This window comes from Juglans microcarpa x Juglans regia, chromosome 5S (genome assembly GCF_004785595.1).
Source record: "Juglans microcarpa x Juglans regia isolate MS1-56 chromosome 5S, Jm3101_v1.0, whole genome shotgun sequence".
In the NCBI taxonomy this organism is placed as follows: domain Eukaryota; kingdom Viridiplantae; phylum Streptophyta; class Magnoliopsida; order Fagales; family Juglandaceae; genus Juglans; species Juglans microcarpa x Juglans regia.
This window is the reverse complement of record NC_054603.1, coordinates 11,716,404-11,860,582: the sequence shown is the minus strand read 5'-3', so window position 1 is coordinate 11,860,582 and position 144,179 is coordinate 11,716,404. Positions and strand designations below refer to the sequence as shown.

Below are 144,179 nucleotides of genomic sequence, written 5' to 3'. Positions count from 1 at the left end.
GGCATTACATAAACCAAAATGCATTCTGGTAAAAGCAAATGTGCCAAAAGAACAGGTGAAAGTGGTTTTCTCTTGATCCTCAAGCGCTACAACAATTTGATAATAACCAGAGTATTCATCCATGAAGCAATAAAATGCATTATCAGCCACTCTTTCTAAAATTTGATCCAAGAATGGTAAAGGAAAATGACCATTCCTACTGGCTGAATTAAGTTTTCTATGATCAATGCACATTCTCCAGCCAGTAACCATTCTAGTTGGAATCAACTCATTTTTATCATTTTTTACAATAGTTAAACCAGATTGTTTTGGTACCACTTGAGTTAGACTTACCTACTCACTGTCCGAGATGGGGTAAATGATACCCACTGCGAGTAGCTTAAGCACTTCCTCTTTGACAACTTCCTTCATAGTAAGATTGAGCCTACGTTGAGCATCACGAACCGGTCTAGCATCATCTTCAAGATGGATTCTGTGGGCACACACAACAGCATCAATACCTTTGATGTAAGCTATTGTCCAGCCAATTGTGCCTTGATGCTTTCTTAAGACTTCAATCAACTAGGCTTCATCCTTCTGATTTAACTTCGAGGAAATCACCACATGAAAAGTATCTTCTTCAAGACCAAGAAAAACATACCTTAAATCTTGAGGAAGTGGTTTCAGTTCCAACTGGGGAACTTCTTCCTCTGAAAATTTAAATATGTTTGGTGGTAGTAGAGTTTCAAACTGGGGTTGTCATCTTGCGCCTGCAAATTGTACTTCAAGTGGTAAAGAAGAATATGCAAAATAGTCCAAAAATTCAAGGACATTTTCATCAACATGGTCAGTTTTTTCATTAAGTAAAAATTCATGTGTCTGAAAAATGGAATCATCATCAGAAAAAGGAAAAGTTCAACAAATAAATTATGTTGGTGTCAAACTCTATATAGCATTCAAATCACTTGTGTCATCAAAATGTGTTGGCATCTTGCAAGCATTGAAAACGTTCAACTCAAGTGCCATGTTTCCAAAAGTAAGTTTCAGAACTCCACTTCTGCAATTAATCAAAGCATTTGATGTAGTTAGAAATGGTCTTCCAAGGATGACAGGAGCTTCGTAAATAGTGGAGATTGGCTGTTGCATATCAAGAACTACAAAATCCACTGGGTAGTAAATTTGTCTACCTGGACCAGCACATCCTCTACAATACCCCTCGGCTCCTTAACTGATCTGTCAGCCAACTGTAGCATGATGGAGGTCTTTTTCAGCTCATCCAATCCCAACTGCTCATACACTGAGAATGGTAGCAAGTTCACACTACTCCCCAATCAAGTAAAGCTCTCCTAATGCGTGACTCACCGATCATAATGGAAATATTGGGAGAGTCGGGATTTCTGAACTTCTAAAGAGTCTCGCTCAATATCAATGCACTGACTTGCTCCATTAGGAAAGCTTTTTTCTTTACATTCAGCTTCATTTTCACTATGCACAAGTCCTTAAAAAATTTGCATATGAAGGAACTTGTTGAATGTCATCCAAGAGTGGAATATTAATCTTTACTTGCTTGAAAATCTCCTGAATCTCAGTATAGTAATTGTTATTTTGGCCAGCTGCCAATCTTTGAGGATAGGAAACCACAGGTTGGTACCCCCTACTAGTTTCAGCATCTGCACTCACAAGCTTCTTTGCTTCTAGTCTCACTACTTCTGGTTCTTCTTCAGCTTCATCAGTCTCTGTTGTATCTTCAGGTGTAGGGGCAACTAACTGTCTGTCAATGGTCATCTCTGGTTGGGGAACTTCATTTCCACTTCTCAAAGTAAGAACGGCCTTCGATGTCTCAATAACATCCCCTGAGACATTATGTATTTGTTGTAGTTGTTGTTAGTATACTTGAGGATTCGGCTGAGGCTGTGCTGGAAATTTCCCTCTCTGTAGAGTGCTCAATGTCGTGCTCATCTTATTGATGGTGCCCCGCAAGTCATTTATGGCCTGAGTGTTCTGATTGTTTGTGGTGGCCTGAATTTGCATGAATTGCTGAAGTGTATTGGCCATCTATGCCATACTGTCATCTAGAGATTTCTTTGCAAATGATTGAGGCTGAGAACTCTGTGCAGCCACATGAGGCTGAAATCCTGGAGGTGTTACAAAAGGATAGCTCTGAGAACTCTGATATGACTGATTCTGGTGCTGAGGAGCAGAATGATGAAATGGCTGCAGAGAAGGTGGCTGAGACTGGCCAGGCTGATCATTCCTTTATGAGAAATTTGGGTGATTCCTCCATCCCGGATTATATGTATTAGAGAAAGACTGATTTTGTACTCTGTTTACCCAATTCGTTGATTGCATCTGCTCAGACCCATTCTCTTGAAATACTGGCATAATTTGGGCAATTTTGGGTCTTGTGGTTTGAATCAACGCATATAGAGCATGCCTCTACTTTTTTCACCGCCTTCACCTTTTTTATCTCCATAACCTCTAATCTTCTAGTCAATGCAGCTATTCGAGCTTGAACGTCAATGTCTTCCTTAAACTCATATATGCCCCTACTAGAAATAACCCTCAGTGGCTGTGCTGTCAATGAAACTCTATCAGTCCGAGTGTTTCATTGTTGTGCGCTTTAAGCAAGATAGTCAAAAAATGGCAATGCTTCATCAAGTTCCTTGCTAAAGAATTCTCCATTACATATAGTTTGAACAAACTGCTTGCATTCTTGAGTGAGACCAGTGTAAAAATAATTCACCAACCTCCAGGATTCAAAACCGTGATGTGGACAGATGTTTACCAAATCTTTAAATATTTCTCAGCTGGCCTGGAAAGTCTCATCATATTTCTGATTGAACTGGCTCATTTGCTCTTGTAAATACTGAGTTCTTTGAAAAGGAAAATATTTTTGTATGAACTCACGCTGCATATCAGACCAACTAGAGATAGAATTAGGCCTTAAAATATTAAACCAAATCTTCGCTTTATCCTTTAAAGAGAAAGAAAATAAACGAAGTCTAATAAATTCATCAGTAGTGGCTCTATTGATAAAAGTAGTGCATGCCAACTCAAATCTGTCAGGTGTTGATAAGGACTCTCAGAATCTACCCCGTGGAACTGAGATATCACTGACATCATGCCATGCTTAATAGAAAAATTAGGTGCGTCAGCAGGTAAAATAATGCATGATGGTACAATGGTGCGAGTGGGTTGCAAATAATCCCTAAGAGTGCGTGGCGTAGGTGCAACCATGTTTTGTTCAATTTCAATATCCTCGTCTATAGAAAAAACAGGTGCAGTGGTGCGAGTGGACTGCAAGTAATCCCTAAGAGTGCGTGGTGCAGGTGCAGCCATGGTTTATTCAATTTCAATGTCCTCGTTTGTAGAAGAAACAGAAGAGCTAACTATCTCTGGGCTGTGTATACTACTCTCAGTGCTCCATGTAACTCTAACCAACTTATTTGAATTACAATCTCACCCATGACATTTGTAATGCCCGTCCTTGTGGTGAGACTTTTTATAAAATGATTTTAGAAATGACGACGAGAATTACCGTTCAATTTAAAACTTTTTACTTACATACCCAGGGTGCAAGACTCTACATTTATAAAATAAAATGTGCTTTGAGAATAAAAGAGGTTTATAGTGGAAAACATTAATCTTACACTAAAAAGGTCTCTCGTACAATTAAAAACTCATGCCTAGACTTCCGTGCTCTTCCCCATGGGCCGTGTCCGTCCTAATTATTTAGTTCCTGTGAGGAGGAGGGACATGCGTAAAAATTAAAATGAGTCGATGACTTGCAAGTATTACTTCATACAGTTAAAATATAACAACATAGGTTTTCATTCATGCATTCATCATTCATACATACTATACGTACATGCGTACATGCATACATGCGTTCATTTGAAAACATCACTAGATGGGATTTTCTTTAAAAATGGGCTTTCTTTTTGTAATATGTGTTCCCCGTCAGTGCCTTCATTTCTTCAAGAATGCAGTGCGTTCATGCATTCATGCGTTCATACATACTATACGTACATGCGTGCGTGCATACGTGCGTTCATTTGAAAACATCACCGAACAAGATTTTCTTTTAAAATGGGATTTCTTTTTGTAAAACATGTCCCCCGTCAGTACCTTCATTTCTTAAAAGTTTGTAAGTTCATGCGTTCATGCATTTATCCATCCATACATTTTTTCTTATCACTTTCATAGGGTACACACTGTTACGCCCCGTGTGTTGGGGTTAGCGGTCTTCCTTTGGACCCGAACTCCGCCCGTGGCCACGGGTTGGGAATCCCTTTTCAGTCAGGGAGCAGTACTGGATGCACTTCTAGTACTACTTACCCGGCATTGCAATCTGCCCATTCATTGGTACCCTTTGCATTCATTCATGTGGTCGTTACGTATCTTCATACATTTCATGTTTTCATGTCTTTCTTTGCTTTTCATTCATTCATTCATGTCAGCTCTAAAGAGCTGGAGCTTTCATTCTTTTCTTTTCTTTCATTTAATAGTCATTTCATGAGAAAACATTCATCTTCATGAGAAAACATCATTTCATGAGAAAAACATCGTTTGGGGCGTAAGCCCGAAAATCATCTTTCCTTTTTCAGTTCCTTTCAGCTCTATCCTTCATTTAATAGTTCATTCATGGAAAATGTCATTTTAAAATATACATGAGCTTAAACGTCAACTTTCATGGCATCCATAAGCGTCACCTTAAACGTCGTCTTTCATGACATCCATAAGCATCACCTCATGGCACTCATGAAAGCGTCGGTTCGTAGGATCCATAAAAGCATCCGTTTTCATGTCTTTCGTGCATTTTCATCAGTTCATGGATTTTCTTAGAAAATACATACAATATATACAGCGTATAGTCATCCATTCACATGCTTGCAATTAATACTTTCGTTGCGGAAAAAGGGGCTGCCAAGGTGGGCCGTACATACGTATACCTTTGAACACTTAGTATTTTCTTTCGTAAAATGTCTTTCGTGTCTTTTCATAAAGTATCGTAAGGAAAATCGTTTTGTTTCGTTTATTTATATTTTAGAAAACTCTATAAGAGTATGAAGGTAACACTTATCTGGACTCCATGCTACTTGCATATCATGCAGTCCATTTATGTGCATGTCAGATGACAACCTACATGCATACACATAACCTTAACGTCATTCTCTATCTAATGCATAAGAAACTTAAACTATAAATAGAACTACACTTCACTTGGAACACTCACCTTCTATCTCGTGCTCTTACATGTACTTTACTATGCTAAGACCTTCAGGGACCGCTTACGGTCACTACCTCTTCCAAACTCAATGTTCTACTTCTAGTGCTCATTCACTAAGGTGAACCCATGATTCACCTTAGGATTAAGGCACTAAGATCTTCGTCTTACTCTTCTTACTAACCACATTCGACGCATGATTCCGACCGATGGAATCATGCATCCCAGTCTTACATAATATACCCATTACTACGTTCATGCACCTTAGCCCACACTAAATCCTCATTCCCATTCATACAAGCCACTCGGCTTTAAGCCAACTCTGAGGCTTAAGCACTGTGTAACTGTGCTAAGGACAGATTACCCATTACATATAGTGAATCCGTCTGGCATATGTGTCTAACCAGATTACACATGTACCTTACCCCTTTATCACCTAAGACCAACATATAACATGTTGATCACCTGCTCGTAGGGACAAGAGCCATACTCCAATACCAACCTTCTCTTAACCCGACTAGCATGACTCTTAATGCTACCCGTTCCTTTTGACAGTTCATCCCAACACTTAACACGACAAGACTCCATTCACAACCACGCCTTATGTCATGTCATATAGCTCGAGACTACACCCAAACTACACCATGACCTTATCATGTCACCTGACATCTCGTTACATCATTTTTATGCCAACTCCTAACTCATTACGAGTACGGTTCCTCATGTACTCCTGTCATATCGTGACATCTCGTCACGTTCTTGCTACATCATTTCTAAAATAACTCTTCACCCATCATAAGCACGACTACTAGTAGTCGTGTCACTTCGTGACATTCCCCAGTCATGCTTCCGCTGCACACTCTTACACTTGTTCTGCTACTTCACGCATACTCCTAGCCGTAAGTCCATCATGGTGACACTTGTTACCTCAGACTACAGGCTACACTATAACTACTTCGGGACACTGTTCCACATTTCCCGATACTACTCATTACATGACACGCCCATCAATCACACAATCATCCTTATCTCTACGACACGCTACACGGAGTATTGCTGCCTCGTGGAGTACACTCTACGTGTACTCCATTTTCACACGCTATGACCCATCACCATTACGGCATACGTGCCACATGGTGCATTGCTCCACTACATGGAGTACATTCACATACATTACGTCACATTACCACTACGGCATACCTGCCGTATGGTGCATCACTTCACTAACTACATGAAATACACTTCGCGTGCACTCCCTTCATACGTACTACGCCACATCCCCATTATGTCATACCCGCCATATGGTGCATCACTCCACCACATGGAGTACACTCCACGTGTACTGCCTTCACACGCACTACGCCACATCAGCATTATGGCATACCCGCCATAGGATGCATCACTCCACTACATGGAGTACACTCTACGTGTACTCCATTCACACATACACTACGCCACATCATCATTATGGCATACCTGCCATATGGTGCATCACTCCACCACATAGAGTATACTCCACGTGTACTCCCTTCACACGTACTACGCCATATAACTATTATGACATACCCACCATATGGTGCATCACTCTACTACATGGAGTATACACTCCACATGTAGTCCCTTCACACACACTGCGCCACATCACCATTATGGCATACCCGTCATATGGTGTATCACTCCACCACATGGAGTACACTCCACGTGTACTCCCTTCATACACGTCACGCCACACAAAGTACACTCAAGTGTACTCTTCCCACTAGGAGGGTATATTTTAAATATACTCTCATTATCCCACACTATGCCACACTCACAGAGTACACTCAGCGTGTACTATTCCCATTCCACATGCCACGTCACCAATACAACACATACTCCACAACCATACTACACAGCACAGTCCACAACACTTCGCAGCACACTTCCCAACTATGCCCAACATTTCACTACACTACACATCACAACACAGCGAACTCCACAAATACTAACAGCACAGTCCACAACTTAATCAAATAATCAACATCTAACATAATTAACGAGGGATAGAGGGTTATACCATCGACAGGATAACCCGTGAGTTGCTCGCCGATCGTCACAGTTGATGATGCCAGAAGGGTCGTACGTGGCTGCTAACCCACGTATGGTAGCTGTTTGGGCATTTGGATAGCTAAGTGTGGTCTTGGAAGGACTCGTGGTGGCCTTGTGATGGTGGCAAGGAGCATAACACGGCGGATCTAGCCGTGTACAGTGGCGGTTAGCCATGGGCAGTGGCTGTCCATCACGTGCAGTGGCTACCCACCATATAAAGTGGTGGTTTGGACCTAGGGTTTGGCTAAGGTAGTTGCTGGTGGAGCCGTGGAGGCTCGGTGGTGGTCTCATGGTGGCTGGGGTGGTGGAACACTACGGGGCCGTGGGTTTCCATGGGGAACCCGTGAGTCTTGAGTCATGGAAATGGGGGGAAAAGCTTGGCTGGTCGTGGCTGGCCATAGAGGGGCTGAGGGAGGTGCGGTGGAACTCGTGGTGGTGCTGGGGTAGCGCCACGGTGGCCTACGGTAGCGGATTGAAGTCGTGAAGTGGAGAGAAGCAGTGGGAGAGAGAGGGTTTGAGAGGGCTGGAGAGTTTGGCTGGCTTGGAGGAGCTCGGAGAGGAGCCATGGTGGCCAGGGAAGGCGCTTGGTGGAGCTGGAATCAGCACATGGCGGCGCTAGGGCCGTCGGTGGCCTTGAAGCCGTGCAAAACCAATAAATGGGTTTTGTGCGTGCATGCCACGGAGGGGGAGAGGGGCTTCCCTTGGCTTGGGGTTCCATGGGAGGAGTTCACTGGTGAGAGGGGAGGCTGACAGTGGCAGTGTGATGACCGCGTACGGCGGCATTAAGCGTTGCGCACGGTGAGGCCGTGCGTGGGTCTCTTCGTGCGTGCGACGAGGAAGGTAGCCGCGAGATGGGGGCTGGCTTTGCCGGTGGGGGTTGCCGGCGTGAGAGGAGGTCGACGGTGGTGGAGGTGAGACTCACCGGCGCACGGCAGAGTCGGGCTGGGCAGTGGAAGACACGGCTTGGAGAGGGATAGCGTACTGCATACGCGTGAGCTGAGGGAGGGAGGAGAGAGAGAGGGGAGGGAAAAGTGAGGGAGAAGGAAGAGGGGTCTGGGTATTTAACCCAATCCCTTTGTCTTTGGATCCTCAAAATGATCTAATAATGAGAGATTAAAACACTGATTTGAAAATGCGTAAACATTAACTTAATTAAAAGCACTTAGAAGAATTAAGGTAGAATATTATTTAAACTAACTTTAATTTATAAAATAATATTCCTTCATCATTAATAAATGATGAAATTTTATTTAATATATTTAAAAGGATAAAACCATTTAATTAATTAAAACTTTCAACATAATTTAAACCCATAATATTATAAATAATTGAAATCATTTTAATAATAATATTAAAATGATTTTTGAAAATTATAATATTTTTGGAGCTCTTCAAGAATATTATAATTGTCGTATTTAAAATCAAGTTTAGTTCAATAACACTGGAAACACTCCTTATAAATATTTTCAGTACATTTAAAACATTGGGCGTGCCTTAGAAGTCACATAATATATTTTGAAACACGCCATCGGGGTTTGGCACGCATGACGAGGCTCGCAGTCGTTAGAGAGAAGGGGCGGACGGTTACATAATTTCCGTCCTCGCTTACGTCAGAAAGAAAGAAATACGTCGGAAAGAAGAAGCTTATGTAATAAGGAATGAGTGGAGTATTATAACATTAAACATCAGTTCAAATAACATAAGTAAGGTTCAAGCGACTGAGTAGTAGGTGACAAGTGAAATGTGTAAATAGAGATAAGATAGTGAAAGAAACATTTGAAATAAAAATAAAAAATAAAAAATAACGAGTTTAAATTTACGTCAAGCAACTATTCTCCGGTAATGGCGCCAAAAACTTGACTCACTAAAGAATGAGCAGCATAAAAACTATCCCAAGTGCAAGAGGATGTCGCGTAATAATTAGGAATAAATTCCTAAATCGTCTCTTCAAGGAAAGTTACTTAAAATCAAACTTGTTTAAAATGGTGAAATTATTCACAAAAAGAAAATAAAAATAGTGGTATGTACAATGAATGGAAGAGTGCATCGGGAATAAAAAGGACACTAGTCATGGACTAGATTCATATTTTTAGATTTTTTTTATTGTCAAAATGAAATGTAGGAGACTAACAAATTAAAATTAACAATTAATGAATCAACTAAGCTAAACAATCTCAATTGATCAGAAAATTAATTAATAAAACTGAAATTAATTAAGTTATAATCAAGTTTTAATCAATCTAATATGCAATGGAACTAAGAGATTAATAAAACTAAGCTAAGAATTAAACTAGATTAGAAAATAATTGACAAAATATAAACTGAAAATTAAAAAGTTTTAAAAATCAAGATTCTAAGGTTCATCCTTGTATTCAAATCACAAATTTTTAAAATCAATCTATAGTAACTGTAATCATTATAAAACAAAAAAGCTTAAAAGAGTAAGAAAAATAATTACATCCAATTTAAACATATTGAAAATAAAATATTTAAATTCAAATGATTCTAAATTAAAAATCTTAAAAATATACTATAAAATTCAGAATAAAATTAAATAAAGATTAAGAAAAGAAAATAACAAGTTAAATGGATAAAGATGAAGATAAAAAGCAATAAAAGAGGTCGGAAAAGCTGGAGTTTGGACCGCTCGAAGTTCTTCAAGCCGCTGCCGCGTTACTCTGTACGTGTTGCATCCGTAAGAAAAAGTTCCAATAAAAATTCGTGCCTCCTCTGTCTCAAAAGCAAAAAAAGAAAAAAAAACAAAAAAGTCTTTTTGAATTTTCCGCCTGATTCTCTTTGGCCCCTTTCCGCGTGTCTGCGTTTTTAGCATGTGTTCCTTTTCATTTTTTTTTCTCTATTCTTGCTTCCGTCCAAACATCAACAGAAAGTTGGTACCTTTTTGACCTACTTTTGCTCTTTTATTTTTTTATATTTTTGAATTTCTTGACTTAGAAAGAAAAAATAAATAAATAAAAGTAGAAATAAAAATAAAATAAAATAAAATAAAAATATTAAAAAAATATTGTGCAGGTGAAGAAATATTATTCAATTAAATCAAATTGTAAAATTAAACATAAACTATACTATAAATTAATTTAAATCACAATTCAGATTTATACATCTTAACTATTTTTGCATCTAAAATTAATAATAACGTACTAAAATAAATAAATTATATTAATTTTAAATATATAAAATATATAATAATTCAATTCAATCACAATTCAATTCGAAAAAGAATATGCATGAGTCCTCCATGAAAGCATGCATATGGGACCATGAACCATATTTAAATCTTAGCGGTAGATGTAGATCGAATGTTAATATTGGGATATTGTGCGTTGAAGTACTAAATTTGGATTTGAAATATATACGCATGGGCTGTTTAATTGTATATTACACTATAATCTTTTTTTTTTTTATTTATCATCAGTTATTTTCTGTAAAAATAAATATTTCTTGTTAAAATGAGTCATTTTTTATCGTAAATAGTCATTTTCATCACAAATAATATGTCATAAATATTCATTTTTTTTGTAGTGTTAATTTGAGTTTACAAGGAATTAAAAATATATTAAATTTTTGCTTGATCTAAGAGAGAAATAGTCGACGAATTACCACATCGTCTCCTCAAGCTCTACCACATGATCCATCCAAGTAGCTAGCATATTTGAGGATTTTCTTTTACTTTTCTTATATATGTAAAAGAAAAGTATATCTATATATATATAAAATATATATCATTTATCTATATTTTGAAATTACCTAATTAATATTACTCTTAGACTTGGAGGGGCCTACCTTAATCATTCTAAGGTGATATATACGTTTGTATGACAAGATATATATAATAATGTAATACAGACCACGTCGAGGCACATGAACAAGAAGTGGGTAGAGGGAAAAATGGTTCTACAAACTCACAGAGAACCGACGATCATCTTCACTCTTAAAACGCTGATCATATTGCTTCTTTGCATGGGAGTAATCAATGTCAAGGCACAAAGGCGGCTTCCTGATAATGAAGGTAACACTTCATGCCTCGATTATAACTGATTATTTTGCTTTGAAAATTATCGATTATCTGAGCTGTTTGATAAAGTTATTAACTGCTTAATTGAGGGCTTTCTATATATATGGGAGATTAGAAGGATCATCGGCCCCTAGACATTTTGATCGACCTTCCATTGATCAGATCAAGGGCTAATTAATGAAATCTTTCGACCTATATGTCCCATAATCAGGGGCATAACTTTATAAGTTTGCATCCCAATTTAGATTTTTTAGTTCCGCCTTTGCATGCATGTCCTTAATCAATATACATATATACATATATATGTATGTATGTATATATAAGGGTTCATAACACATGATTACTAATTATAGGACTTTAATTACTTATAAACCCCAAGCAGTACTATTTGATGAAACTACAATTATACCGAAAATAAGAAACCGACGGGAACCGATGCATGGAGGACCTCTCGATTAAGCATGATCACCCATTAATATATTTAATTGTCAATAATGAGGTTCTGAAGGTCTTAGCAGTACTGCAGTTCATGAACAGTACTGCAAATATTATGACTGGTCTACAAATTTATTTTATTTATTCCTACCTTTTGTCGGTGGATCCGAAAGTGGTGGAGTGGCCATTAAATAGAAATGTGTTTGGAGAAGAAAAATTATCTTCAAGGTTTCGAACTCGTTTAATTAGATTGAAAATGGAGTAGAACTCTGCAAACCTAAATTATTATAATTTTCACTATCTAGCTAGACATTTCTAACCCCCAAACTTTTCTTTGTTTTTCTTTTCATTCTCTTCATGTTTTGATGATCTATTGTGTGGAAAAAAAAAAAGTAATAATTTCAGCTGTTAAACACATGAACAAATTCTACGGATTCCATTCAATGATAGGATGAAAATGTTTTTGAGGGATGAAAATCCTCTTTAAAGTTTCAAGCAAGTTTAGATCAAATTTTTTACTGACAAAGGTGAATATTCCTGCTTCTCTGTGTTACTGAAAAAGTTTAGATATTGCTATTTATCTGTGTTGATGAAACAGTACTGCATCTCGAGAAATGAGAAATGTCAAATTGCATTCTTATTACCTCTTAATTTATGGGGTTTCATTCCATTATATAGAGCAATATACCTCATTATAAAATCAGCCACTGTAAATCAGCCTTACTAATTAGTGGGTCAAGGCTATTAAATATTGACTAAGACTAGCTAATTACATAGCTAGCTAATATTGACTAATAGGAGGAGCCAACAACTAAGACTAATTACATAGCTAGCAAATATTGACTAATGGGAGGAGCTGTATTCTAACAATCCACGCCAAACTCCCCCTCAAGTTGATGGATACAAGTCTCTGATGCACAACTTCTTAAGTGAGTTGTAAAAATTTTTGCTTGATACTATATTTGTGAGTATGTCTGCTTGTTGGTCTTCAGACTTCACAAATGGAAACCGAATTATTTTTGCTCCTAGATTCACTTTGATGAAATGTCGATCTACCTCTACACGTTTGGTGTGATCGTGTTGGACTGGGTCGTGAGAGATGACAATTGCGGCTTTGTTGTCACAGAAGAGATCAATCTCAGAGGTAGGAGCAAAGCCAATTTTGGTGAGTAGTTTTTTGATTCAGAGAAGTACCCAAAGTCCATTTGCAATTCCTCGAAATTCAGCCTCTGCACTTGATAGTGCACTACTTTTTGTTTCTTACTTCTCCATGTAACAAGATTCCCACCGACAAACATGAAGTAGCCAGAAGTGGATTTTCTGTCTGAAATGCTTCCTACCCAATCTGCATCTGTATAGCCAGTCACTTGTACCTCGTTACTCTTCACCTCCACAGTTGTACAGGCATCTACTTTTAAATGGGTGTGCTTGAAGAACATAAGTCCTTTTCTAGGTGAGGACTTCAAGTATTGAGGTATTCGGGTCACTGCGTCCATATGGTCTTCACTAGGATTGTGCATGAACTAACTAATAACGCTCACAGTATATGCAATATCTGGGCGAGCATGAGAAAGACAGATAAGTTTTCCAACTAACCTTTGGTACCTTCCTTTATCTGTTGGCACTTGGTCTAGATACTCTCCAAGCTTGTGGCTTTGAATAATTGGGGTGTCTGTCGGTTTACACTCCAATATTTCCACCTCAGTCAATAAGTCCAACACATGATATTTTCTTTGGGAAAGAAAAATACCTTGTCTTGACCTGGCAACTTCAATTCCCAGAAAATATTTGAGTTCTCCTAAATCCTTCATCTCGAATTCACTTGCTAGCTGTGTCTGAAGTCTAGATATTTATTCCTTATCATCCCCTGTGATAATCATGTAATCTACATAGACTATCAAAGCAGTTACCTTCCCAGTTTATGCTTCAGGAATAGGGTATGGTCTGAGTGGCTTTGCCGGAAGCCGTACTCCTTCATTGCCAAACTGAATCGCCCAAACCACGCTCAGAGTGATTGTTTTAATTCATATAAAGCTCGCTGCAACTTGCATACAACCTCCGTGTTTGAGGATGCTGTGTAACCTGGAGCAATGTCTATGTAGACTTCCTCTTCAACAATGCCGTGAAGGAAGACATTCTTTACGTCAAATTGATGTGACGGCCAGTCGAGGTTAGTAGCAAGAGATAGTAGTATTCTAACAGTATTTAGTTTAGCAACAGGCGAAAAAGTTTCTTGATAGTCCACCCCATATGTCTGAGTATAGCCTTTTGCCACCAGTCTCACTTTGTACCGCTCAATTGACTCATCTGCTTTATGTTTGATGGAGAACACCCATCTGAAACCTACTGGCTTCTTACCTTTAGGGAATGGAACTAGAGTCCATGTGTCATTCTTCAGTAATGCCTCCATTTTTTCCTCCATTGCCTAAGTCTATTTTGAATCAGATAGAGCTTCCTGAACACCAGTTGGGACATAACTTGAGGAAAGTACACGTACAAAATCTTTGAGAGGTTTGGATAGTCGTCTAGTAGACACAAAGATGGCAATTGGATATTTCGATCTCCGCTCCTCGATATCCAAAGAGTACCTATTTGGTGGCTTGCCACGATTGTGCCTAAAAGATAATGTGTATCTAGCAGGAGGATCCATGTCATTCATATTTGAAGGTGTGTCAAGAATGCTTACCTCAGGAATATTCTCAAGAGATGGGTCTGCAGATACTGAAGAGGGGGGGGGGGGAACCGGGTTCACCTTTTGGGGGTGTTTCGGTCTCTGGAGCCTCATCCAGTCCTGATGGCTCATCTGGCCCTAAAGGCCCTATATTGGACACTTTGCTAGCCACTGTTTCGATGTTTGGCTAATCAAGGCTCAACCAATTGTGCACTTCATCTTGGATCTCCCCTTAAAGAGAAGAATTGGTGGCCGGGAAAAAAAAGTGTCAGACTCAAGAAAGGTGACATCCAGTCACATAGGTACGCTGGGTAGAGAAATCATAGCAACAATATCCTTTTTGGTGTATGGCATAGCCCAAGAAAAGACATATGAAGTTGCAAGGATCAAGCTTCATGCGTTGGTTCTTATGGAGGTGCACATAAACTACACAGCCAAATACTCCTAGGGGAAGCATTAAGACTGTGGGTAGAGGAACATGAGATGCCAGAACCTAGAGCGGAGTCTTAAAATTCAAGACTTTGGAGGGCATCCGGTTGAGTAAATGCACTGCGGTAGCAACTGCATCATGCCAGTATTGGTTGGATATGTAGGCACCATGGAGTAAAGCACATGAAGTTTCAAGAATATAATCTTTCGCTCAGCTACGCCATTTTGCTGAGGGGTCTGCGGGCATGTGGTCTCATGAATAAGGCCATGTTCTCCACTCTGGGTTCACAATCGGAGTGGAGAACCCGTCGTTTGGCTGAAAACTGAGTCTGTTTATAGCATGGAACGAGTGGATCACCTGGAACACTTCGTCTTTATTTTTCATTTGGTAAAGCCAAGTCATGCGAGTACCGTCATCAACAAACATAACAAACCAACGAACACTAGAGCTAGTAGAAATAGGGGAAGGACCCCACACATCATAATGAACTAAAGCAAATGGAATAATACTTTAATTCATGCTCAACGAGTAAGAAGTACGGTGACTTTTGGCTAAAATGCAAGTATCATATTTAAAGTCAAAAAGTACTACATGGGAACAAAGATCAGGAAATAAGTGTTTCAAGTAACCAAAGGAAGGATGCCCCAAACGGCGATGCCAGAACCAAAGTTTTCATTCCCTGCCATCTCCTAGTATGTAATGAGCAGGCCCCACGTTGAAATCTTCCATGTAGTATAATCCCCCCCTCTTAGTACCACGCCCAATTATCTCCTTAGTGAGAATATCTTGAAGAAGACAAAAGGGAGGATAAATAAGCACAACACAATTTAATTTTGTAGTAACTTGATTGACAGAAAGTAATTTATGCAAAAGTGACGGCACAAGTAATGTATGAGATAATATGAGGGAAGGAGAGAGAGGCACAGAGCCCGCGCCTGTGACCGGAGAGAGGACCCATTAGCATTTGCAACTCTGGTTCGTGGTGGTGGAGATGTTTGGGTAAAATCGGTGGCATCAAATGTCATGTGATCAGTAGCCCCGTAGTTGAGTAGCCAGGAACCACGATCATTGTCCAGGGAACAGGTAACAAGTGCGAAACTAAAGTTACCTAAATCAGAGGGAGTGCCTATATCGTGGGAAGACACGGCTAGTGGTATCAAGGTCAGCTGGGGTTTGGTGGTCCCCACAACTGCCTTACCTGTGCTTCCATCGGTGCTGGCAACATCCCATTTTTTTCGGGCCTGAAGATCATGCCGCCAGTCGGGGTACCCATGTAGTTTGAAGCAATTCTCACGTGTGTGTTTTGAAGACATGCAATGAGAGCACGCCGACCCATCAGTGATCGCACGAGACATGGAGACAACAGCAGGTTTTCCAGGACGCAGAGAGGACCCAACAGAGGAGGATGCGGCTGGACCCAGTTTCAGACTTTTGGTGGCCAGAACCGCGCCGGAGACATGGTCTGGGTTGCTAGTGGTCATGACCGCTTGTCGAAGTGCCTCCCTATGAACATGAGTGTAGGCCTGCTCAATGGAAGGGAAGGGCTGCATCTAGAGCACGTCGCCGCGGATATTGTTGAGGTGATCGTCAAGCCCGTCCAGGAAGGTGTACACGTGATTCTCTTGGACAAGATTATTGTAGTGGTGGATGTCGGTGGCGCACGTCATTGGATTCGATCGGTGGAAGTCAATTTCACGCCAAAGGCCCTGCAGTTCAATGTAAAATTTCTCAAGAGGACTACCGACCTGCTGTAGGCAGGACACACATCGCCGGAGTTCGTAGACTTGACAGGTGTCACTTCTATCAAAATATGTTGAGCAATGGCATCCTAAACCTTTTCAGTGGGGAATCGGATGAAATTGCCAATAAGGGTCGATTCCATAGAATTGATCAACCACCCTTTGATGATGGCATTGTCTGTGCACCATTTTTAAAAGGTTGGTTCAGTCGGAGTAGGTGGAGGGAAATCGCCATTGATGTAGCCCAGTTTGTCTTTTCTGGAGATGTACATCTCGACAACCTTGGACAAAAGGGCATAGTTGGAGCTATCCAACTTGATACTGATAGGGGCTGTAGAGTGTTCGGTGGTCGGGGCCAAGATCTAGGCTTTGGATAAAACCTCAATCATTGTTTTGGTGAAGGTGGTGAGAATGGAATCTATGTTTGGTGGGGTTTCACAGTAGTTGGTGATAACGCCAGTCGCATCTGCCATATTTGGAGGGGAGGGGTAAAAAACGAAGACTATAAGTGCAGGATTGTAGGAGTCCCAGGATCGGCCTGGGGCTCTAATACCATGTCAAATTGCATTCTTATTACCTCTTTGTGGTTCATTCCATTATGTGGAGCAATATATCTCATTAAAAAATCAGCCACCGTAAATCAGCCTTACTAATTAGTGGGTCAAGGCTTTTAAATATTGACTAAGACTAATTACATAGCTAGCTAATATTGACTAATAGGAGGATCCAACAACTAAGACTAATTTTTTTTTTTTTTTTATATATAGAAAATAAACATCATTTCATTTCATAAGGAAGTTACATCTGTGACTCAAGTTAGAAGCCAAACTAACTTCTGTTGTAAGCTTCCCCGTACACAAATATCTTTGCGACGAGTATTTTCTGAACTTCAAAAAACTCTCAAAAGAGAGTATCAATCTCTTTATAAAACAGAGGTAAAACCAACCTGTATCCACACTCCATCCTCCAATGGAGAAGAAGTAAACACCACAACCATCCTCCAAACCGGAGGAGAGAGGAACCAACACCGCTATAGACATAAGTCCAATAGTCTATTTCACTTTATTTTTCCTACAAACAAAAAACCCAACAAATGTGGAGCCCCCAAATCTCCCTTATATAAATACACGGGGATCGAGACACCAGGATGATGACAACACGGTCACACATCCCAACGAAGTGCCAGTGTGTATACATGCAACAGTGTACAAATAAAATAACGCAGCAGATAGTCAACTAAGTACCAGAATTTATTTACAATCAAACATCAGTAAAAATTTAAATATCAGTTATACAGTCATCCATAAAAATATATTACAATAGTTTTCAAATAAACAAACGAGTGATCCTAGATCACTCCTCGGGCGGAGCCGTCTCCTCAGGCTCGCCCTCCTCCTCCTCATCTGCATCAAAATCTGCGTTACCACAAAATGGTATCGCAGGTAAGTATGACCCAAAATAACAACGTAATATAAAATGCATCAAATGCAACTAACATGCATGCACATGTAAAATATGCATTTTACTCAACACATTATTTTTCCTGAAAATAATATTTTCCAACACACGCCAAAATCCCATTTTGGCCCAAAATATCCGTAAAACATTTTCCCAGAAAATGATTTACCCAGAAATCCAACTCGCACTATTTTCCCAGAAAATAGTGCATTAATTCCATATGCACCATGGCCTCCCCTATGGACCATCTGCAAGTCCTGGCTTCGTAGCGGTGCTCAGTTCCGCACCCGGCGCGTACATGGCCAAGCACCCACACTACGCAACGAGCGATGCCCAGTTCCGCGCCCAGCGCGTATGTGGCCAGACATCCTTTAGTCCCCGCCAGCAGAAGGACCACAGAGTCAGCACGAGATCATCTCGTTCGATCCCATTGTCGCCCGGCGACAACCCAGGGGACGTTACTCAGTATATTCCGCTCTCGAGTAACCAGAGGAGCTCCACCGAGTTAATGTCCCATCTCGGCTCGGGGTCGTGATACACACGCACCCAAAAATGAAGAAAGGGTGCACAGCGAGAGAGAAAGAGAGAGAGAGAGGGAGTTGCGCGCGGGAAAGAAGCCAGGAGAGAAAGAAAAAAAGAAAAGAAAAGAAAGAAAAAGGAAAAAAGAAAAAGGAAAAAAATATAGGGAAGAAATGAGGTCTAATCCTCACATCTTGGGTCAAAAAAATGATCCAATGGAAACGGTTTTAAAACAGCTGGTGAAATAAAATATTTCAAACACAATGATTATAATTAAAATAATTAATTAAACCCGATAATAATTAAATTTAATTCGAGTAGAAATTTAAACAAACAACAATAATTAATTTAAGAAAGCGCTAAAAAAATAATTTTCGCAAACTAAAAATCATAAAATAACCCAACTAAAATTTAATAATTATGAAGCACGAGAAATAATTTTTGCATAAATGAAATTAATTCCTTCATTAAAAATACACTAAAATACGGGGTGTTACAACAAACAAACACCAACAAAACATATCGACATAAAATAAAAAATACAGAAAACAAAAAATAACAGAATCGGGAAAAGCATTAAAGGGAAACACTAGTGGTGCGTGAATGACACGCGCCACTCTGGGAAGGAGCCAATCGATCGGTCAAGATGGTGCCAGAGTCACTGGGCCCTGAGCTGCCGTGCATGGCATCAATGGAAGGTGATTCGTGGTGGCTCGAGTACGCCACGCGTTCGCTTTAAACTGCGCGTCGCACCTACGCGCCGCTCTGAATATTGGAGCCCAATCCGGTCGATTGCAAGATCAGCGGGTGAGGATTCTCCCGGTGGTGCGTGTGTAGGAAGATGGTCACTGGAGAAGCTCGAATCGACTACCCTCCCTTATTCGGCTTAAACAAAAAGGGGAAAAAAACCAAAAAACCACCGGAGATGCAAGGCCGGCGGTAGAGAGGGAGGAGAGGGAGAGGAAGAAGGAGCTGAAGCTCCCCTTCCCCCCAGCTGGGTTCGGACGAGAGAGGGTTTCTAGAGAGAGAGGCTCTGGTTTTAGAGAGAGAGGGGGGCTAGGTTACCAACAACTAATTACATGGTTAGCAAATATTGACTAACGGGAGGAGCCATATTCTAACAATTCATGCCAACAAGAAACACTTCGGCATCTAGTCCAAACATGATCTTATAATATCCTTTGATGCCAAAACGATAACCAAGAAACATGAACCTCTGTCCATGCTCTGGGACGCAAAACATAAACACAACCAATTACTCGGAAGGTGTTTGCAAGAAGGTAATCTCATGCATGCATTTGGGACTCCTTGATCATCATTGGGGAGGTCCTGGGTAAGCTTGCTAATGCCATTGTTAGTGTATAAGGCTAGTACATTAGCTAGCTTGCTCTACTCAGATTTTCTGCTGGTGCTGGGTTTCTTGACATGCCCAGTGTTCGTGCTAAGGCGGGGAAGAGTTTGGTGATATATATATGTATGTATGTATATATATATATATGTATGTATATATCTCCACATTCATGCTTAAACCTAGCTTCTCTCATCCAAACATATTCTTTCTCTCTGATCGATCTGCAGTTCATCGCGACCACGACAAAGGTGATTGTAAGAGACAGGAAACGTTCAACGAGAGACCCTTTTATAAGTTTAGAGCTCTACCAGTATTTACCATTGTTAGATTTCGTGAGACTTCGTAAAAGCTATGAAGAATTCCTCTGCATATTTTCTTCACACCAATTTACAATAAAATGGAACGAGTGTATATATACACGTTCAAGAGTGCATGGGTATAATATTTACTCAATACAGCTAATACAGACAAAATGGAAAGTAGTGCTATAACGGATGGTTTGTTGATAGCATCTTTGTGAGTGGAATTCGTCTGGAGGTTGTTGCTGTGCAGTGAATCATGGCTTGGTCAGAACCTGCATTTTGTACGTCTGCATATTTTGCATTAAGGACGTGATCCTTTGCATGATCTGCTGCAGGCTCTGTTTTATGAGGTTGTTGCACATCCTTTCCTGCATGGCTTGTATATTGTGAGTGTGGTGCTTTGACAGTCCCCCTCAAGTCAAGCTGTGGGGTTCTTAAGCGTAGACTTGAACAAAGTTTCTGGAATCTTGTAGATGACAGAGGCTTAGTTAAGGCATTGGCTATTTGATCATTTCCCGAAATAAAAGCCACAGATAAAGATTTGTTTAACACCCTATTGCACACAAAGTGGAAATCAATTTCCTCACGCTTAGTTCTTGCATGGAAAACTAGGTTGGAAGACAGATATATAGACCCCAAATTGTCACAATATAGAGTCAGTGCAGCAATAAGGTTAATATCGAGATCCCTATATAAGTGTTGAACCCACACCATTTCTACAGTGGCATTGGCAACTGATTTAAACTCAGCCTCTGTTGAAGACCTTGCAACAATCGGTTGCTTCTTGGATGACCAAGAGATGACCAAGAGATTAAGTTTGGACCTGAGAAAATGCAGTAAGCACTGGTTGATTTCCTGTCATCTGGGCATCCAGTCCAGTTTGCATCTAAGAAAGCAGTGATATTCATTGACAATGATCTTGTGAATTGCAAACCGAGATTGGCAGTATGTTTGAGATACCTCAATATTCTTTTTACTGCCTGCCAGTGAGGAAGTTTTGGTGAATGCATATATTGGAAAACCTTATTTACTGCAAATGCTAAGTCTGGTCTTGTGAAAGATAAGTATTGGAGTGATCCAACTGTACTCCGGTAAAGGGATGGATCTTCAAAAGTGTTGCCACAATGAGTGCTCAGTTTTTCCGAAGTTGCCATTGGTGTTTTGACAGGTTTTAAGGCAGTCATGTTGGTCTTGTGGAGCAGCTCGGCAATATACTTTTTCTGGGTAAGTATTAAGCCATCATCTGTGTGGGTTGCTTCAATGCCTAGGAAATAATGGAGCTGACCAAGGTTTGTAATTGGGAACTCAGACCATAAAGCATAAGCTAATTCAGTAATGCAATCCATACTTGAACCAGTGACAAGTAAATCATCCACATAAATTAACACAAACAAAGTTAAGCCTTGATGAATTCGAACAAATAGAGATGAATCGGCAGTGGAAATATTGAAACCAAGATGACGTAATTTTTTACTTAACCGAGAATACCATGCACAAGGCGATTGTTTGAGGCTAGAGATAGCCTTGCGAAGCTTGCAAACATGAGTAGGGTACTGAGGGTGAGCAAAACCTGATGGCAATGTCATGTAAACTGTCTCAGAGAGGGGGTCGTGTAAGAAAGCATTTTGCACATCATATTGTTGGATGTGCCATCTGTTTGTCATAGCAAGTGAGAGAGCCAGTCGAATTGTTGTGGCTTTTACCGCTGGACTGAAAGTTTGATTATAATCCAGACCTTCCTGTTGATGAAACCCCTTTGCTACCAACCGTGCTTTTCTCCTTTCAATTGTTCCATCTGCAAGTTTCTTTGTTCTAAAAACCCACTTACATGATACAACGTTAGTGGCCTCAGATGTAGGGCCTAAATTCCAAGTATCATTGGCTAGAAGAGCGTTAAATTCTTTTGACATAGCTTGCCTCCATTCTAGAAAATTCTGGACAGTGGAGAAACATGATGGGGTTTCGGGTATGGTAGAAGAAAAGGAGATGTGGGCATGTGGTGAAGGTGGTGGTCACCGGACGGTGCCATCAGTAAACTAACGTGGTCGAGAGGATTGAGATTGGGAACAGGTAACAATGGGACGCTGTGTTTGTGTCTCGGTTTGCATGTTTAACGCAAGGGATGGTTCGGAGGTTGAAGATGATGGAGGTTGAAGATGATGGTTAGGAGGTGGGCCAAGGATGGATTGGGCTTGATTGTTTTGAAGTTGAATTGAATTAAAGAGAGGGAGAGGTACGGTGTTAAGCTAGATGATGGGCCCAGTTGTTTGTTTGTTGGTTTGTGTAAAGGGAAACGTGGCCTCATCATGTCTGATGTCTTTTGAAATGTAGATTCTTTTGGTGGGTATATGGTAGCATATGGAGCCTTTGTGGGCTAGGCTAACACCAAGATAAATACATTGCAAAGCCCTATAATCAAATTTGTGGGTGTTATATGGACGTGTGAGAGGCCAACAAGATGAGTCGAAGACATGGATGTTTGTAAGGTCTGGTTCTTTTTGATGAAGTAGGAGAAATGGAGATGATTGATGAGGTGAGGATGAAGGGATTATATTGATTAATCTGACAGCGTGTTGGAAGGCATATGGTCAAAAGTTTAAAGGTATGGATGATTGTGCAAGTAAGGCCAAACCGGAATCGACAATGTGTCGATGCTTTCTCTCTACGATGTTGTTTTGTGTGTGGGCATGGGGGCATGTTATTCCATGAACAATGCCGGAGTTGGAGAGTAATTCTTTGAATGATCTAAACTGCCCTCCCCAATCAGTTTGGAGTTGTTTAATTTTAGTGTTGAATTGTAATTCCACAAATGCCTTGAATTTAATAAAAATGGACAGAGCTTGAGATTTGTTTTGCATCGGAAAAAGCTAAGTAAATCTAGAATAATCATCTACAAAGGAGATGTAAAACCGAAAACCATCCTCAGAAACATGAGGAGAGGGTCCTCACAAACCACTAAACAAAAGTTGGAAAGGTGTAAGAGACTTTGTTTTTCTAGTAGGTGTTGGTATGCTATGATGTTTTGCCATTGCACATGCATTACAAAACTTCATAGAAGAAAGATGATCAAAAGGTAGGCCATGCTGCAGAAGCATATTTTGAACAAGCTTGAATGATGGGTGTCCTAGATGTGAGTGCCACAATGAAATAGATGAGAGTGCACTTGAGTCGGCTTAAGGTGACCCAGAGAATGTGTAGAGGCCATTATTTGTTGTCCCTTTGAGTAGAAGTGTCCCCGTGGTACAGTCCTTTACGCAGAAATGATCGAAAAAGAATTGAAAATTAACATTATTATCAGTGTAAAATTGTTTGACAAAAATTAGGTTCTTGGTGAAAGATGGAACACAAAGCATTTTAGATAAGATGAATTTAGATGAAGGTAAAGGAAAAGTGGCTGAACCCGTATGTGTGATTGGCACAAAGGAACCATCACCAACTCGCAATTGATCCAAGCTTTGGTATTCATCAGACTGGAGATTAAAGTTGGCAAGGTCACTGGTTATGTGATTTGTGGCTGCTGTGTCAGGGTACCAGGCACCGTCAGTGGCATAAGTTGAGGCAGTATAGTGGGCAGAGGCAGGAGCAATAGATGTATATGCTTGGTTGAAGCGATAAATGCATGTGAGCGCAATATGACCCATCCTATTACAAACTTGGCACACGGGGCGAGATTCAGAAGAACTAGTAGAAAGGGAGTTGGTCAAAGTGTTACCTGAGAAGTTAACAAGACCACGACCACGATTGTTTTGACGTCCACCTCGATTACGTCAAGAGTTATGCCTACCACGCGGGAATGAATTTCATCCACGACCAAAAAACTGACTGCGAGCAGTGTAGTTGGCTGACGGTTCCGAGAAGATTGTAGAGTTAAAAGCATGATGTTGCATTCTTGCTTCGTGAGAAAGAAGATGACCTAATAACGAGTCAGTAGAAATTGGCTCTAATCTGGTGGTGATTGAAGACACTAGAGGATCATAGTCTGGACCTAGTCCAGCCAAGAGATAGGGTACAAATTCATTTGAGGGCAACGGATGCCCAGCCGTAGCCATGGTATCAACAAGAGATTTGGCACGTCGAAAGTATTCTGAGATAGAGTCAGAACCTTTCTTTAGAGATGCAAGTTTGAGTTGTGTTTGGACAAGTTTGGCTTGGGAAGAAGAAGCATAGGATGATTCAAGAGACAACCAAACAGCTCGGGCAGAGTTACATCCAACTACTTGGGAAATGAGAGACTCTGATAATGAGGAGATAAGTGCCGACATAACAAGTTGATCTTGCTGGAACCATTGTTCATATTCTGGGTTAGAAGATCTGTTAGAAAGAGTTTCAGGAGGGGAGGGAGAGGTTCCATCAATGTATTTGTATAGTCTTTGGCCTCGGAGGTAGGGGACAATTTGTACCTTCCATAGAAGGTAGTTTTTTGGGGTGAGTTTCACAGAGAGAATGTGTGAGAAGTTAGGTAAGGGAAGGGAGGGAATGGAGGTTGGAGTATTGGCTGAAACAGTTCCTGAAGAATTTGACATGGTTGGACGATTAGTCCTTGGTATGCTCTGATACCATGTTAGATTTCTTGAGACTTAGTAAAAGCTATGAAGAATTCCTCTGTATATTTTCTTCACACCAATTTATAATCAAATGGAACGAGTGTATATATACACGTTCAAGAGTGCATGGGTAGAATATTTACTCAATACAGCTAATACAGACAAAATGGAAAGTAGTGCTATAACGGATGGTTTGTTGACAGCATCTTTGTGAGTGGAATTCGTCTGGAGGTTGTTGCTGTGCAGTGCATCACGGCTTGGTCAGAACCTGCATTTTGTATGTCTGCATGTTTTGCTTTAAGAATGTGATCCTTTGCATGATCTACTGCAGGCTCTGTTTTATGAGATTGTTGCACATCCTTTCCTGCATGGCTTGTATATTGTGAGTGTGGTGCTTTGACAACCATGCACTGGCTACAATAATATATAAGAGCACGGAAAGAATTCTTCTTCAACAATAGCATAAATCGTGGAGGAATACAATAGAAACAAACCAATCCTGCTGGAGATATTTTACCAAATGATTCGATGTAATGTCCCATATAAGAAGAAATTGTATGGAAATTTTTGAAAAATCCTTTCTTAATCAAAACATTCAAAATAAAGTCAAAATGAGAAGGAAAAATATTTTGACAGCAAATTTAGATAAAGTTATAAAAGAGATGTGTCTCTGTCATTCTTCCATAATGAATTTGGTGTATTTTTGCAGTTGGAGCCCTTACACAAATAGCCGCAGAGCTGGGGATGAAGGACTGGAATTTCCTTGTAGACCCATGCAGCAATGATCCAAGTTGGGAAACACCAAGGCTCATGAAATTGGGTCCAATAACGTACAACAATTCTATAGCATGCAATTGTGCATACCCTGATGGTGAATGTCACGTTGTTGGACTGTACGAAACCTATCTTTCATTGATGATCCCTTTTATCTTGATAGTGAAATTTTTTGGATAAATTAAACTTTCTTAATACAAAAGTAGAAATTGTTTATATTATACTTAAAACGTCTCTAAATTTTGGAATAAAAAAATTGCGAATGATCTTCGAAACAAATGGCATCACCTCCCTTTATATACAATTCATAGAATGAATTAAACAATGGATTATGATGTCGCAGCCCCATTACATCTATTCGGGATGACCTGTGCCGTCTGAATCTTTTCAAAGCTTGTGAGTTATTGAAAAATGACTTTCAAAGTCCGATAAAGAACCTGCACCCTGGAATATCTGACACATCTCATACAGTTTCTTAATTTGATCAGAACACTTCCTTAATTGATCATTGATATTTCCGTTGTGGCACCTGCTATTCAATTCGTTATCTATGATTCTATACAGTCTACAGATCATGAGCTGCATGCAAATGCTATTAGTTATAATTAGTTAGAGCACAATAGAACTGTTTCTTCTTTCATATTGGCATCTTGCAATTGCCTAGCTATTTTGTTTAGTCCGTACGTTTATAAAAAACAATGTTGTTGAACATTAATGCAGCATGCCTCAAGGTTTTTCCTTATAGAATAGGAGAATATTATCCGAAACATCCTGATAAACTTATGAGTAAACGGATTACATTAATCCTTTGCCTTTAACTATCCTTGTACGTCATACAGATTTCTTACCGGGCAGGATCTTTCTGGTGTGCTTCCAACATCCCTTGTGAAGTTGCCTCACATAACGGAGCTGTAAGTAAAGAAACCAACTATCTGAAAGAATAAAAACATTTATAGTTCAACTCTAATTGCAAGCTTTCCTCTCATGGTTTCAGTGAGTTGCATCGAAACTATCTGACTGGTACAATTCCATCCGCATGGACTTCTCTAAAGTTGGAACGTCTGTACGTACTGTATTTTATTGGGGTTTTAATATAACACATTACATTACATTAATCACTCACTTCTCAATTCACACAATATGTATACTACTGTAGTTAGCCACTAAATTAATGCTCATTCTTGTTGAATTAAAATAATTGGCTACAGGTCCACTGCTGTAAACAAGTTATCGGGAAGAATTCCGAGCTACCTGGGAAAAATTACCACTCTTAGATTTTTGTATGCTCTTTTATTTGGGAAAATGGCACAATTGACTGATTTCTTTTTTCTTTTCTTTTCTTTTCCCTGCTTTCAATTTGACGAAGATCACTTTTATATATATATATATATATATATATATATATATATATATTTTCAGGAGCATAGAGAACAATAGGTTTTCTGGAACTGTTCCCCCTGAGCTTGGAAAGTTGGTTAACTTGGAGAATCTGTCAGTAGTTTCACCTATCCTGTTGTTTGATAATTTATGTATTAAAAAATTTCAAATCACACTAACTTGAGCTGGTCTGAACTTCCCATTTGGTGGCTGCAGTATTCTCAATGCTAACTTCCTCACTGGAGAGTTGCCAGTCAATCTAACTTATCTCACAAACTTAACTGAACTGTGAGTGCAGCCATTTGTATTCTGATACTCATTTTACATGTTTTATTTTTGGAAAAATTCATGTTTCTATGTTACCCATTAATCTTGTTTCTGCCTTGACCAAATGCAGTAGGATTAGCAGTAACAACTTCACCGGAAGAATACCTGATTTTTTCAATAGTTGGAAAAAGCTTCAGAAATTGTATGTATTTTCTTTTTCCAAATAATATCATTTAAATCATGTCTTCTGGTAGAATATTCTAATGAAATCTAACAAAAGAGAATTATGCTCTTATAAATTATAGAGAGATCCAAGCTAGCGGTCTCACGGGGCCCGTTCCTCCAAGCATTTCTGTCTTGAGTAATTTAACTGAGCTGTAAGTTCTATTGTCTAAGGGTTTTTTAGTTGTAAAATCTATATGATTTCTTCCTTTTGTACTCAAATTAATAAGATTTATTGGTTAAGACAATAACAGTCCTGGATGATGCAATTTTGTGCAGAAGAATTAGTGACTTACTTGGTGAGGGTTCTATATTTCCGAACTTAAGAAGCATGACAAACATGAATAGATTGTAAGTCATCTTATACTATATTTTTTAAGAGCTGAAGCAATACAAAGTTATAGCATTTATGCTTAGATGATGTTCTTCAACTTTGCAGGATGTTAAGGAGCTGCAATCTCTCGGGACAAATTCCGGGATACATATCAAAAGAAATGCCACATCTCCAAACTTTGTAGTTCTTCTGTACCTTTTTGTTTGTCTCATTTCTATTTCTAATGAAAGAAAAACCACAGTGGGTTGTGTGCATTATACCACTCTCTGCGATCGCCCTAAAAACAAGCCAGCAACATGCAATGATCAATGTCATAAAAGACTTTAGTGTCTCTACCCTTCCGCCAGTTAGTTTTAATTTCCTTAAGGATGTTCCATACTCTTGAATAAAGATTTTTCTCATTCTTTACTGGATTTGAGATCTCTGAAACGTTATAATGAGGTCATGTACTTCTGAAAATAGCAGCACGACAGTAGACGAATTCGAGGCTTTACTTTGTATTAATTCGAGGAACTTCTCGATCTCTTTTCCTTCCCTCATTCTTTAGCTGTACTTGAAGTTATATTCTCTCCCTACCTGTATAGTGTCCTTATTTCTTTCTTCCGGATCATTAATATTTATCCTATTTTTTTAATATTCTGTTCCTTTTAAAAAGCAGTTATTTAGGGTTGTATTTGTTTTTTGCTAGGCTCCTATCTGCAGTTGTCAATTTCTATGAACAACGTGTAGTTTTTGTTAAGCTGTCATCTCAGCAATAAATTATAATGTTTTCATTGGAAAGAAATGTCCATTAGCTTACTTATAGAACATGTTCTGATCGAGCGAAAAACATTTTCCTGTATATATATTTTGTCTTCGTGATTCTATCTTTAAACCACATTAATCTCTACGCAATTTTACTGTTCTTTTGTACACTGACAACTTTATCATTATAACCCTGCAGAGATCTGAGCTTCAATAGATTGGAAGGAAGTGTTCCAGAGTTTGATGATAGAGCAAAGTTGCAGCACATGTATGTGTTGATTCAAAATCTAGCTATATTTCGGAGAAGTTTTAATAAATAATGAACAAGTACTACTAGGTCAAATTAAACATACAAAGGGACAAAGATAGGTGACATGATTTCGCTTTTTTGTTCCATGCCTTGTCAGAAAAGATGCAAGCTGAGATTTCATATAACCAAACAGATCCTTATCTATCTTTAACTATAGCCTAGCTTCCATCTATTTTTTCTAGGATGCAGTTGAAAGAAATATAAAACCATGTATATTAATTCATGGGAGCATGAGGCATAAAGGCCTTTAATTCCTGTAGCTGTGATTCTGTAGAAACCGTACGTATGTAGGAATATACATATTAGGGAATTATTTTGGTGGTTGTACCCATATTATAAGTATTCCACGCTGTTTGTGTATCCCATTTTGTGCTTATTTCAAAAAATATTTTCCCTCTGAATTTTCTTCCGTTGTTAATGATTATAAATCTCGATAATGTTTGTTGGTCCGAGCCTGAATTCATGATCATAATGAAATTTTCAAAGGTAAATTGAATTATTGGTACGCAACTGGCCTGAAAATTTTGTTAAGGTTTCGATGCTGATCGATTGATTGTCTTTAATTAACCAGAGTACGTAAGATTATCTTGCTATTTGAACAGGTTTCTGACACGCAACTTGCTCAACGGGACAGTTCCGGACTGGATCAAACGAAGAGATAATCACGAGTAAATAAATTCATCTTAAATTCTACTTCAAATTTCTGTAACCTTATTAATTTTTTTCCTTTCTTCCTTAATTTTTGAATGTATGAAGAGTTATTAATGGAAACTATTTACATGTATTTGCAGTGATCTAGATCTTTCTTACAATAACTTCGTAGAGAGTTCTATGTCACCAACTAATTGTCGAGACACACTGTGAGAAAAACATCGCCATTTTTAATCTTAATTTCAGCCTACTTACTTGATCAGTACCGCATACTCTGTACTTATCTTTAAAGATTTCTAGGTTTTCTAAGCTGACTAGTTTCTTGTTTCATCAGAAATGTATTTGAAAGCTTCTCTGCACGGGACTCGTAAGCTTCTAAACTTGTGAAGTTAATTTACAATAATAACCATATTGATTTCCTTTTACTTTGATTTTGCCAACTTTTTCCCGTTTCCATTATATACTTTTTCACGAGCTCATGCACGCTCCTTTCTTGTACTGTTTGACCCAAATATAGATCAGCTGGCCAGTGCTCAAAGAACCTTCCTTGTCAAAAAGGTAACTATACCTTACAGTCAGATTTTCATCAGACTTACACTTTAATAATCCAATCGCCAAGCTTTCCTCTTTAGAGTAATGATGGATATAAGCGCGTCCCACCAAAAAAGAGTAGAATCTAATTCCTCTTTTTATTAAAGGACTTGTACAAGATTTGCATGAACTTGGACAAATAATTTTTTGATTTCCAGTCTGTCCTGTGCAAGTTTGGTGCAAACCATTTTAAAGTGAGACAACAAAATAATTAGTGGGATTAGGCTTTACTTCTTTACTTTTTCTCATAGGTCCCACTTTTTATAAAAAGCTGGTAATTACATGTGTAATGGTCATGGAAGGAAGCCGTTAAGATGGCTATGGAAGGTGGTTGTGGGTGATTCTGAAAGAGGGAAGGCAGCTCTGCGTAGGTGAATAAGATGGAAAGTGGCAGTTTAGTTCGTTAAGCTGACTTTAATACGTGTTTTAATTGTACGCTGTCGTTTTGAGTGAGTTTTAATGGAGTGCTAACTAATAAGTAGAACGTTGTCGTTTTGGTTTACTCGAATAAGTGTAGATTCATATAGAACGTTGTCGTTTGAAGAGATGTAAACACTATAAATACGGAATTGAAGAAGAAGAGAAAGGCAGGAAAAATATTCAGTCAATTACGTTCTTCTTCTTGATCTTCTTTCTCTCCTTCTCTTCCCACTTCTTGGAACTTTCTAGAATATTGTGAACGGGGTCCATTACAATTGGTATCAGTAGTCATGGCGGAAGGAACACGATCCTATGCACAGGTGGTGGATTCTTTGAATCACCTTAGGCAGCAACATGATCGGCAACAGAAACAAATTGAAGATACAATTGCGATTTTGGTTCAATAGCAAGAAACTGCAAGAATCGATAGAGAAAAGCAAGATAAGAGGTTTACGGAGGTTTTGCAGTAGGTTTCCAGGTTATCAGTGAATGGACTATGGCTCATGAAGAGATGCAGAATCTGAATCACAATGAAGTACCTGAACAGTGTGGTGAAGGGCAGTATCGTGAAGCAGTGGATAGAACAATTTTTAGAGGTATAAAGCTGGAATTTCCAAGGTTTTCTGGTAGGAATCCATCAGCTTGGCTGTATCGAGCTAATCAATATTTCTTGTATCATCAAGTGCCTCCAGGTCAGAGAATTTTTATTGCTTCTATTCATATGGATGAAGATGCATTAGTATGGTTCCAGGATGCCAGTGAAGCTGGTATGTTTCGCTATTGGGAGGAGTTAACCCAAGCAATGCAAGTCAGATTTGGATCATCTCCTTATGATGATCCAAAGGCTCGTTGAAACATTTAAGTACTGTGATTGCTTACAAAACTGAATTTGAGTTGATTTCGAATAGAATCAGAGGTATTTCTGAGAAGAACAAGCTTAGCTGTTTCTTGAGTGGTTTAAAAGATGAAGTCAGATTACCTGTCAGAATGCTTAATTCTAGGAATCTGAATGATGCATTTGGATTAGCTAAGATTCAAGAGCAGTATATTTGGAGCACAAGAAGCACTTGGAAAAGTAATTCGTATGATCCAGTGGCTGGTGTACAGAAGATAGGTCAAGCTCCATCAATTTTAGGCACTCCTAAGGTCCAGCCTGTTTCTAAAGTCTCTTATCAAAGAATTTCAGAGACTCAAATTCATGATAGGAGGAAAAAAGGACTTTGTTATTTTTGTGAAGAGAAATGGCAGCCAGGCCATAAATGTTCAAAGCCAAAGCTATATGTTTTGGAAGGTATGGACTTCTCTCAAGGCGAGTCTTGTGAGTTTGAGCAAGATACTGATCAGTACATTGAGGTTGAACCTACAGAGGTGCAAGATGCTCCTGGAGTTGCTTCTATTTCAGTTCAGACAATGGTTGGAACTCCAAGTCCGAAAACTATGAGAGTGATGGGTCAGGTAAAGAATAGAAGGCTCACGATATTGGTGGATACTGGCAGTACTCACAATTTTGTGGATACTGCAGTAGCAAAAAAGTGTGGCTGGTTGGTGCAAAAATCTGCTCCTATGCAGGTGAGAATTGCAAATGGTGATATGGTGAATAGTGAAGGAAGATGTAGCAATGTAGCTCTCCATATACAAGGTACAACTTTTGTTACTGAATTGCTTACCTTACAGTTAGGTGGCTGTGATATTGTCTTGGGGGTACAATGGCTACTGTCACTAGGTCCTATTCTTTGGGACTTTGGTAAGCTTCACATGCAATTCACTTATAAAGGGAAAGCAACGTGTTTGAAAGCTTTACCTTCTACTGCTAGCAATCTGGTTGATGATGTTGAGGTTGCTAAGCTTGCCACAATAGAACATAAGGGCTTATTATTGCAGATAATATCAATTCAGTCTCAAGAGGTGTTGAGTGATGTACCTCTGGATATTTTGAATTTGTTGCATAAATTCAAAGCAGTTTTTGATGAGCCTAGAGGCCTTCCTCCACAAAGGTCTCATGACCATCAAATATCCTTAAAAAAGGATGCAACACTAGTGAGTGTAAGACCATATCGATATCCATATTATCAAAAGACTGAAATTGAAAACATAGTGAAGGAGTTGTTGCTGTCTGGTGTTATTCAACCAAGTCAGTCTCCTTTTTCTTCACCCGTTCTTTTAGTAAGGAAGACAGATGGTTCTTGGAGAATGTGTGTAGATTATAGGGTACTTAATGAAGCTACAATTAAGGATAAGTACCCTATACCAGTGGTGGATGAATTACTTGATGAGCTTTTTGGAGCTGCTGTATTTTCTAAGCTTGATCTTAGATCAGGTTATCATCAAATCAGAATGAACGAAGAGGACATTTCAAAGACAGCATTCCGAACACATGAGGGTCATTATGAGTTTCTTGTAATGCCCTTTGGACTCACTAATGCACCCTCCACATTCCAAGGCCTCATGAATGATGTGTTCAGACCATTCTTGAGAAAATTTGTCATTGTTTTCTTCGATGACATACTGGTTTAAAGTAAAGATTTTCAATCTCATTTGGAGCATTTAGCCACTGTGTTGCACACTTTAGAAGGCCATCAGCTTTATGCTAAGAGGTCTAAGTGCCATTTTGCATCTCATGAAATTGAATACTTGGGTCACCTTATATCCAAGGATGGGGTCATGGCTGATCAAAGGAAATTGGAGTCAATGCTTAAATGGCCACTGCCTAAGTCAGTAAAGGCATTGAGGGGTTTTCTTGGGCTGACTGGATATTATAGAAAGTTTATCAAACATTATGGCATCATAGCTACTCCATTAACTGCTTTGTTGAAGAATGAGGCTTTCAAGTGGACTGCTGAAGCAATTAAGGCTTTTGAACAGCTTAAGCAAGCTGTAACACAACCTTCTGTTTTGTCATTACCTGATTTTTCTAAGCCATTTATAATTGAATGTGATGCGTGTGCTACTAGTGTAGGAGTTGTTTTGATGCAAGCACAAAGACCTTTAGCTTTTTTGAGTCAAGCCTTAAAAGGCAAGAACCTGTTGCTGTCCACCTACGAGAAAGAGTTTTTGGCATTACTCTTGGCAGTAAAGAAATGGAGGCCTTATTTGCTTGGTGGCTCTTTTATTGTGAGGACGGACCATCACAACCTTAAATACTTATTGGAACAGAGAGTTGGCACACCTGCACAACAGAAGTGGCTATCCAAGTTGTTGGGTTATGATTTTTCTGTAGAGTACAAAAGGGGAGTAGAGAACAAGGTGGCTGATGCCTTGTCCAGAAGGGAAGTAGCTGAAGCTAAAGTTGAAGCTGATAATGTTTTGGTGGCCATTACTGTACCAAATCCTACATGGTTAGGGGAGATAAAAAGGGCTTATGCTGAAGATCAAGTGGTTCAGCAACAAATTGCTGCCTTACAGCAGAATCCTTCTGCTAGCTCTACTTTCTCTTTAAAAGTTGATGTGTTGTTTAAGAAGGGAAGGATTTATATTCCTGATTCTTCAGAATTGAAAATCAAGATATTACATTTTATCCATGCTAGTCCTTGTGCTGGTCATTCAGGATTCCACAAATCTTTGCATCGAGCAAGGTCTAATTTTTATTGGCCTGGGATGAAGGCTGAAATCAAGAGGTTTATAAAGGAGTGTGAGGTTTGTCAGAAGAACAAAGGGGAAAATGTCCATCCAGCTGGTTTACTTCAGCCTTTACCAATTCCTCAACAAATTTGGACAGATGTTTCCATGGATTTTGTGGAGGGCTTATCTGTTTCTAAGGGCTACTCAGTCATTATGGTGGCTGTGGATAGGCTGTCAAAATATGCTCATTTTTTGGCCTTAAAGCATCCTCTCACAGCAGCTAAAGTGGCTTCTTTATTTTTAGACAATGTCTTTAGGTTGCATGGTATGCCTAAGAGAATTGTCTCGGACCGAGGGTCTACCTTTACTAGCTCTTTTTGGAGGGAGTTCTTCAAGCTGCAAGGAGTGAATTTGTCCTATTCTTCAGCTTACCATCCTCAAAGTGATGGACAAACTGAAGCTGTAAACAAGTGTTTGGAACATTTTTTAAGGCGTTTTTCTGGTAATAAACCGAGGCATTGGTTTGAATGGTTGCCTTTGGCTGAATGGTGGTATAATGCCAGCTTTCATACCTCTACTAAGCTCACACCGTATGAGGTAGTTTATGGAGTACCTCCCACCAGATTACAAGCATATATTCCTGGGCTATCTCCTAACCAAGCTGTGGAGGAAGTGTTGAAGACTCGAGAGCAGATAATGGAGACATTGAAGAACAATTTAGTACTGGCGCAGGAAAGGATGAAGTTTCAGTATGATAAACAGCATACTGAAAGAGTTTTCGAAGTGGGGGATTGGGTCTATTTGAGGCTTCAACCTTACAGACAAAAGTCTCTAGCCTTGAGGAGGAATTTGAAGTTGTCAGCTAGGTTCTTTGGTCCCTTTCAGGTATTGCAAAGAATTGGACAAGTGGCTTATAAGCTTGACTTACCTCCACAGTCTCAAATACATCCTGTGTTCCATGTATCTTGTCTAAAGAAAAAGTTGGGGTAGCAAGTTTATCCACTCTCAACCTTGCCTCCAGTGAATGACTTAGGCGAGATTGTTCCTGAATCCCAAGCTATCCTTCAACGTCGCAGCAAGAAGGTTAACAACAGGCCCTTGGTGGAAGTTCTCATACAGTGGCAAGGGGCTGACATTGAGCAAGCTACTTGGGAACCTTATTGGCAAATCAGGCAGAAATTCCCTCACTTTGTGGGCAAGGTGCTTTAAAGGGGAGGGGTATGTAATGGTCATGGAAAGAAGCAGTTAAGATGGCTATGGAAGGTGGTTGTGGGTGATTCTGAAAGAGGGAAGGCAGCTCTGCGTAGGAGAATAAGATGGAAAGTGCCAGTTTAGTTCGTTAAGCTGACTTTAATACGTGTTTTAATTGTACGTTGTCGTTTTGAGTGAGTTTTAATGGAGTGCTAACTAATAAGTAGAACGTTGTCGTTTTGGTTTACTCGAATAAGTGTAGATTCATATAGAACGTTGTCGTTTGAAGAGTTGTAAACACTATAAATACGAAATTGAAGAAGAAGAGAAAGGCAGGAAAAATATTCAGTCAATTACATTCTTCTTCTTGATCTTCTTTCTCTCCTTCTCTTCCCACTTCTTGGAACTTTCTAGAATATTGTGAACGGGGTCCATTACAGCATGCAGCTTGTACACCCTCTAAAACCTTGTATCTAACGGTGGATCTATGATGTTTGGTTCTATATATCCCTAATTCCTAAATTAAAAGGATATTGTTTATGTGTAGACTGGAATTCAGTGCATATAAATTGCGGTGGAAACGAAGTCAGTATTGAAAACATTAAATACGAAGCAGATCTAGATGCATCAAGTGCGGCAAAATTTTATCGCAGTAGAGAGAATACTTGGGGATTCAGTTCCACTGGAAATTTCTGGGATGTTAATGCCAGCTCGATTGAATACATAGCAAATAATGCGTCAATACTCGGAATGAACAGCCCTGACTTGTACACAAGCGCACGACTCTCTCCTCTTTCTCTCACGTATTATGCGCGTTGCTTGGCAAATGGAAAATATACCATCACGCTACACTTTGCAGAGATAATAATAAGAGGAAACAAATCTTTTTGCAGTCTTGGAAGACGAATATTTGATGTTTATATCCAGGTAAGAAATTTAAATCAATACACACACACACATATGTACATACATTTATATATATATATATATGTATATATATATATAAATAACGTCCCAGATTTATCGAGTTTAATTAATTGTTTCAGGATAAACTGGTGTTGAAGGATTTTGATATCAATAATGAAGCACAAGGGGTCGACATAGCTTTAGTTCGGATATTTAAAGCAGTTGTGAGTAACAAAGTCTTACTTATCCGCTTTCATTGGGCTGGCAAAGGGACAACAGATGCCCCAACAAGAGGAACATATGGTCCTCTCATATCGGCTATCTCTATAGAAAATGGTAATAATTCCGAGGGTGTAATATATATACATATCTCATGACGACAATCTTAATTTTACTGTCCAATTGCTCCTCGTTCTCTTCTAATTAGGTTAATGACAAAAATAAAGATTAATAAATAAATTCACAGTTGATATAATAATGGATCATCAGCTGGTCTATTTGTTCAATGCTGCAGATAATCCCCCTGATCATATTAATGTCAAAACCACAATATTCATTGTGACTGGAGCTTTACTATCGGCGCTATTACTCATTTTAGGCATTCTTTGCTGGAAAGGCTGCATAGGAAGCAGGATATCGAGGGAAAAAGGTAATCAATAGTCAATACGTGCGTGTTAGATAGAAATTAGATAGGTTTTTTCTTACTTTGTTTTCTTCTTCAACTAATGTAAATTCGATTGTCTCTCCATCGTTCACATTCTTCTCTTTTGCATCTCAATTTCTATAAGATTCTAAATTCGATTCTATCACTATGACTGGCTAAAGTACTAGTAAGGGAAAAAACTAAGCAAAAGTTATTGTTCTATATAGGGGGAACGTACCAAGGATTTCAATGTGAAGAAAATCTTGTAGACAACATGAACCAAGATAAGCTCCAAGAGCTACCAATATTCAGTCTTAAGGAACTAGCAAGTGCAACGAACAACTTCCACCAATCTAACAAACTTGGACAAGGTGGATTTGGTCCCGTATACAAGGTAATCTTGTGCTTGTAGAGGATGATGGCCTAATAATTTGAATATGTAGTCAATGAGTTGTTGTTTGTTTATAGGGAAAATTGTTAGATGGACAAGAAATTGCCGTAAAACGACTTGCAAGATCTTCAGGGCAAGGGCTAGAAGAATTTATGAATGAAGTCGTAGTGATTTCTAAACTCCAACACCGAAATCTTGTTAGACTCCTTGGTGGGTGTGTTGAAGGAGAAGAAAAGTTGCTAGTCTATGAATACATGCCAAACAAAAGTTTGGACGCATTTCTTTTTGGTTAGTTCATTCTAATGTCCTACATTAGCATCTTCAAATATATATCATAATCTACAATTATCTACATCGTAAGACGAAAAATGATATCTACGTACGGTTGTGGAATTTTAGCTTCTACACACATACTTTATTATGACTATCTTTACAAATATTACTTTCATTACTATTATGAAATTCAACTTCACTTTGTTTTTCTTATCTGTTTGAATTAAATTCATCAGATTGAAGGAGTTGGTCGTGGTTTACTCTACCTTCATAGGGATTCAAGATTAAAAATTATTCATAGGGATCTAAAAGCAAGTAACATATTGTTGGATGAAGAGCTAAATCCAAAAATATCAGACTTTGGAATGGCCAGGATTTTCGGGGGCAATGAAGACCAAGCCAATACTAAAAGGATTGTTGGAACATAGTAAGTACCTTTTATTTGTTGAATTCAATCAGATACTAATGCTAATATTATGGATAATAATGTTTGGATGTATTCAAATGTTGAAGTGGCTACATGTCTCCTGAATATGCAATGGAGGGGCGATTTTCAGAAAAATTGGATGTCTTCAGCTTTGGAGTGTTGTTGCTAGAGATAGTAAGCGGAAGGAAAAACACTCATTTTTATCATGACGAGGGGAGTGTGAGCCTTGTAGGACTTGTAAGTCTCCCTTATTGCCTCATTTTTTAGATGCTCAATTGCCTATTTCCCAACTTGATATCGATACTAATCAAGCATTCAAAGTAAAGATTTATACAAGACAATGAATCTTCTCCAATCAAATTTTCATCTTTCCAGGTATGGAAAATGTGGAACATGGACAACTTGGCAGCATTAGTAGACCCCAAAATATCAAGATCTGGCTTTGAAAAGGAAATCTTGAGGTGCATACATGTCGGGCTGTTGTGTGTACAAGAATTTGCTAAAGATAGACCAACCGTATCTATTGTTATTTCTATGTTAAAAAGTGAGATTGTTGATCTACCTTACCCAAGGCAGCCAGGATTCACTGTAAATCAGATTGCCTCAAAAAACGAGTTATCTTACCCTAATCAAAAAGTTTGCTCTATCAACAATGTCACTGTTTCAATGGTTCGTGGTAGATGATGACATGATCTTGAAAGTCTGAAACTATCACTTTGTATTGAACAGGTTGTAGAATTTAAACACACTTTCGATGTATTTGCTCGTTTATAAGATACAATTTTATCACTAGCCTCACCTTTTTCATTCCTTTTGCGGACTTGAGCGGATTAGATATGCAAACATGTTTTTTCACTTACAGGCAATGTGATAACCAGTATTTATGTGTAATTTAATTAAGTAAATTATTTAATTAATTAAGATTATGGGTTTTCTTGTTTTAAATTTTAGATAATTTACGTGGTATTATTTTAAGATTTTTAACTATTAATTCAATGTGTTTTCTTGTTATTAATTATTGTTCATTATTCAAATTACTCTTTACTTTAAATTAGTTTAACGTTGGACTTTAAAATTATTGTAATGTTGGATTTTTATTATTATTTTATTTTAACTAGCCATTGTGTTTAAATTATTTTATTTAACTTACTGTTCTGAAATTCTTTTCGTTGAATCAATTTTTATGACCCAAGTTGTGAAGATTGAACCTCATTTCTTTCACTCACTTTTTCTTTTTTCTTCTTTTCTCTTTTCTTTCTTCTCTTTTATTTTCTCCTTCTTTTCCTCTTCTTCTCTTCTCCCACACGACAGCCCCTCTCTTCTCCCCTGTCCGTTTTTTCAACCACCCACAGTGCTGCCATGTGCCGTCCGTGAGCGACACCGCCCCTCCCATTTTCTTCCCCTCTGGCTGACAACCTTCTCCCACCATTTTCAGCTCCTCCCTTGTTGTCGTTAGCCCCACGTACGGCTGCAAGCCGCATGGATTTTGTGCCCCAGCACCGCCATGCCGCCACTATTGGCCACCATCTTTTCACCACAGCACCGGCGGCCTCCCAACTACCTAACCTACCCTTCCTTAGCCCTAATCTGCCACCCTTGAAGCCCCTTCATCCCCATTTCGATTTGTGTGTTTTGGCTTTCAACCACCGCCCACGCCGCCACCCACGGCCCACCACCACCACCATTAATTTCACCAAAACCCCTAAGCCTTTTCCTAGCCCACCCGAGTCTTCGTTTGTTCCAGTTCAAAAGTTGGGTTTTTGAGACCCACGACCATAGTCTAAAATACATTGTTACGTTGTTGTGCCGCCACCTCTTGCACGTCGTTGATTATTCAAAAATTATATTTTAGCACTATAAGTAATTTTTCAAAGAATTTCTTGAGATTTAAATATATTTTTGCACTAACAAATCTTCTGCAGTCTAGTTGGTTGTGTCGGACCTTGAATCCGAGGAGTATGGGGGTCGTTTGGATGTGATGATGGGTTGTTTATTTAATTGAATTATGCTTGCATGCATTTATGTTGTGTTTGGCATCATGGCATTTATTGCATCATTTCATTCATGCTCATGTGTTGTGAATGAAAATTGGGTTTTCATGTGAGATGATTTTGGGTATGTTTGAAATGAATGGGTTGAACGGTTTGAGAGAGAGGAAAAAGGGGCTGTAGGGATGGTGGTAAGCAGGGATGGTGGTAGAGTCCCGCCTGCGATTCTCGCCTACGGTGCACGTGGTAGGGATTGTAGTAAGTAAGGATAGTGGTAGAGTCCCGCTTGCGATTCCTGCCTACGGTGCATGCGGTAGGGATGGTGGTAAGCAGGGATGATGATAGAGTCTTGCCTGTGATTTCCGCCTACAATGTCCGATAAGTTTATGTTGGCCCATTTTCTGGAAAAATGGCAGTTTATGATTTAATGATTACGAGCACCATTTTATGGGAAAATGGTTGGTTTATGTTTGGGCCATTTCTGGGAAAATGATAGATATTATTCATGGCGTGTTTTGGGTCAAATGAAAATTTTAGCGTGCGTTCGAAAATAATCATTTTCATAGAAAATGAGTGTTTAGGAGTCACATTCGTGTTTTGTCATATGCACTCTTATTTTCTGGATGCATTAATGTTTTGTCATACTTGCTGAGATTCACAATCTCATGGTATTCGATACCTTGCGGTTTCATTTTATGGAACCGTAGACTTTGATGCAGATGAAGACAACGAGCCTGAGACTTTGGCTTCGCCAGAGGAGTGATCTGGGGTTGCTCTCGTGTATCGAGATTTTATTTTCCCACTTGTTATGTATTTTACCCTTTGTATTATATTTTTGGGATAACAGTATAACTCATTTCTGTACTACTTATATTTTGGTAATTTCGTATTTAAAATTCTGGTACTTAGTTGACTTATTTAATTTATCCGATGTGTTTTTGTTGTACACTTTCTACATTTACACACACTTGACACTTATTGTTGGGATGCGTGACCCGTGTTGTCATCATCCCAACGTCACAATTCTCGTGTTTCCGTACGTGGGAGTCGGGGCGTCACAAGCAAATCAAAGTTGCCACTAACAACTTTGATGCTTCAAACATGATTAGGGAAGGTGGTTTTGGATCTGTATACAAGGTATTCGAAATTGTAATTCTTCATGCATTCAGGTTTTTGATAAATTTTTTCTTACCTATCCATGATACATAGCAAAAGACATATCTCAATATATTATCAAGTGCATACTTAAATATGCATACTTTTTTTCTTCTGAAATGCAGGGTATATTATTAGATGGTACCATAATTGCAGTTAAGAAACTTTCTTCAAAATCATGTCAAGGAAATTGTGAATGAAATAGGCATGATATCTAGTTTACAACACCCAAATGTTAGATTGTATGGAGCTTGTGTTGAAGGAAATCAACTATTCTTGGTATATGAATACATGGAAAACAATTGTCTGGCTCGTCCTTTGTTTGGTATGCTTAATGTTTTTATTTAGTATTTCCTATCAAATAAGGGTAGGAACCTAACACTACATATGGCTTTATGTTAAGAACCAAGTTGATCATGAAGTCCCCCATTCGACTTTCTACAAAAAAATGCAGGTCCAGGGCAATACCAATTAAAATTGGACTGGCCTACATGGCAAAAAATATGTGTTGGCATTGCAAGAGGCCTAGCTTTCTTGCATGAGGAATCAACACTGAGAATTGTTCACAGAGACATTAAAACTACAAATGTGCTATTGGATTGAAGCTTAACCCAAAGATTTCTAACTTTGGTTTGGCCAAACTCGATGAAGAGGAAAACACCCATATCAGCACCCGAGTTGCTGGAACCATGTAAGCTGTAACACCTGGGTCCAGCAACAAGTCGTTTTCAAAAATTTTTATTTTTGGATTTATACATATGAAGAGCCCAGTTAATTTTCAAGTATTATTTTTTTATATATACTAGTTGCGGGTCCAAATTGTATTTATGCGGATAACGAAATTTTTCATGGGCTTGCTATTTTAATAATTTCTTTAAATATTTTTGGGTCGGATGGAAATCTTTTTATGGGCCGATGATTTCATGGAACAAGTGTATTTTCTTTTAGTTGAGTCGTGCCCTATAACTTAGGAAAAAACCATGGGCCAAATATTGTTTTTTAGGCTAAAGAGCCCAGGCCCGTGGAAAAAATTCTAGACTTCGTGCTGCTCAGTTTCATGTCCATTTTCCATTTTCATGCACGACCCTCCATCTTTTTTCTCTAGTTTTTTATCTGTTTACTATATATATCTTATCTATATGTTAAGCATCCTATACTTAGAAGGTCAAACCAAGATCTCCATGTTGTTGCCGCTAGCGAGGACCCTTGCCGTCAACCACAGCCTCTATCACCCTTCGTTTCCTTTCACCAAAAATAGTGTGAATCTGCTTCTCTGACCCACTACACCCCCAAGTTGTTGCCGCCCAATTCGTCCACCTCATGTGAACCTCAGTCCAGACCTCACCACCATGCCCAGCCACACGAAGCTGCCGCCCACCTTCTCCTATAGCCTCCGTTGCAAGCCATGAAACTCCTCTATTTTAGACAGCCAAAAATAAAGCCCAACTCTTCCGCTTGGCATGACTCCTCCGCCAACAGCCAAAAGCCAACAGCTCCACTCACGGAACCATCGTACTCCACCACGAAAGCTCCAACCCCTCCACGTGCCCCCACAAGCTCTCCCTTATTTTAGTTCTTGAAAAATAGAACAACAATTTCGCCCACCTTGAGCCACTGCAACCACCCTCCACCAAGAACCCCACAGAAACTGCCGGTGAAGACTTCCCGTCACCCCAGTCCGCCGCATGCCACCTCAAGCCCCCGGTAAGCTCACGCCATTTCTTTTTGTTTTTTTTTCTCTTTTCTCTCAGTCTCTCCCTCATTCTCTCACCGTGTGCCTCTCTCGCTCATCGCTCTCTCTTTCTCTCCCATTCAGTGCCATGCCAATGCCCTCACAGCCACCGTCCACTGCCCAGCTCACCGCTCGTCCTGCTCTCCATCTCTCGGTGAGCCTCCACCTCGCAAATTGTTGTTTCACAAATCTGTTTTCTTATAACAGAGTTTTACAGAAGCTTAGCGTAAGTTGGTCATGCATAATATATTTATGTACCGAAATTACTTGGTTACCCTTTGAGTTACCACTCTATTAATCTGTTTTTAAACTTTTAACATGTAACAGTGGAATCTATTTTATTTACGTTTACAGTATTTTAAATTGTTTTTAAAGTAAAGGATCTGGTGTAGGTTTATTTCCCTGCAAACAAAGAAGAAAAAAAAAACCTGACTTAGTTAATTGTGACGCCCTGACTCCCACGTACAAAAAACAAGGGAATCGTGACGTCAGGATGGTGACAACACGGTCACACATCCCAACGAAATGTGCTCAAGTGTGTGTGCAACATGCAAAGGTGCACAATAAAAATCGCAGCGGATAATATAAATAAGTCAACTAAGTACCAGAAATTTAAATACAGGTGTCCAAAATAATTTATCTTTAAAAGTTATACAGTCATCCCAAATATAATACAAAAGGTAAATACATAAATTGATAAAAACATAACTCGCTAAACAGGAGCAATCTCAAATCACTCCACCAACGGAGCCAAGCTAAGGCTCGCCATCATCATCTGCATCAAAATCTGCGATAGCATAAAATGGTACCACAGGTAAGTATAAACCAAACAACTCTCGGGATAAAAATACATTAATGCAACCAACAATATGACAAAATACATTTAGTCATAAAATACCATTTTTTCCAGAAAAATGATTATTTCCAACACACGCCAAAAATCCGATTTTGGCCCAAAATATCCGTAAAACATTTTCCCAGAAAATGATTCACACAAACAACCCATTTATCGGACACTGTAGGCGGGAATCGCAGGCGGGACTCTACCACCGTCCCTGCTTACCACCATCCCTACCGCGTGCACCGTAGGCGGGAATCACAGGCGGGACACAACCACCATCCCTGCTTACCACCATCCCTATCGCGTGCACCGTAGGCGGGAATCGCAGGCGGGACTCTACCACCATCCCTGCTTACCACCATCCCTACAGTTCCTTTACACACAATGAATACTTAACAGAGCACTGTAGGAAGGAATCACAGGCGGGACTCTACCACCGTCCCTGCTTACCACCATCCCTACCGCGTGCACCGTAGGCGGGAATCGCAGGCGGGACTCTACCACCATCCCTGCTTACCACCATCCCTACAGTCTATTTTCCTTTTACTCACATGAGAATCCAATTCCAATAAACACATGAACATGTATGCAATCATGCGAAAACCCAGTTTTCTTTACAAACATGATCATGCGTGCAATATGCGATGTACATGAACAAGCCATAACCAACAACCAACAACCAACAATCACAATTCACAATGCAAACAAACACACAACAACTCCGTCCACAATCCATCCGACCCCCGAAACTCCTCGGACTCAGTCCGGCAAAACAAACCAATTCACAGATAATATGTGTTAGTGCAAAAATATATTTAAATCATGAAAGTTCTTTAAAGAAAATACTTACAGTGCAATATAACAATTTCCGAAGGATCACGAAGTTGAAAAAGTCGACGTTTGAGCAACACCACAGTGTAAAATACACTGTGGCCGTGGGTCACAAATACCAACTTTCAAACGGAGGCAAACGAAGACCCAAGATTGATAGGGTAGGGCCTAAGGAGGTCGGTGAAGCCAATGGTGGTGGTGGTTTGCCGTGGGTGGCGGCGGAATGGGCGGTAGAAGACCAAAATATCCAAATCGGAAATGTAGATGGTGGAGCTTCACCGGTGGCAGATCGGAGCTGGGGTTGAGTCCAATGGGTTGCCAAGAGGTCGAGGATGAAGTGGTGTGAAGATGGTGACCGAAGGTGGCGCGACGGCGGCGCTGGAACGAAAGTGACACCGCGACTTGAAGGACTACTGGTGGTTAACGGCGGCGCGAATGGAGGTGAGGTTGGTGGGGTGAGGTCGCCGGCAGCAGGGGAACACGATGGGGTAGGCGGTGAAGGCCACCGCTGGCTCACGGCGGCGCTGGCGTGAAAGTGGCCCGCGGCTTTGAAGAGCTGGGGGTGGTTAACGGCGGCGAGGTAGGGGCTGGGATTTTGGGGTTGAGGTCGCCGGAGGGAGGGGGAGCTGGTCGGCCGGGCGGTGTCGACCACTGCCGGCGCACGGCGGCGGGCTGGGTGAAGGTGACAGACGGAAGAGAGAGGGAGAGGGCTGGTTCGCGCGCACGGGGAGGGGAGAAAATAAGGAAGAAAAAAGAAAAGAAAGAAAAGAAAAGGATGGAAAGAAAAATGGAGGGAAAAGAAATGAGGTACAATTCTCATAACTTGGGTCACAAAAATGATCCAACGGAGATGATTTTAAAACCACAAGTTAAATAAAATAATTTAAACGTAATGGTAAAGTCAAATTGAAATAATTAAATCCCACAGTAATTAATATAAATATTAAAAGCAATTTAAGTGCACAATAAATAAATATTTGGAAAGCACATAAAAATAATTTTCACCAAATTAAAATCATAGAAATAAACTTACTAAAAATCCAACCAATTTTAAAATAAGAGGATAAATTTTTGAACAATAAAAAATAATCCTTCAGTAAAAATACACTAAAATACGGGGTGTTACACTAATTTTATGATATTACAAGTTTGCCCTTTAAGTACAAGCCAAATCATAAGGTTGTTTGAGTTTATATTTTTTGGTTGGGTTGATTTTACAATGGGTTTCAGTATGATAATTTTTATGTTAATGTTATGAAAGTTTCATCTTATTTTATATTAGTCAAAAATATTTCTTAAAGTGCTTTAAATTTGTTATTTCTTTCGAAAGAATAATCGATAATGTTGTATTTTACTATGACCTAGTTTATTTTATTGTTGTTGTATAATTTAAAATATTTTGGAATAAGTATATTATCTAGTATCAGATTTTATAATTACACTTCTATAGTAAATAAGTTAGACTTTTAAATGTTTTAGTCAAAGTTATTAAATGGACATTGATGATTTTAGAAAGTGATGATATATTTTGGAGTTATGAGGATTTTAGGTTTCCAGGAATTAAAATAAGTTATTTTAGAAGGTTAGGCTTAAATATCGAAATACGTGATAGATTGAAAATTTATGAAAATTACATGATTATTTTTATAGGTGCCAATTTATAGTTGACTCGACATTATTTAGAAAAATTCTAAAAAACTAAGAAGTCCAGGTAAGCAAAGTTCCTATGCTAGACTTTGCATAAAAATAAAATGAGATGATATTGATTTTTGAAAAATATGCATGTTTGGTTATGAAAAGAAACTTGAACTACCTTAGTTTTTTGTTCTGCATTACTCATGAGATTCTATTTATGAATAAATTATTTTCTGGCATGACTGGTGTAGACATGAGCTATTTTGGCATTTTGTTTCTGAACTATGCAAAAGAGAGCGAATGTGGAATTTTGTGCATAAATTATGTTTTTGTGATCTGAATCTATTCTGTTCTGCACTCTGATATGATATGATGTGATTTCTAAAAACCTCTGGCATAACATTCTATTTTTGTTTCTATTCTGTTCTGATCTTACCATGAGTGTAAAACTGTGGCCTCTGTTTGGGTTGGTACCAACTTTTCTGTTTATGGTGCACCCACATTGGAAACAAAGTGATTTTCTGCGTGATTTTTCCTATGTGCACACTCAGGACTCCGAGAATGATAAGAGGAAGAATCACATTCTATTTCTGCTCGGTTGGCCGCCGGGGTTTCCACAACCCTATCACGGGGGTAAAACATGTAATTATGTTCTGATATGATGTTTCAGTTATGTTGTACCAAGGGAATTTTGAATAAGAATATTTTTGAACTTTCGCTCTGATATCTTTGATAACATGTTCTGACTCTGCATTTTGAAAATAAAAAGTATTTTGTTCTGCATTCTGAACTCTGTAAATGCTCATATTTGCATACTATTATATGTTCTCTGCTTACTGAGCTGTTGATAATTCACCCCTTATCTCCACAATATTTTTCAGGTGATTTGAATATTTCAGCTGATGATCAATAGTATGGAACATGGGTGAGATGAGTTAAGAATAATGGATTAAGCATAGAAGATTTATATGGGTATTGATGATTTTTATTCAGTAAGCTTGTTGTACTTTGATGATATGATATGTTGGGAGGTTGATATCTATATGAAGACTTTGAATTGTCTTAGAATAATTATATTGAAGTAATTTATGTGAATTAATGAGTATTTTGTGTGATAGAGAAAAATTGGAGTATGTACTGTGGTTGGAAAAAATGATTTTTTAGGTGACATGAGTTAACTCTCTCTACCCACAGGGATGGGGCGTTACTATATCTTGTCTTCTATCCGTCAATTTGCAGCATATTTTTGTTCTATTATAGCATTCCTATTTTTTCACCGAAGTGATTAACTAGGAGAGATAGTTAAAGCTTTTCGGGAGATAGTGGATGAGTGTGGGTTGAGGGATTTGGGTTTTAATGGGTATCCTTTTACATGGTGTAATAGAAGAGAAGGGGTGCACTGTATAAGTGAGTAGCTAGATAGGGGTCTGGCTAATTCTGCTTGGTGGCATCATTTCCCTAATGCTACTGTCACTCACGGTTTGGTGGCATATTCAGACCATGTCCCTATATGGGTTGATGTGGAAGGCGTCCGGGAGTGTCCTAAGAGGAGGCAAATGTTTAAGTTTGAAGCTATGTGGGTAGGCGAGCCAGCATGTGAGGAAATTATCAGCAAAACATGGGGAAGATGTACAGGTCAAACAAAGATGGATGAGGTGATGAAGCTCATTAAGTCGTGTGGTAATCAATTGGCTGTTTGGAACAGACACTCATTTGGCCATGTGCAAAAGAATCTGTCTCAAGCAAAACAGAATCTGCTAAAGCTTCATGAAAATGACCACTTGGGGAATAATAGAGAGGAATCTGAGGTAGCACGGGCAGAGGTACAGAAATGGCTTGAAAGGGATGAGGTTATGTGGAGACAATGATCAAAGGCTCTATGGCTCAAAGAAGGCGACCAAAACTCCAAGTATTTTCACATGAAGGCTTCACAAAGGCGAAGGAAGAATAAGATCGGGAAACTCCAAGATTATAATGGGGTGTGGCATGAGTCAACTAGAAGAGACATGCTTGTTATTGAATATTCCAGAAAGCTGTTTACCACTTCAAATCCGAGGGGCTCGTTTAATTTTCTGGAATCTCTTGCTGGTAGGGTGGATAACAATATGAATGAGGAGCTGAGTAAAGTTTATTCTGCTGACGAGGTGAAGGTAGTTTTACAACAAATGAACCCCACCAAAGCCCCGGGTCCAGATGGAATGTCCCCAGTGTTTTTTCAAAAATACTGGAATAGGGTGGGTGAACTTGTGACCACAGCGGTCTTGGATGCATTAAATACAGGTTCTTTTCCAGCCTCCTTAAATCATACATACATTACTCTTATTCCAAAAAAGAAGTCCCCTTCACAAGTTAGTGATTATAGACTAATTAGTCTTTGTAATGTGGTCTATAAATTGATTGCAAAGGTGTTTTCCAATAAGTTGAAGTCTGTTATACCCTGTGTTATTGGAGATAGTCAAAGTGCTTTTGTCCTTGGCCGTTTAATAACTGATAATGTGTTGATAGCTTATGAGTTAGTCCATTTTCTTAAACAAAAAGAGAGAGGGAAAAAGGGATTTATGTCATTGAAGCTAGATATGAGTAAGGCCTATAATAGAGTGGAGTGGAGTTTTATAAAATCAGTGATGGAGGTTATGGGGTTTAACCATAATTTTATCAATATGATTCTGTTTTGTATCAGTTCAGTTTCTTTTTCTGTATTGATAAATGGTGATACAAAAGGGCCTATAGTTCCTAGTAGAAGATTGAGACAAGGGGACCCTTTGTCTCCTTATCTCTTTCTTATTTGCACTGAAGGTTTGACTACGCTATTAAAAGAAGCAAGGCTGCGAGGGGAGATTTCAGGGCTAAAGATTTGTAAGGGCGCTCCAAATATTAATCATCTGTTGTTTGCAGATGATAGTATCATTTTCTGCAAAGCTGAGGTAGGGGAGAACAGAAGGGTGCAAGAAGTTCTAGAGAGATATGAAGCAGTGTCTGGTCAAAAAATTAATAAGGAAAAAACTGTCATGGTATTTAGTGGAAATGTAAGTAGGGAGGCCAGAGAAGAGATAAGATTGCTATGGGGGAATAGTGAGATACAACAATATGAAAAGTATCTAGGCCTCCCACCCATTGTGGGTAGGTCAAGAAATCGAGCATTTCATTCCATTAAACAAAAAGTTTGGCAAAAGCTCCAATGTTGGAAAGTGAAACTGCTATCACAAGGAGGGAAGGAAGTACTATTAAAAGCAATGGCACTTTCTATTCCAACTTATTCGATGAGTTGCTTCCTATTGCCTTCTAGTCTTTGTTCTGAATTAGAAAGTCTTATGTCAAAGTTTTGGTGGGGACAAAAGGGAGAGGAGAGGAAAATTCATTGGTGCAGTTGGTCTAAAATGTGTCAGATGAAATCACATGGAGGGCTGGGGTTTAAAGATCTTAGGGTCTTTAATTTGGCTCTATTGGCTAAACAAGGATGGAGGCTAATGAATGATGATACTTCTCTGATTTTCAGATTGTTAAAAGCTAGATATTTCCCACATTCTAGTTTTCAGCAAGCTGGCTTGGGACATATGCCATCATACACTTGGCGAAGCATATGCGAAGCAAAAAAATGGATGTTTGCAGGTTGTAGATGGAGAATAGGAGACGGAGGAGCTGTAAGAATTTGGAGTGATCAGTGGATACTAGGGCACACTGAGCTTGTTTCCAAAGGGGTGTTTAGACCAGAAAATGTTCCAAACGAGGTGGGGGCTACACTTATTGATAACGATACAAGAATGTGGAATGTAAACAAGCTTAGAGCTCTCTTCAATCCAAGTGTAGTGGCTGACATTCTCAAAGTAGTAGCTAGGAGTTACAAGGGATATCAAAGTTTGGGCACATGAAAGAAGTGGCGCCTTTAGTGTAAGGAGTTGTTATAGATTTATAAAGGCATGAATGGATTCGGGTAATGCAGAATCAGCTACGGCTGGGACATATCAGATTTTATGTAAACAACTTTGCAAGATGAAGGTACCAAGTAAGATAAAAATCTTTGCTTGGCGTTCGTGTAAAGAAGGGCTCCCTACTACAGAAAATTTGTTAAGACGACATGTTTCAGTTGAAAGAAAGTGTTGTTTTTGTGGGCTTGAGGTAGAGGATACTCATCATGCTTTGATTAGCTGTGTTTGTCTTCAAGGACTATGGAAAGAACTGTTGCCAAAACTAGTGACAAATGACAGAATGAGTTTTTTTGAGGTTGCATTGAAGTTTTGTGTGGGTGCAATAAAGAAGTTGCCACTGTTTTTCTACATGACTTGGAGTTTCACAAGATGGTACATGAAAAGTCGTTGTTGAACCCGAAGATAGTTGCAAAACATGCTGTCGCGTTAATCATAAATTTTAAAGCGTTAATCATAAATTTTAAAGAGGTCAGTTAATATCAAATGTTCAATTGAAGTACCAATATCGATGGAAGCCACCTCCAGTAGGTGTGCTAAAGCTGAATGTTGATGGTGCCATTTTCGAAGATCAAAATAAATTTGGTTTGGGTGCAATTTTGAGGGATGATCAAGGCAATGTGTTGATGGCAGCTAGCAAGGTCGAGCATGAGGTGGAGGAAGCTGAAGCAATTGAGTTAACTGCTATATTTCGAGGCATGTAGATGTGTGTGAGTATGGGAATCCCAAAGCTTTTAGTGGAATCTGATTGCTTGTTGGCGGTGGAGCCTTTACAGCAAAATTAAATGGAGGGATCACTACTTGGGTTATTATACAGAGAAGTACGAGTTCTATCATCCTATTTTGTTGAGTGCGAATTTGTGTATGTGCGCAGAGAGGGGAATATGGCAGCACATAGGTTAGCAAGAAATGCTAATTATGTGGAAAACATTGTTATGTGGTGGGATTGTATTCCAGATTTTCTTTCTCAAGCCATATGGTTTGACAAAAGTCTGTAATGTTTCTAATGAAGTTTTCTTATAAAAAAAAAAAAAAAAAAGGTTCTGCATATTAGTGATGTTCTTATTATATATGGAAAGTTCTATAGAAACTCTAGGACTTTGTATTTGGTTGAAACTTTAATGTTTTAGTTATCAATATTTGCAACACAAGCTTGCTAAATTTATAGCTATAGGAATTATCAATCTATTCATGATTGATTTCGAGTAGTCTTGACATAAAACATATTCAAGCAATCTTCTAAGGCTCTTTTAGAGAGAGAGAGAGAGAGTTTTGCCTATTCAAGCATTAACATGAATCACCCCCAAAACGTTGACTCAGTATTCTTGAATGACTGAATAATAAAAGCTTGTGTTCAAATGTTCTATTATCGTACACTATCTGATTTCCTATGTTGTGGTTATTATCATTTAAGGGGATAAGAAATTCTAGAAATCTAACAAAATCCACAACACCCCCACCACGTCGCCGCCCTCCCCCACACCCCCCCACCCCACCCCCCCCCCCCCCCCGGGGCAACAATTTCCAACGAAACAACCCCAAAACTATAGACATCTGCTCTATATGTTATATAACCCCATAATGCATATTCTAGTGTCGTGTATCCTCTGCATGAAAAAGATTGCATGATTATGATTAATATTTCACAGTATATATGAATTAGTTCTGATCCTAACAAAACCCAACATCTACAGAGTGGAATATTCATTATATGAGAGAGACACAATGTCTGCAGTAGTAAGCATGATCGAAGGCCAAACAGCTGTTGAAGAAGTTATTATGGATCCAAGCGTATATGGAGATGAATTCAAGTTTAAAGCTTTAAGAGAGCAGTTCGATCAGAGCCAACACGAATCGATGGACTCAATTGGAGCTGAGAGCCGTAATCGTTCGTTAGGTGCAACAATATGGACGGGAACTTCTTCTACGTCTGCCCAGGATCTTTATGATCCATATTATCTTGATACTCAGTAATGGTAGCAAAAGATTTTCTTAGTTGCAATAAATTAGTGACTATTTGCTTCAGCAATCCACAGAGCTAAGGAACATCTGCTATTTCATTATAACTGAAAATATAAAGATAAACATATATATGTGCTGCTAGCTTGCTATATGGAATCAAGAAAATAAAATATAATTTTGTTATTAAGAGAAGCCCAGAAGTTATAACTTTACTTCCAATGGCCAATGATCACTTCTTTTACTTTTCTAGAGAGTATGAGGTGGCTAATATATTATATAACTATCTATATAGTTATTGAAATAATTGAAATATGGTGAAGAATATTTAGAACAAAAGAGGGTTGGTATAATAACAAAGCTACGACTTAATACATCATGTCTCATTTTTAGCTGTTTTATCATTAAGAAATGGACAAGCACGAAAGAGATGCATGTAAACAAACTTGACACTCACCAATCACGTTAGCATCCTTCTATGTCTCGTAATGACTTTAACTTGATCTTGTTGAGTATGGCTGACACATCGTTCATATTAACTCTTTGTTCAGGTAATTCCGCACAACAATCCAAAGCCAATCTCATAACTGAAAACATCAACTCCTCCACGGCAGAATAATCTGATCTTTCGTTTTCTAATAAATTAACTGGCATCAATGATGTCCATTGTCGAAATGAGTAATGATGTCCACGGCAGAATAAATCATTTGTAGGTTTTTTTATTGTGAAAGTTTCCATTAGTAGGATGCCATAACTATACACATCGCTTCTTGTAAAAATAATTCGTTCTGATCCATACTTAAGACATAATGTTACAACTTATTGTGAGCACTTGCTTTCATATTTTCTAATAGTGAACCAAAAATTTGAAATAGAAAATGACAAAAATGCAATATCAATATACTTAGTTGTGTACAGATATAATTACATCTATAAAAGTACCTGGTGCCATATACCCAAAAGTAGAAAGAGTCATGGTTCTTGTTATGGAATCCTCATCACTTAAGAGCTTCACCATGACAAAATCAGTAACACGTGCAACCATATCTTCATCTAATAAAACATATATAGGCTTCAAGTGACATTTAACAATAGCTCTTGAATAACCATAATGAATATATTCGCCACATCAATCATTACATTTAGCCTTTGTAAGATACTCGAGCAATGACCTTGAGAGTATAACCACTGATCTCTAAGTTCCTATTTGGAATGTTGTCCAATACAAGGGCTTTGAAGTCTATATATGTTATTTCAAATGCTTATGATTTTGACAATATTTCGATGATGAATGTTCTGCAATACCTTGCACACTACATTAAAATCCTTAAATGCCCCTTTTACTTGCATGTTGAACATTTTTATTGCAATATTCATGCCATCTGAAAGTGTTCCTTTATAAACTGACCCAAAGCTTCCTTCACCAAACAATTTTTGTAAAATGAATCCTTCTATTGCTTTAATAAGTGCTTGGTATGTAGTTCTTTTCCATATAGCAAGAGGATACAAATAAACTTGAAATGGAAATTTAAGATCCCTTTTTGCATATTTTCCAAGCCAACACAATGGTGGTTTTAAGTATTGCTAACCCAATTATAGGTAATATATATATACTCTAGCACATTTTTCCCATGGGGAAGTTCTAGTCGAGGAACACCACATAGTGCATCATTTGACTCAAACGAAATGGCTGAGAAGTGAACAAATGACCCTCCTGTAGGCAGTTCTCCTCGTAGTTTGTTGAAAGAGACATTTAGTTGCTTGAGATGTAAAAGTGCATCTAAAGACTTGAGAATCTTTCCAGATAAATTGTTACACGAAACATCTAAGAACTCCAAGCTTGGTAAATATATATAATTCAGCCAACCTTCCCAAATAAGAACGATTTGATGGGATGGCACCTCATAGTCTACTAGATCCAAGGTAAACACCATGTAGCATCAACAATCTTCCTATTGTAGTTGGAATATGTCCTTCTAGTTCATTGGTGGATAGGGATATAACAATCAAACTACTTACTGTGAGACCCCAAAAATTTAGGGTGTTATTTTACTCTAATTTATCTTAATGTATTTCAGTTTATTTTATTTTATTGTGTTTTATTCTATTGTTTAAGGGTCTTTTTTATGAACCCTTTTGGATGGTTGTGGGTTTTTGGATTGTGTAGATACTGTAGGCCTGAAACAACGTCGTTCCAGGGGATTTTCACTTCCCAGCCCTTAAACGACATCGTTTTGGGAGAAGACGGCTGAACTCCCACCTAGCCCACGGGCTGGGCACAAAACTCCCCTCTTTCAGGCAAATTGTTACACAAACCATCTAAGAACTCCAAGCTTGGTAAATATATATAATTCAGCCAACCTTCCCAAATAAGAACGATTTGATGGGATGGCACCTCATAGTCTATTAGATCCAAGGTAAACACCATGTAACATCAACAATCTTCCTATTGTAGTTGGAATATGTCCTTCTAGTTCATTGATGGATAGGGATATAACAATCAAACTACTTAATGTGAGACCCCAAAAATTTAGGGTGTTATTTTACTCTAATTTATCTTAATTTATTTTAGTTTATTTTATTTTATTGTGTTTTATTCTATTGTTTAAGGGTTTTTTTTTATGAACCATTTTGGATGGTTGTGGATTTTTGGGTTGTGTAAATACTGTAGGCCATGTTTTTAGGCCTAAAAGAGGGGAGTTTTGTGCCCATCCTGTGGGCTAGTTGGGAGCTTAGCCCTCTTCTCCCAAAACGACGTCGTTTAAGGGCTAGGAAGTGAAAATCCCCCATGGAACGACGTCGTTTCAGCTTGTGGGTGAAAACCCTAAGTTTTCATTTTTCTTCCCTTGGCGCCGCACCCCTCTCTTTTCTTTCCTTTCTTTTTTTTTCTTCCTTCTTCTTCTTCCTTCCTCCTCCAGAGCCTATGACTTATATCATCATCGTGTTCTGTTGCGAGCCTTCCCACTACCAGTAGCATCGCAGTGGTCATCCGACCCTTTCCCTCCCTCAGTTAGGTTTTTCCCCCTCTGTTTCCCACCAACCTTTGGCCAAAATCCCCCTTTGGGATCTACTCCGCCATGCGCCACCACCACACCCCGTCGTGAGTTTTCCTTTGACAACCCTTTTTCCTCCCTCAGATCTATTACTTTTAAAAGAACCCATTTGAGCCCCTATTCCTCCCATTTACGTCACTATTGCCACCTGCCGCCATTGCTCCACCGTACTCTGCCCCTCTACATGCCACAACAGTAAGCTATCTACCATTTTTTTAGTATTTTTTTAATCATCAAATTGTGTTCCGTTTTAACTCATTTGTCATTGTCCGTCTGCTCAGCGACACGTGCACTCGTTCAATCGTGGGACACCGTAAACCATCACGCGTGATCATCCAGAAAATTTACCTCCTGCGTCATAAGAAACTCTTCAACGTGACCCTTGATATTTTAAAATGAAAATTATCACTAACTTGTTGCAGTCTGGTTGTGTTGAGAAGGGCCTTGGGTCCGGAGAAGTGTTGGAATTATTTGACGTAGTTGTTGTCGAAAATTGGGCCAAGGGCTGGATGGATGGGAAACGCATGTAGTTGGGGTTTGTGAAACTATGGATTTGTGACTGTTGTGTTGTTGTGTGTGATTGTTGCATGCTATACCATGCCATCCAATAAACTGTCTGTCATGCATTTGCATATTACTACTTTCAATAACTGTTATGATTTATTCAAATGTGTTATGTTCTATGTTGTACTGGGTAGTCTGAAAACTGGATTTTTTGGAAAATATATTTTTGGTGTGGGTGAGTGCGTATCATGACCTCAAGTCGAGATGGGGTATTATCTCAGTGGAGCTGCTCTGATCACTCGGAAGCGTATAAAACTGAGTGATGTCCCCTAGGCTGTCACCGAGTGACAACAAGCTCGACTAAGACGGTAACACTCTTGGTACAACTCTGGAGCCCCTCCACTGGCGAGGGCTAGAGGATATCTGGTCACATTACGCATCGGGCGTGGAGCTAGGCATCGCTCATAACGAAGTCACACGCACGGTCGTTACTCATGGTGTGACAAAGGGAGTCAGGGTGTGTGGGTGGTCTCGAGGGGAGACCATGGTGTACACAGTAATTAAATGATCGTGTTTGGGTACCAAGGAATTTTTGGCGTGAGTGGCTGTAATTAAATGATTTTTGGGGTTTTTGCTTTCACAACTGCTGAACATGTTTGCTTGTATAATTTTATGCTTGAATCTCTTGGGTGTGTTCTATTGAGTTATTTTCTGAGATTGTGAAATCTCATTGTGGAATTCCTACCTATGGTTCCGTTTCATATGATCGTAGATTTTGATGCAGAGGAGGGGTATGAGCAGGAGGGACCAGCCCCACTTGAGGAGTGATGATGGACTTTTCACATTATTGTTTATTGGACCTTTGTTTTCCATTCCTTTATTTTCAGCCGCATGACTGTATTAACCTCCTGGAGGACCTTATTTCGGGTTGTACTCCAATTTAAAACTTTCTAATACTTAGTTTGACTGCCTTGTATTTTTTCGCTACGATATTTTTTTCTGTACACTTTTTGCATGTTTGCACACACTTGGACAAGGTGATCGAGTGTATAATTTGTGCGATCATCATCCTAGTATCACAACTTCTACCAAATCACACATGGGGTTTAAGGGCTCCATAGGTGGTATTAGAGCGATTCAGCTCTAGGTAAAACAACATGTTACCTAGGTGCAGTACCATAAATGTAGGCTTTAATCTTGAAGTTTTCTTTTGCTGAGTTTAAAAATGGGGTTAAGGGTTGCATTTTGGCAAGAAGATTGTGTGACCAAGGATGCCGCATGACGAACCTTTTGGCCAAACCCCAAGGATGAGCTATCACAAGGTGATGGGAACTACGCCATGGCTAGGGCAATGAATCTTATGGAATTCCTTAAGTAGAATTTCCATCCCCAACAATGGGAGAAACAGAGAGGGTGCTCTTATGAGCGTTTCCTGGCCCAAAGGACCCCCGGTTTTATGGTAAGGGAAACCCGCTAAGGGCTGGGAGGTGGATTAAAGATCTTAAGAGGACGTTCAAGATATGTGGATGCACTGAGTCCCAAAAGGTGTTGTATGCAAGCTACATGTTGCAAGGTGAAGCTGCCGCTTGGTCGGAGAATAAGCGAGAGATCCTTGAGATGGAGCTGCGATCTTTCGCAGCAGTGATCTGACAACACTTTAAGAAGGAGTTTAATGATCGCTTCTTCCCTAGCACAGTGAAGCATCAGAAGGCAAGGGAGTTCAACAGCCTAGTGCAACGAGACATGACAGTGGAACAATATGCTCGAAAGTTTATGGAGCTCAAGAGGTTTGCAACGCATCTCATTGCCACTAAAGAGATGTAGACTGAGCGCTTCCAGGAGGGATTGCATCCGGAGATCCGCAGGCAAGTTGCTTGTTTGCAAATTCTGACTTTTTAGAGTTTGTTGAGGTGGCCTCTATAGCAGAGCGAGAATTTGGTGGTCCTGTAGGCTCTCCGACAAGCATGAAGAGGAGGAGCTTTGCCAGAGAGGGAAGTAGCTCGGGGTTGCCTCAGAAATTTATTCTAAGGACGAGGGCCAAACCACAGGCCTCAACTGGTGTGCGCATGGGGGGTCGAGCCCCAGTTTGTGGGAGGTGCAACCGATCCCATGAAGGTGACTGTCATCAGGGTGGGACCCAATGCTTCAAGTGTGGTCAGACAGGGCATTTTGCTAGCAAGTGCCCTAATGCTGCTCAAGGAAATCAACCAGGACAGCGCGGTGGAAGGGCGAATCAGAGGCAGACAATGCAGGCGAGAGTGTACGCTCTGACTCTTGGTGACATTGATGATGAGGCATTGAAGACTCACGATGCGGGGGTCATCATAGGTATGAACTTGATCCAGTCTTTTTAAGTTGATTCATTGTGTGGTTAATTTTTAGAACTTCATTGGGAGTGTTTTATCTCATCAGGTAGAGTTCGCTTGTATAAATACTATGCTTGTACTTTTTTTTATTCGAGAGTGTCCCAGTCCTTTGTGTCTACCACTTTTGCACAAATGTGCAACTTAGTCACAGAACCCTTGCTATTTGTGGTCGTGGCGTTGCCAAATAGAGAGACAATTTGGTGTTCAAAGGTAGCCTTAGGCTGTCCTTTGGATTTTGGATAGAGGATACTTGATGTCGACCTGATAGTGTTCAAGATGCTTGGGTTCGATATCATTCTGGGTATGGATTGGCTATTTCGGCACTTTGCAAGTATCAATTGTCGGAGCTGTGTGGTCAGTTTTCATCTCCCTAGAGGGGATTATATAGAATTTGCAGGTAGCAAGCTAAAGTCGAGATCCAAGGTTATATCTGCGATCCAAGCGAAGAAGGATTGGCTAGTGGGGTAGATGCCTATCTGGTGCAAGTGTTGTCTAATCCATCAGAGAAGAAGTTGTAGCAAGAATACCAGTTGTTGAAGAGTTCTTGGATGTCTTTGTAGTTTACCTCCTTGGATTACCTCTGATTCACAATGTCGAGTTTACTATTGACTTGGAACCTCGAGCGGCTCCGGTACACAAGGCTCCTTATAAAATAGCACCAGCTGAACTAAAAGAGTTGAAGGTCCAGTTGCATGAATTGGTGGACAAGTGATTTATTTAGCCTAGTTCCTCACCTTGGGGAGCGCCCATGTCATTTTTTAAGAAGAAAAACGACATGCTCAGGATGTGCATTGATTCTCGAGAGCTTAACAAGGTGACCATAACGAATAAATATCCACTGCATTGGATCAATGATTTGTTTGATTAGCTTCAAGGCAAGACTACTTTTTCAAAGATTGACTTGAGGTCAGGTACTATCAGCTAAGAATAAGAGACAAGGATGTACCCAAGACTGTGTTTAGATTGACTTGCGGGCGTTATGAGTTCAAAGTGATGTCTTTTGGGCTAGCTAATGCCCCTGCGGCTTTTATGAACATGATGAATCGGGTGATTCGGCCCTATCTGGATTCTTTCGTAGTGGTCTTTATTGATGATATCCTGGTTTATTATCGAGATTTGTAAGAGCATGCTAGTCACCTACAGTTGGTTTTGATTAAGTTAAGGGAACACCAATTGTATGCAAAGCTCAGCAAATGAGAGTTTTGGCTGGATGAAGTCAGGGGGTAAGTCATTCCTCAAGAGGGTGTGGTTGTAGATCCCAATAAGGTGGAAGTTGTTTTGGCCTGGCTGAGTCCCACATCAGTGCACGAGATTTGAAGTTTCTTGGGACTCATAGGGTACTTAGGAGATTTGTGGAGGGGTTTTCTAGATTGTTTGGACCACTCACTACCCTAACTAAGAATAATGCTGAGTTTGTCTGGACTGAGAAGTGTGAGACAAGCTTCCAAGAATTGAAGAAAAGATTGACTCCGACACCTATGTTAGCACTTCCAGAGCCGCGCAAGCCGTTTGTGGTTTTCAATGATGCTTCCAAATTTGGCTGGGATGTGTTCTCATCCCGCCAAGTGAAGGATCATGAAAGGAACTACCACACTCATGACTTGGAGCTTGCAGTAGTGGTTTTTGCTCTTAAAATTTGGCGGCACTATATTTATGGTGAGGCATGTGTGGTCTACATCGATCATAAGAGCCTGAAGCATCTCTTCACATAGAAAAATCTCAACAGAGAAGGTGCTTAGAGTTAATCAGCGACTACCAGTGCAAGATTAAGTACCATCTTGGGAAGGCGAACCAGGTTACTGATGCGTTAAGTCGGAAGTCCCATTTGGTAGATGAAGCTGAGCCGTCAGGGTTAGACTCTCTCCTTTACGGGATGAGAAGGCTTCTTGTAGAGAGTTCACAGCAAGAGGAAGTATTAGTTTCTATGCATGAAGTTCGGGTTGTTGATTTTGATGAATTGAAAACTCTTCAAATGAAGGACGCGAAGCTACTGGATATCCAGAAGAGACTCAAAAAATCAAGAGGACCTACACACTTCAGTTTGTATAGGAATGCTATTGTTTTGTTCCGAAATCATAGGATGACCCCCACTAATTCAAAGTTTAAGGAGAGAATTTTAGCAGAGGCTCATGTGACTCCTTATTCAATTCACCCTAGAAATACGAAGATGTACCGAGACTTAAATAGGAATTTTTGGTGGGAACGAATGAAGAGGAACATTGCTATATTCATTGAGAGATGTACCACTTGCTGACAAGTCAAAGCTAAGCACAAAAAACCTACCGGTAACCTTCAACCCCTCTCGATTCCAGAATGGAAATGGGATGATATTGCTAAGGACTTTGTTATGGGTTTGCCAAGAACTCCCAGCGAGAAGAATTCAATTTGGGTGATTATCGACCGATTGACCAAGAGTGCTCATTTCCTACCTGCCACTAATACCAACACATTGGGGAAGCTAATGTGCTTGTATGTGAAAGAGATAGTCTAGTAGCATGGGATACTCAAGACTATTGTTTCATATCGAGACCCGAAATTCACATCCCATTTTTGGAAAAGCTTATAGGCTGCCATGGACACTAAGTTGAAGATTAGCGATGCTTATCACCCTAAGACGGATGGCCAGTCAGAGCGCACTATTTAGACTCTTGAAGGCATGCTACGAGCTTTTGCCTCGGAATTCAAAGGTAGCTGGGGGAATCACTTACCGCTCGGAGTTTGTGTACAACAACAACTTCCAACCAAACTTCTTGGGCCAGAGTTAGTTCAAGAGATAAAGGATCGGGTCCGGATCATAAGAGACAGGATGGTGGTAGTGCAAAGTCGCCAGAAGAGTTATGCAGACATAAGAATAAGAGAGTTGTCATTCGAAGAAGGAGATTGGGTGTACCTTAAAGTTACACCCATGGGGGGCATCAAGCGGTCTGTTTACCAGGCATAAGCAATTTTAGGAAGCAACACTAGAAGATAAGTAACTTGATCATAAATTAGGATTAACATAAGTTAGCTAATTATGTATTATTATTAGTAAACCCCATTCTTTGGAAGCCAATGTTTATCTACCATGCATGTCCTGATATTTGCAAGCACATCATTCATCATGTTTTATTCCCTATATTATAGTTATATATGTACTATGCATCTCATACATCTCACGTAGCATAAGACACCTAAACTTTCATAAGATCAAGTGTAAAATAAGCTCAGAACAGTTAACCAGATGGTTATTCTGATGCATGATACCAATACGATTTATGGGTGGATGTGCAAGTCGTGGAGTTAAGTGTGGTCTACCATAGTATGCTAGAATACTATTAGTGGTGAAATTACCCTAGTACCCCTGTAACGCAGTGAAAATATCTACTAATTCACTCAACAAATTGGCTAGTCGTTAAGCATGCAATTGATTTAATAATTAAGCAATAACGTAAAGTAAATAAATTGCATAACACCAAGATTGGAATCAAAGGGAAACCCTTTAAAAAAAGTTTTAAAAGTAAAACCCTACGGGGCAGCCAAACTGAGAAAAGTCAATTTTATTTTTTGAAAATCAATTACAAGTAAAGCTCAATTACAAAACCTTTGTCAATTGACACTCTTACTTGACCAGACAAATGATCCATTTGTCTTCTACCGCAATAGCAGCCAGAACCTCTGACGATTTTCAAACATTGACTTTTATCCTGGAACTCCAATAGCTGAAACTCGACCAATCAATTCTCCAACATGGAGCACGATCACACTCTTTGAGAGACACAATATGAAAATTCTCCAAGGAATTTTCTCACCAAAATATGTACTGGAAAGTGCTCTAGAAAATATTTTGATTTTAATCTCTACAAATCCTAACCAGTAGGATCCCTTAAATAAATAATCTGAAAGTAGTTTTAGTTTCAGTAGGACTCTACTGACGGGGTGAGTCTGTCGCGAAAACGTCTCCTTACAAAATGCTGACATCTCGATATAAATCTTCTCTGCAGTAATGGATTTCAGTTCAACCTCTTCTCTGGATAAGTGAAAATTCATTGGGACTTGATTTTCACACTTATGACTTATCTGAACAACCTCTAATACCTCAAAAATAAACTTAATATTGTTATAGATAAAGTCAATAAATAATTTACATTCATCCAAAATTGCAAACTTAATGATAGGATAAACTCTATCATCTTAGCCACCAAATCCTATCCAAACTTGTCAACTTAGTTATTTAGTCATAGCCAAACTTTTACATCTACAAGTGGCTCCCCTTGCGACAGCGGGATGTGGAGCAGTGCATAACCTTGCACACATGATTAAGTGTGTGGGCCAATATGATAAGTAAGATAAGTCAGATAAGCTAAGATAAATCATGTATGTCATAACATACATATGAACAGTCATGATTTTAAGTTCTCAACAAGAAATATTTTATGAAAAACCTTATGTTAAGTATGTTTACGCTATGATGAGTTTCTCATTTAGTCATCGACTCAAGTTAGTTTCTTTTTATGTTTTTAAACCACCCCAAGTCGAAATATTTATGAAGGTAGAGTTACAGGACGGGACTTCATCCAAGGAGGCGTGACAGTGGCCTAGATTATGTATAGAGATTTTAAATTATGATTTTTTATGGCACGAACTTTGATAAATTTTAATAAATGCTTTTGCGCACTCTCATTTATGATTTCAGTGTTTTAATACAAAATGACTCTTTTTACTATAAGAAATTTTTGTACCTGGCACTTTTTTTAGAATAAAAGAAAATATTTTTAAGTCAAGTTCAGCAGTAGCACTCCAGTTTCCCTAAAAATTTATAAAAGTGATTTTATTCTTAAACTTGGGGTGTGGGGTGTTACAGGTAGTCTTGGTCAAACGATGTGCAGACAGCAAATAGTGGCAGCGATGCCAAATCAGAGGGAGAGGAAGGAAGTGAGAGTGTGAGTGAGAGGAGGGAAACCAAGTGAAAAGAGAGGGGAAACCGAGAGGGAGGAGGTACTGACAAGGAAGGGGTCTCGGCTTAAGCAGTGTGGTGGAAGGGGATGGTTTCCACACCATTTCTAGAGCAAAAGGCCCTTCATAGGTCGAATATGCTTGGTCTTAGTTGGTGGAGGTGGGCGATTTTCAGGGGTGGCAAAGCTCAACCAACAACCTGGCTGCAGTGCAAGCAAGGGTTTGAGTGATGCAAGTTGGTCATGGGGAGAGGGGGAAGACAATGAGGAGGGGAGAGAGAGAATGGGGAAGGGAAATTAGGGTTTTTGTGTGTAGGGGATACCAAAACGACGTCGTTATTGGTAAATGGGTTTGGCGTTTTTAGAGGGCATGGGCCTTGTTTTTGGATTAGGTCTCACATTAATATCATATTAAATCATCACTTATCACATTTATTGCAACTTCTACGGTAATTAGTGATCTAACAATCACATCCACATTGCATTTATATATTTTTTCTAATAGATTGAAATAGGAAAAATGGAAGATGAAAGAATTTTTTTTTTTTTTTCAAAAGAGAGAGTGATCACATGTCCATGAGTGATCCCCGCCTAAGTTTATTAATGAGTCCTTACTTATGGCTAAGGAATACCATATGCATAGTTCATCAATGCTGGGGACTTACAAATAAAAAAACAAAAAAATATCAACCCAGCGGAACACTTATTTCCCCTAAAATAAGCAAAGACAACCAATGAAAAATTACAAGAATCATTATGAACAAACACGACTATAAGGAACACTTCCTATGTCATGTCTAATTAAACCTTTGATTGAAACTGGAATCCCATCATTACTGACCCATAACTTATTCAAACCTTTAGCACCCATTTTTGTTAAAACATCTGCAACGACATTAGATTCTCTAAAAATATGATTAATTGAAAACTGAATCCCCTCCAATCTTTACATTATCTCTTCCCAAAAATCCTCCAAATACCATAAACTACAACGTTTCTTCTTCAACCATTCCACCACCAATTTTGAATTCATTTCTATTTCCACCTTTCTAAACCCCATTAGATTCACAGTTCAAAGGCCATGCAAGATGCTTAGCACCTTTGTAGCATTATTGGTCTGTTCTCCCCGAAAATTAGCAAAGCCACAAATAAATTTACCATTAGAGCTCTATATCACTCCACTAGCACCAGCCTCACCCGGATTCCCCATAGAGCATCCATCAATATTTAATTTCACGAAGTCTACTATCGGTCTCTTCCATTGAACAAATTTTACTACGTTTTTAGGTGGAGATTTAAAAGGAATTTGCAAATTCCTCAAAACAATTTCATCACATGCACTTATTCTCTTGGACTCTTTAACTTTCAAGGCCACCCAAACCAGCCAAAATTTAATCGCAGCAATTACTGAATCAAGAGAAATTCTTCTATCCTCCGTTCTTTCTTGACATCTTCTCCACCACAATCTCCAAGAAATTATGGTAGGCAAGATACCAATCAGTTGACCCCCTTTAATAGACATCTTCGCCCTTCTGTGAAAGAATTCAACTCTCTCCCTCCATGGCTTTCCCTGCAAAGAAGGTAGTCCAACTACTGAAACAAATTTCGCCCAAACCTGATTAGCCAGCTCTCCTTTAGCTAATATATGATCAATATTTTCCTCATGCCCAGTTAAGCAACAGTTGCATTTTGATACCACGGGGATATTCAATCGTCAAACCTCCTCATCAACTGGTAAACAGTTATGCCATGCTTTCCACATTATAACTGAGATTTTCTTTGAGAATGTCAGATGCCAAATCCACTTTGCCCATGCAACACTGGAACCCGAGTATGAATGCACTACATTGCACTACTAGTTTAGAACTTACCATTACTGTTAGGGAGCCAAATGAGGGCATCAACACCTGGTTTAACTCTGCCAAGCCTCTCAACAATCTTTGTAGCTTGCTCATTACCCAACAACCTGGAAAACAGCTCTTTATTCCATCCTCTTTCATCCTTACATTCCGCCAACTGCAGATCCAGCAATTTAAAAATTTCTTGCATAATAGCCAGAGAACCCAAACCCGACCAGTTATCCCTCCAAAATGAGATCTTACCATCTCTAACCTTCCATCTTGACTTTTCCAAAACCAAAGGAATACATCTCACAATCATTCTCCAAAAATTCGTTCCTTTATTTGAATCAATTTCTGTTATATGCCTACTTGCTACATATTTTTTTGAAAACAAAAATGCCCAAAGAGATAATTGAGACATCAAATTCCAGGCCAATTTCATGTATAAAGATTGTTGGACTTCATATAAATTCCGGATACCCAAGCCTCCTTCAAATACTGGTTTGCACATCTCCCTCCATGCGTACCATTTCCTCTTTGGCTTGCCATCAATGCTACCCCAAAAAAAAGGTACTCATTATGGAATGAAGTTTATTAATGACATGTTTCAGAGTGTTCAACACCGAAAGCAAGTGAATCGGCATACTTTGGATAACATGTTTAATAAGCAATAGCCTAGCCCCGCTTGATAGCATTTTTGCCTTCCAACCTTCTAGCCTTACTCGAACCTTTTGAATTATAAAATCAAAATGCCTAACCAATAATCTCCCTGAAGCAATCGGAGCTCCCAAGTACACGAAAAGAAAGTTCCCTTCCGAGAATCCCAAGACTCTAAGCAGGCTTCTTTTCCGAGATGCTAAAATATGTTTAGAGAAATAAATGGAGGACTTACTCTTACTTACAACCTGACCCGACCACCCTTCATATACTTTGAAGACATTTGAAATTGCCCTCAATGATGCATTTCCTCCATTTGAAAATAAAACAATATCATCCACGTAAAGGAGATGTGAAATAGCAGGAGTACCTCTTAGATGAGAAAAAGGAACAATCTTGCCTAATTCAACCTGCTTCTTTATCAACCTGGTCAAGACCTCATTTAGATGAAAGAATAGAAATGATGAAGTTAATGGAATAAGTACAATGGAAATGAATTCAATCTTCTTATTTAGATGTTTTATGGCTCATTTGGATAGTATTACAAAATTCTGTGAATAGTACTGAAATGATTTGTAAATTAAAATGATTTATGAGTAGTATCGAAATAATTTGTGAATAATGGTGAAATAGTTTGAATTGATGTTTTATGGGAGTTTGGGAAAAGAGAGAAAAAAAATTGAATAAAAACATTATAAAGTTAAAAAGTTGTTTGAATATAATTTTAATATTATTTTTATTTTGAAATTTGAAAAAGAGGTATTGACTTTTGTATTGTGTTTAAAAGTTTAGAAAAGTTGTATTGGTTATTATTTTTAGATAATGATTAAGTAATGATTAGATGAAAATTTTGAAAATTTAAAATTTAAAAATATTTTGTGATTGAATGATATTTAAAAATAAAAAGTATGAGAAGTTTTGAGATATCTCAACTGGTTACCCCAAATAAAATAAAAGAAAAGAAATGGAAAATTAAATAATAATCTCAGTGGCGCTAGACTACCTCGCTTCAAGGCTTTTTCCATGTGATTGGCCTCGTGACCCAATCATTTTTTAGACAATAATGTTCTAATGAAACATTGTTTCCGTCTCAATTTTTCCATGGTTGTCTCCTGCCCAAATTCATTTATCATCATGATATTGAAGTTTGAACCCACAATATCACGTAGGGAACAAAAGTAGTGAATTGTCATCATACTAAATTGGGTTCTAATAATAGTTCTTTTTCTACAAATTAATCTTGAAAAACTCTTACCTGTGTCGCATAATTATTAAATGAAGAAAAGGATTTTGGTTAGTTAAACAAAAGCGTTTTTAGTAGTTTTTTGAGAGAATTTAACTATATAATATTGTTTTACCGAGCGTCTAAATCTCTAAATATTCTTAGAATTTTGAGGATGATATTTCGCTTACAAAAATTCTATGTTCAGTCACTTTTGTGTATTCTTTACGCATTTTACTAATATGATTAGCTGCATCACTTTTTTAATATAAAATAATTGTTTTAGTCAATCACATCAGTTGAGTATATAAATAATACACAAAAGTGACTGATTATATATAGCCTAATTCTTTGACTTAATATGGGAGTGATAACTTGCCATTATTGATTCAATGTTAAACATACTAATAAGTTTGTAGAATCTTAAATCACAATTATGATTTGATTGACAATATGTTTCAGCATGATGCATGCATGGTCATCTATAAATAGATTGTCAATTTATGTTTTAAAAAGTCCTGCATCTTGTTTCTAAAACAAAAGAGAGAGAAAAGGGCAAGGCAAAGATTAACGTAAGTCTCTTGTTTTTGTTTTGTTATTCAGTCAGCAGCCTAAGCCATGTCAGTAAAATGACCACACTATTCTCTCTTTCTCTCTCTAATTAATTGGATACATGAATTTGTTTGAACCTAGTTTGGATAGTGAAATCTCATCTTATCTCATTTAATCTCATCCAATTTCATCTCAATAATATTTTAACTTTATAAAATTATTATTCAACTTTTTTTCTCATTTTTTAAAACTCTATAAAATATCTTAACTCAAACTATTTTATTATTATTTATAAAGTATTTAATTACAATTAACAGATTATCTTATCTAATCTTATTAATCAAACCAGGCTTATTGTGGCCATTACTCTTTGTTTAATACCTAAACCACGGCCTAGCTTGTATTCTTCAGAGACGTTGCAGCTATCAAAATCTAAAACTTTTTGGGTAAGGTGTGATCAGGGGCGGATCTACGTTGGTGTATAGCCCACCCAAAATTTTTCAAAAATATGTTTTATTATATGGTTTTTTTTAAAGATATTCTAATATAAAGATAATTTGCCCCAAAGTTTTGAATACCGTACCGGAAGTCGACCGGTCAAGGCACTGAAACGAAATATTTCGGTACCGGTACCGTTTCGTGTACCGTTTCGGGATAATATTTCGGTACCGATATCGTTTCGGTACCGGTACCGTACCGGTACCGTTTTGTGTACCGTTTCGGAATAATTTATACCTGAATAAATTATATATATACAAGCATTAACTGTATTCGAAAATAACAACAAAATAAGTCATAAACTCAATACTTCTCAATACAAGTCTTAAGTTTTAAGTTATAACTAACATAAAGTTATAAACACCAACATTATCACGATAAAATCATTAACGTCACCACGTCATCAAAGATACTCATCCTCATCAAAAAGACAATAAGGATCAGGATTCGATATGTTAATCAAAATATTTTCATCAACGTCATCACCGTCAACAACATCAATACCAACATTATCATTGTCTTCTTCATTTAGTGAGGCTAATGACTCCTCAATACTTGCCCAATCCAAATCTTCTCCATCAAGAAGTTCAGATTCTTCACCCACCCATTATTCCATCAAATTAATGTTTTCAAGATTGATTAGATCTAAAGTAACTCTTCCCATTTTTATGCTCTTGTCAAAATAAAATCAAACATAAGTGAAAATATTATATATTTTTCAATAGTGAAAACATTAGTATTAAAAAAATTTACGTCTCTCTCAGCTTCAAGTTATAACGAACAAATACTAAGTCATTCAAACATTTATGCACTAATCTATTTCTCTTTTTCGAATGAATAAAATCAAATGTGCTCCAGTTTCTCTCACATCCAGTTGCACTACAACATTGACTTAGTACTCGAACAGCAAACCTTTGAAGCGTTGGAACCTCGCAACCAAATTGGGTCCACCATGCAACTATAACAATAATGTAATTATAAATTATTATTTAAATACAAGTAAAAATAAGATAAGATAAAATTTAAAGTACAAAGTCACACTATTTAACAAATGATATTGATAAATGATAATACCTGGATTAATCTTATCACGCTGGCGGATTGCTAAAGAATGTCCAAACTCACCTACTGCATTCTTATACAAGTCAAGTTCTGCAATGATCTTGTCTTGATTATCGGGATCAAGTTCCATCTTCATAACACAGCTGTTGAAGCCTCTTACAACATCATTTTTATTTTTAAAGTTGGGGCTATAGTAAATTTCAGGATTAAGAAAACAACCCGCCGCATGTAATGGACTGTGAAGCTGCCTATCCTATCTAGAATCAATAATCCTGGTGAATGGACTGAATAAACTAACTTTGTTATTGCATCTTGCTTTTATGTTCTCTTTGGCTCTTTCCATTGCATCATATAAGTATCCCATTGCAGGCTTTTCATCCCCGTCAACAAGTCGTAGAACACAAACCAAAGGCTCACTAACTTTAACAATAAATTGACATTGAGCCAAAAACTCTTTATCGTCTAAAACAATCTCAGCAATCTCCTTCCCTATGCTGCTTTTAGAATGACTTGATGCAATCTATTTATCACAAGTACACATTTGTCTGAGTTTTTTCTTAAACAAGAGCAAGCATTGGATACTTAAAAAATTTGTCGCGAACTTTGTAATTGCAGGACGACACAAATCATGACCTTTGGTAAAGTCTTTTCTCATCAATGCCAAAACCCAACCATGGTTATAGATGAACTTTGTTATCTTTTTTGCCTTTTTTATAGTATCATCAATAGGGGAAAATATCTTGGATCAGAAAAATTCTCCAACATTAAGTCTATGCAATGAGCTGCACATGGGGACCAGTAGAAAGAGCCATACTTCTGTTGTAACTTTTTTCCTGCAGCTTTATAACTTGCATCATTGTCTGTTATGAACTGCACAAGATTCTCAGCTCTTGAACAACCTCATCAAATATATTAAATAATGTTTCAGCATCTTTTCTAAGACCAGATGTATCAACAGACTTCAAGAACATTGTACCTTTCGGACAATAAACTAGAAAGTTGATTATTGATTGTTGCTTCTGGTTTGTCCAACCATATGCCATTAGTGAACAACCGGTATCATTCCAAACCTTCTTAATTTGTTGCAAATAATCTCGAACCTCATCCATAGCCATCTTTAACAAATTTCCTCTCAACTCATCTAAAGATGGGCCCTTGAATCCTGGCCCAGATGGCAGTCATGGCATCGATAGCTGGTTGATAAAACTTGGATGAGCTACATTGAAAGGCAGATTAGCATCATACCACCAGCGTGCTACAACCATTTTTGCTTTTACAATCATCTCATTCGAACACATAGAACTCTTAATTGAAGGTTGGGCCCCATGAGTTGTTCTTGGAGCAAAAAATCTACTCAATTCCCTCACTGACTTTCCAGATCCAGATTCTTTCGACTTCTCCTTACCTTTTGAAAGCTGAGACTGTCCCTCCATACTATTACTATCATCAATATCATCAGACCTTATCTTTCTTTTCTTCTCTTTGTTTTTTTTCATTTCATTAAGCAACTCATTCATTTGCCATTTTACATCTTCAGAGACTTTTTTACATGATTCTACATCGCCTGGAATCCCAGCTAGATGATACTTCAACCGAGTGATCCCGCCACCTCTAATTACTTTATTACAATATAAACATTCAGTATTATTTTTTACCCCTGGCACTGCACGTGCATGGGCCCATGCTGGATCTTCTGATCTTACAGGAGCAAGTGTTGGAGTTGAAGTCATACCACCGGTTGATTGACAACTAGACATTTTTAACTATCAAAGTATAAAAAATTAACACTTATAAGTAAGCAAAATTAAAAAAAAGAAGAAATTCAATAGTCATTAAAATTAACACTTAAATATATTTTAGAAGAAATTCATCAAAATATCAAATCCAAACATGATTAACTTTAAAAAAATACTAGGTTCATCAGAAACCAAAGTACCAAACACCCACTGAATTTTAGCTAATAAATAAGAATATATATATATATATATATATTTTATTATTGATTTTGCTTATAAGTCACAAATGACAAAAATCAAAATACCTCATATATATATATATATATAATAAAGCATCTGCGTAGGCCATACTGGAACCGAATTAATACCAAATTGCAACTGGAGATAATAAAAGTATAAAACACGTTTTGAGTAGAATAGACTCAATAGAGTGCCACAATAACGATATTTTATCAAAATACCGACTGCATAGGCCATAGACAATCACCCAAAGTTATAGAATCATAGATACAATGTAGAATCTAAAAACAAATAAACACTAAAAATATAATCTAAAACATCTATAAAATTTAAAAATACAATTCTGATTTATTTATAAAAAAAAAAACTAACAAAAAAATTAAATTAATTTCGAAAATTATCAGGGGGCAGAGACGACGGCGGACAGCGACTTGCGGCTAACGAACGGTGCGACTGCGAGCTGTTGTTGCTGCCGCCGGCTGAAGGAAAATGAAAGAAATAAAATTTGAGAGCTTGAGAGTGAAGGGCTGGAGGCTGGTCGGCTGCAGGCTGAGGCTGAAGAGTGAAGAGAGAAATCAAAAAAGTGAAGAAAACTAACGTGTGAAACCGAAAAAGAGAGGAGAAATTTAGAAACCCTAATACGTGAAAGTCCAAAATTGCCCTCGAAAGTTTATTAGAATTTCAAAAATGCCATTCTACTGCACTGGGTGCAGAATTTCGTACCTGCCGAAATAGGTGTTTCGGTCGAAACATCAAATACCGGCCGGTACCGGCCGATACACCCGGTATTTTAAACGAAACGGAACATATATATTCCCGGTACCGCCCGAGCGGCCGGTAAGGCATATACCGGCCGTACCGGCCGGTACGGTACGGTACCAAAAACACTGATTTGCCCCCCAAAACATTTTAAAAAATCTCATTTAGTACTTAGTTGTCTAGGTTTCTTTTAGTTTTTTAATAATTTTTTCATAATTATACCTATTTTTTGTCATTAATAAAATCTCACATTCTCAATTTTTTTTTTTTTACATCTCATAAGAGGTAATAACATATCTTGGTTTTTTTTTATAAGCTATTTGGTAAATTTACAACTCATTTTTCCTATTTATTAACACTTTTCCTTTTAAGTCTTCCACTAGCTTACTTGTTTGAATTAGTTTTGTTAGTAAGTACATATATACTACCATCAAGTTAACAATTATGTGTGAATGCAACAAATCTCACATAGTTATTTCTATCTATATTTTAGAGACTTTACAATATTTAATCTTAGATTCAACAAAATTTTTTTATCTTTATTTACTTAATTTTTATCATTTTCTTCAAAAAATCTTACATGGCTATTTCTATCTTAATTTTTATCTTTCACTTGAGTCCGATGGAGCTCAAGTGAGAGGTATAGATGGTGGTTTTAATAATTTAGTTTGTTCCTAGATAACAACCTTATATGGTTAATGTTAAATGTCGGTGACATACTTTGCTACCTTAAATATCGGTTACTATTTACCCTTACATACGACACACTTTGCTAATCACCCCCCACGCACCAAATCCTAGTTCCGCCCCTGGGTGTGATAAAAACAAGAGCATCGATGGCATGAAGATATTGACTACTGTAGGCTCACTTTAATAACTATTAAATTATCTCTTGCCGAGAAGATAAACTACTTATATGTTGAATTAGATTTAATTATTTATATGTAACATCCCACTCCTCACGTTTAAGAAGAAAATCACTCGACAAGTCAGAGTGCTATTATTGAATCTAACTAAAAAATATTTTTATTTTATTAGGAAGCATCAAGTACAAAGATTTCTTATAATAAATATAGTCGTTTTGTATTAAAAATACTGAAATCACCAATGAGATTACGTAGAAGCATTTATTAAAATTTTTCAAAATCTGTGCCATAAAAATCGTAACTTAAAATCTCTGTATATGACCTAGACCACTGTCATGCCTCCCTAGACTAAGTTTCGTCCTACAGCTCTACCTTCATAAATATTCTAATATGGGGTGGTTTAAAAATATAAAAATAAACTAAAATGAGTCGATGACTCAATAAGAAACTCATAATAACGTAAACATACTTAACATAAGGTTTTCATAAAACATTTTATGCTGAGAACTTAAAATCATGATTGACCATACTGATGCTTATGCTATGCATGACGTGTCTTGATTTATCTAAATTGTTTAATTGATATGATTTAACTAACTAAGCTGACTTATCTGGCTGGCCAACACACTTAACCCTGTGTGCAAGATTGTGCACTAACTTTCCCTGTTGCAGCAAAGGAAGTTGACTGTGCAGTACTCTGGCGTACTGGCGTATTGCAGTGGACCACGTTTGAGTCAGTGGTTTGCACGCCCACTCTAAAACTGCATTGGTACCATGCATCTAAATGGTCATCTAAATAACTAATCTGGTATTATCTTGCACTTGAATTTATGATAGCTTTCGTGCTTTATGAAATGTGAGATGCATAATACATACATAGTTATAATATATGGAAGGAAACATGATGAATGACGTGATTGCAAACATCTTGACATGCGTGGTACGTAAACACTGTCTTCCAAAGAACTAGCTTTAATAATAATAATAATAATATACAACTAGCTAATGTATGATAATTTTAATTTATGATCAAACTACTTACCTCGTAGCGTTAATCCAATATTTCCGACATGAAATTCGATCACGTGAATTAGAATGAGAGAGAAAACGTGAGGGATGCTGGTAGACTAGAGGTGCTCTGCATGATTTTGGGTAAAAAGAAACTACATTGGGGATTGAACATGACTAAGATACACGTAAAGTGCATGGGGCTGAGTATATATATAAGGATTTGATTTAAGAGTTTTAATATGAAGATGATTTGTAGAATTGTAAGAGAGTTCTATTAGGGCATGAATCCTAGTGGAAGGTGGAGATGTCCATGGCTGAGTTGGAGAAGGCAGTCGATTAAAGAGTTTTCCCATGAAGATGACTTGTAAAGTTGTATCCATGTTGGAATAGGTTGCCGAAGAGTTCGAGTTCTAGTTCGAGTTGGACTCGATCACAATCATTCAAAAAGAGAGTTTGAATTTAAAAACTTGATCTAGTAGTTCATTCAATGTAGGATTAGCAGTGACTGAGATTGCATAGGGTACTTCAATCAATGATGATTTTAAATTGAAATAAATTTCTAATAGCCAATCTTTAAATTCTAAAATGAGTCTAACTTATTCAATAAATAATAAATGGGATTTAACCTAGTTCTTAAGCCAAATTAAAACTCCTAATCAATTTTAATAATTTATCGTTCGTGGGCTTATCTAATATGGCCCATTAAATATAATTTAGGCCAATAAAAAATATCAATATTCCGACTTTAGAATTATTGAACCAGGTCGTTACATTATATCTTATCGTTAATACGTTCTCTCATGTGTAAGCCAAACTCCAACTCAATACGCTCTCTCACGAGAAATATTTAACTAATGGAGTGAAGTATAGAATAGGAACTAGAACTCAAGTCCCGTACTCTAATACCATATTAAATCATTACTTATCCCATCAATTTAAACTTTTTGGATAAATGGTAATCTAACATTTACATCCGCCTTGCATTTACATCTTCTTATTTGTACAAATTCTTTCTTGACTAGATGAACTTTTACATATCATTTTCACTTGATAATTTTTAAGATGGACTTTCAAATATATTTCTCTTGATAATTATGTAAATAAACAACCATTTTGCATTCAAATTGAAGGGGATAAAATATCCAAGGCCTAGAATGGTCTTCTAGGCCCAGCCCAAAGGTGGGGATCTCATCAGGAGGGAAGTGTGAGAGGAGGAAAGAAGGGGACAGAGGCTAGGAAAAAGAAAGGCTGTCAGTAGGAAAATTTTGATGTTACATAAAGGAGGCAAATATTTGATGTAAAGCAAGGAGGAACGTACTAAAGGGGGAACTTCTAGATGATTTCGGACTTCAACTACTTCTTCGGCCTCTTCAACTTGGCGACAAGAGCTCTGGAGAGAAGATATTCTCCAGGAAATAAATCTCTAACTTCTACTATATAGCGAGGATGAGAGACCATGAAACAATCATATTATAGTGGATTTGCCCTCTAAACGATCCATGGGCGTAAGCTCACCGCCGAACCATATTAATCTATGTATTTCCCTCCCTTTTACTTTCTCTGCATTTAATTTCTATTAACTGCTATGAATATACGTACGGATGTCGTATAGCCACTCCAAATTGCCGTTGGGGGCTCTAAACCACACCTATCAAGGCCTAAATCGTCAAAGTGAGTCATGAATGACTTATTCTCTCATTCCGGCCTGTTGTGTTATTTTTTATATTAACACAAACAATTAAAGTTACTATGGATCAATTTTGATTTTTTCTCGCATTTCAACATCCAAACGAAACCTGAATGAAATGGATGGGTGAAGAGAGAGAAAATGAGATGAATAATAAAAGAAAACCTACAAACGAAAATGACATGGGGTCGTTTTAGATTATAACAAAATATAAGGCATGATAGGAATTTCATCAATTAGTGTTTTATAAATTTTCATTCAATTCCCTTCCCGTACTTCTTCATTAAAAAAAATTGAGATTGCATCAGAAAGGGAGAGAATGGATATTCCCATCTACCCATTCCATTTTCTCTTATATAAACTTTGGAGCAAGCGAATACTTAAAACTCGAAAACAAGATAACGAAGTGAATATCCCAAAGAACTCTCCTTTCTCAAATGATTACATTCTCTCCTCCCAAACAAGCTCTCTCCAATGGGGAATCTCAATGGCCCTCGACCTACTCGCTTCAATGAGATTTATATAAATTATATATGATGATTAATGGGTTTTGAAGACCCAGGAATTATGTTACTAACATTAGTGTAAATGACATGTTTCATACCACTAACTGCACGGATGACCTGCGACAATAAAGAGACGGCACTGGTTGCCCTGGAGAGACTCCGATGCTTAATTCAGTAATACAATATGAGAATAAGTGTATGTCTAATCATCATCTCGTGTGCATATCCTTCATGATCACGTATGAACCGGGGAGGATATTTTCGGTTTTGTAAGAGTTATCTTCCCTAGGATGATCGCACCAACTATGGATCAGCTCTCCAACTTCTTGAGTGTTATCCGCCACGTGGTCCTGGTTATGAGCTTTTCATTCGTGACCTTCTCAATCAATCCTAGGCTAAGGCTTTGGGCTGGTTTCCTAGTCGTGGGCTTGGTCACCCAAGGATCCAAATATTCCCACCAATTAGGATATCAGACTACTGCTGAGCAAATTGCATCTTTCACTTATTTGTTAAGAGAGAGGATTGAAATTAAAGTCTACGCTCTCCTATTCATCCAGGCTCTTCATTGGTGCGCTTTTGCTAGAGTACTCGACACAATGGCATGAAATATAAATGAATTGAGAAACGCTTGGGGCCGGATGAGTGATAAGAGTAGATTTACACCCTTTCAATGATATTATGCCACGTATGGTATTTTACAGTGAAAAAATAAAACTGATTGCAGCTTACCTCTCCCATACACCTCCTTTATTGCTCTCTCTCCCCTCTCACTCTCCTCAGTGATTTTCATCCTCTCTTTCTCCGCATTGCTGCATTTTTGGACTGACCTTTTGCAATTCCACTAATGACAGAATTTCTCTTGGACCAGTTAAGATTTATGTTGCTTCCATCGTCTAAGTCAAGGTATTAGTACAGGTTTCCATTTAGGTCAAAATCATATATGAGAAAACATTCACCCCTGCTAGCCCTTGAGCAACAGAAACCTCTCAACCTAACAAGGTTTTCATATCTCAATGAGTTCAATAACTTCAAATCCTGCTACTTGAGGATGCTAAGAAGGCTTGATGTGAGCTTTAATGGCTTTCTCTAGATGTGCGAAAAAAATCTAGATCTGAGTTTGTCCCTACTGGTATATCTCTTCCATCCTTGATTATTTATACAAAAGCTCTCATTTTGACGTTCTTTTTTATTTTTGTCTTTGTGATTTTTGTTGTGAATTGATCTCTACTGATTATATTTTTTTTTACTTATAAAAAAAATTATAAATGAAAAAGAAGCTTTAATGAGAGTAAATGAAGGATTTCCATATGGCAGAGATAAGAGAGGACGAAAAAATGCAGTCGCTTGAGGAGAGAAAGGGGGAAAGAAAGAAAGAAAGCGACGTGGAAGATATATGAGTGTAAAAAACATAATGATGAAGAAGTTTATCTTTTGTGAAAAAAACATACTTGTCACGATATTACTGCAGGTGTAAATCTATCCTTAACTTAGAAGTTTTTCTCAAGAATAATAATATGTTACTCCTACTATTATCTATTTTCTATTTAATTTATATTTAATTTAAAAATAATAATTTACTTAATAATTAAAGAAGTCAGTATTAGTAAAGTTATATATTTTTTTAATTTTTTTAATGATTAAAAATATTAAAAAATATTTAAAAGAAAATAATAAAAAAACAAAAAAAACTTGAAATACATTTAGATGGTAGATTAGGAGATGGATAGTAACAGGTGGCCTTATCACTACCCTTTTCTCAAATGAGTTTTTACAAAATGAAACTGGTCTTTAAGAACCATTAGGGCTGCACAAGAAATCGTAAAACCGATCGGGACCAACTCAGACTGGCCGCCAGAGCTCGGAACCAGCCAAAACCGGCGTAGAACCGGTCTGCTGGCGGTTGAATTTGGCCAAAACCGATGTCTAGCGGTTCGGTCCAGGTTTGAGCCTGGACTGGACCGCTGAACCGATCGATACTTCAAATGTTTTTTTTTTTAAATTATACATATATGAAACGACGCCGTTTCACTTAAGTGAGTGAAACGGCGTCGTTTTGAGACTTAGTGTTCAAAAAAAATATAAAGGAAACGGCACCGTTTGGATTAAACCAAACGGCTCCGTTTTACTCTAGGGTTTAAACACACGCACTCACCCTTCTTCTTCCTCGTTTCATCTCCTTCTTTCTGATTTTTCACAGCACCGCCCCCACCTTTCTCTCAATCTCTCTCTCACGGCGCAAGGCGCACGCAGCCGTCTCTCTCTCAGTGTCTAACGGCGCACCTAGTCGCAGCCACTTCTGTCGCCATCTCTCTCTCTCGCTCTCTTTCTCTCTCTCAAATCACACCACGTGGCTCGCGACATCATCTCTCTCAAATCGTAGCCACCTCTGTCGCCACCGAAGATGCCAACGAACCGACCGGAGTTACGCTGAGACTGATGTAGATGGTTTTCTCCTCCTTCACTGACCGGTTTCGGTCAAGATTCATATCATTTCAAGATATCGATGTGGTTTCGGATCGAAACCAAAACCGAACCTTCGGTTTTCAACCCTAAGTACCATTGTAAAGTCAAGGTCTTCCATGGATCAGTAAACATGCATGCACAGCAAGGAAGATTCCAGCCTCCTGGCTAGTGTCCCAACGCATTGTTGAAGACGGTAGCATCTTTATGGCCATAATTTTCCCAAGAGCTATCGGCAATAAATATTGTCCGATGCAATTTTGACTATTACCAAATACCAATTGATCAATTCAGAAAAGAAAATGAGAAATGATATTTTAGTTATAGTATGCGTAAATATTGTATAATTTTTTTAAAAAAATATAAAATTTATATAAAAAAATTTAACTTTTTAATAATAAACTTTATTTCATTATCTTTTAATATTTTTAATGTATTTCTTGATTATCTATAAATATTTTACCTAAATTTTCTGTTATATTTTATTTACTATTAGTAACAAATTTATTTAAATATCATTTTTGGATTCAATCAATTTTTCTATTACTCTCTTTTATTTTTTTAAGTATCTCATATCCAGATCATGCATATTTTTTAGTAGAAAATAACAGTATTTAATATCTATTATCTAAAATCTTGCTATGCCTATTAATATTTTAGAATAAAATAAATATTAACATAGAACAACAGAACCTGATTTATCTAATTATGACCTTCACAGCTTGTATATAAAACTGTTAACCTGCACAGTAAAATAAAATGTCTTAATATTAATTTTCAAAATGAAAAAATAAATTATAAATAAGAGGAATTGAAAGAAAAAGAGAAATAAAGTTAGGAAAAAAAAGAAAGTCAAGAATGAATACATAGCCCATGGGCCATTTGAAAGCTGGCAGTAAGTTGAAGAAAGAGAAAAAAAGAGAAGAGAAAAACCGGGTATGGATTTTCTGGAGAGCGAAGGAAAATGTTTAAAATCATTGCATAAATCACGGTGTGAAAAAGACCAAGTACTGTATGAAAAACAAAGTCAAGGAAGAATACCCATTGGTCATGTGAAAGTTGGTACTGTAGGGGTGGGCACGTTCTTCCCGCCATGCAGGACAAGTCCCGTGATTTTATTTTAGTATTTATTAAATAAAATTTTTCCTTAATATTTTATGTAATTTATAGTATAATATGAATAAACAAAAATTACGAATTTTCTTAAAAATAAACAAAAATTGTTTAAAATCATTGCATAAATCACGGTGTAAACAAAGACAAATATGGAATCGGAAGCCCGAAGACTTCTTTATTTTTGTTTTTCTTATCATTCCCTTCTGTTTTGATGATCCAACGAATTCACACAAATCATGACGTGGGAATCGAGTTGTGCAGAAGAATTAATAAGATTTCTTGCTTAAGACAATAACAGTCGTGGATGATGCAATTTTGTACAGAAGAATTAGTGACTTAATTGGTGAGGGTTCTATATTTCCGAACTTTATAACTACCATGACAAACATGAATAGATTGTAAGTCATCTTCTACCACAAAATTTTATGAACTGCAGCAATACAAAGTGATAGCATTTTTGCTTAGATGATGTTCTTCAACGTTGCAGGATGTTAAGGAGCTGCAATCTCTTAGGACAAATTCCGGGATACATATCAAAAGAAATGCCACATCTCCAAACTTTGTAGTTCTTCTGTACCTTTTTGTTTGTCTCATTTCTTTTTCTAATGAAAGAAAAACCAAAGTGGGTTGTGTGCATTATACCACTCTCTGCGATCGCCCTAAAAACAAGCCAGCAATATGCAATGATCAATGTCATAAAAGACTTTAGTGTCTCTACCCTTCCACCAGTTAGTTTTGGGTTGACCGACAAACTCAGTATGGTTCAATCATTATAATTTCATAGATTAGTTTTGGGGTGTGTCTACAACCGCTGTCTGTGTGATACCCCATATGATATGGATAAGGGTAGGTTGTGTATGAGATCCCACATTGCTTGGGAAGGAGAAGTTCTTGCTCTTTATAAGGTCTCAATGGGGCTCTAATTGTATCATTGACTAGTCCTTTTGGGGTATAGGCCATGTGGTTTGGGCCTTCCATTGAGGCGTTACAAATGGTATCAGAGCCTATCCCAACCAGAAATGTGGGACTTGAGCCGTGCCACCTATAATGGAGAGGCCCGACGAGGACGTCGGGAATTTAAAGGAGATAGATTGTAATACCCCATATGATATGGATAAGGGTAGGTTGTGTATGAGATCCCACATTGCTTGGGAAGGAGAAGTTCTTGCTCTTTATAAGGTCTCAATGGGGCTCTAATTGTATCATTGACTAGTCCTTTTGGGGTATAGGCCATGTGGTTTGGGCCTTCCATTGAGGCGTTACAGTCTGTAATTGCGTGGTGCGAGGTTGAGTTCTATCAAATTCTGAATTTGTCTTTCCTAATATCAGTTTTTTTTTCACGAGTACCAATTTCGTTCTGCTGGATTGACAGCCCACAATGCAACACATAACTCGAAACTCCAGAAACTAGGGGACACTGCTAATTAATTATCTTCATCGAGAACGTTGGTTTTTTTTTTTTTTTTTTTTTTTTCCTGTTTTCTTTCTGTTTTGGGTAGCATAAGTACTAATATATGTACGTACTAATTAGATTTTTTATGGTTCTACATTTTTTTTTTAATTTCCTTCTTATTAAGGATGTTCCATACTCTTGAATGATTTTTCTCATTCTTTACTGGATTTGAGATCTCTGAAACGTTATAATGAGGTCATGTACTTCTGAAAATAGCAGCACGACAGTAGACGAATTCGAGGCTTTACTTTGTATTAATTCCAGGAACTTCTCGATCTCTTTTCCTTCCCTCATTCTTTAGCTGTACTTGAAGTTATTTTCTCTCCCTACCTGGATAGTGTCCTTATTTCTTTCTTCCGGATCATTAATATTTATCCTATTTTTTTGATATTCTGTTCCTTTTAGAAAGCAGTTATTTAGGGTTGTATTTGTTTTTTGCTAGGCTCCTATCTGCAGTTGTCAATTTCTATGAACAACGTGTAGTTTTTGTTAAGCTGTCGTCTCAGCAATAAATTATAATGTTTTCATTGGAAAGAAATGTCCATTAGCTTACTTATAGAACATGTTCTGATCGAGCGAAAAACATTTTCCTGTATATATATTTTGTCTTCGTGATTCTATCTTTAAACCACATTAATCTCTACGCAATTTTACTGTTCTTTTGTACACTGACAACTTTATCATTATAACCCTGCAGAGATCTGAGCTTCAATAGATTGGAAGGAAGTGTTCCAGAGTTTGATGATAGAGCAAAGTTGCAGCACCTGTATGTGTTGATTCAAATCTAGCTATATTTCGGAGAAGTTTTAATAAATAATGAACAAGTACTACAAGGTCAAATTAAACATACAAAGGGAAAAAGATAGTGACATGATTTGGCTTTTTTGTTCCATGCCTTGTCAGAAAAGATGCAAGCTGAGATTTCACCATAACCAAACAGATCCTTATCTATCTTTAACTTTTGCATAGCTTCCATCTATCTGTTCTTGGATGCAGTTGAAAGAAATATAAAATCATGTATATTAATTCATGGGAGCATGAGGCATAGAGGCCTTTAATTCCTGTAGCTGTGATTCTGTAGAAACCGTACGTATGTAGGAATATACATATTATAAGGGAATTATTTTGGTGGTTGTACCCATATTATGAGTATTCCACCCTGTTTGTGTATCCCATTTTGTGCTTATTTCAAAAAGTATTCTCCCTCTGAATTTTCTTCCATTGTTAATGATTATAAATCTCGATAATGTTTGTTGGTCCCAGCCTGAATTGATCATAATGAAATTTTCAAAGGTAAATTGAACTATTGGTAACTGGCCTGAAAGTTTAGTGTTAGGTTTCGATGCCAATCGATTGGTAGTCTTTAATTAACCAGAGTACGTAAGATTATCTTGCTATTTGAACAGGTTTCTGACAAGCAACTTGCTCAACGGGACAGTTCCGGACTGGATCAAACGAAGAGATTATCACGAGTACATAAATTCATCTTAAATTCTACTTCAAGTTTCTGTAACCTTATTAATTTTTTTCCTTTTTTCCTTAATTTTTGAATGTACGCAGAGTTATTAACATTAATAACTATGTATATGTACATCCATTTGCAGTGATCTAGATCTTTCTTACAATAACTTCTTAGAGAGTTCTATGCCACCATCTTGTCGAGACACACTGAGAAAAACTTCGCCATTTGTAATCTAAATTTCAGCCTACGTGACTAGTACTGCATACTCTGTACTTATCTTTAAAGATTTCTAGGTTTTCTAATTAAGCTGACTAGTTAATTTCTTGTTTCATCAGAAATTTATTTGAAAGCTTCTCTGGACAGGAGTCGTAAGCTTCTAAACTTGTGAACTTAATTACAATAATAACCATCTTGATTTCCTTTTAATTTGATTTTGCCAACTTTTTCCCGTTTCCATTATACTTTTTCATGAGCTCATCATGCACCCTTCATTCTTGTACTGTTTAACCCAAATATAGATCAGTTGGCGAGTGCCCGAAGAACCTTCATTGTTCAAAAGGTACTAACTATACCTTACAATCAGATTTTGATCAAACTTATACTTTAATAATCCAATCGCCAAGCTTTCCTCTTTAGAGTAATGCCAGGTATAAAGGTATGCAAGCCTAGTAGTGGATATAAGCACCTTTATATTAAAAAAGAGTATAATCTAATTCCTCTTTTTATTAAAAGACTTGTACAAGATTTGCATGAACTTGCACAAATCATTTTTAGATTTCCAGTCTGTCCTGTGCAAATCATTTTAAAGTGAAACACAAAAAATAAGTGGGATTAATTAGGCTTTACTTCTTTACTTTTTCTCATAGGTCCCACTTTTTATAAAAAGGTAATTGCATGCATGCAGCTTGTACATGACCCTCTAAGACCTTGTATCTAACGGTGAATCTATGATGTTTGGTTCTATATATCCTTAATTCCTATATTAAAAGGATGTTGTTTATGTGTAGACTGGACTTCGGTGCATATAAATTGCGGTGGAAACGAAGTCAGTATTGGAAACATTAAATACGAAGCAGATCTAGATGCATCATCAGGTGCGGCAAGATTTTATCGCACCGGAGAGAATTGGGGATTCAGTTCCACTGGAAATTTCTGGGATGTTAATGCCAGCTCGATTGAATACATAGCAAATAATGCGTCAATACTCGGAATGAACAGCCCTGACTTGTACACAAGCGCACAACTCTCTCCTCTTTCTCTCACGTATTATGCGCGTTGCTTGGCAAATGGAAAATATACCGTCACGCTACACTTTGCAGAGATAATAATAAGAGGAAACAAATCATTTTGCAGTCTTGGAAGACGGATATTTGATGTTTATATCCAGGCAAGAAATTCAAATAAATGCACACACAAACATACATATTACCCAGATTTATCGAGTTGAAATAATTGTTACAGGGAAAACTGTAGTTGAAGGATTTTGATATTGAAGATACTGCAGGAGGGGTTGACAAACCTTTAGTTCAGACAGTTAAAGCAGTTGTGAGTAACAAAATCTTACATATCCGCTTTCATTGGGCAGGCAAAGGGACAACAAATGCCCCAACAAGAGGAATATATGGTCCTCTCATATCGGCTATCTCTATAGAAAATGGTAATAATTCCCGAGGGTTATATATAATAAATTCTAATTAGATTGATGGCAAAACTAAAGAATAAATAAATTCACATTTGATAGATCAGTACTGGAGCTGGCCCATTTGTTCAATTCTGCAGATAATCCCCCTGATAATGGCAAAATTATCACAATATTCATTGTGACTGGAGCTTTAGTATCGGCGCTATTACTCATTTTAGGCATTCTTTGGTGGAAAGGCTGCATAGGAAACAGGATTTCAAGGGAAAAAGGTAATCAATACGTGCATGTTTTAATTTATAGTAGACAGATAGATTTCTTATTATTTTTCTTCTTCTTCAACTATTACAAATTAATTTGCATGAATTGAGTTGAGATGTACTTGTACAGAGTTTATAGTAGACAGAGGTAGAGTATGTTACGACCTAAGAGAAGTGCTATCCACGTATGTGGTTATACTCCATAAAGATTATTCCAAGTTATAATTAGAAAAAGCCTAATACCTGCACCTCTATCACATATCACCCACCATCACAATGGCTGGGCACCAGGTGCCCGTTCCCTGGCCCGCTCGGTCCAACCCACCTGCCCTGAGGCCTGAGGGTAACGATCGAAAAATCCTCCCGTTAATCCGGGTCGGTAGGCGGGTACACTCATCATATTCACTAAAACGGGCAGGTGGTGGGTTGGTTAAAATTCTGTCCATGAATTTATGAAATACTCGTCCGCCTACATATATAAACATCTCTTCTAAACCTTGATCTACTGCCCCCACATTCTCCTCTATTTTTTTCTTCTTTCTTTTTCTCTTCTTGATCTTCGTTTCCTTTCAACCAACTGGCACAACTTTCTTTCTTTTCTTCTGCTCTTTGTTTTCTTTCTTCTCTCTTCTTCTTAATTTGCTTCTTATTTTTTCTTTTACATAAACCGAGTATGCTTCTTTCTTCTAGGTTTTCTCCCCCTTTCTTCTTCTCATTTCTTTCTTCTGCCGGTTCGGCATGTAAAGGGGTTGATCTGTATTTTTTGAAGTTGATCTATGCGTTCTATTGGTTTATATAGATTATCATTTTTTTTTACTTGATTTGATTAGAACCGAGCTAATCTCAAGTAGAAGAACAAAGAAAGGTCTTTGTTTCAAGCAAACAGAGACCGAGTTTCTGGGTGTTGATTTTCTTGTTTGCGATTTGGAGACTTTTGGAACTTTTGTGGTTTTGATATTGATTTTGGGCCAATATGTGGACGGGCTGGTGAAAAATCAATCTGCTCGGTCAACGACGACAGATGAAGTGATAGGGATCAATGGTGGGGGGCTAAATGGCCTCCCGCCTAGCCGGGGACGGGGTGTCAAAAGGGCAGCTACCAGCCTATATAGGACGAGAAGCAGCCCTACTCATCACAATCATCCCATTGCAGTGCCGCACCACCACATGGCATTATTACTACGTTGGTTTAGATAAAAATTTTAATGACAAAATGAAAGCACTCGTCATATCTATGCTTATACTCCAAAAGCATTGATCAAGATTATAATTGAAATTTCTTGGATTCATTGTAAAGTTTAGTTCCACTTATTAAGAACTAACCTAAAACCTTGCACTCATGCACCTGATCTCTGTGACAGTTCATACCCATCTAATGTGGGAATAGGGACTTAACCAATCCGGGACATTACAAATCAAATATGTACACAGAAAGTAATAGAGTGAGAGGGAAAAAATTGCAAATTTAAAATTTGAAATATCTCAAATTCACAAGAGAATTACTTTTTGTGATACTATTCTTTTATGTAAAATGATCTTAGCTTTAAAGGTAACAAGAACCAAAAAGCACACGAGGAAATGCAACCATCATGGTCTAACTCGGGGAGAGAGATTTATACTCAAAATAGACCCTGCAACCTTTAAGCTAACCTAGGAAATTAACCCATGCACTTGGGCAATAATGAATGTCGAACTCACACGTTGTTTCTAATTTTCTATACCTATTCGAATTCGGGCTGAGAATTCAAAGAATCCCAATTCCTTTTGCATCTTGGATTTTGAAATTGTGTACACTTCTGATTGTTGAGTAGATGTAATAAATATAGTGACTTTGCACTGCATGTGTTTGGTCTCATTCTCTCTTATGTCATCTAACTAGTCAAGAGGCACAAAATATGTAACACCCCATATTTTAGTGTATTTTTAATTGAAAGATTATTTGTTATTAATTTAAAAATTTATTCTCTTGTTTTAAAATTGTTGGATTTTTAGTGGGTTTATTTTTTATGATTTTGATTTTGTGAAATTTATTTTTGAAGTGCTTTCTTTAAATTAATTATTGTTATGTGTTTAAATTTCTTTTCGAATTAAATTAACTTGTTGCTGGGTTTAATTATTTATTTTCATTTTAATCACTGCGTTTGAATTATTTTATTTCACTTGCTGTTTTAAAACCGTTTCCGTTGAATCATTTTTGTGACCCAAGATGTAAGGATTGGACCTCATTTCGTTCCCTACATTTTTCTCTTTCCTCATTTTCTTTTCATTTTTTCTTTCCTTTTTTTTTTTTTTCTTCTCCCTGGTTTCCCTTCCCGCGCGGACTTCTCTCTCTCTCTCTCTCTCTCTCGCCGTGCAACCGTTCCTCACCCAGCCCGCCGCCGTCGCGCCGCCGTGCGCGACACTGCCCACCCCATAGTGCTCCCCACCGGCCGGCAACCTCACCCCTTCAATTTCAGCCATCCTCGCGCCGCCGTTAGCCCCCACGCGCCACACCAAGCCGCGGCACTCCTTGCGCCGCTGCGCCGCCGTAGCGCCACCTCCGGCCACCATCTTCTCACCACATCATCCTCGACCTCTTGCCAACCCATTGGACCCAACCCCACCTCCGATCCGTCACCGGTGAAGCACATTCATCAACATTTCCGATTTGGGTATTTTGGTCTTCTACCGCCTATTGCGCCGTCACCCACGGTCAACCACCACCACCATTAGCTTCACCGACATCCCTAAGCCCTACCCTATCAATCTCGGGTTTTCGTTTGCACCCGTTCAAAAGTGGGTTTTTGAGACCCACAGCCACAGTGCATTTGGCACTGTTTTGTTGCTGCATTGCCGCTTCTAGCACCTCCGTGATCTTTCAAAAATTATATTATAGCATTGTAAGTATTTTTCTCGAAGAACATTTGAGATTTAAATGTATTTTTACGCTAATTTATATTTATTGTGAATTTGTTGTTTGTGCCGGACTGAGTCCGAGGAGTAAAGGGGTCGGTTGGATTGGATGATGCAGTTGTTTGTGTGATTGGTTTATGCTATGAAATTTGTTGGCTATTTCGGATTTAAATATTGGTGTTTTGAGTTTGACGTTGGTCATGGTGGATATTGGTGATTTTTTTAGGAAGTGGTGATATATTTTGGGATTATGAGGGTTTTAAGTTTTGAGAAATTAAGATAGATTATTTTAGAAGCTTAGGCTTAAATATGGAAATCCGTGATTGATTGAAAACTTACGGAAATTGTGTGATTATTTTTATAGGTGACGATTTATAGTCGACTCGACATTTTTGAGGAAATTTTTGAAAAGCTAAGTTGCCCAGGTAAGCGAGGTTCATATACTAGTTTTGCATAAAACAAATAAAATGAGGTTGACTTTGAGAATAAATGTGTTTATTTTTTTTGAAAAGAGATGATCTGAAAACAACCTCAGATGTTTATTCTGCATATGCATAAATTCTACATAAGAGAAAGTGTTTTTCTGTCATGACTGGTGTAGACATGAGCTAGTTTTGTGCACTTTATTTCTAAACTATGTAAAAGAGCGAATAAGGAATTCTAAAAGTTTTGTTATGAACAAATGAGAATATTTTGTTTATGTTTATCTCGAACATGTGAAATGATCTGAAGCTTTTCAGTGTTTTGTTTTGATGTGATGTGTCATCTGAAAACATTGGCATGAAGTTCTGATTCTGTATATGATTGTAATCGGATTTTCGATGAAATCCGTTCCATTTCTGTTAAGGCCCAGCCACGGGTATAATGGTGGTTTATAACCCTACCACGGGGGTGAAACATGGAAAATGGCCCAGCCACGGGTATAATGGTGGTTTATAACCCTACCACGGGGGTTAAACATGGTATTGTCCCGATGTGATATTAAACGAGGATAAGATTATAATGTTTCAGTTTAGAAATGCCAACGGATTCTCTTTTTGGAATAAGTATATTTTTCTGAAAAATTTCGCTCTAATGTTTTTGTACAAGTTTTGTTTCTGCATTCTGAAAGTAAATGTTTTGTTCGGCTTATCAAATGTTATAAATGCTCACGTTTACATGCTAGTATATGCTCTCTGCTTGCTGAGTTGTTGATAACTCACCCCGTTAATCTTCATAATATTTCAAATGACATCGATGGCTCAGCTGAAGATCAGTATTAGAGTCTGTGGAGAAGATTAGGATTGATTTGTTGTTGGGTATCTCATAATATTAGTGTTGGTGTTGGAGGTTAATTATCTTTCTTAAGTTTGCTTCAATGGATTTAGACGGTTTATGGAAACTATGTTAATGTTTTATTATTTCTAGTTGTTATTTGAGACATGAAGAAGAATTGATTTTATTTGGGTTATTAGATTGAATATTGGATAAATGAGTTTATTTCATTTATTTAATTGAAGTATTTACGTTCGATTTGAGGTTTGAAAAATGGATATATTCTTGAATTTGGAAGTACTCTAGCCTTGTTAGAGCTGATTATCAGGTTTTATGAGTTAACTCTCCTGACCCTCGGGGTCGGGGCGTTACAGTTGGTATCAGAGCCAGGTTTGAATTCTGCATACGCTAAACCTTGGAGGTTTAGATTTCTGTGGGATCATAGGAAGTGAAGATTTCAATGTAGGAGCTTGAGGAATTTAAGAATGATCATGTGGATATTTAAGTTCGAGATTCTAAAAACCTTATGATTGATTTTGATGGGATTTGAGGATTTAGATCTGGTAAGTTTATTCTGTAGGATGTAGGACATGACTTGGAAATAATCTTTATAAGATTTAAGGTTTAGATTTTTGTGGTTTGGATTCTAAAGATGTACTAGAGTTTAGAGTGATGTTGGGTTTACAATATAAGATGATAAGAATGACTATATGTGCTGGTTAAAGATATGGCTAAGAATGGGAAAAACCATGTGTGCAGTATTAGAAAAGTTTAAAGGTTTAATTGTAAATTATTATTTTTTTTTAAATTGAATTTATTTGGTTTTGTTTGATTTTATTTTATTTGAATTGGAATTATATTATTAAGTTTATTTTATTTTGTTCGTTTTGTTCGAAACTGAAAAACGGGTTAAGGATTAAGTTATGGCAGGAAGATGGTAGGATTGAGAACGCTATTGTTATATTTAGTAGAGTAGGCTGGAACTTTTATCGACTTGGTGTGCTTTTATAATATCAAGGTTTGAAAGGAACGGCATGGTCTGGGTGATCTATTCGGGGAGTAAGATATTTGAGGTTTTCGATTTTATGGAGGTATGACACGAGGCTTTAGAATAGAAGATTGTAAGTTCAACAAATTTTAAGGATTGATTTATGGAAATTTCACCAAAAGTTTAAGGTTTTGCAGACTTTAGGAAATGATTTGTTATCATTTAATGTTTTAGATTTTGAAAGCTTCGGGAATCGATTGTTTTATTATTGGATATAAGTTCATCGATCTTACAGATTTCGAAAAATGATTTCGGTATAATTTAAGGTTTTAAAATTACAGATTTGAAGGACTGAATTGAGATAAGATTTAAATTTTTTTAATCCTGCAGGCTTGGTGTGCTAGTTTGATTTATTTTGGATGTGACCATTATTATGGAGTTGATCGAAGTTGAGTTATTGATATATGAATTTTGAAGGGGATTATTTCTTTGAGGATTGAAGGTATTGATCCAGTTTGGATAATAATTGTTATTGGTTCGAGGTTTTAGTGGCAGGTTTTGGGATTAGATCCATATCAGATTTAAGGATAATAGTTGGTGTAAATTCAAGAAGGCATTCTTAGTGATTTGGAGGGAAAAAGTGTAATAATTCATGGTTTTGGGAGATCAAGTTTTTTTCTATCAAAATGTAATAAGAGTTTTCTGGTCATTAGATATGGAGATACCTTGTACTCGATGGTGTTGTTTTTTTTTATGAGGACATAAATTCTATGCATGTGGCGAATTATCAGAGTGCGCAGCAGAAGCGTGGTATTTTGGTTGTAATTAGGAATTCAAATTTTGTGTTGATTTTGACAAATTAGTCGTGACTTGAATATTTTGAGACGATACTTGTAGTTGGAGACTAATCGCTCAGTTGTACCAATTATGTTATTGATGATTAACTTTGGAAGTAACCATTAGGTTACCAAAGGTAGAATACAATGAAGGTTTGGAAGTTATACCGTAGGAGTCAATTGGGGTTAATATAGATTATCGAATAGAGCTATTAATCATTGAGATTCATTGGATGTTGTATTAAGGCTCTTGTGGAAAATGAGATTTTGGTTATGATAGCCACCCTAGGAATACTGGACGTGTTGTGCCACTAGGGGACTAGTACGAGTATGATGGAATTGCCTATGGAAGGTTTAGTGTGTTTTGGGTTGTATCTTCTATCCTGCTCTAGCGTCATGTTTGAGCTTTCACATTTCGAGGACGAAATTTTTTTAAGGGGGGAGGATGTAACACCCCATATTTTAGTGTATTTTTAATTGAAAGATTATTTGTTATTAATTTAAAAATTTATTCTCTTGTTTTAAAATTGTTGGATTTTTAGTGGGTTTATTTTTTATGATTTTGATTTTGTGAAATTTATTTTTGAAGTGCTTTCTTTAAATTAATTATTGTTATGTGTTTACATTTCTTCTCGAATTAAATTAACTTGTTGTTGGGTTTAATTATTTATTTTCATTTTAATCACTGCGTTTGAATTATTTTATTTCACTTGCTGTTTTAAAATCGTTTCCGTTGAATCATTTTTGTGACCCAAGATGTAAGGATTGGACCTCATTTCTTTCCCTACATTTTTCTCTTTCCTCTTTTGCTTTTCTTCCTTTTTCTTTTTCTTCTTTTCTTTCCTTTCTTTTTTTTTTTTTTTTTCTCCTCCCTGGTTTCCCTTCCCGCGCGGACGTCTCTCTCTCTCTCTCTCTCTCTCTCTCTCGCCGTGCAACCGTTCCTCACCCAGCCCACCGCCGTGCGCGACACCGCCCACCCCATTGTGCTCCCCACCAGCCGGCGACCTCACCCCTTCAATTTCAGCCCTCATCCCGCCACCGTTAGCCCTCACGCGCCACACCAAGCCGTGGCACTCCGCGCCGCCGTCGCGCCACCTCCGGCCACCATCTTCTCACCACATCATCCTCGACCTTTTGCCAACCCATTGGACCCAACCCCACCTCCGATCAGTCACCGGTGAAGCACATTCATCAACATTTTCGATTTGGGTATTTTGGTCTTCTACCGCCTATTGCGCCGCCACCCACGGCCAACCACCACCACCATTAGCTTCACCGACATCCCTAAGCCCTACCCTATCAATCTCGGGTCTTCGTTTGCACCCGTTCAAAAGTGAGTTTTTGAGACCCATGGCCACAGTGCATTTGGCACTGTTTTGTTGCTGTGTTGCCGCTTCTAGCACCTCTGTGATCTTTCAAAAATTATATTATAGCATTGTAAGTATTTTTCTCGAAGAACTTTTGAGATTTAAATGTATTTTTGCGCTAATTTATATTTACTGTGAATTTGTTGTTTGTGCCGGACTGAGTCCGAGGAGTAAAGGGGTCGGTTGGATTGGATGATGGAGTTGTTTGTGTGATTGGTTTATGCTATGAAATTTGTTGGCTGTTTCGGATTTAAATATTGGTGTTTTGAGTTTGACGTTGGTCATAGTGGATATTGGTACTTTTTTAGGAACTGGTGATATATTTTGGGATTATGAGGGTTTTAAGTTTTGAGAAATTAAGATAGATTATTTTAGAAGCTTAGGCTTAAATATGGAAATCCGTGATTGATTGAAAACTTACGAAAATTGTGTGATTATTTTTATAGGTGACGATTTATAGTCGACTCGACATTTTTGAGGAAATTTTTGAAAAGCTAAGTTGCACAGGTAAGCGAGGTTCATATACTAGTTTTGCATAAAACAAATAAAATGAGGTTGATTTTGAGAATAAATGTGTTTATTTTTTTTGAAAAGAGATGATCTGAAAACAACCTCAGATGTTTATTCTGCATATGCATAAATTCTACATAAGAGAAAGTGTTTTTCTGTCATGACTGGTGTAGACATGAGCTAGTTTTGTGCACTTTATTTCTGAACTATGTAAAAGATCGAATAAGGAATTCTAAAAGTTTTGTTATGAACAAATGAGAATGTTTTGTTTATGTTTATCTCGAACATGTGAAATGATCTGAAGCTTTTCAGTGTTTTGTTTTGATGTGATGTGTCATCTGAAAACATTGGCATGAAGTTCTGATTCTGTATATGATTGTAATCGGATTTTCGATGAAATCCGTTCTGTTTCTGTTAAGGCCCAGCCACGGGTATAATGGTGGTTTATAACCCTACCACGGGGGTGAAACATGGTATACAGCCCAGCCACGGATATAATGGTGGTTTATAACCCTACCACGGGGGTGAAACATGGAAAATGGCCCAGCCACGGGTATAATGGTGGTTTATAACCCTACCACGGGGGTTAAACATGGTATTGTCCCAATGTGATATTAAACGATGATAAGATTATAATGTTTCAATTTAGGAATGCCAAAGGATTCTCTTTTTGGAATAAGTATATTTTTCTGAAAATTTCGCTCTAATGTTTTTGTACAAGTTTTGTTTCTGCATTCTGAAAGTAAATGTTTTGTTCGGCTTATCAAATGTTATAAATGCTCACGTTTATATGCTAGTATATGCTCTCTGCTTGCTGAGTTGTTGATAACTCACCCCGTTAATCTTCATAATATTTCAGATGACATTGATGGCTCAGCTGAAGATCAGTATTAGAGTCTGTGGAGAAGATTAGCATTGATTTGTTGTTGGGTATCTCATAATATTAGTGTTGGTGTTGGAGGTTAATTATCTTTCTTAAGTTTGCTTCAATGGATTTAGACGGTTTATGGAAACTATGTTAATGTTTTATTATTTCTAGTTGTTATTTGAGACATGAAGAAGAGTTGATTTTATTTGGGTTATTGGATTGAATATTGGATAAATGAGTTTATTTGATTTATTTAATTGAAGTATTTACATTCGATTTGAGGTTTGAAAAATGGATATATTCTTGAATTTGGAAGTACTCTAGCCTTGTTAGAGCTGATTATCAGGTTTTATGAGTTAACTCTCCGGACCCTCGGGGTCGGGGCGTTACAGTTGGTATCAGAGCCAGGTTTGAATTCTGCATACTCTAAACCTTGGAGGTTTAGATTTCTGTGGGATCATAGGATGTGAAGATTTCAGTGTAGGAACTTGAGGAATTTAAGAATGATCATGTGGATATTTAAGTTCGAGATTCTAAAAACCTTATGATTGATTTTAATGGGATTTGAGGATTTAGATCTGGTAAGTTTATTCTGTAGGATGTAGGACATGACTTGGAAATAATCTTTATAAGATTTAAGGTTTAGATTTTTGTGGTTTGGATTCTAAAGATGTACTAGAGTTTAGAGCGATGTTGGGTTTACAATATAAGATGATTGGAATGACTGTATGTGCTGGTTAAAGATATGGCTAAGAATGGGTAAAACCATGTGTGCAGTATTAGAAAAGTTTAAAGGTTTAATTGTAAATTATTATTTTTTATTTAAATTGAATTTATTTGGTTTTGTTTGATTTTATTTTATTTGAATTGGAATTATATTATTAAGTTTATTTTATTTTGTTCGTTTCGTTCGAAGCTGAAAAACGGGTTAAGGATTAAGTTATGGCAGGAAGATGGTAGGATTGAGAACGCTATTGTTATATTTAGCAGAGTAGGCTGGAACTTTTATCGACTTAGTGTGCTTTTATAATATCAAGGTTTGAAAGGAACGGCAAGGTCTGGGTGATCTATTCGGGGAGTAAGATATTTGAGGTTTTCGATTTTATGGAGGTATGACACGAGGCTTTAGAATAGAAGATTGTAAGTTCAACAAATTTTAAGGATAGATTTATGGAAATTTCACCAAAAGTTTAAGGTTTTGGAGACTTTAGGTAATGATTTGTTATCATTTAATGTTTTAGATTTTGAAAGCTTCGGGAATCGATTGTTTTATTATTTGATATAAGTTCATCGATCTTACGGATTTCGGAAATTGATTTCGGTATAATTTAAGGTTTTAAAATTACAGATTTGAAGGACTGAATTGAGATAAGATTTAAATTTTTTTAATTCTGCAGGCTTGGTGTGCTAGTTTGATTTATTTTGGATGTGACCATTATTATGGAGTTGATCGAAGTTGAGTTATTGATATATGAATTTTCAAGGGGATTATTTCTTTGAGGATTGAAGGTATTGATCCAGTTTGGATAATAATTGTTATTAGTTCGAGGTTTTAGTGGCAGGTTTTGGGATTAGATCCATATCAGATTTAAGGATAATAGTTGGTGTAAATTCAAGAAGGCATTCTTAGTGATTTGGAGGGAAAAAGTGTAATAATTCATGGTTTTGGGAGATCAAGTTTTTTTCTATCAAAATGTAATAAGAGTTTTCTGGTCATTAGGTATGGAGCTACCTTGTACTTGATGGAGTTGTTTTTTTTTATGAGGACATAAATTCTATGCATGTGGCGAATTATCAGAGTGCGTAGCAGAAGCGTGGTATTTTGGTTGTAATTAGGAATTCAAATTTTGTGTTGATTTTGAGAAATTAGTCGTGACTTGAATATTTTGAGACGATACTTGTAGTTGGAGACTAATCGCTCAGTTGTACCAATTATGTTACTGATGATTAACTTTGGAAGTAACCATTAGGTTACCAAAGGTGGAATACAATGAAGGTTTGGAAGTTATACCGTAGGAGTCAATTGGGTTTAATATAGATTATCGAATAGAGCTATTAATCATTGAGATTCATTGGATGTTGTATTAAGGCTCTTGTGGAAAATGAGATTTTGGTTATGATAGCCACCCTAGGAATACTGGACGTGTTGTGCCACTAAGGGACTAGTACGAGTATGATGGAATTGCCTATGGAAGGTTTAGTGTGTTTTGGGTTGTATCTTCTATCCTGCTCTAGCGTCATGTTTGAGCTTTCAAATTTCGAGGACGAAATTTTTTTAAGGGGGGAGGATGTAACACCCCATATTTTAGTGTATTTTTAATTGAAAGATTATTTGTTAATAATTTAAAAATTTATTCTCTTGTTTTAAAATTGTTGGATTTTTAGTGGGTTTATTTTTTATGATTTTGATTTTGTGAAATTTATTTTTGAAGTGCTTTCTTTAAATTAATTATTGTTATGTGTTTAAATTTCTTCTCGAATTAAATTAACTTGTTGTTGGGTTTAATTATTTATTTTCATTTTAATCACTGCGTTTGAATTATTTTATTTCACTTGCTGTTTTAAAATCGTTTCCGTTGAATCATTTTTGTGACCCAAGATGTAAGGATTGGACCTCATTTCTTTCCCTACATTTTTCTCTTTCCTCTTTTGCTTTTCTTCCTTTTTCTTTTTCTTCTTTTCTTCCCTTTCTTTTTTTTTTTTCTCCTCCCTTGTTTCCCTTCCCGCGCGGACGTCTCTCTCTCTCTCTCTCTCTCGCCGTGCAACCGTTCCTCACCCAGCCCACCGCCGTGCGTGACACCGCCCACCCCATCGTGCTCCCCACCGGCTGGCGACCTCACCCCTTCAATTCCAGTCCTCCTCGCGCCGCCGTTAGCCTTCACGCACCACACCAAGCCGCGGCACTCCGCGCCGCCGTCGCGCCACCTCCGGCCACCATCTTCTCACCACATCATCCTCGACCTCTTGCCAACCCATTGGACCCAACCCCACCTCCGATCCGTCACCGGTGAAGCACATTCATCAACATTTCCGATTTGGGTATTTTGGTCTTCTACCGCCTATTGCGCCGCCACCCACGGCCAACCACCACCACCATTAGCTTCACCGACATCCCTAAGCCCTACCCTATCAATCTCGGGTCTTCGTTTGCACCCGTTCAAAAGTGAGTTTTTGAGACCCATGGCCACAGTGCATTTGGCACTGTTTTGTTGCTGTGTTGCCGCTTCTAGCACCTCCGTGATCTTTCAAAAATTATATTATAGCATTGTAAGTATTTTTCTGGAAGAACTTTTGAGATTTAAATGTATTTTTGCGCTAATTTATATTTACTGTGAATTTGTTGTTTGTGCTGGACTGAGTCCGAGGAGTAAAGGGGTCGGTTGGATTGGATGATGGAGTTGTTTGTGTGATTGGTTTATGCTATGAAATTTGTTGGCTGTTTCGGATTTAAATATTGGTATTTTGAGTTTGACGTTGGTCATGGTGGATATTGGTGATTTTTTTAGGAAGTGGTGATATATTTTGGGATTATGAGGGTTTTAAGTTTTGAGAAATTAAGATAGATTATTTTAGAAGCTTAGGCTTAAATATGGAAATCCGTGATTGATTGAAAACTTACGGAAATTGTGTGATTATTTTTATAGGTGACGATTTATAGTCGACTCGACATTTTTGAGGAAATTTTTGAAAAGCTAAGTTGCCCAGGTAAGCGAGGTTCATATACTAGTTTTGCATAAAACAAATAAAATGAGGTTGACTTTGAGAATAAATGTGTTTATTTTTTTTGAAAAGAGATGATCTGAAAACAACCTCAGATGTTTATTCTGCATATGCATAAATTCTACATAAGAGAAAGTGTTTTTCTGTCATGACTGGTGTAGACATGAACTAGTTTTGTGCACTTTATTTCTAAACTATGTAAAAGAGCGAATAAGGAATTCTAAAAGTTTTGTTATGAACAAATGAGAATGTTTTGTTTATGTTTATCTCGAACATGTGAAATGATCTGAAGCTTTTCAGTGTTTTGTTTTGATGTGATGTGTCATCTGAAAACATTGGCATGAAGTTCTAATTCTGTATATGATTGTAATCGGATTTTCGATGAAATCCGTTCTGTTTCTGTTAAGGCCCAGCCACGGGTATAATGGTGGTTTATAACCCTACCACGGGGGTGAAACATGGTATACGGCCCAGCCACGGGTATAATGGTGGTTTATAACCCTTCCACGGGGGTAAAACATGGAAAATGGCCCAGCCACGGGTATAATGGTGGTTTATAACCCTACCACGGGGGTTAAACATGGTATTGTCCCGATGTGATATTAAACGATGATAAGATTATAATGTTTCAGTTTAGAAATGCCAACGGATTCTCTTTTTGGAATAAGTATATTTTTCTGAAAAATTTCGCTCTAATGTTTTTGTACAAGTTTTGTTTCTGCATTCTGAAAGTAAATGTTTTGTTCGGCTTATCAAATGTTATAAATGCTCACGTTTACATGCTAGTATATGCTCTCTGCTTGCTGAGTTGTTGATAACTCACCCCGTTAATCTTCATAATATTTCAGATGACATCGATGGGTCAGCTGAAGATCAGTATTAGTGTCTGTGGAGAAGATTAGCATTGATTTGTTGTTGGGTATCTCATAATATTAGTGTTGGTGTTGGAGGTTAATTATCTTTCTTAAGTTTGCTTCAATGGATTTAGACGGTTTATGGAAACTATGTTAATGTTTTATTATTTCTAGTTGTTATTTGAGACATGAAGAAGAGTTGATTTTATTTGGGTTATTGGATTGAATATTGGATAAATGAGTTTATTTGATTTATTTAATTGAAGTATTTACGTTCGATTTGAGGTTTGAAAAATGGATATATTCTTGAATTTGGAAGTACTCTAGCCTTGTTAGAGCTGATTATCAGGTTTTATGAGTTAACTCTCCGGACCCTCGGGGTTGGGGCGTTACAAAATATATAGAAATGAAATATCATTCCACTCATTTATAAGATACAATATTATCACTGGCCTCACCTTTTTCATTCCTTTCGCAGATTTGAAAGGATTAGATTTGCAAACAGGTTTTTTCACTTATAGGCAAATCAAAGCTGCCACTAACAACTTTGATGCTTCAAACATGATTGGGGAGGGTGGTTTTGGATCTGTATACAAGGTATTCGAAAACGTAATTCTTCATGCATTTAGGTTTTTTATAAAATTCTCTTATCTGTCCATGATACAGAGCTAAAGACATCTCTCAGTACATAATCACATACATACCTAAATATGCATATCTTTTTTTCTTTTGAAATGCAGGGTATACTATTAGATGGTACTATAATTGCAGTTAAGAAACTTTCTTCAAAATGAAGTCAAGGAAATCGTGAGTTTGTGAATGAAATTGGCATGATATCTACTTTACAGCACCCGAATGTTGTTAGATTGTATGGAGGTTGTGCTGAAGGAAATCAACTCTTCTTGGTATATGAATACATGGAATATAATAGCCTGGCTCGTCCTTTGTTTGGTATGCTTAATATTTTTATATAGTATTTTATGTCGAATAAGGATAGCAACCTAACAATGCGGATGGTTTTATGTTAAGAATCAAGTTGACATGAACTCCCCCATTCGACTTTCTACAAAAAATGCAGGTCCAGAGAGATCCCAATTAAAATTGGACTGGCCTACACGGCAAAAAATATGAGTCGGCATTGCAAGAGGCTTGGCTTTCTTGCATGAGGAATCAACACTGAGAATTGTTCACTGAGACATTAAAACTACAAATGTGCTATTGGATTCGAATCTTAACCCAAAGATTTCTGACTTTGGTTTGGCGAAGCTTGATGAAGAGGAAAAAACCCATATCAGCACCCGAGTTGCTGGAACCATGTATGCTTTATCTTTTCTTCTATCCTTCAATTTGGAGTGTATTTTTATTCTATTTTCTTTCCTATTTTTCCTCCCAAGTGATTAACTAGGAGTTAATTAGGAACAAATGTTGATCTCCAAGCATTTAAAGGTTCTGCATTTTAGAGATGTTCCTATTATATATGGAAGTGCTATAGAAACTCTAGGACTCTGTATTTGGTAAGTTTAATGTATTAGTTGTCTATATTTGCAACACAAGTTTGCCTGCAGAGAAATTGATAGCTATAGGAATTGTCAATCGGTATTCATGATTAATTGTGAGTAGTCTTGTCATAAAACATATTCAAATTAACAATCTTCTAAGTTTCTTTTATGCTTGAAGAGTACTATAGAGAGAGAAGAGAGAGAGAGAGAGAGAGATACACCATCTGATTTCCTACGTTGTGGTCGTTACCAGTTAAAAATATTCCAATAATCTTCTCTAGTGGAGCTGATGGTGACCAGAAATTCTAGAGATTTAACAATGTGATACCCCATATTGAATGATTAGTGATAAGGGTAGGTGGTGTATGAGACTACACATTACTTGAGAAGGAGAAATTCTTTCTCTTTATAATATTTCAATGGAACTCTAATTATATTATTGACTAGCCTTTTAGAGTATAGGCTATGTGGCTTAGGCCTTCCGTTGGTGCGTTACAGTATCCAAGCCTTTCTCAATCGGAAATGACTTGAGTTATGCCACCTACGACGGAAAACCTCGACGAGGACGTTGGGAATGTAAGTGGGAGAGATTGTGATACCCCATTTTGAATGACAAGTGATAGTGTAGGTGGTGTTTGAGATCCCACATTACTTGAGAATGAAAAGTTTTTGCTCTTTATAATAGTTCCAATAGAGCTCCAATAGTTATCACCATTCCACCAACAACAAAGTTTTGTATCTTTCATATAAAGAATATTTCACTCTATTGTCGTTGCCTTATTGTTTGCATAATTGTGTGCTAAATAGAAAAGAAACAATATGATTTCTTAACTACATTTCTGAAGATGTTGGGTTTTGTTCAATATGGTAGATTAGACCTAATTCATATATATCCTGAAATATTAATCATAATAATGCAATCTTTGTCACGCAGAGGATACATGGCACCAGAATATGCATTATGGGGTATTTTAACATATAAAGCAGATGTCTACAGTTTTGGGGTTGTCGCATTGGAAATTGTTGTAGGGAAGAGCAACATGAAATTTCAACCAAATGAAAGTTATGTATGTCTTCTTGATTGGGTAAGATTGATCAGTAGTCATTCCATGTACCAAAACTGGTCATCTTGATGATGATCTATTGGTTGAACACAAACTAAACAAGATTGAAACAATATGTTGTGTACGATTAGCTACTTCATAATTTTCGTCTATTGATTTGCTAAGATTTCATGTGTGCATATTTCGGGCTCTTGTTCTACAACAAAAGGGTAATCTAGTGGAGATGGTGGATCCAAAGTTAGGCTCTGAGTTTAAAATGGAGGAAGCAATTAGAATGATCAAAGTAGCTTTACTATGTACAAATCCATCTCCAGCTCTTAGACCCACAATGTCTGCAGTAGTAAGCATGCTCAAAGGCCAAACAACTGTTGATGACGTTATTATGGATCCAAGCTTATATGGAGACGAATACAAGTTTAGAGCTTTAAGAGAGCAGCTCGTTCAAGGCCAGCAAGAATCGATGGGTTCAATTGGAGTTGAGAGTCGTATTCGTTCATCAAATGCAACATTGACCGGAACTTCTTCTACATCAACCCAGAATCTTTATGATCCAAGTAACCGTGATAGTAATGGTAGCAAAATATTTTCTCCTTCATGCAAAATGCTTTATGTAACAAATTACCAACTAATGCAGGTAGATCCGGGTATGACAATATTGAGTTGGCAAACTCTTCATTGATAGCATTGGACTACCTCCAGAAAACTGATCAGTGCAAATATGGCAAGAAAATGTGAAGATTTCTCATATTGGGGCAATATTGGGAACGCGTTAGTATTTGGCCATAACTTTAATTACGAGTATCAAAATCGCACATATGACTCCAATATGAAAAGTTTCTTTCGGCGTGCATCGTGGTTACCAACTACGCTTGGTGGTTCCCATTTTGACCGTTAATAAGTCGTTTTTCCCTTTGAATCTTCGATTTAAGTTATTTTTTTCCTTTTATGGTAATGCTTTACTATCACTTTTAGAAATGACTCTTACTTTGGTTTGGGCCAGATATTTTACAAGATACTTATTTTATTATGTATTTTCCTTTTATGCATTAATTGGGAATCTTTCTCTCTATTTTGCATCATTTCTCAATCTTAATCCCTAATTTTTGTGGATTAACTAGTCTGTGAATAATTCTCATTTTGCTCAACGTTAATTGGCATCAGAGCTTTAGCATTTTATGGGGTGATTAATCATCAGTTTTCATGGCTGAGGGTGGAGATTGTAGTCGACATGGGTTGGTTCTGAATGAAGAAATCCCTCACCGCGATCATAATGTACAGAATGTGTTGATCTTGACTCTAATTTTGAGAACCCGTATCACAATTGTGTTCTGTTTCGGGAGTACCATAGTATGGATAAGCATTATGGAGACCTAGGCTTTAAAGTTAATCCACATAATTTGCTGGTACAATGTAGGCTAAGGGCTTCCTCGAAAAGTTAATCCACCATAATTTGACCCCTCAACTAACAATAGTTTAATTTCGGCCCCAAAATTTACCAAAATCCATAAACTACATATATATTCCATGAAAACTTGATTTATATCCTCCTAAATAACATTTTCATATAACAAACTCAAAATAAAAAGCTAAATCCAAGAATTTGAGTATTATCATACACTAATTGTGATTAAAGCCTCATGCCGCACTTGTGAAACTCAAACATGTTCACACTCTTGATTCATACACTATATGTCCATCTTTGTAAAACGAGAATAACCCACACAAATTGTAAACACCAAATATCAAGACCATATACTCAAAAGCATTCTTTATTTTTGTTGTGCATTCAATGCATAAACCAACAACGTAACCTAGAGTTATAAACATAAACATGTCCAAAAATCCGTCCTTCAAATTATTGAGTCCAAATAACCATATGAAAATCGAAATGTGCATTGAAATAAACCATCTACACAATCAATCACCAAACTGAAACATGTACCAATTCTATGTTGTATTATAGGTTCTAATATTATGGATCTCATAAAAAACCATTTAACCAAGTGATGTACTCCATTTCATGCTTAAATAGATCTCGACTCCTCATGCAACCCAATAAAAATCCAATCTTCAAACAACATCAAAGCTCTAACGACCTATACCAACCATACATAAGTCAATCGAAATATATACCCACATTTAGCCTTTCATTAATTTCTACCATCTTAGATATTAACCAAAATCACATGTACACTTACCAAACTCATTTTAGAGACTCAAACCAAAATTATAGTCATCAATAGCTTCATTTCAAGCTCACCATTAACACATTTGTTTTTTGGAAAGAGGATGGTACCTCCAGTCTTTATTGATAAGCCCTCACTTTTAGCAGAGGAATATTGTGGTTACAAAATATTCCAAAGAAATAAACTTATTACTCATCAACCACAAACAATAAACATAAAAAATAACCAACACCCAAAAAACTTATATTAACAAAGACGCAAATAAGGAAATGCCAGTTTATCAATACGAACCAAACCTGTCAAATACCCGAATCACACCTCCTGCACCCAAACTACCAGGATTTCCAACACTGCTTCTGTCAATATTCAACTTGAAACGTCCAGCTAGTAATTTCGACCATGTAACTACACGAGCTTGTCGCTTTTCAACTGAAGAAATGAGTAGATTTAAATCTTTGAGTCTAACTTCATCAGCAAATGTGACGCCCCGACTCCCACGTACAAAAACAAGGGAATCGTGACGTCAGGATGGTGACAACACGGTCACGCATCCCAACGAGATGTGCTCGAGTGTGTGCAACATGCAAATGTGCACAATAAAAGTCGCAGCGGATAATATAAATAAGTCAACTAAGTACCAGAAATTTAAATACAAATATTCAACACAATTTATCTTTAAAAAATTATACAGTCATCCCAAATATAATACAAAAGGTAAATACAATAATTGATAAAAACATAACTCACTAAACAGGAGCAATTCCAGATCACTCCACCAACGGAGCCAAGTTAAGGCTCGTCATCATCATCTGCATCAAAATCTGCGATACCATAAAATGGTACCACAGGTAAGTATAAACCAAACAACTCTCGGGATAAAAATACATTAATGTAACCAACAATATGACAAAATACATTTAGCCATAAAATACCATTTTTCCCAGAAAAATGATTATTTTCAACACACGCCAAAAATCACATTTGGCCCAAAATATCCGTAAAACATTTTCCCATAAAATGATTCACACAAACAACCCATTTATCGGACACTGTAGGCGGGAATCGCAGGCGGGACTCTACCACCATCCCTGCTTACCACCATCCCTACCGCGTGCACCGTAGGCGGGAATCACAGGCGGGACACAACCACCATCCCTGCTTACCACCATCCCTATCGCGTGCACCGTAGGCGGGAATCGCAGGCGGGACTCTACCACCATCCCTACAGTTCCTTTACATACAATAAATACTTAACAGAGCACTGTAGGCGGGAATCACAGGCGGGACTCTACCACCGTCCCTGCTTACCACCATCCCTACCACGTGCACCGTATGCGGGAATCGCAGGCGGGACACAACCACCATCCCTGCTTACCACCATCCCTACAGTTCTCTTTTCTTTTTACTCACATGAAAATCCAATTTTCAATAAACACATGAACATGTATGCAATCATGCGAAAACCCAGTTTTCTTTACAAACATGATCATGCGTGCAATATGCGATGTACATGAACAAGCCATAACCAACAACCAACAACCACAATTCACAATGCAAACAAACACACAACTCCGTCCACAATCCATCCGACCCCCGAAACTCCTCGGACTCAGTCCGGTAAAACAAACCAATTCACAGATAATATGCGTTAGTGCAAAAATATATTTAAATCACGAAAGTTCTTTAAGGAAAATACTTACAGTGCAATATAACAATTTCCGAAGGATCACGAAGTTGAAAAAATGCGACGTTTGAGAAACACCACAGTGTAAAATACACTGTGGCCGTAGGTCACAAATACCAACTTTCAAACGGAGGCAAACGAAGACCCAAGATTAATAGGGTAGGGCCTAGGGAGGTCGGTGAAGCCAATGGTGGTGGTAGTTTGCCGTGAGTGGCGGCGAAATAGGCGGTAGAAGACCAAAATGCCCAAATCAGAAATGTAGATGGTGGAGCTTCACCGGTGACGGATCGGAGATGGGGTTGGTTCCAATGGGTTACCAAGAGGTCGGGGATGAAGTGGTAGGAAGATGAAGTGGTAGGAAGATGGTGGCCGGAGGTGGCGCGACGGAGGCGCTAGAACGAAAGGTGGCCGAGGCTTTGAAGGGCTACTGGTGGTTAACGGCGGCGCGAATGGAGGTGAGGTTGGTGGGGTGAGGTCGCCGGCGGCAGGGGAACACAATGGGGTGGGCGGTGAAGGCCACCGCTGGCTCACGGCGGCGCTGGAGTGAAAGTGGCCCGCGGCTTCGTGGGGTGCGTGTGGGCTACCGGCGGCGAGGTAGGGGCTGGGATTTGGGGGGTGAGGTCGCCGGAGGGAGGGGGAGCTGGTCGGCCGGGCGGTGTCGCGCACGGCGGCGCGACGGCGGCGGGCTGGGTGAAGGTGACGGACGGAAGAGAGAGGGAGAGAGCTGGTTCGCGCGCACGAGGGAGGGGAAAAATAAAGAAGAAAAAAGAAAAGAAAGAAAATAAAAGGAAGGAAAGAAAAATGGAGGGAAAAGAAATGAGGTCCAATCCTCATAACTTGGGTCACAAAAATGATCCAACGGAGATGATTTTAAAACCACAAGTTAAATAAAATAATTTAAACGTAATGGTAAAGTCAAATTGAAATAATTAAATCCCACAGTAATTAATTTAAATATTAAAAGCAATTTAAATGCATAACAATAAATAAACATTTGGAAAGCACATAAAAATAATCTTCACCAAATTAAAATCATAGAAATAAACTTACTAAAAATCCAACCAATTTTAAAATAAGAGGATAAATTTTTGAACAATCAAAAATAATCATTCAGTAAAAATACACTAAAATACGGGGTGTTACAGCAAACAAAAGTCTTTTATATGTTGATGCAGTTTGCCTAGTCACATCGGAACGGACCAGCACCCTTCATTAGCAGAAAATAGTTTTCCTTCCATCCTCCCCTTACATCTACGATGCCACAATCTTCGAGTAATAATACAAGGAAGAATTCCCAATATACTACCAGCTTGCGAAGAGCGGGATGCTAGCCTAGAAAACAACAAAACCATATCAGACCATGCTCTGTTAGGATCATAAGGAACTCCCAAAATAGTAGAAAATCTTTTCCAAACCATCGACGCAATATCACCCACTGCAAGAACATGATTCAAATCTTCAAAACCCCGTCTCTCACTACAATCACATTTAAAAGGAATAGGACTTCCCACCCTTCTCAACCTCTCGTCAACACTCAAACAATTATTCAACGCTTTCCACATAAGAATAGAGATCTTTTTAGGCAAGGATGCATGCAAAACCCAAGGGGACAAACTCACCTCTGGAGCAAGTACACGAATACAATCCCATACACTCTTCGTTGAAAAATGCCCATCATTGTTTTTAGTCCATACTAAAATATCCTGACCTGATTTATGGGATCCCAGATAATGGCAAATTTCATCTGCCCTCTCAATACCCACCAACCTCTCTACCTCATCAACATCTCAGCGATTTGATACCCTCAATTCACACAACTTCAACTTCGGTTCCTCAATCACATGGAGCTCATCCACAAGGGGTCTCCTTTCCATCAAATTATCAAACCAAAAAGACAACTTCCCTTCTCGAACCTTCCATTTGAATGCTCTAAAACAGATGGAATACAATTAATCACCATCTGCCAAAACCATGTACCCTTCCTTGAATCAATCAAGGACACATGATTATCACCAATATATTTCACACGAAAGAACCGACTCCATAAATCATCACCTGTCAAAAGCTTCCAAGCAAATTTTATAGGAAGGGAAGCTTGAACATCTTCAAAATTCGGAAGGCCAATGCCACCTTCCTCAATTGGTTTGCACATTTTCCTCCATGAAAACCATTTCTTTTTTCCTTTCCCATCCTTCTCACCCCATAAAAATGTACTTAATAACCGATTAATAATTTTCAAAACTGATTTAGGAAGTTGAAGAATAGAGAGGAGATGAATGGGCAAACTTTCTAGAACATACTTCAGTTAAAACCAGTTTACCCATAGCATATAAACATTTCATTTTCCATCCCCCAATCTTATCACTCACTTGAGAAATGAGAGGATCCAAATGTCTCTAAGACAACTTACCAGACACAATAGAACCCCCAAGATATGTAAAAGGGAAACAACTTTCTGCAAACCTAGTGAGTCGGAGGAGTTCTCTTTTCCGCCCAAGAGTAAATTGCTTGGCAAAATAAACAGCCTTTTTATCCTTGTTTATACGTTGACCAGTCCAATGCTCATAAATCTCAAGCACTTTCATCAATTCTTTAACATAATTTTTACTTCCATTAGCAAAGATGACAACATCACCAGCATAAAGAAGATACGAAATAAGGGGCGTACCTCTTGGATGAGAGAAATTACCAATCTTTCCACACATGAAATATTTCTTTAATAACCGAAATAGGACTTCTTCCATAATAATAAAAAGATAAGGCGAGAAGGAATCCCCCTGCTTCAACTCTCCACCACCCTGGAAAAAACCACGTTATCTCTCATACATCATAATAGAATACCAAGGAGAAGAAATACAATTTCTGATCAACCCACACACTGAGTCAGAGAACCCAATCACTGCCAAAACATGCAATAGAAAATCTCATTCGACCCTATTATAGGCCTTAGCCATATCAATTTTAAAAATAACATTCTCACTCGTGGCCTTTTTGTTAATAAAATGAACCATTTCCTACGTTAAATTGATATTATAAAAAATTCTCCTTCCGGGCATAAAAGCACTACGCTCAGTATAAATCATAGAGGGTAGCAAATGAGCAAGCCAATTAACTAAAACCTTAGTACAAATTTTATAAAAAGCTAAACATAGGCTTATGGGCCTAAATTTCTCAAAACCTATCGGTTGAGGAACCTTAGGAATAAGCACCACAAAAGAAGTCATGTAAAACCTCGGAAGAGGAACACCACGGGAAAAATCCCTTACCGCTTCCACCACCTCCTAATGAACAATCTCCCAACATGTACGATAAAACGTGGACCCAAAGCCATCCAGTCCTAGACTACTCTCAATAGGGATGCTAAAATCTGCTTGTTTAACTTATTCTACCGTAGGTAATGAACAAAGACGAGAGTTTAAAACTACTCCATTTTGAAGCTTCATCTTCAAAACTTGAGACTGCTTTCTCCTTTTAAGCAAAGTATGAAAATAACAAGAATTTTGATTTCCTTGCTTCAGCCAGCAAACCTTAACACATAGAGCCAATCGAGACTCTTCTCTTTTTTCCCAAGTATGGAGCTCAAGCTTCAAAGCAATTAAATCCTCATCAATATCCTCTTCATAGCGCTCCTGCAAACGAGACGCTAACTCTTCTATCCAAATCTCCAACTCGTGAATATGTTGGCTCCGTCCAACCAATAACTAATTTTTTCCAACCTTTGAGAACCAGCTTAAGATGTTTCAGTTTAAACGCAACCTTCGTGAGTCCATTACCAAACACCTCTTGATACCATGAGTCCTTTATGCATCGACTAAAATCTGGATGATCCACTCACATTTGTTGAAATCGGAAAGGAGACAGACCAGAAAATGTAACATTGTGAGACAAAGATATAACCATTGGTGCATGATCAGATGTAGAACGACGTAAATAACGCATTGAGGAATCCGAGAAATAATTCAAAATATTCTTATCCATCAACGAGTGATCCAACCAGGATCAACTACAAGCAAATCCATGTTTTCCATTACACCAAGAAAAACTCTTGCCCAGGAACTTCATTTCTATCAAGCCACAACTATGAATCCAGGTATTAAAGTCTTCCATAGCTACCATAGATTGAGGCCTCCTACCTCTTCTTACAGTATCATTAGCAATAATACTAAAATCCCCCATGATTAGCCAAGGGATATTAGAAATCCTGTCCCTCTCCAAATCTGTCCAATGTAGTCGTCTCTGCTCATAACTACATTTTGCATAAACAAAAGATACCTAGCACTTGACCAAACCAGAAAAAAAATGACAGTAATGTGTTGATTACTCACAGTCTGAACACTAACTCTTACCTCTTGCATCCACAAAATCCAAATCTTGCCTTCCAATACCTCATTTGAAATACAAAAATCATAATTGAGACTCTGTTCAAGAACTTCCATAGAATCATTAGTAGAAAACGACTCAGCAATAGCAAATACTTTTGGCTTATGTTGCCTAACAAGTTTCTTTAATCTGCCTCTAGAAGTACCATCCCCCTAACATTCCAATACAAAATTGGACTAATCAAAAATTTAACTTGGATGGCCGGGTAACAACCCGTTTAGTACTGCGCCCCTTCAAAATCAAGTCTTCATCTCTTTTCTTCATTTTATTCGAAACTTTTGAATCGGACAAAACATCCTTACCCAAGTGAAAGGATTCAACCTCTCTATCACTATCTGACAAACTGGCCAATTGTTCTTCTACTACAGTGTAAATAGACTCTTCTTTGTTTCTTTGTCCCCACTGGACTCCCCAGGATCCCTCTCCGAAAAAATCAGAACCCCGCCTGAACTCTCCACTACATTTGCATTTAGTTCACATGTCTTCCCTACAATGGTTGAAACTGGTGGCAAATTACTTCCATTAACAGTACCATCCTCTGTATCAACCAGTTGAGTATCCAAGGACTTATCGAAAACAACCCCACCTTCCAAATTATTCAATTCCGCCCCTTCCAGCACAACGATCACTTCCTTAACCCTTATCTGATCTAAAGAGTTGTAATCTTTCAGAACCACCACATCATCAACCTTCCCCTCCTCTTCCTCGGAATCAGACTGGCCAGTATTTGCCATAGGCTTCTACACCACTTTATATTCCTGTCTCACGATCTGCTTCTCCTTATCCTTCCAAATTTTCCCTTTCCTGCATGTCTTAACGTTATGCCCTTGTTTTTTGCAATGAATACAAAACGCTAGGAGGGTTTCATAGAGAACCTCCTAAAAACGTCTTGAAGGACTAAAAGGTGCACCGATCCAGAAATACATTAGAGGCGTCTGCGCTGCATCCAACTCCAGACACACCCTCGTACCATCTGTTCACGTTGCACATCTCATAGAATTATCGCTTCGGACAAATCTAACAATAGGAGCCGTGAGGATACATAGGATAAAAGGCTGGTAAAAGTTTGGAGCCAATCCTGGTGGAAATACCCAAACTGGAACAACTGAGGGTTCCTCATCTTCATCAAAATCTAGAGTCCAGTGAAATAGCTTATAAGAAACACCATCTATATCACAGGCCTCTCTTGAATAAGCTTTATTGAAATCCTCATTCGTCGTAAGACGAACAAATACATTACGGTGCTTTGTCATGAACCGGTGGCTGGAATTGGGACAAGAAGCGAAGAACCCTAGAGTAGAGAAACTGATGGGCGTCGAACTGGAAGTGAGAAGTGGAAGTTGAAGTGTTAAGTGTTAAGTGCATAACTCGGAACGACGACGTAAGAAGAAAGGGAAACGGTGCATAACGAGGTCTTGAAGGCAGAGTCGGTGTGCGTGCGTTTTGAAATCGTGAATGGGTGCGTGCGTTTTGAATTAAGCATGGGTTGCGTGCGTTTTGGGTGGAATCTGAGTAGTGTGCGTGCATTTTGAATTAAGCAGGGGGCGTGCGTTTTATGTTATATTGTCAGCGTTTAATAACTGTTAAACGCACCGTTTGAGTTGGAAGACTTCAAACGGTGTGTTGGGGCAATACTGGGAGTAAAAACCTGGGCATCACAGAGTAAAGGGATATTGAGTCTGTCATTTTGAATATCATAGTCAGTAAGGTTAGTTTATCATTCTGAGAGTTAGTTACAAGTGAGAGAAAATGTAAGCATAAAGGGGAATGTGAGTGGAGAGGAACGGCATTGAAGAATCTTATTGTAAGGGAATTTTATTGTAAGGAGGTTGGGAGCCCTCGAAGCACTCCCGTAGCAATACAAACGCTCATAGTCTTTTTATCAAACATCTTTTGTGCACTCTGCTCTTTCCTTTGCAGCAACCATCTTCAGCATAGTCATATTCCTCCATTACATACCCTCATCTTCCAGGTTCCTAACAAGTGGTACAGCAGCCAACCGATCCTACCAAGCTTCATACAAACAGCCCCAACAGCAAACCCAAACACCCAGAAAATTCATCCAAACAGCCACCAAAATAAAACCCAAACACCCAGAAAATTCATCCAAACAGCCACAGATCCAAGCCTTCTACTCAGACCATACCATAGACTAACATGGCAGAAAACACTCGGTCAAAACAACAACAGCAGCAACAGGTTGATGCCCTACAAGTTCAGATGGACCAAACTAAACAGGAGCTCCATGAAGTTAAGACAGATGTTCAAGAGATTAAAGACATGCTAAGAGCCCATTTCACCCAACAAAACAACCCCCCACCGCCCCCACCTCCACCCCCACACAATCCATTCCAACTGGAATTTGACAACACAGACCCAAGAAGATTTAACCCCAGGGGTGTCAAGTTGGAATTTCCTCATTTTCAAGGAGCTAACCCAGCAGCTTGGCTCTTTAAAGCCAACCACTACTTTGATTTCCACCAAACTCCACTACCTCACCGTTTGTTGATGGCCTCTTACCACATGGAAGGCGAGGCTCTTGTTTGGTTCCAAGAACCTGAAAATGGTGGATTATTCCGAGATTGGGAGATGTTTTCCAGGGCGTTACTCCTTCACTTTGGTCCCACGGCGTATGACGATCCAATGGAGGCTCTGACGAGGTTGAAACAGTCTGGCACTGTAGTTGCTTACATGAGCCAGTTTGAGGCTTTGGCGAATCGTGTGAGAGGTCTTTTCGACTCTCACAAGCTGAGTTGCTTCCTCAGCGGCTTGAAAGACGAGGTTCGCATTCCAACCCGTATTTTAAACCCTGTACATTTACATGCAGCATATGGGTTAGCAAAAATGCAAGAGGAGTATTATTGCAGCACAAAAAAATTTACTAAATCTACGGGGGACAAACCAAATACTATGGGGGGTAGTAACTCCTTCCAAAGCTCTTACTCGGGTGAGGCGTATCACAAATGGAAAAATCCTACGGGGGGTACTAAACCTGTTTAATCAACTCAAATGGATGAAAAACGTCGCAAAGGCTTGTGCTACCATTGCGATGAGAAGTGGAACCCGTTCCATAAATGTAAGAGTCCAAAAATCTATTTGTTACAAGGTAGTGAGGATGAGGGTGATGAGCAGGAGGAGCTGCAGGGTGATGAAAATGTGGAAAAAACTCAACCCGAAACACTGTCCAGCAGCAACGAACAACCCGAAATTTCCTTGGCAGCCATTGCTGGAACCCCCACATCAAAAACCATGCGTGTAGTTGGAAGTATTTTCGGCGAACAAGTGATTATATTGTTGGACTCAGGCAATTCACACAATTTTATTGACACGGCTGTGGCGTCGAGATTAAAATTACCAGTGGATTACTCAGTTAATTTGAGGGTGCGAGTAGCCAATGGGCAAGGACTGAGCAGTGAAGGAATCTGCCGATCAGCCCCTTTAAAGGTCCAAGGTAACTTGCTAAACCCACCTCTTCATTTATTGGACCTTGCGGGCTGTGACATTGTGTTGGGTATCCAATGGTTGGAAACATTGGGCACTATCTCTTGGAATTTTTAAATCTCTTATGAATTTTGTTTTGGATGGAAAACCTATAGAATTCAAGGGATTAAAGTTAAATTCATCGGTAGTGGAGGATGGGGATAAGTTGCTTAAGGCGACTATGACTACCGGAAAGGGCATTTTATTGCAAATCATGTGTGAGGAGGTAACAAATGAAAAATGTGAAGATGTGAACGGGCAAATTTCTGATCTGTTGGACGAGTTTGAAGGGGTATTTAATGAACCCCAAGGGCTGCCACCACCCCGTAGCCATGACCACCATATAATCCTCAAAGAAGGCACTCAACCAATTGCCAATAGACCCTACTAGTATCCATATTACCAGAAAACTGAGATTGAGAAGATTGTGACTGAATTGTTGATGTCAGGGGTGGTTAGGCCTAGTTCTAGTCCATTTTCATCTCCTGTTTTGCTGGTTCGTAAGGCCGATGGTAGTTGGTGGCTTTACGTGGACTATAGGGCACTCAATAAGGAAACAATAAAAGCCAAGTTTCCGATTCCAATTATAGACGAGCTGCTGGATGAACTCTTTGGGTCAGTGATCTTTTCTAAACTCGATTTAAGATCGGGCTATCATCAAGTGAGAGTCGTGCCTAGTGACATTCCCAAAACAGCATTCCGTACTCATGAGGGCCATTATGAATTTTTGGTAATGCCATTGGTCTTACTAACGCACTGGCCACATTCCAAGGGCTCATGAATGATGTTTGTAAACCTTTTTTGAGAAAATTTGCGCTTGTATTCTTTGATGACATTATAGTATACAGCAAATCTATGGGGGAACATGTGGATCACCTAAGAGAGGTTTTAAACACATTGAAATAGCACTGCCTGTTTGCAAAAAATCTAAGTGTCAGTTTGCGGTTAATGAAGTAGACTATTTGGGACACATTATTAATGATAAGGGAATGATGGCTGATCCTTCTAAGATTGTTTCAATGATAGAGTGGCCCGAGCCTAAGAATGTGAAGGCCTTACGAGGATTCCTTGGACTCACCGGTTATTACCGTAAATTTATCCGAAATTATGGTCTCATCGCTGCACCGCTTACTTCCTTACTCAGAAAAAACAGTTTCTCTTGGAACCCGGAAGCCTGCGAGGCTTTTACAGCCTTAAAACAGGCCATGTCTCAACCACCGGTCCTTAAACTTCCTGATTTCAGCAAGCCATTTGTAATTGAGTGTGATGCAAGCGGAAAAGGGATAGGGGCAGTGTTAATGCAGCTAGGGCAGCCCATCTATTTCTTAAGTCAGGCCCTTAAGGGCAAGGCCTTGCTACTTTCGACATACGAGAAGGAATTATTGGCTCTTGTGACAGCAGTACAAAAGTGGAGACCCTACCTCCTTAGGCAGCCTTTTATCATAAAAACTGACCAACAAGCCCTTAGGTTTTTGCTAGAACAACGCGTGGGGACTGAGAAGCAACAGAAATGGATTACAAAGCTAATGGGTTATGATTTTTCCATTGAATACAAAAAGGGTAAGGAAAACAAGGTGGCGGATGCCCTTTCAAGAAGAGAGGGGGGAGACCAAGAATCGGTTTGCTCAGCTATGATTTCGTTTCCTACGCCTCTTTGGATTGAGGAGTTGAAGAAAAGCTACCTAGATTCTACGGAGTTAGTGGAGTTACTTAAAAATCTGCATCAAAATCAGAACATTCCTCAAGGGTTTTCTGTGCAACAAGGGCTAATTATTAGGAAAGGAAGGGTGGTTTTGAACCCAGATTCTGATTTGAAGTTAAAAGTTATGCAGTACATTCATAATAACTCCCAAGCAGGTCACTCATGGCATTTAAAAACATATCACAGAGCCAAACGAGATTTTTATTGGAAAGGAATGAAGAGGGACATCAAATAGTTGGTGAGAGAATGTGAAACCTGTCAAGCTGTTAAATATGAAACAACTTATCCAGCAGGGTTGTTACAACCCTTACCTATTCCGGATCAGCCTTGGACCGACATATCGCTAGATTTTATTGATGGGTTACCGAATTCTAAGGGATTCAGTGTTATTTTTGTGGTGGTGGACCGTTTTTCGAAGTATGGCCACTTTATAGCCTTGTCCCAACCATACACAGCTCAAGTAGTCGCCGATGTGTTTATGAAAAATATCTTTAAGCTGCATGGGTTTCCTAGGTCTGTGGTGTTGGATAGGGATCCTATTTTCTTGAGTTCTTTTTGGCAGGCTCTATTTCACTCCCAGGGTTCCTCTCTTGACTATAGCTCGGCCGACCATCCTCAAACCGATGGCCAGACCGAGGCACTCAACAAGGGTTTGGAATGCTACCTAAGATGCTATGCAGGGGTAAAACCCAAGTCCTGGTCAGTTTGGTTACCTATGGCAGAGTGGTGGTACAACACCACTTATCACACATCAACAAAAATGACCCCTTTTGAAGCTGTATACGGGCACCCTCCTCCCACCTTACTATCTTATGTTCGGGGAACAAGCATGAATAACATGGCAGACCGAGTTTTAAGGGATAGGGATCAGGTGATACAGTTGCTTAAGAACGATTTGAGTGAAGCCAGTAATCGAATGAAACACTTTGCAGATAAAAAAAGGACTAAGAGACAGTTTGAGGTAGGAGATTGGGTCTATTTGAAGTTACAACCATACAGACAGAAAACCCTAGCAATTCGACACAACATGAAATTAGCTCCCAGATTCTATGGGCCTTTTCAAATTGAAGCTAAAATAGGTGCAGTGGCTTACAGATTAAGGCTTCCAGAATCTTCCAAGATTCACCCGACCTTTCATGTGTCTTGCTTAAAAAGAAAAATCGGCTGCCAAGTTCCAATCTTTCCATCACTACCACCTACAAATCACACAGGGGAATTAAGACCAGAACCAGAACGAATCATTGAAAGGCGCATGAAGAAACAAGGTGCAAGAGCAGTTACCGAGGTCCTCGTGAAGTGGTTGGGGTTGCCGACTGAAGAAAATACTTGGGAACTATTATGGAGTCTGCAAGGCCTTTACCCTCACCTTGTGGGCAAGGCGCTGTGATGGGGGAGAGTTGTCATGAACCGGCGGCTGGCATTGGGACAAGAAGCGAAGAACCCTAGAGTAGAGAAACTGATGGGCGTCGAACTCGAAGTGAGAAGTGGAAGTTGAAGTGTTAAGTGTTAAGTGCATAACTCGGAACGACGACGTAAGAAGGAAAGGGAAACGGTGCGTAGCGAGGTCTTGAAGGCAGAGTCGGTGTGCGTGCGTTTTGAAGAGAAATCGTGAATGGGTGCGTGCGTTTCGGGTGGAATTTGAGTAGTGTGCGTGCGTTTTGAATTAAGCATGGGTTACGTGCGTTTTGGGTGGAATCTGAGCAGTGTGCGTGCGTTTTGAATTAAGCAGGGGGCGTGAGTTTTATGTTATATTGTCAGCGTTTAATAACTGTTAAACGCACTGTTTGAGTTGGAAGACTTCAAACGGTGTTTTGGGGCAATACTGGGAGTAAAAACCTGGGCATCACATAGTAAAGGGATATTGAGTCTGTCATTTTGAGTATCATAGTCAGTAAGGTTAGTTTATCATTTTGAGAGTTAGTTACAAGTGAGAGAAAATGTAAGCATAAAGGGGAATGTGAGTGGAGAGGAACGACATTGAAGAATCTTATTGTAAGGGAATTTTATTGTAAGGAGGTTGGGAGCCCTTGAAGCACTCCCGTAACAATACAAACTCTCATAGTCTTTTTATCAAACATCTTCTGTGCACTCTGCTCTTTCCTTTGCAGCAACCATCTTCAGCATAGTCATATCCTCCATTACATACCCTCCTCTTCCAGGTTCCTAACATGCTTTCTCATGGAAGAGACCAGTACTACACCCATTAGTCCCCATCTATTCTTAATGAAAATACAGATTGCATCCAGAGATGGGCATTGTGTAAAAAACTTCAATACTAAAGAAAACCTAAAAGGCTCTGCAGATTTCTAAATCTCCTCCTTCGAGAATTGGAAATAAACTTCTCCATCCATAAGTTTTCGAGCCCTCATGGCCAATTGAATCTCTGGGATCGGCTGTGGAGTAGCAAACACAAGGTCTGTAAAGGATCTCTGTTTGGCCGCTAGCATGGGGCCGCCATGGCCCCTCACGGCTGCCATACAAAACTAACGTAAAACCCTAGAAGCAACAATTGCCTTGCCACATCAACAGAGAGAAAAATCAATCATAACCAACTGGAAGTGCTTGCTTGGACTTTGAAGCACGCTGTTAATCCCTCCACCTCGCCGTTGACATAAAAACTGTGAACCATCAATAACTGCATGTCAACCGAAACCTTAGCTCAACATCAACTCACAAACCACCCATTTACTTCTAGGAACACATTTCTAACACAAAAGCGAGCATGTTCTACATCCACGTAATGAAAATAGAAAGGAAAATCTAGTACTTACCAAAACTTGGAGGTTGAAGGAAAGTTGATAAACACTCACTCCTCTTAATCGATTTTCTAACTACGTAAAACTCCTTGAGATACTAACTAATTTGTGTATGTGTGAGGAAAACCAAAGGAAAAAAAAATAAAGAGTAGGTGTGGCATGAGAAGAACCAAAGGAGAGAGATGAGTCTTTTCGGTCAGGGCATGGACGTAAAGGGAGGTATGGGTTGGTTGAAACTTTTTTGGCACTCAAACTCTCACAAAATTTAACTTTATTAACATGTGTAAAGCGAAATCAAAATGGAGGGTGATGATTTCACCAGATGTAAGTTGATGTCCCCCAAGTGCTAATTACCAGCTGGCTTTGGGTGCCCTATATATTTTGTTTTAATTATATATATTATACGCTATATATATATATATAAATTATAAGTAACATACCTACATATATAGTATGATATCAATATAAGAGTGCACTGTGGATATTTATATATATATATATATATCAATGATAAATATATTTTCTATAAGTACATTTTTACACTTTTTTGTGGTTATATGCATGGTGTTTTTGAAAATAATATTTTGGGCTCTATCATATTTGGAGATTTGGGTTTGAAAACCCAATTAGCCTAACAAAAAAGTCCAAAATTAAATCACACCTATAAAATCAAGTCGAATTAGACTGAACAAATTAAAAGTTCTAATTTTCTGGATGAATCGGTTTGTATTGCTTCTTAGAATTTCAAAGCCGACTTAGATCAGTTTAGTTCCAAAATATAATGTCCCCAAACCATACAGAACCGAACCAATTACACCCTTGTCAGTGACTCTATTTGCTTCAGCAATCCACATAGCTAAGCAATATCTGTTAATTTCATTATAACTGAAAATAAAAAACATATATGCAGCTGGCTTGCTATGTGGCATTAAGAACATAATATATAATTTTGTAGCTAAGAGAAGCCAAGAAGCCTATAAGTTTAGTGCCAATGGCTAATGATCACTTCTTTTACTTTTCTAAGGAGTGTGAGATGGCTAATAGCTGAAATCTGGTGAAGAATAATTAGAACATAAGAGTGCTAGTATAATAGCAAAGCTACAACTGTAATACAAGTATCCTTTTCGGCTGTTTAATCCTTAAGAAATGGACAAGCATGAAAGTGAATGTAAACAAACTTGACACTCACCAATTAGGTTAGCTTTCTTTTGTCTCGTAGTGACTTTAGTTTGATCTTGTTGAGCATGGCTGAAACATCTCATCTCTCATATTAACTCTTTGTTCAGGTGATTCCACACAACAATCGAAAGCCAATCTCATAACTGAGGACATAAACTCCTCCACAGCAACATAATCTGATATTTTGTTTTCTAATAAGTTGGCATCAATGATGTCAATTGTTGAAATGGGTAATGATTCCTCTACCCAACGCTTTAAGCTCATTTCTCCAGTAAAAATGTCATCAGTAGGTTTCTTTCTTGTGAACGTTTCCATAAGTAGAATGCCATAACTATACACATCGCTTCTTGTAGAAATAATTCCTTTTGATCCATACTCGACACGTAATATTAGAACTTACTGTGAGCACTTACTTTCATATTTCCTAATGGTGAAGGAGAAATTTGAAACAGAAAATGACAAAATGCAATATCAATGTATACTTAGTACTTGGGTAAAAGTAGTAGAATGATTAATATACGAAGTTAAGAGTATTGCATCTATAAAAGTACCTGGTGCCATATACCCAAAAGTAGAAAGAGTCATGGTTCTTATAATGGATCCCCATCACTTAAGAGCTTTGCCATGCCAAAATCAGCAACACGTGCAACTATATCTTCATCTAATAAAACGTTTCTAGGCTTCAAGTCAATGAACAATAACTCTTGGATAATCATAATGAATATATTCCAATGCTAATGCTACATCAATCATTATATTTAGTCTTTGTAAGATACTCAAGCAATGATCTTTAGAGTATAACCGCTTCTCTAAATTTCCATTTGGAATGTACTCCAATACAAGGGCTTTGAAGTCTACATTGCTGCAATTGCTTAAGATTTTGACAAGATTTCGATGATGAATGTTCTGCAATACCTCGCACTCTACATCAAAATGCTTAAATGCCCCTTTTACTTGCAAGTTGAAAACAAATAATCATACCATTTGAAAGTGTTCCTTTATACACTGACCCAAAGCTTCCTTCACCAAGTATTCTGTTGCTTTAATAAGTTCTTGGTGGGTAGTTCTTTTCCTTATAGCTAGAGGATGCAAATCAAATTGAACTGAAAATTTGGGATCTCCTGTTTTGCATATTTTCCAAGCCAACACAATGGTTGATGTAAGTATTGCTAACCCAATTGTAGGTAATATATACTTTAGTACATGCAACATTCTAGCCTTTTCGCTACGAGGAGCACCTTTTTCACATGGGGGAAGTTTTAGTCGAGGAACACAATGTTGTGCATCATTTGACTCGAATGAAAAGGCTAGGAAGTGTACAAATGGCCCTCATAGGAACTTCTCCTTGTAGTTTATTGAAAGAGCCATTTAGATACTTGAGATATAAAAGTTCTTCTAAAGACTTGGGAATCATTCCAGATATATTGTTACATGAAAGATCTAAGAACTCCAAGCTTACTAGTTCACCGAAAGGTTCAGGAATTGAACCTTATAGTCTATTGACTGCCAATGAGAGATTAGTTAGATCTTTGAGCCTGGCAAGTGTTATTGGGATATCACCTGATAGTTGATTTCTTGATAAATTCAATATTCTTAGAACTTTCATATTTCCAATTTGTGGTACAAGAGACCCATTTAGAGAGTTGGATGATAGGTTAATCTCCAAGAGATTTGTAAGCTTCCATAGGCTCAAAGGAATCATAGAAGTTAATCGATTGAAGTCTAGGTAGAGAGCTCTCAGTGAATTCAAATTATTTATGCATGTAGGAATTTTTCCAAAAAGCTCGTTACCAAATATATATAATTCAGCCAACGTCCCTAAATAACAAAGATTTGATAGGATGGCACCTCTTATTCTATTGGATCCAAGGTAAACACCTTGTAGCATCCACAATCTTCGTATTGTAGTTGGAATATGTCCTTCTAGTTCATTGTTAGATAGGGATATCACAATCAAACTACTTAAATTTCCAATCTCTACCGGAATGTTGCCTTCGATATTGCAATCATCCAATTCAAGTCTTTGAAGAGAGCGAGAAAGGTTTCAAATAGAATTGGGAAGAAAGCCTTTCAGTGGATTTTTGTACAAATTTAATATTCTAAGATCCATGCAACTCGAAAGATATGATAAAAAGCTCGATTTTGGAGATTCAACAGTCATATTATTGAAGCCTAAGTTAAGCCATTGAAGGAGCCTCAAATTACCAAGTGTTTTGGGAATTAATCCTGAGAATGAGTTATCAGGCAAATCTAGTATAATGAGTTGTGAAGCATTGGAGATAGAGTTGGGAATTGTTCCACGCAGTGCATTTATCCCAAGAACAAGCTGCTGAAGATTTGGAAGGAAAAGACCTATAACTGATGGAAGAATATTGCCTGAGAGGTTATTTTCTGCCAATCCGATAATTTGTATTGTTGAGATATTGAAGATCTGGAATGGAATGGAGCCAGCAAAATGGTTGTTTGTGAAATCGAAAAACTTTAGGTTGCCCAAAGCACCAATTTCACTTGGTATTGCACCTGTCCCAATATGAATAATCAATAAAAAACCATTACAAGTGCTTAATAACGAACTTGAAACTGCAGCTTTGTTAGATCCTTTAGTATATGAAATTAGAAAGCTTCAAGGGTTATAATACAACATGTGTATAGAAAAGGCAATCAGGTTGCTCACAAACTTGCCCGATTTGCTTGGAATGTTGAGGATATCTCAATGTGGTGGGATTGTTTTCTAAACTTGATTTCTCAAGCCATTTGGTTTGACAAATGTCTGTAAAATTTCTTTTATTGATGAAATGTTCCTTACAAAAAAAAAAAATCACCCTAAACTGTCTTGTTCAGTAAGCAAAACAACCATGATGTGAAATACCACGGAGGTAGATCACATCTATGTGTTGAGTTGGCCACATTTATCCATTGAGCCACGTACCAATGAGTGGGTTGATTATGTAGGCCATGATACCTCACAAGTGGTTGTCATTGTTCTGTGCCATGTCACATGCATTCTCCATCATGTGTTCTCTCCCATGAGAGCATTAATTTGCGTGCACTTTTTTAAGTCCTTAAAGAAGTGTATTTACCATTATATATACCTACCACTTAATTCTCCCATATAAGTCATATCCATACAAGAGAGATTGGTATTTACTGGCACAAAAGCTCTTGGGTGCGTGGTAGAGCACTCGTGCGGAGTACTTCCTCTTTTTTTTTTTTTTTTTTTCCACCGAAAATTTTATTTTTATACTAAATATGCTTATACCTTCTACTCGAGAAATTATTTTGTGTTTTCAAATCATGAAAGATATCTTAAAACAAGGATAAAGATACCTTCAAAGTAATTATTCCAAGGCTTAAATATGTAAGCATGCTTAAGTTCCCAATTATTTCATGGGGTACTCTTCCTTTGAAATTATTAACCCACAAATCTAAAATTTGTAGCCTTTTGCAGTTGAACAAAGAGGATGAGATAGTCCCCATATATATAAGAGTTACTGTTTAGAAACAAATATTGGAGTTTGCTAAATAACCAAAGAATATAATTGACCAATCAAGATTAAATATACCTTCAAAGTTGTTTTGGCTAAGGTATAACTCTGTAAGCATGCTTAAGTTCTCTATGTCCAGGAGTTCACCAGAGAAATTATTAGGAGCAACAAAAAAATATCTTAAGTTGGAAAGCCGATCAAACACATGCGTTGGTAGTACACCCGATAGCATATTACTTCCAAGTTCAATAACTTGCAGTGAAGACATGTTGAAAAGAGAGGGCAGTGTACCTGAAAACTTCTTTCGATCCAAGTAAATTTCTTGCAAGGTAGACATCTTGAAGACAAAGGAAGGTATGGAGCCCCGAAGTTGGTTATATCCAAGACTATGTACTTGCAATGAAGATATGTTGGATATATAAGCTAAGATTCCACAAATCAAGCCAATGATCAAAAATCAGCCAGCTAGTCGAAAATCATCCTTGTAATAGTCATCATATCTCAAGCAAATCAATTCTCTGTAACTGCTATTTTGTATAGCCATTACATTAGCTAGTTTCCTAAAATAAAGCTTGTAAGGTTTGTATTTAAATGTATATGAGTCTCTGTAAATGAATATGTACAGTTAGTTATTTTTTAGAGAAATAAAGATATTGCTCTTGTACAATTCTCATCATGGTATCAGTAGAGCCATCCTCTCACGAGAACTCGATCCCCATGTCATCTAATCCCACTCAGAATCCTTCATCCCCAACAGATATTCCCTTGATTGCCCTCAATATTTCCACACAAATCAATAACAAACTTACTCCCTCCACCTTCCCACAGTGGCGTGCCCAATTTGAAGCTCTTCTAATTGGGTACAATCTCCTTGACTATGTCACTGGAGATAAACTGTAATACCCCGCAATTTAGCGTATTTATTCTTGTGAATGATTATTTTAATTAACTTAAATATTAATTCTCTTGTTTTAAATTTATTGGATTTCTGGTTGCATTTATATTATATTTTTAAGTTGTGAAATTTATTTTGATGTGCTTGCTTGATATTAATTTTTGTTTGCATTTAAATTTGCTTTTTGCCTTAATGAATAATTTTATTGCTGGACTTTAATTACTTTATTTTATTAATTTTAAGTTGTAGTGTTTTTATTTGGCTCTTAAATTATTTTTGTTGTGTCTTTTTCTTTTGTTGGACCCTTCTATTTTCGACTGGGCCTTTTTGTGTGTTTTATTTTTTTCTTTTGGGCCTAGCCCTTTTGGTCCCCAGCTCAACCCGTGACAACCCAACCCAGTGATTTCTCTCCCCCAAACGGCGTCGTTTGGTTCAGCCATAGGGTTTCTTCTTCTCTTTTCTTCTCCTGCGCCGTTGCCTCTCCAACTATCCATTTTCAGTTTTCATTCCCCTTCTTCAATCTGTGCGGCACGGCTATTGCTTCTCCTTTTCTCCTTCATTTTATGTCATTCTTTCCTCTATTTTTCATTGAGTTGCTGTCTGCAGTGTTCCTTCTTCCTTTCCACCTTGTTTTCGGATTTTGTTTTCTCCTCCACAAGTCAGCAAACGCCACCACTCATTCCTCCATCTTCGGCTGGTGATGTTTCCATTTCCATATCTTTAATTTTCGGTTTCCCTTTTCGCTGTAAAACCATGCAAATCTTTTCCTCTTTAGAATATATTTTTCATCTGTTATTCTCTCCTTTTGCAGGTCTGTCCGTGAGCCTCCATTATTGTGCTTTCTCTTAACTCTCCCTTACTAATTTCGTGGCTCATGCTTGTGATTTATTCCCATTGCTTTCTTTTTTTGGTTTGGTCCTTCACTACCCTATTGTGTTTTATTTTTGCCGTGCCCTATTTTTGCCATAAAACCCGTAAGCTTCACTCATATCTTGGTGATTTTGGTGCTTGCCGTGAGTGTGTGTCTGCTATTGCTTGTTGCCTCTCGGTTTCCCTTGAGTAAGTCTTCGCCATTGCTCATCTCCTGATTTTCTTGTCTTGTGGTAGTTTCTTAAAAAGGCAATATACATATGTTTGTGAATCTCGATTACTCAAATAGTATTAGGTGTTTTACCAATTTGCCTTCTTTGGAACATATGAGTTAATATTATGCTCATTGAATCTGAAAGCTTGAGTTTTGTTTTTGTGTTGGTTATAGTCTATTTTGGGCAACAGATGTATGGACTTATAAACTAAGCCAATGTACCAGTGCTTTAAACAAAATATTTACAAGTTAATCATGTTGTAGTTTTTATATGTTAAATTCACTTTGTATGAGTTTTGTTTTAAATACAAATTGAATAACTATTTGAAATATATTATAAGTATTAATATTTTTAGAAGTACATAGTGGTGTAGGATTTCTATTTTGAACTCTTTAAAGAGATACTAATTAGTCTTTTTTTATTATTAAATGAAATATTTGCCCTCCTACTTTAATCAGTTTTGTTTTAATGAGCCGTTAAACCAGATATGTATTTTAGGACATAATTGTATCTATTACTAATATTATTATGCAATTTTAGAAATATTCTGAGTTTATAGTTATGAGGATATTGAGGAATTTAGGAAGTGATAGTATTTTAGAATTAAGAGAAATCTTAAAATTTTGAAGAACTAAAATAGGTACTTCATGTGTAATATGAGATTTATCTATTCACCGGAGATTTATTTGAGTTACATGAATTTTTATAGGTGACGATTGACAATTGTTTAGCACTGTTGTGGATAATTTATGAATAAGCTAAGAAGCCCAGGTAAGCGGGGTTCCTATGCTAGGCTTTATACGAATTATTGAGACTGAGGTTGACTTTCTGAAAACTTTGCTTATTTTGTGATGAAATGAGAACTTGGGAGAAAAAAAACATCGGTCGTTTATTTGCATTACTCATGAAGTCTGTACGAAAAAAGGAGAATATTTTCTAACATGCATTGTGTAGACATGAGCTAAATTTTGTCATGCTATCTCTGAAATCTGAAAAAGAACGATATTGAAAATTCGAAAAATTGTGCATTGATTTAGAAAGATGCTCCGACTTTTGTTTTCCGTATGTGAGAATGATCTGAATTTCAATACTCTGTTTTGATATAATGTGGCATATGAAAAACCTTTGGCATGACTTTTTGATTCTGTTCTGACTCTGACTCTGATTTTGATATGTGATTTTGATTCTGTTTTGCTTTGATATGTGGCCCTGTCACGGGATAGAATAGTGACCTCTGGCCCTGTCACGAGATATAATAGTGACCTCTGGCCCTGTCACGGGATATAATAGTGACCTCTGGCCCTACCACGGGATATAATAGTGGTTTTCTGTTCTGAGTGCAATCACTTTGATATTCATGGTAATTTATGTTCTACTTGGCTTTCCGCAGAACACACAACTCTACCACGGGGGTTAAACATAGCCTCTATTCTGATATGATATGATAAGATGAAGATGTTCAGTCGTATTGTGCCGAATGAGTGTTTGAATATGAAAAGTTGGTTTCTGAATATGAAATGTTTGAAATATCACTCTGATTTTCTGATAATATGTATTTTTGAGATATGCATAATGAAAACTGAAATGTTTTACTTCTGCATTCTGAACTCTGTGAAAATGCTCATGTTTACATTCTAGCATATGTTTTCTGCTTACTGAGTTGTTGATAACTCACCCCTTATCTCCATAACATTTTTCAGATATTTTTATGGTCAAGCTAGAGGACAAGAATATGAAGTATTGGAACAGTCTGATGATCATAGATGATTGAGTGCTAAGGGTACGACTATTTTGGAGAATCATATTTAGTAGTTTTACCTCTAGCGGTTATTTTTGGTATGTCAAGTTATGATTAATTTGGGTTTTTGTGGATATGTTATTTGTTAGATTGAGGTTTTTATTTAGTATTTATGTGGAAGGATATGGATTTTTGGATCAAACAAATAAGTTAAGTATTTTGTACAGTTTTTGTTTATTTATTACTGATTATTGGAGATGTTCTTGCGGAATAAGAGCTAACTCTCTGGACATCCGGGAATGAGGTGTTACATGAACCTTGCGCCCACCAAACCGACACCCCCACATCCTCTCTTCAAAAAACCCATGGGTAAGGTCGGATAAGCTAATCCTCAGTGCTATCCTATGTAACACCCGCATTTTTAGTGTATTTTTACTAAAGGATTATTTTTATTTATTTAAATTTTATTCTCATATTTTAAAACTGGTTGGATTTTTAAAGAGTTTATTTCTATGATTTTAATTTGGTGAAAATTATTTTTATGTGCTTTCTTAATATTTATTTATTGTTATGCATTTAAATTGATTTTAATATTTATTTAATTACTGTGAGATTTAATTATTTCAATTTGACTTTACCATTACGTTTAAATTATTTTATTTAACTTGAGGTTTTGAAATCGTTTCCGTTGGATCATTTTTGTGACCCAAGTTATGAGGATTAGACCACATTTCTTTCTCTACATTTTCTCTTTCCTCTTTTCTTTTTCTTTCCTTTTTCTTTTCCTCCTTTCTTTTCTTTCTTTCCTGACTTTCTCCCTCGCGACATCCAGCTCCCTCACTCTCTCTCCGTCCGTTCTTCCTCTCCCCCAGCCCGCCGCCGTGTGCCGGCGGTGGTCGACACCACCCGGCTCCCCAGCTCCCCCAGCCACCGGCGACGCCACACCTCCGTTTCCAGCTCCATTCGCACCGCCGTTAGCCACCATGAGACCATTGAAGCCGCATCACTCTTTCCGCCGTTGCGCCGCCGTCGCACCACCATTGGCCACCATCTTCTTACCATATCATCCTCGACCTCTTGGCAACCCATTGGACCGAACCCCAGCTCCGATCCGCCACCGGTGAAGCTCCACCATCCACATTTCCGATTGGGTGTTTTTGGTCTTCTACCACCCATTTCACCGCCACCCACGGCCAACCTTCACCACCACTAGCTTCACCGACCTCCCTAGGCCCTACCCTATCATTTTTGGGTCTTCGTTTGTCTCCGTTGAAAAGTGGGTATCTGTGACCCACGGCCACAGTGTATTTTACACTGTTTAGTAGCTGTTTTTCCACTTCTTGCAGCTTCGTGATCCTTCGGAAATTGCTTTATAGCATTGTAAGTATTTCTCCAAAGAACTTTCGTAATTTAAATGTATTTTTGCACTAACCCATTTCACTGTATTTTTTTGGCATGCCGAACTGAGTCCGAGGAGTTCGGGGGTCGGATGGATTTGTGATTGGAGTTGTTTGGTTGGATTTGATTGGATTGGTAATTGTTGGTTGGATATTGTGTTGGTACATGTGCATTTCATTATTTCATGCATGATCATGTTTGTAAAAGAAAACTGGGTTTTCGTGTATTGCATTCATGTTCATGTGTTTATGAAAACTGGATTTTCATGTGAGAATGGATTTTTGGGTGCGTGTGTATCACAACCCCAAGCCGAGATGGAGCATTAACTCGGTGGAGCTCCTCTGGTTACTCGGGAACGGAATATACTGAGTAACGTCCCCTGGATTGTCGCTGGGCGACAATGGGATTGGACGAGATGGTCTCGTGCCGACTCCGTGGTCCTTCTGCTGGCGGGGACTAGAGGATGTCTGGCCACGTACGCGCTGGGTGCGGAACTGGGCATCGCTCGTTGCGTAGTGTGGGTGCTTGGCCATGTACGCGCTGGGCGCGGAACTGAGCACCGCTACGAAGCCAGGACGTGCGGATGGTCCATAGGGGAGGCCATGGTGCATATGGAAATAATGCATGGTGCATTTGGAATTAATGCACTATTTTCTGGGAAAATAGTGCGAGTTGGTTTTTGGGTAAATCATTTTCTGGGAAAATGTTTTACGGATATTTTGGGCCAAAATGGGATTTTGGCGTGTGTTGGAAAATTATCATTTTCGGGAAAAATGATGTCTTGTGGAAAAATGCATATTTTTCATGTGCATGCATGTTAGCTGCATTTAATGCATTTTATATTACGTTGTTATTTTGGATTATACTTACCTGCGATACCATTTTGTGGTAACGCAGATTTTGATACAGATGAGGAGGAGGAGGGCGAGCCTGAGGAGACGGCTCCGCCTGAGGAGTGATCTGGGATTATTCGTTTGTTTATTTGAAAACTATTGTAATATATTTTTATGGATGACTGTATAATTGCTATTTAAATTTTTACTGATGTTTGATTGTAAATAAATTCTGGTACTTAGTTGACTATCCGCTGGGTTATTTTATTTGTACACTGTTGCATGTACACACACTGGCACTTTGTTGGGATGTGTGACCGTGTTGTCATCATCCTGGCGTCTCGATCCCTGTGTATTTATATATGGGGGATTGGGTGCGCCACATCCTAACCTCTACCACAACAATCATCACCCCTCTGATTTTGGTTGCCAAAACCTCTCAAGAAGCGTGGCAAAACTTAAACACCCTCTATGCTAGCAAATCTCGAACCAGAGCAATGCAACTCAAAGAAGAAATAACACTGATCAGAAGGGGCAATCAAACCATTAAGGAATACCTGCATATTGTGAAGTCTCTTGCAGATGAAATAGCTCTCATTGATCATCCCGTTTCAGATGATAATCTTACTTTATACATCCTCAATGGTCTTGGCTCTTAATTTCGGGAGATTGTTGCACCGATTAGGGCTCAGGAAAAATCTCTCACCTTTGAGGAACTTCACAATTTACTTGTGGGTCATGAGGCTTACTTGCGTCGTCTCAAAGCTTCTGCACAGCAGCTGCTAGCCACGGCCAACTACACGCACTGAAGTACAGGTACGTCTTCTTCATCTGGAAATTATGGAAATTCCTCTAGGGGTTCAAACAAACCTCATTCTTTTAAGGGGTCTTCGACCCAATCATGCCTAAACAATGGGCCACGCCCAAACAATGGGCCACGTGATAATAGAAAGCAACACAACTCGGGCTAGTCCAATGGTCAGCGACGCTTTCAGCCCAAGTGCCAAATTTGTGACCAATTGGGTCACATTGCAAAGCAATGTCCATGAGTAACTTTTTCAGAAGCTACTGCAAGTTGTGTTTCCACCTCCCAATAGCAGGACACAAAGTGGCTCATCAATTATGCTGCTTCCCATAATATTATAGGTGATTTGGCAAATCTCTCAGTGCACTCGGAATATGATGGGATAGATGAGTTTGTCATCGGTGACGGTTCAGGTTTGAATGTCTCACACATTGGTTCTTTGGTATTCCAATCCCCCACACACACCTTTCATTTAAATGATACACTTTGTGTTCCAAGTATTCGAAAGAATTTAATTTCTGTTCACCACTTTACCACTCAAAATAATGTTTTCCTCGAATTTCACCCCACTTATTTTCTTGTTAAGGATCAGACTACGGGGGTGATTCTACTCAAAGGTGTATATGAAAACGGTGTTTACACTCTCCCGGACTCACTAGTGGACTTTTCCTAAAAATTGGTTGCAAATGTGCATGAGCTGACATCGATTGATGGGTGGCACAAGAGGCTTGGACATCCATCTCAAAAAATTGTCCGTTATCATATCAAATCTTTTTCTCTTCCAATATAAAAAAGACCAAGTGTCTCATCTTTGTACTTCTTGTTCAATGAATAAAGCCCACCAACAACCATTTCATCCCACTAGTTTAAAAAGCAATGCACCTCTTGATCTCACCTACACTGATGTTTGAGGTCTCGCGCATACAATTGGTATCGATGGTTCAAAATACTATTTTATTTTGGTCGACCATTTTACCAAATATATGTGGTTTTATCATTTGACAAACAAATCCGGAGTAAGCACCATTTTTCCGCAATTTAAACATCTTGTGGAAAATCGCTTTCAAAGAAAAATCAAGTGTCTTTATTCCGATAATGGTGGTGAATTTGCGGCACTCAAAAAATATTTTTCAATTCATGGAATTAGTCACTATACTACCGCACCTCATACACTACAACAAAATGGGGTCTCCGAGCGTCGTCGTCGTCAGCTTATTGAAACAGGTTTAACCTTATTACAAGATGCTTCTTTACCATTGTCATTTTGGCCCCATGCTTTTCAAACGGATGTTTATCTCATTAACCGCCAATCAACACCATTGTTGAATAATAAATCACCATTTGAAGCCTTATTTCACCAAACTCCAGATTATCCTAAGTTATGAAAATTTGGATGTCTTTGTTTTGCCCTAACCCGGCCCTATAACTCAAATAAACTCCATCCCAAATCCATTTCGTGTCTGTTCGTGGGCGATTCCCAAACCCAAAATGCATTCAAGTGCCTAGATCTTAACACAAAATGCATCCATCTCTCTCGGCACATCCTTTTAGATGAAAACAAAAATCCCATCCAGACCCACGACCCCTGCACTGAATCCACGCCATCTATGTTGCCTATCTCGACGATGCCCTTGCCGCGACCACCGCCAGTGTAGTCTGAGAGCTCACTGTCTTCCTCTGCATCCTCAGGTAATTGCCCTAATTTTCCTCCTCTAGATTTCCCTAATTTCAGCTCTTCATCTTCAATCGCACCACGCGAGTCACCCACGAGTGAGTCCACTCACTCCATGTCCTCACCCACCACGGATGCACAAATTCCTTGTTCTGAAATCACTGAGTCTGTAGTCCCTAGCCCACCCCTGCAATAACCCAAACCCAGACCATGACCACTCGGTTAATGAACAACATCCACAAACTGAAACAGTTCCACTCAGTCACAAAACATCCCATTCAACCCACCATTGAACCAGCCTGTGTGAGTCAAGCACTCCAAGATCCAAAATGGCGACATGTTATGTCTGAAGAGGTCACTGCATTGATGAGACATGGTACGTGGGAATTAGTTCCCCCTCCTACACACTGCAAACCAATGGGTTGTAAATGGGTATTTCAAGTCAAAAGGAAAGCTGATGGATCTATTGATCACTTTAAAGCACGACTTGTTGCCAAATGGTACAACCAACGCCCTGGCTTAGATTACAAAGAGACAATTTAGTCCAGTTGTGAAGCTGGCAACAATACAAACTGTCTTGACTATTGCTGTTATGCAGGGGTGGATTCTAAGACAACTTGATGTCAACAATGAATTTTTGCATGGAATGTTGACTAAAATGGTTTACATGGTTCAATCTCCGGGATTCAAGGATATTTCTAAGCCTAATCATGTTTGCCAATTACACAAGGCCATTTATGGCCTCGAACAAGCACCACGAGCCTTGTATTCGGCTCTCAAGAAAACCATTATGGAGCTTGGGTTTGTGAATTCTAAAGTTGATTCTTCATTATTTATATACAAAACCCGCTTTGTCACATGTTTTATGTTGGTATATGTTGATGACTTAGTCATAACTGGCAGTGATACTCAATTTGTTGCTTCAATAATTGCAAAAATTGGAAAATTGTTTCTCCTTAAAAAACTTGGGCCAGCTACATTTTTTTTTGGGCATGGAAGTTATACCTACAAAATCTGGTCTTTTCTTGTCTCAACATAAATACATTAGAGATATTTTGTCCAAAAATAATATGCTTGGTGCAAAAGATGTGTCCACACCATTGTCAACCACCATAGCTCTCAAATTCATTGATGGAACCAACTCAGTTGATAGCACCGAATTCAAGAGTGTTATAAGTGCTCTTCAATACCTCTCTCTTACAAGGCCAGACATTTCATTTGCAGTGAATAAACTCTCTCAGTTCATGCATAAACCCACTGCAACTCATTGGACATCTGCGAAGAGGCATCTTCATTACTTGAAACAAACAATTTTTCATGGACTTCACATCAGAAAAACCAGCTCATCAATTCTTAAAACATATACAAATGGGGATTGGGAAAGGAACTTTGATGATAGAACTTCAACTACCGGTTACATAAGTTTCCTTGGTCCCAATCCAATTTCGTGGAGCTTAAAAAAACAGAGGGCAGTTGCATGATCATCGACAGAGGCTGGGTATAGCTCTTGCAAATGCGAGTTCTGAAACCATTTGGCTACTTCAGTTATTTAAGGAACTCGGGCACTCTATATCTTCCACACCAAAGGTGCTTTGTGATAACTTGGGTTCCACACACCTAAGTTTAAATCCAGTCTAACACTCTCGAATGAAGCACATTCAAAGTTCAGAAAGGAACACTCAAAGTTCATCATGTAAATACACAGGACCAACTTGTCGACATTCTAAGAAAACTGTTGTCACGGCAACGCACGGAACAATTGAGGAATAAGATTGGCCTTGCAGATGGCAGCCCCATCTTGCGGGGGCGTATAAGGGAAGATTCCACAAATCAAGCCAAGGATAAAAAATCAGCCAGCTAGCCAAAAAGCATGCTTGTAACAGTCATCATATCTCTGTAACTGTTATTTTGTATAGCCATAACATTAGCTAGTTTCCTAAAATAAAGCTTGTAAGGTCTGTATTTATATGTATACAAGTCTTTATAAATGAATAAGTACAGTTTGTTATTTTTAGAGAAATAGAGATATTGCTCTTGCACAATTCTCATCAAAATAGAGATGGAGGATGGTACCTACGAGATTGTTACCTGCTAGAGACAAATACTGAAGTTTCGCTAGCAACCCCATCCATGATGGGATTTTCCCGCTGAATGCATTGTTTCCTAATTGTAAGAGTTTCAATCGATAAAGACGAGAGACAACTCGCAGCAGGTTTAGGGGGTGGGATGAGACACAAAATTCTCATCTCATCTCATCTCATTATTACACATTTTTCAAATCTCCATACAAAATATAATAAACAATTCAACTTTTTCAAACCTCAATTAAATTTTTTCAAAGACCAAAACAATAATAATACTAAAACATAATATTTTAAACTTTCCAACAAAACAAAAAATTCTCATCTCACCCTCCAAACCTGCCGTTCCGAAAGGTTTCCAACTTGCGGAGGAATGGTACCGCCAAGGCTCATGTGAGAAAGGTTCAAGTTTGTGACTCTGTGATGTCTAGAACCACAAATGATCCACTACAAAAAAAAAAAAAAAAGCATTTGAGACAGATTATTTGCGATGAGATTGACCATTTTGGACAAAAACAGACTCATTTTAACAGGAAACAATCATTTTCACGAAAAATAGCTAGTAACAAATAAGCAGTTTTCTTGTAGTGTGACACCTATCCAATTGCGAACAGAAGTACTGGTTGACCAATTGTTCATCAAAACATCATGAGGAACATAAGAAATATGAGCCTTCAAGGTCAGAAAAGCAGATTGATCAATAGTAATGTTGGGAATTGCAGCTTTGGTTAAGGTTGCCGTGTGAGCTAAATATTGTACCGAGAAGAGAGTAAGGCTGCGTTTGGATGTTGAGTTGAGTTGAACTGAGCTGAGTTGAATTTTTTATGAATAGTAGTGAGTTGATATGATGAAGTGAGTTTTGTAGGGTCCACATAAGATGATTTTAAGTGTGTTTGGATGTTAAGATGAGTTTAGATATATTTATATAAAATTGTAAATATATGAGACCCACCTGACATGATATGTCACAGCTGACGCAACCGGTAAACAAAAAAACATTAAAACCATGCAACCGCCTTCCATTCTTTGACATTTGTGTAGACCGAGCAAATGGAAACACGAAAATCGAGGGATGGAAAGAAGAAACCGATGTAAAATGAAACAATAGAAGTGAAACTTGATCTGATGTTTGTCAGTGTGGGGCCCAAGGATGAGTTGAAAATTGAACTACATTCAATAAAAGTGAAACTTGTGTCTGGATGTCGGAGACATTCTAAAAATGAACTCATCTGAGATGAGTTGATGATCCAGACGATGCCTAAGAAAATGGGGTATGAGGAAAAAAGTTCTGCCAGCCATTAGGTTTATGAGTCTATGTTGATTGAGGTACTAGGATTTGTGTTGCACTCAATGGAAGAAGAAGCGGAAGTAATGTTTATAGAGATCACAACATTTGGAAACTACAAGGAGGAAAAAGTGGGTAGTGGAGGTGGTTTGCGCGTTGAAGTTATCATATTTGAATTGCTCAAAAATTACGTCGTTCAAATCATAAAAAATAAACATATATGACCACGACGAATAATACTATTTCTTTGAGTAAAATATAACTCCACGTTTACTATAGATGTTTTTTCAGAATGTGTCATTTTCACATGTAACATTGTGCTTGTACAAGTGTCCTTTGAAATAAAGGCATATCCTTTGTTTTAAATTCATTAGTCAACATCTTCTACAACAACGTCAACAAGTGTCTCTCTCTCTATTAGAAAAAAAAAAAAGATGTCTCTCTTTCTCACACGTCTGGCTGTCTGTAGGGTCTAGCTCTTTGTACTTTCCTAACTTTTTTTAGTCATGCTTAACAAATATTGTTTTAAGAGTCGATTAAATGTTTGCATAAAAAATGCTGCGTCGTAGTATCCTTTATTTACAATAACCATTAGAGTCGTGAAGAAAAAGCAAATGAACTTAAAAGATAATTAATCAGGAGTAGCCTACCTTTTGTGAATTTATAAAACAGTGGTGGACAGTGACACAAATAATATATTTTGTTACAACGTATTTTGTAACTATAGCCGCGAACCATTCCCAATATCTGTAAAAGAAGAGAAGACAGAAGTCGTGTCTGTGACACCTTTAATGTCAAAGTTAGAAGTCTTCAACTAAAGGAGATAAAAAATTAGAGAAAAGAGAGAGTACTCACTGATTAACCTTTCCTTTTTCCCGCTCCTATTTATACCTATTTTCCTGAGGGATATCTCATATCTGGGCCTTCTGTCACTATCACGATCGCTCATTGTTCCGGACGGCATGACATCGCATTTAATACGATTGATCTTGTCGGGGTCAGGATCCTGGCCGGGCTCTTCTCCATTAAATGCGCTGAACTTCGGTATACGCCAATATGTTTCTATCTCTCTGGGTTGGTCTGGGTCTTTCCCTTTCATTCCCTAGCCCCTGGGTCATAGACCCTCACCTAAGACAAAATGGGTCGGGCTTGACTGGGTGGGGTACAAATAAAAGCCCTCTTCCGTAGTTATTTCCTGCTAGTTGTACATCACAATTCACATCAATTTTCTTTGATCCCGATGCATACATACGTACATATTATGACTATGTGTATATATGTATCTATTATTGACAGTACTCACATACCAATGGACAAAAAATTAAACTCAAAACACTTACCAAATGAAGCAGTATCTACTGTGGCAATTTCACATCCAACGACTACAACTCCATCATTGCTAGAAGACCAACGCAAGCACTCGGATGAGAGCAACAACTAGAACTTGCCTTTGTAAACCGATTGTGAATTTCTTGTTATAGTACTTTCCATGTATAGTTTACTTTCTTTCCAACGGTAATATACATCTTGTATAATTGTAAGCCATGGTATAAATATGAATAGAGACTTTCAATACTCTCACGGTCATTGAGAACAATCATCAAACAGTTTGTTTTCATTGTCTTTATGGTACTAGAGCCCTTGTGAGAGAAGAGTCTTCCTCTCATGGCCACCATAACTCTTAATGTGGGTAACTTTGTTACTTTACGTCTCACCCACAACAACTACCCACTTGGGCGTGAGCAAATATTGGCCTTGGCTGAGAGCCAAGATCTGATCGAACACCTCCTCAACAAGACTTCGGCACCCCCAGAGTTCGAAACCCATAAAGATGGTGCATCTGGTTCTAGTAAACCAAAACAGACCATGGCTTACCTCCAAAGGCGTAAATCCAACAGGTTACTATGGCGGTGGATTATCGAGACTCTCTCAGAAGAAGCCCTTGTTCTTGTCGTGGGCTTAGACTCAGCTCACCAGGTATGGGTTGCCCTCAAAGAGGCATATGCCCATGAGTCCCAAGAGTGTGAGTTTCACCTCACACAACAACTAATCTACCTACACAAAGACCCATCAACCCCACTAGCAAATCGCCTCCGTGTGTTCAAGGGGCTTTGTGATAGCTTAGATTCCATCTGTCGGTCAGTCCAAGACAAGATGAAAGTCTTGCCCTTGCTGAATAGTTTGGGAGCCAAGTGCAAGCCTTTCACGACGTCAATGTTGAAGCCGTCGATGCCCTCTTACGCTGAACTCATCCCTTTGCTCCAAGGTTATGAGCTAAGATCCTATCTTTATGATTCTTACAACTCCTCCTTTGCTTTTTATGGATAGAAGAATAGCACTCCGCCACCCATGGACTACCATAAGACTCAATGTCCCTAATCTCCGTCTGTCTCCTCACGAGGTCGTGGTTTTCATTCTGTTTGTAACAGTCTGCTAGAAATTTAATGGTAGAATTTATATAGGCTTTACGAACATCGCGAAAACTCCATAAGTTTTCACGAATCGATCAATCAGGAAGGTTTTAGTTGGTCAGCATAGTCAGTATTACCACTTACTATGATGCTGTGTAGATTGGGTTTTCCGGATAAGTGGCGAAGTATTGTTTTTAATGTTGTTTCATCCCCTTTTTACTCGGTGATGCTTAATGGGTGTACTAAAGGCTTTTTCAAGGCGTCGTGTGGGCTTCAGCAAGGTAACTCCCTTTCACCTTATTTATTTATTTTATCTGAGGAGATTCTTTCTCGGATGCTTCATAAAGAGTTCCAACTTGGTCGTATCAAGCCTTTTCATCTTGGCAGAGGAACTTGGATTTCTCATTTGTTCTATGTGGATGATATTCTGATTTTTGCTAATGAAGGGAAGGTTTTAGTTGGTCAGCATAGTCAGTATTACCACTCACTATGATGCTGTGTAGATTGGGTTTTTCGGATAAGTGGCGAAGTATTGTTTTTAATGTTGTTTCATCCCCTTTTTACTCGGTGATGCTTAATGGGTGTACTAAAGGCTTTTTCAAGGCGTCGTGTGGGCTTCAGCAAGGTAACTCCCTTTCACCTTATTTATTTATTTTATCTGAGGAGATTCTTTCTCGGATGCTTCATAAAGAGTTCCAACTTGGTCGTATCAAGCCTTTTCATCTTGGTAGAGGAACTTGGATTTCTCATTTGTTCTATGCGGATGATATTCTGATTTTTGCTAATGAAGGGAAGGCATCTATTCGGAACCTTATGGTAGTAATGCATCAGTATGAATTGATGTCCGGTCAAATGATTAATCCAAGTAAATCTTCGATGTCCTTTTCATCCTCTATTTTGGCTGACCGCAAAAATGGATTAAAGTTGATGTCGGGTTTTGAGGAAGGAAGTTGGCCGTGCACTTATTTGGGTGTTCCTTTAATTGTGGGTTGTATGACAATTTGAATGTTTGACTCTTTCTTGGCAAAAATACAGAAAAAGTTGGCTGGGTGGAAAAGTAAGCTTCTTTCTTTTGCAGGTAAAATTGTGTTAATCAAACATGTTTTGAATAGTATGCCTATTCATATGCTCTCTGTCTTGAATTTTCCAAAAGGAGTGTTATTGGAGATTAAGAAAATTTTTTTCGAATTTTCTCCAGGCATCTTCGAGGGAGATTAAAAAAAAGAAGTGGGTATCATGGAGGAAGATTTGTTTACTGATTAAAGAGGGTGGGTTGGGTATTTGGGATCTTCATGAGGTTCAAGAATCCTTGCTTATGAAATTTGTGTGGAAATTAATTAAAGAGAAGTCGATGTGGCCGAATTTCTTTTCTACCAAATATTTGGGAAACTCTCATCTATATTCTACAATGCAACTCAGAAAAAGTGTCTCAATTTTGGAAGGGTCTCATGGAGTGAATGCTAAAGGTCCTAGAGAATTCGAGGTGGATTATTCGGGACGGCCTAGCTAAGCTCTGGCTGGATTTCTAGTTAGGGGAGGGGCCGTTGATTGCATTTATTCCCGTGGTTGGTATTATGGATTTGCAGGTGGCAGACGTCTTCACAGAAACAGGGCCGAATTTACATATGTTGAGGGCGTTTGTTCCAGAAGACATTTGCAGCAGAATTTGAGACTCTAGAATTCAGTTACAACAGGGAGTGGATAGGTGTGTATGGCAGCCATCGATTGATGGTGAGTTCACCACCAAGTCCGCCTGGAATTTAATTCAACAGCATGGGGAATTATGCCCTTGGAAGAAATGGCTATGAAAGAATTGGCTTCCATAGAAACTATCGTTCTTTGTTTGGCGAGCTAAGAGGACGGTAATCCTGATTGATGACATTATTTAGCACTTAGGCATTCTTCTTGTTTCTAAGGGTGAGTGTTGTGTTCAACTGAAATTGGAATCTTTTCATCATATTTTGTGTGGGGGCGGAGGAACTAAGAAAGTTTGGCAATATTTTGCGGATGCATGTCGCATAAGAATGTCACAGATCCGAAACTGGGAGGGGATGATGAGTTTTTGGTGGCAAAGAGCTTCAATGTCAACGTAGGTTGGGTGGCTTTGGGGGGTTCTCCCTATTGTGATTTCTTAGGCGTTATGGAGAGCTCGATGCACAGCTAGAATGTAAGGTATTAAATTTAAGCCGGATGATGTCATTCGTTCTATTAAAATTTTAATTAAATACCTTTCGAGTAAGATCAAAGGTTTTTTGGGGATGGGAGAACATGATCGGGCTATTATGGAATTGTTAGCTTGTCTGGTTGTTCCTATTGCTATTAGACGATGAAACTAATTGCGTGGCAGCCTTCGGAGCGAGGGCGAGTAAACCTAAATGTAGATGGCGGATCTTGTGGTAACCTGGGAGAAGCCGGTGGGGATGGTATTATTCGGAATCATCAGGGTGGAATAGTGGCGGGATTTACGCATTCATATGGTCATGCTACTAACAACACCGCTGAATGTAGAGCTCTTGTTGATGGGCTTTGATTGTGCAGGGAATTGGGATTGCAGGATGTATTAGTAGAGACAGACTCATTGATCTTAATGTGTTGGTTGGCATCGGGAGTGTGCAAATATTGGTTTCTTTTGGATTTTTGGGAGGAAATTAACGTTATTGCTTGTGAGTTAAATGTTTGTTTTCAGCATATATTTAGAGAAGCTAATATGGTGGCGGATTTTTTGGCTAACCAGGGAACTCAAGGTGTTAATTTAGATTTCTGTGACGTCAATTTCATTCAAGGCCCTTTTCGGGAACTGATTCACATGGATAAACTTGGCATCCCTTATATTAGATGTTGAGACTTTTCTGGTTTTGGTGTGTCTTTTGTTGGGTTTGGTTGTTTTTCTAGAATTTTGGGCAACTGGGCATTGTTTTTTTTTTTTTTTTTGGGAAGTTTTTGTAAGTTCTCTTGGAAGCACAATATTCTTCTGCTATAAGAGAGGGTCTTTTTTAATAAAATTGGGTAGAGGTCACTCTTGGATATGTGATCTCGACTCTTAAAAAAAATAAAAACCACCTACTATGATGCCAGAAGTGTGATTTTATTTATTTGAGATAGTTAGAAATGTCAGAATGTGATATGGTCAGCGCCATTAGACTCAGTTGATTATTTAGAGTTTTATGGTGCAATAATCTCATTTTTAATTTTTGGACAAAACGCTTGTTCAAAAGTGCGTTTTGTTTATTTCAATGCACTTTGAGGTTGAATTTCAATAAACAAATTGCACAGTTACTTTAGTGTGTATGTTTAGGATTTTTCAATGCAAATTTTATTTTTCATTTTCCCAGAGTGAATAGTAACCTCAATAGTAGCACCATGTACAGTGTTTTCAAAATCATAGTGTGGAATGTCCAGATTAGGTTACAGTAGTATTGGAGACTTGGCACCAAGAGGAACCATGAAACGGATTGTGAAGGAGATCAAGGTGTGAGATCATGCCACCTGAGCAAAACCCTATTCCATCCAACCATCTGAATTGTGGCAAACCAAAGAGGGTTTCAACCTTAGTGAAACCCTAAATGGCTGGAATTCAATTGAAACACAAAAAGTTTGGTTAAAACAGAAACTCTAAACGATTTCCCTAAACCCTAAAGTTAGCCTCCAAACCCTATTTAATCCGATTTTTAGAATTGTGTTTAATCACTTGATTAAATCACTCCTACATGCTATTAATTGCTCAAATTCATGTTATGACATCATTATCCAACCATTTAAACCTTTGAAATTTGATTGGACCAAGAAAAATTAGATTTGGACTTGATAGCATCTCAAAACTTAGACAAACCCCTTTTAAACCCCAAATGAAGTCCACTTGTTTAAAGCCTACGAATTTTAGCCACCTTGGCAAAGCATCTTGAGGAAGTTTCCCCCCACCCATGATAGCCCCCAAATAGTCCCTTGATGTAAGAGGAAAATCCACCTAACCACCTTCCTTATAGGTGGCAGCAGTAGCAGCTGCCCAATCCCACTCACTATTTGTACCTTTTTGTGACCTAATCACCATCCATCAAGGAGTCACTCAAGCCTATACTTCCCTTTTCAAAAGTGTATTAGGCGTGCAAGTCATCCTTACACTCATTTCACCCCTTTTCATTTTCATTCCTAGAGAGAACACTATGAAGCTCTCTCGGACAATTTTTTGAGCCTTTTTGCATGCTATTTTTGAAACCCTTGTAAGTATTTTATCATAATTACTCCTTCGTAAAAGTTGGTTGTCTTTGTGTCTAGTTTCCATGGGTACCTTGTTTGTTTGATTTCATGGTCATTGGTGTGTTGTATTTTGGAGTTTTTGACCAATCTAATGGAGAAATATTGGTCCAAAAGTTTTATGAAGTGTTGTCAAAATGTTTATATAAATGTTTGCGGGAGATTAGTTGCATGATTAAGGCTTTTGATGAAAGATTTTCTTAGATCTAAAAGGTTAGAAGCTGGAAGAGGAAAAATAGTTTCTACTTTAATAAAGTTTGGATCTTTTGTGGTCTATTCTTACTCCAATGGCTTTGATAAATTTATTTGATGACACCAAGCCTTTTATCTACATGTTAGGCTGTTAGTTTGAAGAGTTTTTGTGTTAGTTTCAAAGATATGAATTTTTATGCAAGAGAATAATCGGTTAGGTTAAAAGTTTGATGATTTCGGCTAGATCCATGTTTTGGATCTACTTTAGATTACACTTTTAAACCACATGATATTTTGGTTTGATCAAAGAAAGTTGAGAAAAAAATTCTACATGTAAAGGGTAAAATGGTAATTTTACTCTAAGTTAGTATTTCTCATGTTTTTAATTGTTAGTGATAATGTTTCTACTTTTAGAATCCCTACTTAGAGTTTCTCGTATTTCGTGCTTAATCCCTGTAACGTGACGATCACTATAAGGTGTGGTTTGGATAATGGGATGAGATGAGATAGTTTTAGATGAAAGTTGAAAGTTGAAAGTTGAATAAAATATTGATAAAATATTTGTTTTTAATATTATTATTGTTTTGGAATTTGAAAAAATTGAATTGTTTATTATATTTTGTGTGAGAATTTAGAAAACTTGTAATGATGAGATGAAACACTTTCACTATCCAAACAGGGCTAAGTTAGCTCTTAACTTACTATCAGATTATTGTGTATGTGTGATAGGTAAGAAAACTACAATTTATGTATGTATATTATTATATACGCCATGTCACTTCATGAATATATGTTACATAATTTATTTTTTCACATATTGTTATTTGTTATAAGTATATCATGTTACGTAATGCTATATGTTACACGTATGTCATATCATATAATATTTTCTATTACATTTTATGTCATGTTACAAAATATTGTTTGTTACATGTTATGCTATGTTATGAAATATTCTATGTTACATGTTATGCCATGTTACGAAATATTTTCTATCTCATAGTACGTCATGTCTTTCGTTTGACGTTTATGTCATGTTACGTTATGTTAGGGCTTTTGTCCTTTCATTTTTATTTTATGTCACATTTCATCTCAAGTACAGTTTGTGCATCTTCGGAACAATTTTTCAAGTCATGTCAAGTCCGTTTATGTCTATCATGACCCTAAGTACTATGATGAGGTAATATGTTAATAGAACTTCTTTGTTCACTTTGGAGTGTCTAAATTAGTGTGAAATTCCCTGAGTTGACAAGATAAACATAAACGAGATGCGAATGAGACCTAATTAACTGGTCACCAGAGCACATTAAGCACTAACACTGATGATGCCACCCACATTTCAATTTCATGTTATATATACTTGTGCGAGTGCAAATACCTGACACGGGATACTTACAGTTCTTGTGTCCACAACTAGTGCATATACCCGTGAACTGACATGTATGTTAACGCACGCACAGTTGGTGCAGATACCTATGTTGTGATGCAGTAATCGGTAGGGATACATGACTCAAGGGAACCCTTGTAGCACCCATATGGTCACTTTTATTTATTATTCTTATTGAACAAGATTGCAAGTTCACCTATTTCACATTTACGTTCATACTATGTTCAAGTTCACCTTCAGTCATGTTTCAAATTCACGTTCAGGTCATGTTCCAAGTTCATGTTCAGTCATGTTTCAAGTTCAAGTTTTGTCCATATTTCAGTTCAAGTTCATGTTATTCAGATCAAGTTCATGTGATGTCAAGTTTTAAGTTCAGTTCATGTTTCAGTTCAAGTCATGTCAGTTTATGACATGTTACACGTCAAATTATTTTATACTTGCTTATAATTTTAATTATGCATTCATGTCTTTACTGCTATGTATGCCTTATTAACCTGTGTGAAAGTTATCTATTAACTTGGTGAGATTTGTAATTAACTTGGTGAGATTTGTAATCAAAATGTAGTTTACTTTCTTTCCAATGGTAATATACATCTTGTATAATTGTAAGCCATGGTATAAATATGAATAGGGACTCTCAATACTCTCACGGTCATTGAGAATATTCATCAAACACTTTGTTTTTAGTCTTTATGTGATACCCCATATGATAAAGATAATAGTAGATGGTGTATAAGATCCCACGTTGCGTGGGAATGAGAAATTCTTGCTCTTAATAAGGTTCCAATGGGGCACCAGTTGTATTATTGACTAGTCATTTTGGAGTATAGGCCATGTCGTTTGAACCTTCTATTGGGGCATTACAAATAGTATCAGAGCTTATCCCAACCAGAAATGTGGGAGTTGAGCCTTGCCTCCTATGGAAGAAAAGCTCGAGGACTTTGAGAATTTAACGAGGGAGATTGTGATACCCCCATATGATAAGGATAAGGGTAGGTGATGCAAGAAATCACACATTGCTTAGGAATGAGAATTTCTTGCTCTTTATAAGGTTCCAAATGGGTTTCAATTGTATTATTGACTAGTTCTTTTGGAGTATAGGCCATGTGATTTAGGCCTTCTATTTAGGCGTTACAAATAGTATCAGAGCCTATCCTAATCAGAAATATGGGACTTCAGTCGTGCCACCTACGGAAGACAAAAGCCCAATGAGGACGTCAAGAATTTAACGGGGGAGATTGCGATACCCAATATGATAAGTATAAGTGTAAGTGGTGTATAGGATCCCACATTGGTTGGGAATGAGAAGTTCTTGCTCTTTATAAGGTTCCAAATGGGGTTCAATTGTATTATTGACTAATCCTTTCGAAGTATAGGCCATGTGGTTTGGGCCTTCTATTGAGGCGTTACAAATAGTATCAGAGCCTATCCCAACCAGAAATGTGGGACTTGAGCTGTGTCACCTATGAAAGACAGGCCCAACGAGAACGCTGAGAATTTAAGAGGGGAGATTGTGATACTCCATATGATAATGATAAGGGTAGGTAGTGTATGAGATCTCACATTGCTTGAGAATGAGAAGTTCTTGCTCTTTATAAGGTTCCAATGAAGCTCCAATTGTACCATTGACTAGTCATTTTGAAGTATAAGACATGTAGTTTGAATATTCTATTGAGACATTACACTTTACCTATATTAGAAATATGCATAGCAAGTGGCTAATTTTATTATTCAGTGGTCATATGCGTGCCAAATAAAAAGTTATTTAAATAACTTTCATTATGAAGGGAATTCCGTCAGAGTGATGAAAAAAAAAAAAAAAAAAAAACTTAAGAGAGGAGTGTGCATTTCAGAAACAGTGACAAATAGTTATATAGTTTTTATTTTTATTTTTATTTAGTCAACATATTAATACTATATGTAGTGATCATTTGTTGTTATCCGCGTAAATCACAAGCGCAAGAGGCTAATTTTATTATTCACTAGTTGTAAACTTGTATGCAGGCCAAGTAAATAACGACAAATAGTTTACGTTAATCGTGACAGGAAATGCATGGTTGCAAAGTGTTTTTCTTGACAATGTCCGTGCATTACTCCAAGCTGTCACCAAAGTCGTCTCACCAAGATCAGCACTAGCATCAGCTTGGCTATCCAATTAGCTAAAATTTGCTTAATATCACATTTTTACCCTTTTGGCTATCCTATTGATCAATGTCTAGTAATGTTCCATCATCCTATGATATATATGCATACACAGCCCTATAATAAAAAATAGAAGAATGCTATTCATCATCCCACACCAAACTTTACATATTTCAAAAAAGTTATTATTATTTATTATTATTTTATTTTATTCTTGCTAAATTAATTGAGTTGTTCTACTCATCATCCATACACCATATTCTTATTATGGGAAGAAGGAAAAAAAATATTAAAAGAGTTGTGGTGTGTGGCGTGTGAGATGCTAAGTAGAATTATTCTAAAAAATATATTGTTGTAAAAGTTTATGCGACAGATAGAGGTTAATGTTTTTTTACACAAAAATACTATTTATTATTCTTTTAAACATATATGTTTCATCATCTTATAATATGATGAAAAGTACTACTATATACAATCCTATGATGTGGAAATTCCACACACTTCGTTTAGAAAAAAGTGGGGTCCATCATTAGCAAAAATAATTTTTTTATGTCGGTCTCAGATTTGTTCATTTTTTTCAAAAAGAATGCATGAAGTTTACACCTTAAAATTGCAAATATTATTTCTCTATGAACAATCATTGAAATTTTTTAATTAATATGTTTCGAGTGTAACTTAGACTCGACTTGGATGCATCTCTCTAGAGTGAAAATTTTAGAGCCCAACATCGAGCACTAGCATTGGCTTATGCATCTCTAAATTTTTGCATAGTTATGAATAGTATTTCTTCAAATTATTCATTCTTTAAACATTATTTTACTATTTTTTTCTCTCTCCTACCCATTAAAATCAACTTTGTAGAATTTATATGAAAATGATTTTGATACATGAAATTTGAATTAAGTTGATAATACAAAATGGATGTTAAATGTAAAATATATATATATATATAAAATAATTTTAGAAAACAAATAAAAAAATAAAAATTTTTATTATCATTTGGTTAAAAAATGTATAATCTATTGTGAAAGTTTTTTTCGATATGCAAAATCAATTTTTTAAAAATGTGATTTTAAAAATACATAGAGAAGAACCAATTCTACTTTCTAATTTTTTTGGGAAAGATTTCAGTTTAGGACAAAAACAATAGACCCAAAAAATCCAGTAGAGCTAACATAAGTAGACAACTTGTAAGCTTCTCATTGAACAGCTTCTAGCCTATAAAAAAACAAAAAAGTCATTTCACTTCTAGGAACAAAGGAGTGTTTTTTTAAATTCTTGTTATATGAGAGAAGTATCAGGTAGAATGGTGATCCACTGGTAAATTCTGAGTTCTATTTCCTAAGCTACTTAGACAATATTGGGTCATTTCAATTTCTTAGATCCTAGCAATCGATCGATAGGATGGTCACAATTTAAGATTCGGACATGTTAGTATTATAGCGATTTTCAAATATGATTCAGGGTCATGACAATTGACACAATTGGCTGGGGGCTAGG

At 37.9% G+C, this 144,179-nt stretch overlaps 1 pseudogene; it reads left to right on the top strand.

Moving 5' to 3' along the window:
* The first annotated feature begins 25,505 nt into the window (after nucleotides 1–25,505).
* LOC121268110 lies at nucleotides 25,506–100,731 on the top strand (annotated as a pseudogene).
* Nucleotides 100,732–144,179: the final 43,448 nt, after the last annotated feature.